The following is a 144,179-nucleotide window of genomic DNA, read 5'->3' as shown; positions in this document are numbered from 1 at the left end:
TTTAGCCCTATTCGGAGAGAATGGAAGTGCCAATAGGAGGCCTGGTAGTGGATCTAAGCGCATTACGCTAAGGGAGGACAGAAATATTGCATTATTAAAGTCGGAACCCTTTCAATAGTATCCGCCAGATTCTAATTAAAGTACGAGATGTTTTGAATCGCATCGTGCCTCCTCAGACTACCTAGAGCAGGTGCAAGTCAGGAGAATATGGAGCAGCGAGCGCCTCAAATAAGAATGTTGTTAAGTTTACTGATGAGTCGCGTTTCTGTCCGTGATATGATGATCCGTGAATGATAGCAAGCGCTGAAGAGTCTACCGAGAACAGTGGATGCATACAATGCTCCAGTTCAGTGCATTTTGGAGGAGGCGGTGTAACGGTCTGGGCTGGGATTTACACTGGAGGACGAACTGGACTCCATATTGTTGAAGGCAACATCACCGCAGTCCGTGTCCAAGAAAGTACCGAGGAATACATTCCTCAAACCTGGGATCTCGTTAGCTGGGATTTTGGATATCTGATGACAATGACAGGCCTCGTAGAGGAAGAGTTGTTCGTCAATGCTTAGAAAACCTGGGAAAGTAAATACCTCAAAATTGGCAATATCCCCCCTATTCATTTTTGAGCAGTTTATTTGTGTTACTTTTCCAATATTATTTTTTTACAAACTCGTAAAACTTTCATGTGAAGGGTTGATACAGTCAATTATTTTATAATTTTGTTATGCCTATTTCGTCCTATAAAAAGCGTTTCGACTTCTCGCCTTCTTCACGGCAGGCCAGAGTGATTTTTTTTTAATCAGATCTCGGAAAATGAAAAAAGGGCAAAACTACAGGTTCAATATCTGGCAGATCATTTAAAGAAATCTCCCAATAAAATAAATCGTCATATTGGGCTTATTTTTTTTAAACAAGGGGTGGCAATAGGTCATATGAACCCTCAGGGTGCCGGTGTTTTTGAAAAAAAGTCCATTTGTAAGTATGTCGGGTTTGAATGCAGGGCCGCTGGATTCGAACCCGGGACCTTTACCTTACAGTGATGACCGCCGTATCAACGGCTAAACCGTTGCGGCCATCGACGCCCCCATTTGGCTTATTGTTTACCCAAGAAAAAAGGGTGGGCCAAGGACTGTCCTTTGGAATACACCTGCTTCTATTTGTATGAAATACATTATCTTGACTTTATTCTCAACTCTTGTCATTTTACGAGCTTGTAAAAATATAATATCAGGAAAATAACACATAGTGCAACTACTAAAATGGTAAAGAGGCTTAGTTCCTGACTATCATGTTTTTCTTACTTTTGAAAATTGTCCAATCCCTTATTGAACTCACCGTGATCATGAATCTATAGGTTGGCAGTTTCAGAACATTTTTTGGGGGTTCGGGCAAATCGAAAATCCACTGACCTCCTACAAAAGAAGATGGGGAAGCGAAGCTCGTCTGTCAGGTCATAACCTGAAATTGCAGACGAAAACTATTGGGAAGGACCAAATTGTTGTTTGACATTTCAAAAGGAAATATCACAAACCTGTACTTGTTTTGAAAAAAAAAAATGTTAAGCTGCATTCCAATTTCGACGACGATGTGTTAGTTAAAATTTGTGGAAAAGTAATTGACAATTGTGAACTTAAGGAATTCTTTACCAATCGTGATTATTGGCGAATTCGATCATATTTACTCACTTTGTGATGATCATTTAAAAAATAAATTAGTTGAATTCGTGAGGAGCGGTCAAGAATGAGGTCGTTTGGAAAAACACCTTTTTAATTTTTGGCGACGTTTCGACCTTTATTCTTGTCATCTTCAGGGCTGCTATTCCTGTGGTATCATATTGGTGTTGTGTGAAATTGTTCAACAATTTGAATTGTGTTGTGTGACCAATTTCACACAGAACCAATATGATACCACACGAATAGCACCACACAATGCTCGAAGACGTGTTGATTATTAAACAGCCGGTCACTACAAAAACACTAATTTGAAACATTGTTCAAAGAGATATGATAGCAAATATGGAAGTGATAAAAAGAGTTAAACAGATGTAATTTGATACGCTCTCAACTTCTAGATTGGATTGATACGATTTATCTCCATCCTCTGATGAATAGGTCTAACCTCGATAAGATCTCTATTAATCAAACTAATAATTTATTGATATAATAAACAACTGGTTTGTTCAAACATATATTCTGGTGATGGAAGTGATATCTTTGATTTTTAAGCAATGCATTGAAAAACAGTTAATTCATTGTTGGCGAGTTATCATAGTGACTTTTAAAACATGATATCTTGAAATTCCATCATTAAAGAGATGGGCTTTTTTTCTACCTTGTGCAAAACCGGATGGTGGTTGACCTCGGTGGGCGGAGGATGCGAAAGCGAATTTTTATTTCGGAAAGGTCCCGGAGTTTTCTTCCTGTGGTCGGAGCGATTTTCGGACTTGACACTCGAATTGCCGGCTTGGGAAAATCGGCCCGGCCGCGGCGCATGGAGTGACATATTCGGCACCCGTCAATTCATACTTCGATTCGGTAGAAGTCGGGGCAACCTTGGTTTTTGCCAGACTAGTCGAGAAACCCCTTGTTATAGGCCACAAGGTGAGCTTGTTCCAGAGACAAGGGACGTGCGCGTCGCTAAAAAGAAGGTGGGGAAGCTGAAAGTCATTGTACTACTTGTCAAGTCAAATAAATCAAAATTGACTTCTTTACGCCGTTGGACATAGTATAAACGAAATACTCTCGGACTTGTATGCAGTTTTTTAACGAAAAAAATAGTCTTACTATGAAACATTTTTTAGAATAATTAGACAAAATGGATTACCTGAAATTAATCCTCAGTAGTTTTTTTTTCGTTAAATACTCTTAGAATTGTATGCATTTTTTAACTAAAAAAAATTGTCTTACTATGAAACATTTTTTAGAATAATTGGACAAAAAGGAATACCTGAAATTAATCCTCTGTAGTTTTTTTTTCGTTAAATACTCTTGGACTTGTATGCATTTTTTAACGAAAAAAATTGTCTTACTATGAAACATTTTTTAGAATAATTGGACAAAATGGATTACCTGAAATTAATCTTCAGTAGTTTTTTTTGTCGTTAAATACTCTTGTACTTGTATGCATTTTTTAACTAAAAAAAATTGTCTTACTATGAAACATTTTTTAGAATAATTGGACAAAAAGGAATACCTGAAATTAATCCTCAGTAGTTTTTTTTCGTTAAATACTCTTGGACTTGTATGCGTTTTTTAACGAAAAAAATTGTCTTACGTTGAAACATTTTTTAGAATAATTAGACAAAATGGAATACCTGAAATTAATCCTCAGTAGTTTCATACCAGATCATGCTCAATGTTTGCCAACATCTCATAACTTTTCAACATTAAATAATTAAACGCAATCTTGAACCGGAGGTTGCTTTCGATTCTTTTGGCCCGCTATTCAGATTGTTTTGTCTGTTAGATACATTTCGACTTTTTGCCTTCTTCAGTAAGTTTGCCTATTCCTGTTTAGTTTGCATCTGTTTTATATGTTCATAAAATGTAAAGAGTTGACTAAAGTCAATGTAATGTAATTTGATAATTTTTATCAGCCTATCCTCGCTGTTATGGTCTGTCAGTCAAATGTCGAGTTTCTGCCTTCTTTTGTAACGAGTTTGTGTGAATCATTTTGAGTTTATAAACTATCAGATATTGCACTTTGGAAGATTTGTGTTGCTTCGCCGTAGTATTATTTTGCAATCTCGTAAAATGTAAGAGTCCAATAAAGGCCGGGTAATATTGTTTGGCCGTCTCTGATCGTTTTGGTAGACCCATCCTCCCTGTCTTGGTCTGTTAAACAGGTTTTGGCATTTGGCCACCTTTCAGTAGTTGACATGTGCGTTATTCGTTTTATTTTGCCAATAGTATTATTTTGCAAGATCGTAAAATGTGAAGAAATGAACAAAGTACTGGTGTGTAGAATGGTAGTTTCGTATCGTTATGGTCGACTCATCCTCTCTCCTTTTATTTGTCAAATACGGTTTGGCATTTGGTCACCTTTCATTAGTAACTGTAGTATTCTTTTTCAAGCTCGTCATTGTTGCTTTTTGGACTGTCAGACATAGTGTTACCGTGATTTTTTTAAACGAGAGCCTCAAAAATGATTGAAAACGACCAATTTATCGTTTCATCACTCCACATCATCATACGCAATCTCAGACTATAATGAATCATCAGATTTGGCTTATTGTGTACGTAAATAAGAAAAATGGTATAAAATATCAATTAATTAAGGTTTTTAGTTGAGATAAAAAAGTCAGTGTCACGAGCGGGATTCGAACCCACGATCTTCGGCTAGATACGCAGCTACTCTACCTTTTAAAGGAGGGAAAATTCAAAAGGAGGGGTTGAGATGGGAAGTTAGTTTCCGAGTGGATCGAGGTCACGATAGCTCAAATGGTTGAGCAGCGGCGTATCTAGCCGAAGGTCGTGGGTTCGAATCCAGCTCGTAACACTGACTTTTTTAACTCAACTAAAAACCTTAATTAATTGAAAGTTATTAATTGGTCAAGCGGACCACGAAACTAGTGAATTTAATAAAATACACCTTTTTTTCTATTTATGAGTAAAATAAATCTTTAAATTGAAATGGTTAGCTTATAAAAAATTTATTTTTCAGGTAACATTTTTTTTTCAAAATCAGTAAGGGTTTGCGACATATTTTATTGTATACTGCGACATGTTAAACTTGCGGTTTTGTTTCTTTTCCGATAGATTTCGTCTGCATATCCTCGCTGTTTTTACCTGACAGACTCTCTTAGCCTTCTCGCCATCTTCAGTAGTAAGTCAGTGGATTTTCAGCTTAGTTCGATCTCCAAAAAAATTATCTGAAACAGGCAAACTCTAAATTCATAATCGCGGTAGCGTCTAGAAGTGATTGCACAATTTTCAATAGTGGTTGGTCTGTTTGTCCTTTTTACAACCATAGAGGATAGGCAGACCATGGTGATCAGAGATTATATGTTTAAGTGGTGGGTTAGTGTGATTATTCGATCAATTCCCTAAAATGATGGGATAAGTTTACAGGTTCTTCACCTCTGCAGAATAATGTAGAAATGTTACAGTACAATGAAGTGTTCACGTATATAAGAAAAATTGTGGGCCTAAGGACAGACCTTTAGAATATGCCTGCTTCTTCATATGAATAAAATATTTCTTTAAAACTGTATTTATCAGCTTATTCAAATTTTCTATCATACGAGTTAGAAATTTATAAATCATTAATATGTAAAAGTTGCCATTGTGTCTCGAAAAAAGGCCCCTGTACGCTATCTTGCTATCCTGCTATTATATATGCTTATGATCTACTTATTCAACTATTTATCAATTTACGAAGTTGTGTAGAATTAAATCATAATTGCCCAAGAATCCTATAAGTTTTTGGAACTTTGCTGCACCGAATTTAAGAATGATCACTTATCTCGTCCTCCTCTTATCATTTTTTACGTAGAGCTTGTATACTTTGTGGTAGTATTGATGAAAAATACTATCAATTTGTTGAAGAATAGTCTAACTATTGAGCCACAAAAACTTGGGCGTGATGAAAACAGCCACTAAGGAGCACATTTCGCTTATATTATTACATTATCATTCAATTAATAACAATTGCTTCATTATGTAATTAAATGAAGGATTGAATTTAAATTTATTAAATTTCCACTGAGCGATTGTTTTTTTTCTTTATGAATATTTTACATCGGATCGAAACCAGATGCAATTAGCACGACTGGTATTGAAAGTATAAAATAAATTGCCCTTCATTTGCAATTTGCATATATATATTTTTTTGCGACCGTACGTACGAAAAATAATTGAAAACGTTAAGAAGGTTGGGAAATTGAATGTGTTTATAATTTATTGACACCAGTTTATGACACCCACGTGTTCACTCCCTCGAACATGCGCAGAGGTGTATAATTCAGTTATTTGACCAGCCTCCTCTCCCAAGCAAGAGTTTTTCACTTGTTAAAAAATCAAATTATAATATATAATAAACATGCGTCGAAATGCATACAGATGCAGGCGAAACTACGGGTAAAAATACAGGGTGTCTGGGTTCCTTCTGACGAAACTCAGGGAATCGATTCTACTCTTCGTTTGGAGCAAAAAATGACCTGGAGAAAATTTTCGGAAAGTTCTCTATTTTAAAGATATTCGTCAATTTAGGGTTTTTCAACTTTTCACTACCTTACGACATAAAAACGCTTACAACTTCTAAAATATTGAGACTACAACAAATCCAACTACACCATTTAAAAGAACGTTAAATTTGCTGTAAGATACTTCTATTTGCAATAATCTGAATGATATAAAATGTTAGCCAATATCAGTTGGAACATGTGAAAATTACAAATTTTAAAATTTTGGTCATGATTGCACGTTCTACTGAGGTTACAAAAAAATACCTATAACTTGTCAAATTTTACAAAAACTTCTTCATCTAATATGCTTTACTTTTTATATCCAGGTTTTTAAATAACGTTCTAGTAGAGTTGAAAAATAACAATTGAATGTTCGAAAACGTGAGCTAAGGTAAACTTAAAGGGGGTAGAAATAAATTAATTAGAACTCGCTTTGTAAAATAAAAATGACACTTGTTTGACCGGTTGAATGAAAAATGCTGGATGGGATCGAAATTTAAGTTCACAGAATGTATCAGGTAGGGTGTGTTACTGAAACGTGATTTTATTTGCACAAGTGTTTCTTAAAAAATATTTTATTTTATTATTGCAAATAGAAGTATCTTACAGCAAATTTAGCGTTCTTTCAAATGGTGTAATTGGATTTGTTGTAGTCTCAACATTTTGGAAGTTGTAGGCGTTTTTATGTGGTAAGGTAGTGAAAAGTGGAAAAAACCTAAATTGACGAATATCTTCAAAATAGAGAACTTTCCGAAAATTTTCTCCTGGGCATTTTTTGCTCCAAATGAAGAGTATAATCGATTCCCTGAGTTTCGTCAGAAGGAACTGGGACACACCGTGTTCATTTGGTGACATAAATTCGCAGAGAGAATGTGAAGTACACACCAGAAAGGCAGCTTACCAATTAAGCATACGTGAAATTGAAAACAACGATGATATTTATTCCAAAATGTGGTAATTATATCAAGTTTGTTATAGTCTAGAGGGTTTGTAACAACACTCCAACAGTCAGGAGTCTGTTAGGTGTACGATTGTAATGTGCAGGATAAATTTCGAAAATGAAAAAATTAGGTGCAAGTAAAGTTAAAAAGGACCAAACAGTATTATCAAACGTATCTAGTTACTACATTTCCGATAATTTTCGTTTTGCCTAATCTCGCATTTTGATCTGTGAAACAATATTCAGCCCTTTAAAAAGTAGTTTGTCGTTTCCGATCATTCTTGTTTAGCCTACCCTGGCAGTTTCGTTCTGTGAGACAAATTCAACATTTTACAAAATAGTTTGCTCGTATCCGGTCATTTTCTTCCAGCCTCACGTAGCAGTTCTGTGAGACAAATTCAGCATTTACAAAAGTAGTCGGCACGTTTCTGATCAATTTTGTTCAGTCTTTTCTCCTCGCAATTTTACTTTATGAGACAAATTCACCGTTTTAAAAAGTTGTTTGCAAGTTTCCGATCATTTTTGTTTTGCCTATTCTCGCAATTCTGGTCTCTCAGACAAGATTCAGCATTTTTAAAAGTAGTTTGTCGTTTCCGATCATTCTTGTTTAGCCTACAATTTTGTTTTGTGCAGTTTTGTTCTGTGAGACAAATTCAGCATTTTACAAAATAGTTTGCTCGTATCCGGCCATTTTCTTCCAGCCTCACCTAGCAGTTTTGTTCTGTGAGACAATTGAGCATTTAAAGTAGTCGGCACGTATCTGCTCAATTTTGTTAGTCTTCTCTCCTCGCAGTTTTATTTTATGAGAAAAATTCACCGTTTTAAAAAGTTGTTTGCTCGTTTCTGATCATTGCCGTTTTGCCCATTCTCGTTGTTGTGATCTGTCCGTATGAGATTCGGCATTTTCAGAAGGAATTTGGTCGTTTCTGCTCAATTTTGTTTAGCTTATCCTCTCAGTTTTCGTCTGTGAAACAAAATTCAGCATTTAAAAAGTAGTTTGATCGTTCCCGATCATTTTTCGTTCAGCCTATCCTCTCAGTTTTGGTCTTTCAGGCGATATTCAGATTTTTTAAAGTTTGCTCGTTTCCGATTACTTTCGTTCTACCTAGCCTCTTTGTTTTAGTACATCCGATTCATTTCAGCAGATATTAAAAAAAAAAAATCGGGTTCTTAAAAAAATCGGAAAAGGCCGAACTATAAGTCCATCATCTTACTGAGTGATTTCTTTTTTTTAATTCTCAAAAATCGTAAAGATGGTGAAAAGTCGAAATAACGAAACGCGCCTGACAGGCGAACAGGGAATATGGTCGACCAAATTGATCGTAGAAATGATGAATGATGGAGTGAGTGTGGTGTTCAATCCTTTTTAAAAAGATAGTTCCTACTCACAATAAGTTGTTTTGCAACGATCCGGATTTCGAGCCCTTTAGCTCATCATCAGGTTGAAGGACTTCTACAACCACGTCTCTCGACACGAATTGCAAAAGTGACTTATAAAAAATATTACAATAGTAAATACTATATTTATATTTATTTATATTTATACTACTATATTTATTTGTGTTATAATTCCGCTTTTCGCACGGTCAAATTGAGCGCCATTAAAAAACCAGCTGCTAATTGGAACGTCGCGTTGGCGGGAGTATCAGCGGCTTCACTTTTGCAATTCATGTCGAGCGACGTGGTTGTAGAAGTCCTTCAACCTGATGATGAGCTAAAGGGCTCGAAATCCGGATCGTTGCAAAACAACTTACTGTGAGTAGGAACTATCTTTTTAAAAAGGATCAAAATGATCGTTGCCAAACTACTAGTTCATCAACCCGCGATGGCACAATTTTACTGTGAGTTTGTGTGCAAAATGGCGGTGCCCTTTTTTTAAAACCAGCGAGACCAGTTGATCAAAGTGATCGGAAACTGCACAAGTAGAACGATGTGCTATAATGTTTTATCATGATATACACATTGGACGTTTAAATGCATCCATTCTTAAGCTATGTTGTGAATGAACCTAGCGGTTCATTGCCCAAATCCTTTTTTGCATTTTTCTCCGTTAAGTTATTAGCATATTTGCCAGTATACAACCTGAAAAGCCTAACGAGAGGGGGCTTGAGACAAACAAGTCAGAACTATTGAGTGTCTAAACACCAATGAAGATAATCCTTGATTTATCTCTAAGGATTGTACTCGAAGAAAAACATAACGGGATCCCTATTTGCTTCTATTTACGACAAGGAATCCTTAGTTTATAAATAATCATTCCAGGTTTAAAAAAAAACACCTTTGATTGATGACGCAGTCGGCGAATAATAAATCATTTCCGAGCGAGGTGTGGACCGGCGATTAGGGGCAATAACAGAAACGGAGTTTTGGGAGTCAGGTGGTCCCGAGAACCGTCTACACTAATGGCCAATGTAAAGAAACACCTGACATAACTCAGCCGGGAATGTTGTAGGACGGGCGAGGGTGTAGACCGTCGGCTGGCGATGGGAGGACGGGGGGGAGCAGCCGATCGAAAGCGACACCAAAAGACCCAACAAAAAGACTGGGATTTATAGCTTCTTTTTAATATAATCTCCTGTAATTATATCAACTACCGCTATAAACCCTTTTACACATAATCTAAATGGAATGGGTCCTTTGTTGTCCCACAGATGAAGTGCTTTTTTTCCCCCTATTATTATATATTATTATTATTTTCTTTAATAAGAAACCACTAGCTCGTGTTCTTTATTAATTCCCCTATCAGATCGTTTGAATTAACGAGTTATTATTATCAAAATTATCCCACCTCCCCAGCAAATTCATTTTTTTCGGTAATAACTGTAATCACGAATTTTGGCCACTTCCACGTCCCACCATTGTCAAGATTTGCACGAGGTTATGTTCATTAAATCATTGTTCGTACCTTACAGTCCAGCTTTGAAGACATTGCACACTGTCTAACACGCTTGTCCCTGTGTAGGTCATTATTGTTTACTAAGAACAATGTCCATCCTCCTCACGACTTTGTTTTGGAATGACTGTTTAATCCTAGCAGCTATCACACCTTGAACCCTCTTAGAATCTGTTTGTACTATATTTTTTATTGTAGGTATAAAGTTCAGAATTGCTTCCTAAACCGCCTAATGCCTAGTTATTAAAAAAATTCATTAGTCGGTGGTGTTTCCTCTGCTTCCTTGCACAATGTGCACATGCTATATTAGATTATACCATGTTCTTCAAATGTCTTCTTTAGTCTGCAGTGTCCTGTTAAGAATCCTGTTTGGATTTGATGTGTTTTCCTGCTTCCTTTAATGCATTCTGTTGGTTCTTTCTTTCCAAAATTTGATAGAAGTGGTCCGCTTGACCAATTAATATATTTCAATTAATTAAGGTTTTTAGTTGAGATAAAAAAGTCAGGGTTACGAGCGGGATTCGAACTCACGATCTTCGGCTAGATACGCCGCTGCTCTAGCACTTGAGCTATCGTGACTTCGATCCACTCGGACACTAACTTCCCATCTCAACCGCACCTTTTGAATTTTCCCTCTTTTTTGCCATTTTTCAAATGTCATGTAATCTATTTGATTCTCGGCGACAAATGAAATGGCCACGGTGAGCTTTAGTAAAGGTAGACTTAATAGAAGGTTGATTGTTTGTTCCTAATGAGTGAAATACATTATTTTCTCGATTTCATTTTGTCTTTTTGTAGAAGGTCCTCAATGATAACATGAAACCCTATGCCACAGAAGGGCTCAGCTCATATTTCTCTTTACTAGTACATATCCTGGAGCACAGGAGAGAGTAACTTTATTTGGCATGCCTAATTTGTTTAGTTTAGCTTTGCAACAAAATGATGTTAACCTCCTCGCGCTTTTTGAGTTGGCTTGAGTTTACCTTCTGGACTTAGGGTTAAATGTCATGCCCGAACACTTTGCCATGGACATGCTGGTTGAGCATAACTTGAATCTTTCTTTCCAAGCTTTGTAGTTGAAGACCACCAATTTTAACCATGTTTAACTCGTGCCATACAACTTTTTCTACTTATTTTTGTAAAAATGTATAAGAATAAATGAAATACCAAGACGGTTTGACAAATAATTTACCAAGGATGTTGTGTGTCATGCATATTTTGTAATAACGTACGGCAATGTTGCCTTAACTCGGTGGTCGGTCACTGTGGAGAAAAAACTTGATACGTCAACCCGAGGAAAAAATAAAGAACAGAAACAGAGAGGCTTGAAAACCGGAGGCTCTGAGTTATTGAATGAGAGGCTTTTGACGGTCGGCTGTTGACAGGTAAAAATAAAAAAGCCTGGTGGCTCCGTGGGCGTTTAAAGCATTTCAAATAAATAGAACCTAAAATGCTACGGTAGCATTGTAACAAGTGACACTGGAAGTTGTTTGCCGAGTTTGAAGAGAGTTTAAAGAACAAGTCGTGGAACGAAGCCGAGTGGTACACGCAAGGGAAAGACGTGAGTCCGTACTGTACGACCGCTTGACAAATATTTGCCTAGACAACACTCCGGGCTGCACTCCTGCCACACAATAGAAACAAACTCCTCTCTTCCTTATCGGACAAATAAAACGATTTCAGACAGTCGTGTTTTCATATTCACCATGGCGAGAGTTTCTCTCAGTTGAGCCGTTTAGAGAAAGGCAAATTCGACGGTGCGAATTTTTTTCATTGCGCCCTTTGACACGACCACCAGGAAGATGAATGGGGTTCGAAAGAGCTAAACGGCTGCATTTAGCCGGCGGTTAGGTGACCCACAGGGGACCGGGACTAACAAATCTAAGCTGATTTATGTCTGGCATTAAGTTGCGTCCTCTCGGCTTCCCTTTTTTACGGCCTCCTTCGGACTTTTCAGGTCCTGTCGTATCCCCGTTTAGTGAGTGGGTAACACCGTGTATCACTCTTACTAACTCAGTCGCTCTCTCTCTCTCCCGTTGCAAAGGGTAAATTATGCAGATAAAGAAGCATACATAAAAACGCGCCACCTTTGGTATTTATGTTTGTTCTACCGATTATTTTTCTAACTAGTATGCCCAGTATTATATAATATATTTTATAAAACAATAACCATTGTTCAACAAATTATAAACATTTTTATAGATTTACTATGAAGCAAATTTAAAGTTCAAAATATATTTCATTTTGGCTCACCATCACTATCTTTCAGATAGTTGCCAGACTGATACACTTCCATGAAAAAGGCTGTCAATAAATTTTTCCTCCGTGATTTCGTTTTCTGAAAATTGTTCATTTTTCCTTGGAACAAATCAGGCCATAGAATTATCTGGGCGAAGTCCGGGATGTAAGGTTGGAGTGGCAGGAGTCAGAACTCATGAAGATGCTTCCTTTTTCTTGGTCTGACGGAAAGTCTTAAGCAGAGATTAGGCCTCTTTCAGACAATTCGACTAGTTGATTCAACTGGTTGAACGAACGGGTGTCAAGGATTAACGTGGTAGGAAAAAGTTTGGGAATCGCCCCCACCCCTTTCACAAGCAGTCAACTCGTAACTGGTTGACTCAACTCAAAAGACACTGCTCGGCATTCGGCCTTCACACCAGTCGCCTAGTTGAGTCAACTGAGTTCACCATGGAAAGCGTTGCAATTGCAAGTTTCAATGTCGAGCAGTTCATTGAAGTTATTCATATCATTCCCGTGATAAGGGACATGAGGTCTGAGGAGTATAGCGATAAAATTAAAAAGAAGCGAAGCATGGAGGGAAGTATTACAACAGTATTTGAGAGAAAGCACCCGTTTACCGATTTTATAATAACGGATAAACCCACCCTTTCTTTACTGGGTTTTTTCCTGTTTTGTTTCTATTTTTGTAGAAGAGCAAGCAGAAGAAGTGCTCCTGCTTCCATGGGATCGAAAATCGTACTGACCTCCCGTTGGGAAGAGAGGTTGATTCTACAAGTTGCCTGGTGTGAAACCAGCAAAGAAAAATCTTCACACTGCAGTAAACTAGTTGAGAGTGTACTAAACCGCCTCGTCTGAAAGAGGCCATGAATTGTTTTAATGTTTTTTTTCCGCGTCATAAACCAGCGCGAGTAGATGAACCGTGATCAGTCCTACATGTCCTTCTAAACTCGCAGACCAACAACAACCACCAACTTCAGTGATATATGCTGGAACAACGTTTTACACATAAACAAAAAAAGTCCACCTTTCATTGCACATGACCTTTTGGTTAAATATAATGGGGCCTTTTTAACAGATTTTCTAAAATAATGTGTAATCAGGATTCGATTCTCGGCGACAAATTAACATGGTTACACGACATTTGAAAAATGGCAAAAAGGAGGGAAAATTCGAAACGTTGTAGGTTGAGATGGGAAGTTGGTGTCCGAGTGGATTCTCAATCCAGGTTCCTTCATTCTTCCCTGTGACGCTCCCAACCCTTGGCTACAAGGGGGGAGTCTGGGAGCAAAATAATGGTGCAGCCCTGAGGGCGTGGCAACCTCTCTAAAGCACAAGCTGTACTCGGGTCGGCATGGGGCGGCGGGTGGCCTATCAGACGCACACGAGGGTTAGGGTACCAGATCCTGTCTGCATAGACGGGGGAGTGTGCATCACCATCTGTACTACGGGGTAACAGAAATGTTCCAAGGTTCAGCCCCTGTTACACTGGGAATGGACTCGTAGTGGTTCGTGGTGACGCCCTTGGCGGGAACTTAGAGAAGAGGCTGTCTTCTACCTGTGACCTTCGCACGGCACTTGCGCATGGCCATCGTTATATACTCGGCCTCACGGGATACGACGGATCGGACGGCAGCGTATAAGCGTTGAGGACGCTATGATTATGCTGAAACGTCCCTCGAATGCGTGAGTAGTGGCGGATGGGAACGGGTAGTGAATCGGTTGCTCCTACTCGAGTATGCTTTCCACGCAGGTGTAGGCTGAGCTCGATAGGAGACTTTACCGTAGGCGGTCTCCTCTAGGGGGTGGTGTTAGCAATGTCCTTTTAAGAACGACGGAGTATACGGGAAAGCAATGTCCGAGTGAATGTCACGATAGCTCAAGTGGTAGAGCAGCGGCGCATTTAGCCGAAGGTCGTGGGTTCGAATCCCGCTCGTGGCCCTGACTTTTTCTTTTCGACCAAAACCTTACATAAAAAGAATAATTAATTGAAAGAAGTAATTTGGTCCATAGACCACTAAATATAATGGATTTAATACACTAAATATATTAAAAGTAAAACGAAGTATAATTTCACTAACTGCTCCCTGTGGCCACTTCATATGTCGCCGAGAATCGAATCCTGATTACAAATTAGAAACGTTCTGGGTTTAGATGGACATACCATAGTGGCTCAGTGTTTTTAATAACTTTGTCAGATTTTTTTATTTTATTTTTACATATTAACAATTTTACTACTAGTGTATTAAAATAAATACTTGCAAACAAATTCTCTGTATTATTTATTCGATGGTTCAAAATGCAAAATCTTATTTAAACAATAATATTTTGGATTTTAAATATGACATGTTTTCCGCCAGTTTCAAACATATATTTGCATTGACAAACAGTAGGTTATAGTCTTCAGCAAATGTGGTGTAGTGATGCAAGGATAGATTCTGTAGACTTTCTTTGCAATTTACTTTCCTGAAATACCCTTAGAATTTTATCTGGGAAATTTCAGCCACGGATCTGGAACTTCCAGGTGGTCTTTCATAGGTGGATATAAGACGCCCCCAGGTAACATGGCGCGAACTATTCCACGTATTCCTTTCTGAAAATACAGTGGAAAATAATTACTACTTAACCACTTAATACACAATACAAGCTGCTATGATTAAAATAATTTAATTTATACTTTTTAATTCGCAAGACAACCACGCTTAAGGCGATCTCTTTCTCGAGTACTTTCCGGGTGGTCTTTCCACCATGGAGGACAGGACGTCCCTTTGAATATGGCGTACAGAGTTTGATCCGGCGCGCCAGTTAGTAATTTCCTGCCTATCCAAGTTCAAACTTAGCTCAATACGAGCTATGCTTTCAATATGCATGTACCTTTTAAAGATTATTTTTTAAATAAGTAAAAAGTATAGATTCACCTATTCTGGACATTCCGAATGGTCTATCGAAGGTCGATATCCAGTTTCATGGCTTCAACACTTTACGGACACTTTACAGACATGTTGGCGAATCAATGAAACTATTTTTTTAAATTCTTATTATGTTCCGAAAATATCCCACTTTTCTATTTCTCTGTGTCCTCTGAAGAGGTGAACCTTGACATGTTTCACTTGAGATGTCTCAGAGTCAATTTCGTTTTAATTTATCTTTTATTGGTCATTAATTGGTCAAGCGAAACTAGTGAATTGAATTATCTTTTATTATGATTTTTCAAAACCTCCATGACTACAACAACAGTTTTAAACCAAAATTATAAACATGGGTTGAGTAGATCAATACTGGATACCCTACTAAGCCCGTCCACGTTCGATTATTTAGACGTTTCGGTTTTACGCCATCTTCAACGAGGAAATATGAAAAGTCTGGTGGCTATCTGATTCTCCAGTAGCTGAATAACAATTAGGCATTTGACGTATATGTTCCTAAGAAATCATAGCTCTACATTGCTTTACTGGAGGGACCAACTATCAGAAAGACCTAGACAATTAAAATACTAAACCTTGAAGTAATAGCACCTTTGACACTACCATATTCTGTAGTTCTGGTGTTAAATGGTGTGCAATTGTGCTATTTTAAAAATCTTGCATAGAGAGGCTTTGGCTTACTTACGACGAAAGGAGCTTAGATTGAGAAAGGAAAAAGTCAATGAGTTTTACCAATGTAGGTTTATGAAATAATCAGCACTTTTGCTTTTTGCCAATGCCTAGGAACTCGAATAGATAGGAGTTTGAAGGCGCCGGGTCAGTGCTAATGGCATGCAATTGAGCAATCGGCCTGATGATGGGAAATCGGGTTACCTAGTTCTTCACGTCTTCCTCTTTTTCTTTCCTTAAATATTAGTCTGATTTCTTAGAAAAGTGTTTTAGAACAAAAATAGTCACTTTAAAGTTTTATTACACAAAATTTACTTGATTGTATGGTAGCTAACACAAAAAGAACTCCCTGCCGTTTACATGATCATTTTCCATAAATTTATAAAATTAATTTAATAAACTTTATAGTTCATGAAAAAAACTTTAACACAAGATTCATTCCATGAAATTGCACTGGAAAATTATATTTGGATGAACAAAGTTTAACGCCCACCAATAGGAAAAAATGGAGTCTTCAGGGTGTCCACAGGGATAATCGTTGCTCCTCCATGGGAAGGAGAGCCGGCCCAGGATCTCCTGGGTGGTCTCCCCTGGAAGGAGAATAGGACGGCCCCTAAGAACATGGCGTCTTTTCTTTCCCCGTGTCATAGAATTATGATATAAACTTTCCAACGAGAAAAATCCAAACGAAAGAAATTCAAAGGGTTTTGCCTGATTATTAAATACAAAATGTTTTAGGAAAATGAAAATTTCCTATCCTTGACTTCGAATCGTGAAGATTCGTTTATGCTCGTTTATTTAGTACATATCAATGTTTACAACGGGAAAAAGCATAGCAGGTCAAGTCAATTTTTTTACGAGGGTATTTCAACTACGAGGTTATATGAAACATCGGAGGAGCTGGTGTTTTTGAAAAAAAAAAATTGTATGTTGGGTTCGAATGTAGAACCGCTGGATTCGAACCCGAGACCTATACCTAACAGTGATGATCGCCGTGTCAACGCCAAATCCGATGGGGCCACTTATGTTCACAACAAGTCAAATCTTTAAATGTAAGCGCACTATTAACTTTACAAACTTCCAGGGTACTCGTCAATCTGGAACGTGTGTCTCCACGAGGAGCATAAATTGCCGAGTTTGATAACCACATAAATTGTGAGTTTAAACAGCAATGGGGGGGGGGGCGACGGTGGCCGCAACGGTTTAGGCGTTGGCACGGCGCTCATCACTAAAATAGTAACCCATCGATGAAAACAGACAAAGAGTAAATCTCTTAATTTTCTGCCTACGTCATTCAATAAACACACTTATTAAAAATAATAGTAAATATTGATATATGTCTTTGGTTTTTTCCAGTGATTCACAATCATGTTCATGGGATTCCCTACTTATATATGAATTTTAAAATTTCAGAACGAAGCTGGTTTAACCACTCTTTGTAAATAATACTTGACATTAGTAGACAGCTCATAATTATTGGTTGGCCAAGATAAAAGGTACCGGCCAAATTTTTTAAGTATTGTATTTTCCAATTTTTTTTAAAACCCGGATTTAACAATAGGATGTCAGCTTGTTGGTACAGAGGTTTTTCCCTTTAGCCTCTTAAAACGAGATTCTCTAGTCCATGAGTTTACAAAGTCAATCCCTTTCCCGAAGGACGTTTGCTCTCAGGGATCGGCCCTAATTCCCTTTGGTACGAGGCGGGTACCTCCGAGAAAGCCTGGGAAAAAGAACCCTGGAATTAGCAGGGGCTCGCCGGTGGCAATGGATTATCTCTTTTCACCCCTTAGCCTCGTTAAATCCCATCGTACCTCTCATTGGAATCCAATTTGAGCCATCTTACGATGACAAATCCCCTGGAGTAAAAGGTACCCATTTTCAAAACCTAAGTCCGCTCCGGCCGCTAAAGACATACTTTTCTAAAACAAATATTTTCCAGGAAAACGTCTTAACTTAAAAAGAAATAAACAGAAAGACTGTCTGACTTTTCGTGTGAAAGGACAACATTTTTTCAACCGTGGTTGGTTCTTTTATTTTCTTTCCTGTCGTTTTCTGATCCCTGACAGCTTTTTGTACCACACACCGGTGAGGTTTAATATTTTTATTTATTTATAATTACTCTATTATATCTGATTAAGACATACAGATGAGGTTGATTAAAATGTAATATTTATAAAGAAACAAAATAAGCAATACAAATAAGACTAAAATGAAAGGTAAAAACTAAAAGCATCTAATGACATTGAAATGTAATTAATTAATTAAGAGAACTTATAGTAAATATATATTTAAATTAATTCCATTATATTTCGTGGTCCGATTGACCAAATAACGTCTTTCAAATAATTAATCTTTATGTAAGGTATTGCTTGAAATGGAAAAGTTAGTGTCACTAGCGGGATTCGAACCCACAACCTTCGGCTAGATATGCCGCTACTCTACCACTTGTGTTATCGTGACTTCCTTACTCTTCGTCGTATTGAAAACGATTTTTTTTGTGTAGAACTAATAGGAGAACAATTGTAGCGAACTATGTTAAAAAAAAACCCAGAAGCAAAGAAATACTTTTTGTGAAAAAATTAGTCACAACTTTAAGTTGCTGCCAAAAATTAACGATTATATTTTTTTAAATCTAGCTCACATTCATAGTGTACTAGAAAAAAAAAGAAAGATTGATTGTAAGAAACCAAATAAAATTTGGAAAAAACTGGTAACCTTTTGGTCTCTCTATGAACAATTGAATGATTTAAAAAAATTCCTTAAATTCGGTAAGGCTTTTAGGTTTAATGCTTAAAAAAAATTCAAACTCTCCAGGAAAGGAAATGCTTATAACAATTAAAATCTATCAAATAGAAGTAGAGTTAAACAGATCAGATTAATCGGAAAAATAAAACAAAGAAAGATTGATTGTAAGAAACCAAATAAAATTTTAAAAAGTAACCAAAAATGGCAATCTTTTGGTGTCACTTTGAACAATTGAATGATTTTAAAAAATTCTTAAATTCGGTAACTCTTTTAAGTTTGACGTTTAAACAAAAATTGCAAACTCTCCTGAGAAGGAAATGCTTACAAAAATTAAAATCCATCAAATAGAAGTAGAGTTAAACAAATAATATTACTCGGAAAAATAAAACAAAGAATGATTGATTGTAAGAAATCAAATAAAATTTTAAAAAAAGTAACCAAAAATGGCAATCTTTTGGTGTCTCTTTGAACAATTGAATGATTTATAAAAATTTCTTAAATTCGATATCTCTTTTAAATTTGATGCTTAAACAAAAATTGCAAACTCTCCTGAGAAGAAAATCTTATAAAAATTAAAATACATCAAATAGAAGTAGAGTTAAAATAAAATATTACTCGGAAAAATAAAACAGAAAGATTGAATGTAAGAAACCAAATAAAATTTGGAAAAAATATACCGAAAAATGGCAACCTTTTGGTGTCTCTTTGAACAATTGAATGATTTAAAAAAATCCTTAAATTCGCTAACTTTTAAGTTTGATGCTTAAACAAAAATTGCAAACTCTACTGAGAGGGAAATCTTATAAAAATTAAAATACATCAAATAGAAGTAGAGTTAAACAAATAATATTACTCGGAAAAATAAAACAAAGCAAAAATATTATTGATTGTAAGAAACCAAATAAAATTTGGAAAAAATATACTGAAAAATGGCAACCTTTTGGTGTCTCTTTGAACAATTAAATGATCTAAAAATTTGCTTAAGTGCGGTAATATTTGTAAGTTTGACAACAAAAATTACACTCTCCTGGGAAGGAAATGCTTATCATTATACTTATAATTAAAATCCACACGATTATTTGCAAAATGCCCCAAAATGCTCTCACCTTTCACTATTCAAGTTAAATCCCGACGGCCAAAACATGTCATAATTGGAGCGCGATTACTTATTTCGCAGTTATTCACTCACGTCTGCGGATGATTTTGCAGCATCTTATTCATTACGATTTTACAAAGATAATACAAGATTGTAACATAAGTGAACATCACATATATTAGTCCTTGCTTTCTAGTTAGTAAATGCATAGAATGCGCATTTTTATTTATGCTAGTAGCTCCTTTCATCTCTACGGATGGGTTTTCGGGATAACTGAGTTTCAATTCAGTTAATCCATTATATAATTCGACCGGCGTAAGTTATTTTTCTGCTTGTGACATAATTGTTCGGTATTTAAATATTTCAGCAGATAAGGGTTAATCACCGACGATACGTGATTACGCATCCTGGCACTCGTCAATTAGGTTCTGATTATTATACCTTGTCTGCCTCTCGATTTTTTTATGTTTTACAATTTAGTATTTTCAATTTGAACAATAATGCACTTCTGACTTTTTTCAATAATAATTCGATCGATTAAGTTAAACTTGGAAGCCAAAATAATTCAACATATTTTATGGTATTAAATTATGATTTATTTCGGAGAAGTTTGATTCTACAAACTGCCCACAAGACGTTAGGCGTTACTAATAGCGAGGATTAACCCACGTCAATCCCATCCCAATTTCGGGATTTAGCGACAACGCTCACGCTGATATTCTGTCGTAAGGCGGTTTCTTTTCATTCTTTCTTTATTTTTATTTTTTTTCCTTTGAAATATTACAGACGACATAATTCACCCGATCCGTGGAAAGTGGCTGAATCTCTCACGCAGTCGATTGGCCTCCAACGCCAATGACTAATCTGGCATTTCCCCGCGAAGGGTTGGGCATAAATAATGAGATTTTTTAACTATGATCACTTTAATCAAGTCCACCCACTTCTTGATAGCAAAATAATCTTTTTATCAATGATTAACTCGTGAAAATAAACGATAAAAATAAAACGTCCAACTCGAATACGTATTTAAAATAGAGTTTTTAAGCGCAAAAACAATTAAATATTTTTAAAACAAGTTTAATCTGTATTGTTTCCGTTTTTGCATCTGTATCACCAATCTATTATAACATGATCTTAAAAGTTTATTAAAGGGATCTAAAAATTAGTCCATTGTAATGAAGATAAATGAAATTCTTTTCAACTAATTAAGGTTTTACAAAATTTAAGCATGGTAGAACTTGAAGTCACGATAGCTCAAGTGGTTAGATCAGCGTATTGAGCCGAAGGTCTGGGTTCGAATCCCGCTCGTGACACCTTTTCCATCTCAACCAAAAACCTTAGACAAAAGGTATAATTGAAATTAAAATGTAGTTTATCTCAACCAAAACCTTAATTAATTGAAAAGAATGTTTTTGGTCAAGGGGACCACGAAATCTAATAAAATGTAAAAAAAATAAATAAATGAAATTGCTCAATATTACGGCAGGGGGAGGCAGGCGCTTCTATTTCTAAGAGTTTTGTTTTTTAAACTACAAGTGATATGTTTTAATTTTATTCAATCGAAGCAGAAAAAAATTGCTAAGGCGTAGGAACTACAGTGGGGTTATAAACTGCGAGAGGCTTGACGATTTCTGTAATTGTTTTCTTTTTCAAATGCATAAACGCACAAGTCAAGATTATATTACGGGGAAAACATTAGCGTTATAGGCATAGAGAGGCAAGACTATCACAATTCCAATTAATTAAGGTTTTTAGTTGAGATAAAAAAGTCAGTGTTACGAGCGGGATTCGAACCCGCGATCTTCGGCTAGATACGCCGCTACTCTTCCACTTGAGCTATCGTGATTTCGATCCACTCGGACACTAACTTCCCATTTCAACCTTACCTCTCGAATTTTCCCTCCTTTTTGCCATTGTTCAAATGTCGTGTAATCTATTTGATTTTCGGCGACAAATGAAATGGCTACGGAGAGCTTTAGTGAAGGTTTACATCATTTAAACTTATTAAATTCACTAGTTTCGTGGTCCGCTTGACCAATTAATATCTTTCAATTAAGGTTTTTAGATGAGATAAACAGTCAGTGTCACGAGCGGGATTCGAATCCACGATCTTCGACTAGATACGCCGATGCTCTACCTCTAAAAGGAGGGAACATTCAAAAGGTGGGGTTGAGATGGGAAGTTAGCGTCCGAGTGGATCGAGGTCACGATGGTTCAAGTGGTAAAGCAGCGGCGTATCTAGCGAAGATCGTGGGTTCGAATCCCGCTCGTGACACTGACTTTTTTATCTCAACTAAAAACCTTAATTATTGGGTTGTCCGGAAAATAATGCAGGATTTTGGTATTAAACAAAAAAAAAGAAACTAGTTACTTTAAAGCAATGTTCTTTAATCAAAATAATTTCCCATACTCTCAATACATTTCTCCCAACGTGTTGGTAACTTATTAATTCCGTCTGAGTAGAATTCAGAATTTTTAGAATTGATAAAGTCAATAAATGCATTTTCCAGTTCCGTTTGATTTTTGAATATTATGTGTTGTAAGTAGTGGTCCAGGTGTCTAAAAAAATGGTAGTCAGTAGGCGAGAGGTCCGGAGAGTAGGGTGGGTGAGGCAAAGTTTCATAGCCAAGCTCCAATAATTTTTGTGACGTTACACGTGACACATGTGGTCGAGCGTTGTCATGCAACAAAATGGGCCCTTTCCGATTGACCAAAGAGGGCTTCATTACTGCCAATTTCTGATGCATGGTATTAATTTGGTTACAGTATGATTCAGCATTGATGGTTTCGCCAGGATTTAAGAAGCTGTAGTGTATTAAACCAAATGAAGCCCACCATACCGTAACCATTACCTTTTTTTGATGAGTTGGGGGCTTTGGAAAATGTATTGGAGCTTCTCCTTTGTCGAGCCACTGTCCAGAATCCACTTTTCGTCACATGTAACAATTCTGGCCAGAAATGGGTCATTTTTGTTTCGACAAAGAAGTGATGCACAAACATCAAAGCGCTGATTTTTTTGGCGATCGTTTAATGAGTGTGGAACCCAATTTTCGAGTTTTTTCACTTTTCCAATCGCCTTGAGGTGGTCAGCGACGGTCGTTTTACTGACTTTGAGTTGCTCTGCAAGTTCTCGAACAGTTGTTTTGGGGTTTTCTTCCACCACTGATCGCAGAACTCATCATTAAGAGAGGAAGGCCTTCCACGACCTTCTTCATCTTCAAGGCTGAAATCTCCCTCCCGAAATTTTTTAAACCACCTTTGCACAGTGCACTCATTAACACAACCCTCGCCCCAGACTTGGTTAATGTTTCTAGCCGTTTGGGCTCCGCTTCGGCCGAGTTTAAACTCGTAAAAGAAAATCGTACGAAATTCTCGCTTTGACATTATAAGGATGACTGAATTATTTCCAAGTAGCGGAATGCTACAGAGGTAAACAAACAATATCATTTGGAAGAGGATTAATAAGTGTTGACATTCATACAAATGAGTAATCCTGTAAACGTAAACAGAATATTTTATATAGATTTTTTTTAATGAAAACTTAAAATCCTGCATTATTTTCCGGACAACCCGATAATTGAAAGATATTAATGGTCAAGCGGACAACGAAACTAGTGAATTTAACTCTGACTATTTCTGCGATTTTTTTAAATGCCAACAAAATTCATTGAAATACAAACAGGTCCTTATGAAAAATCACACTCTTAGTCAAAATTTATGCTGAAATGAATTTCTCTTCTCAACAATCATAGCACTGTTTTCTACCATTTTTTAAATTTTGTATCGATGGAAGCGAAGGACTTATCGCACATTAATTTCACTTCGTTCAAAATGTCACTTTTTAAAAACAAAATATACTGTATGAGGTCATTGGCAGATATACTTCGTCAGGGTTGTAGAAGTTGATTATTATTTTTCCAATTTCTGTCTTTTCAATGAGCAAATGATATGCAGAACCTTCTTCTAGTTATACAGCTGGGACAGAAAAGTCCGTGTGTATAAATACATTTTTAATAAAAAATTAATATTTAGGTCTACCTCTCAACAACTATGCCATTGTTTTCTACCATGCTTAGTTTTTGTGCTCTCCGAGAAAAAAACCTATGGAACTCTATTGTAATTTCACTTAATTGAAAATGTCTGAAATTTTAAAAACTAAATGATAGCTAAGACCACAGTTGGAGGGAATACATCACGGATATAAAAAGAGAGAGTCAAAATGTCAACTACTATTTCTTTCATTTTTGTCTTTTTCGAGCGCAATCAAAATGCGGATTTTTGTCTTCATTAAAGGTATACACAAGCCCTTGTGCATAAACGTATTTTCAGTCAAAAATAAATACCTACATGAATTATGCCATTGTTTTCTACCGCTTTTATGTTTTATGTCAATTGAAGAAAATTCTTTCACTCCATTCAAAACGTCTTTATTTAGAACAAAAAATTATGCGTGAATATGAATGCAAACTAGGTAAGGTTCTACCCGACCTTTTCTACAGGGGTAGTCTACCTCTCAACTTACAGTTGTTTTCTATTATGAATGAATTTTGTGAGATCGAAGCAAAAATCTATATCGAATTCTATTGTAATTTTACTTAGATGAAAATATCTGTGATTTTATAAAAACATGAGGGTCAAGACCTATGTGAGGGGAACTACGTGAGGGATATATGCAGGGAGAGGCAAGGCGCTGACCTTTTCGCAAACATACAATTAGCCTGCATAATTAACACTGTCTTTTTTACAAACGCTTTGTCCAGGTTGTACAAACTGAGTAGCCATGCAGTCTGGAACAAGCACAAGGTTTAAAAATTATTTTCGAACCGGTCTTCACGAACTTCTCTGCTTTCTCGCTCATCGGCCTTGAGAAACCCGCGACGGTTTTGATGCACAACGCACTTCTTCACTATTTCGCCAAAATATTTTTTGATATCGGCGTAAATTTGACCAACATTTACTTAACTGGCAGACTAATATATGAAGATCCGATTGCTTTGTATTCTCAGGCATTATCGTGATCATGACTCATCTTGAAGGCTGGCTTGAAACTGCTGGACCAGAACACAGGCGTATTATGATGCAATCCCACTTTACCTTCCAGTGGACAAATTTCTCAAGCCAAAGTTCACACTTAGTTCTTTTGTTAATTATACCTGTAAAATTTATGCAAAATATGTAAAGGAAACAATTATCTAAATTATACTATCAAAACAGTCTAAGAAAGAGATTGTTATTTGAACATTTAAACTAAGAATTTATTGAAAGATTTCTCCATGTTGTCTGAGGGATGATGAACCTGTAGTTGGTTCTGGTGGTTCAATTTTTTTTGACCCGATTGACAGACCAAACAAAGCGAGGATATAAAGACCAAAATGTTCGGCAATGGCAAAATGTCGTACTTTTTATTTATGCTGTGTATTTTGCGTTTGAGACTTTTATTATTTTTATTTTTTAAGAGAGGCCAAATATTTGTTGCCTGTTTGTACGTCCAATAAGTGGCCGAAGGGAGGGAATCGGAAAGTCGGTCATTCATCAGCCACCCTAACAAAAAGGCCGTAGCTTCATCGATCCTGGGCCCGGGTTATCTGCCGACAAGACAAAAGGAGCTGGAATCGTACCGAGAGATATACCTCGACTTCCAGTCCGCACAGATTTATAACTCCCGGCGTTTTTTCCTTTACGGGTTGGTGTTTTTTTTGCCTCCCGTGCTGAGGAGTGCCGCTAATGTGGCGTTTATGGCATCGCCAGCTCGGCCAGACTCGCCCCGGGTGGCTTTTGATGCATATCAGCCCGGATGACCTGATTGATTTACTGATTGATGTGAAAGGCGAGAACAATGCTAGAGACTCGCCCCTCAGCCCTTCTTCACTAAATGAAAATTATTGTATATGTAAAAAGTAATGGCCCAAAATAAATTAGCAGTTGTCGTTGATGTTTGTTTTTCATTGTTTATGAGGGTGATTTATTTGGTATACAATAATGAGAGAGAGGGGAAGTAAGAAAGATGTAAAGAGAAATTGTAAGATGATGAAAGAGAGAGAGAGAGGGGGTTGGAGGGAGGGAGGGAGAGAGGGGGAGAGAGAGAGAGAGAGAGAGAGAGAGAGAGAGAGAGAGAGAGAGAGAGAGAGAGTGAGAAAGTTAGGTCTCGTGGACCTTTCTTCAGCTTAACCTGAGTTGTACATTTTTTTTTTGCCTTCCGTACTGAGGAGTGCCGCTAATGTGGCGTTTATGGCATACAATATATACAATTTATGCAGGCTCTTTTGATCTTTACAATTTATTTTATAAATAGAATACAAGAAAAAACAAAGATTTACACATTTTATACTCAATATTTCACAATACAACAATTTTTATTAAGTTTTATTAAGTTTATAAATTTATGAGACAATATGTACTTATCTACGTAAGAAATCAATGAAAAACAATCTAAAGAAAAAAAGAAAAGATAAACAATAAAAACTTAAACAACAATTTTTGATAGACTTGACTTTAAATGAATTAACCAATTATTTTTTAATTTTCGTTATTATTATAGTTATTTAGAGAATGTCAAAACGTATAATATAAAACATAATATTAATGAATTTACTAATTTAATATTAATTATGATGGTGTTAATTAGTTTCCATCAGATGTTTTAGATATTTTCTTAGTTCTTTTGAAAATAAGAAAACTGCTGTTAAGTAAACTATTTGGAACATTAATAAACAGCTTTATGCTATTAATTAAGAAAGGGTTGGAGTATGTTTTAGTCATATACATTGATTGAATTGTAATTGACTTACAAGTATTGTGGGCTGGTAAGAGTTTATTAATTATAAGGATTGAATTTTCCATTTTCATTACATGTGAGATGTTGATTGACTACAATCTGAAAAAATTGATATTTAGCGGATTCTAGAGAAATTTAGAATACGGAGAGTGAAGGATTCAATTGAGTTGGGCCGCCCTTTCTCGGACAGAATTGGAATTTCGAATATGTAGTCTTAAGTTTAATGTTTTAATTTTTCTCTTATATTTAACAAATAGACAGTTCAATTCTTTTTAAAAAAGATAGTTCCTACTCACAGTAAGTTGTTTTGCAACGATCCGGATTTCGAGCCCTTTAGCTCATCATCAGGTTGAAGGATTTCTACAACCACNACACTCTTGTATTTAAATTTGAATTGAAATTATGTTTTGTTTCTTTTAGATGGTCCTTAAATTCCGAAAATTTGCTCGATTTTGGCAAGTGTTCTTTTACTCTCGTTTTTATTTCTCTACTCTTTGTCCTGTATATTTAATATCACAATCATTACAATTGAGTTGGAAATCACCGCTCTTTGCCAAGTTGTCTACCTTGTGTTTAGGTTTTGAGGATGTTTTTAAGTGAACCCGTGCTTCTAAAAGCTAATCTAAAACATTCTTGTTTAAAATTTTACTTTTTCCGATAATTCACCAATGTATGGCAAACAACGGAAACCTAATGATTCATTTATGGTAGGGTGGCTGAGTCCTATTGTTGATTCGTTCAAAGTTAATTTTTTTATTCTTTTAACTAGCAACCTATCAATAAATATTTCTAGATACCAGTCGTTTTTTGCTAAGGTTTTAATAGTTTTTAATTCTTTTTTATAGTTAGCAGGTGTTGATGGAAGTTTTAACATCCGGTCTATGAGTCAAATGAAACCAGCAGCCTTTTGGGACCAAGGGTGGGAAGAATCCGCTGGTATCATAGTGTCTGTAGTTGTGGGTTTTCTATATACGTCTATTTCTATTAGGTTGTTTATTATGGACAGTTTTAGGTTAAAAAGTTCAAACAATTATCTTTGTTAATTTCCAATGTAAAATTTATATTACGGGTGTAGAGAATTAATTAGTTGGAAGAATTCTTTGTGATCCTCTAAGTTCCCGACCATATGCATAAAATATCGTCTACATAGCGTTTCCAAAAATGAACAGATTTAATTAATTTGTTCTTTGATTTGAAAAGATTTTCTTCGAAATTATCCATGAATATTTCAGTGGTGATAGACCCTTTCATTTCGTAAAATTTATTATTGAATTTACAATAATTAGATAGTAGGCATATATTTAAGAGGTCTATTATATCATTTTTTACAAATTCCTTAATAGAATTCTCGGTAAGTTTTTGTTTTATGAGTTTAATACATTCTTCAACGGGGATATTTGTGAATAAATTAGTAACGTCAAATGACACTAAAACACAGTTGTTGGGTATATTGATGTTGTTTAATTCTTTTATCAATTCTAAAGACATTAATACCGAATGTAGGTTTGAAATTGGTGTGTTTTAATTATTTTGTCAATTGTACTTGCAAGTTTATGGCATGGGGAACTACACTACTGGTCTTATAGGTTTGGTTTCCTTGTGAATTTTGATTGTACTATTTACTTTCTATTTATTAGTATTATTTATTTTAATACCAATGAATCCGAAACCCCAAATGTTATACGGTACAGATTTTACTAACAACAAGTCCAGTTTGTTTTATCCAATCGAGTTTATGGTCTAAGACACCTAGTATCTTTAGTGCATTTTCATATTTTATTATTTCATTTTCTAGTATTATTGGATAAATATTCATATATTCCAATTCACATATAAGTTGCGGATGCCCAACAATCATACTGTTACATTTACTAGGATTAATCATTAAACTAATTCATTTAGGGTTAGCAGATCCCGGTTAACTTTAATAATTGCTTCATTTACATCTTCTAACTTTGAGCTTATATAAATGTTAAGATAGATAGATAGATAAATAGAGAGAGATACAGAGAGAGAGAGAGAGAGAGAGAATTGTGTGTGTGTGTGTGTGCGCGCGCGCGCGTGCGCGTGAGAGAGAGTGTTATTGTCTCATTGTTTTCACCTTCTATCTCCTGTTTACTTACTACATACAAGTTCTTAGCAGGTAGTAATAATTTATGTGATAATTATTCGATACAGATTAAATTTAATTGTGTTTTTATTCATCTGTAATAAACAGAACGGACCCTTTTTATGGCGGTTGGAAAACGACTTTGGCCGTAAAAATGGCTCCTCGGCGACCCCGGATGTGTCGGCAAACAGAAAATCCGGCCGAAAATGTTTTCTCACAGAACTGTCTTTTGAATTGAAAAGGGTATTGTGCCCTTGATGTTTGTGAGTTGGTTAACTTACGGAACTTTAAGTTTAGGATTCACCTGGCCAGTTAAGTTCGAAGCGAGCCCTCGTTTGCACACCTGCCCGGGGCCTCGGACCCTCGTCATCGTGTTTAAACAATCCGTCCGATCGTTTCCACTTTTATCTTAAGTTCATCTGACGCTATTGAACATCACTTGTTTTCTTTTAACTCGAACGACATTGACGTTTCACCACTGTCAGCCTTTCAGAAAACACCGACTTTCATTTTGTAATTAGAACTAATAAAACTAAACGGTTTATTTATTTTATGCATTAAGTCAAGTTTGTACAGCCCACCCTGTTGAGAGTGAATTATTATTCTAGTATGTTAGCTAATTGATAAGCCACTAGGTTAATTTTCATCTATTCGCCAAATAAAGTGAGAAGACAAAACATTCTTCTACGCTCAGTCGATAGCATTGTTTGATGAATACTGAACATTCACGAACATTCAAACGTTCATTCAACATTCTATCTTTTTCTCTATATCTATGATTCTTTCTTTCCGTCTCTTTGGCACAACTTCTTTTTTCCTTTCTCTCGATTTTCCTTCTTTTTCTCTCTCACTCTCACCTTCTCTTTCTCTATCTCTCTATATACCTGTCTTTCTGTGTATCTTGTGTATCTACTATGTTAATACCCCCTTCTCTCAAAGCCTTTTTCTATCCCAGTGATTTGATATTTTAATTGATTTAAGTAGAGCCGTTCCGGAATAAACGAACTTAATTCAAGCAGTGTGTTCAGTGATTCTTCTCACTTCACCTCTCTCTCTCTCTCACTCTCTCTCTCTCTCTCTCTATCTATCTATCTATCTATCTATCTATCTATCTACCTTTCTATCTATCTATCTACCTATCTCTCTATCTATCTTTCTATGTATCTTCCTATTTTTTCCATCTATATATCCATATCTATTTTTCTTTTTATCTATATATTTATATTGTTCTTTTCTCCTTCCCCCTTTCTCTCTCTCTCTCTCTCTCTCTCTCTCTCTCTCTCTCTCTCTCTCTCTCTTTCTCTATCTACCTATACACACACACACACATTTGTATACACATCCATACAACTCATGTTCTCACTTAGAGGTTATGTTTTCTCTCTCTCTCTCTCTCTCTCTCTCTCTCTCTCTTTCTCTATCTACCTATCTATCTTTCTATCTATCTTCCTCTTTTTATTCAGCTGTATATCCATATCTATTTTTCTTTTTATCTATCTATTTATATTGTTCTTTTCTACATCCCTCTCACCCCCTCTCTCTCTCTCTCTCTCTCTCTCTCTATCCATCCATTTATCTTCCTCTTTTTATTCATCTATATATCCATATCTATTTTTCTGTCTATCTATCTCTCTATCTATCTTTCTATCTATCTTCCACTTTTCATTTAGCTGTATATCCATATATATTTTTCTTTTTATCTATCTATTTATATTGTTCTTTTCTCCTACCCTCTCACCCCTCTCTCACTCTCTCTCTCTCTCTCTCTCTCTATGTATCCATCTATCTTCCTCTTTTTATCCATCTGTATATCCACATCTATTTTTCCGTTTATCTATCTATTTATATTGTTCTTTTCTCTTTCTCTCTCTCTCTCTTTCTCTCTCTCTCTCTCCCTCTCTCTTTCTCTCTCTCTCTCTATCTATCTATGTATCTCTCTCTATCTATTTATATTGTTCTTTTCTCCTTCCTTCTCTCTCTCTTTGATTTATCTATTTACATGTTTTTCTATCTTTATATCTGTCTATCTACCAATGTATGTATTTATATTAAGGCCAAAATATAACATAATTAATGTTTGACCTGTATATTTGTCAACTTTCACACAAGACAAATATGTGTTATACGTCTACTAAGTTAAAAAATCGATTTAATCTCAGCTAATTAATCGCTTTGAAAGTCGATTTTATATTTGAATATGAACATTCAGGTTCACCTTGTTTGTTCGACCGAAACTGGTCCACCGGTGAATGAATTATTTCGATAAATTGACGAGTAAGTTTCGTCTTAGACTTTTGCTTCATGTCGATAAGTTTGTGAACTAAAGATCGTTTTGATATTCATTAAAAAAAATAGGTTTCTGTACTAAAGAAAAGCAAAACTAGAAAAATGTTTTGGGTGATTCGAGCGACTACTTTTCTAAATGAGCATATTAATTATGCATATTATACATTGTGACAGCATAAAATTAAAAAATTTGAAATTATTGCAGACAAATTCTAATAGGAAAGCAAGTGGATTGATTTACGAGAAAATCCATCATGTTTATTCAATCAATTGACTTTGGAGATATTGTTTGCTTGAAAAATTTTGACATTGCAGTTAATTAGTGAAAATAAGACACGTTGAAAGATATTTAAGTAAATAAAAATCTCTTAACGAAATATTTAATAACATAGTGTTTATCTATAGGATAATAATAAGTAAATGAAACATTTATTAGATATTTAATTGTTTCAAGAACAATAATTTAATTTTGTTGTCATCCCCGTTTTCCATTGCCACCGCTAATATCCAACCGTCTTGAATTACTAAAACCTGGATTTGTTTGTTCGAGTAATGCCATCAACGCCGGTGGAAACAAAAGATGAAAAGTGGTCTGGTCTCCATTACCGAGAGTGGTGTACGGTTTCACCAAATTGTCTGACAACATGTTCACGAACGGAAATCCGAAAAATTAATGTAAATTCTCTAGTGTTCGAAAGCATAAAAGGGGCTGCTACATAGCGAACTTTAGTTATCAATCAATTATTAATTAGCAGTATTGAACATTATCCTTATCGACAGGTTTTTATCAATGGGAATATCACTTCAGACTCACTTCTTAATACTCTCATCACTTCCAGGGCCCCTGGAAAAAACTGCTTAATTTTTTTTTTAAATGAATGAACTTCGTGTTTTATCTTAATTGAATGTTTGTTAAGTTTTAACGACATTACGCCCTGTGATTGTTAAGGAATCAATTAAACTAAACATTAGCTAAGTCCTTAGTTTGTAAACATTGCTTTGACTTTGAGCAGGGGTATAAGTAGGGTGGAGCAAGACCTATGCGAAATTTGCCAGTGTCGGGAGCGAATGATGTCCTTTTATTGGAACATTTTCATTTAATCAAAGAGAAGTGTTTTACTTTGAAAAATTTCAAATGCTTTGTCAGGCTGTTGTGTGATCTGTTCCTTGTCAATAAATGATCCCTTTAGTTAGGAACAAGGAAGAAGTTGAAGTATAAAGCACATTCTCCAACTAACAATTATTACTCAATAATATTGGCGTTCTAGTAATTCTGAACGGTATCAGGCCAGCAATTTTATTTGGGATATCATAATTTCTTTTAAAAAAATCCCTTTTGTGTATAACAATGTGACAAATTATATTCACTCTCTTTTGCTTTTTTGCTAGATTTTGACAAGATTTTTGAAATCGTATTGTTACGTAATTATGGTCTATATGAAAGTCCATATACTCATTATCTCGTTTCAGCATCACTACGTCCCATTACGGTGGACGTCGGTTGGTAAAGAGTGAAGTAATCTCTACCTCCACTCTACCTCCCAGAGTAGTGGGCCTCCCCCAGCGAAGAAACTACCGCATTCGAGGGACTTTTCAGCATAATCATAGCGTCCTCAACGCTTATATGCTGCCGTCCGATCCGCCGTATCCCTTGAGGCCGGGTGTATAACGATGGTCATGCGCAAGTTTCGTGCAAAGGTCAGAGATAGAAGACAGCCTCTTCTCTATGTTCCCGCCAGGTGCGTCACCGCGTATCACTACGAATCCATCCACAGTGTAACAGGGGCTGAATTTTGGAACATTTCTGTTACCCCGTAGGACAGATGGTTATGCACCTTCCCCCGTCTATGCAGACAGGATCTGGTCCCCTAACCCTCGTGTGCCTCTGATAAGGCGCCCGCTGCCCCATGCCGACCCGACAGCTTGTGCTTTAGAGAGGTTGCCAAGCCCTCAAGGCTACACGATTATTTTACGCCCGGACACCCCCCTTGTAGACATTGGCTGGGAGGGGCCGCAGGAACCAATGAAGGAACCTGGAGTGAGAAAGGGACGTGGATGAGGACGCAAGGTACACCTTTCTTGGGCCCCGAGCCTTAACCACATTGTACCATTCGTCGTCGTCGTCGTAGTTCCACATTAAGTGAGGTGGCAAGGACATCGCTCATGGCAAAAGATATATTTAGACAATGTTGGCGATACTGACAATATTCCAAAGCGTCATTTCCTGTGAATCCTGACAGTGGTCATGATCCCGTGTCAGGCGCGCAATTCTCGAAGTGGAGAAGCAAAGAGTCACGTGCCAAGTAAGCCATTCGGATATACGCGGTGTTCAATCACCCAGGTGTTGGGTCCGAAGTATAACTGATTGCGGAGGTGGAACTTTCACTGTAACGTCGATATACCGATGTGGACTGGGCTAGTGCGGTTTTTAAAGATCTCGTCACATTCATTCGAATCAAGGGAGAGAATTTGGTATCTTCGTATCTCCTCATTATTTCGTACATTAAACAATGTTTCAAGCCAGTTTCTGTTAATAATTCGTATAATATTTAAAAATGCAATAACTAGAATTGTTTATTTTAAAATTTTGAAAAAATATAGAACTATCCATCAAAGGTTGCTTTTTTAAAAGAAAGTTTCTACATTCAAAAATATTTTGTAAAGTAATGTCATAATCATAATTTTTGCCAATGAAATTTTGGCTCAGATGGATTTGACGTATAATTACAAAATGCTTTTATGCCAGAAGGATCTTCCATTTATCACCATTTTCTTTCGACTAAAAAACGTCACGAGTTTTGCTTGTATTCTCGACGAATTCGCCCTGGGGTTCACAAGAATCAATCTCCGTCTAATTCTAAAATCGGCGTTATTTATGCCCGAACACTTTCGAATATTTTGTCCGTGGAGAGGTGTCAGTTGGAAAAATTATACGGAAAGGACCCGTGGAAAATCGTGAGCGGGACCCAAACGGGGGCGGGTTTTTTTAAACTCCCGTCGTGGGTGATACGTAAAGGCTTATCTGCAGGCCAATCCCGACTTATATCCCATTAATCCCAGTCATGTCCTGCAACGAGACAGATGGAGGTCTCCCCTAACGTGAGATTCGGTTTCAGTGCCATCATTCACCTGGACATGAAGCATCGATGAGTCAAATGTTTCCGTTCTGTTATTTACTCAAATAATGGATATGACTGCTATTCAAAAATTACAAACAATTGGCTAAAAGCTGGATCGATAAACAATATTAAAATAGCGATCCTAGTCCTTCTTCATTTTTTTAATATATTGTTACAGTACCGTCAATACCGAGGTAGATGGAGAAATAAACAGAGAAAGATGGAAAAAGGGAAAGAGAGAGATAAAAAGAGGGCGAGGTGGGAGAGAGGGAGACAGAGAGATTGATTGATGGTTTTATTTAATCACGCAAAGTTAGATAGTTATACCGTGTACGTTGTATACTTATTATGATTTAGACGCCTTTGGTCCTTACAATGTATTTTACAATTATAATTTATAATGAAGAGGGAAAAAAATTGTTTTGTTTTTACAAACCATTTGACAATATAATTTTTATATATATTTTTTTCTTTTCGTTATAAATTTATAGATCTTAGGACATACGTACCAATAAAACAAACAAACAAATGGTACGTTGGCAGGTGTTATTTATGTAATTCACTAGTACTCGTGGTCCGCTTGACCAATTAATATCTTTCAATTAATTAAGGAGTTTAGTTGATATAAAAAAAGTCAGTGTCACGAGCGGGATTCGAACCCACGACCTTCGGCTAGATACGATGCTACTCTACCACCTTTTTTACATTTTTTTTCTGAAGGCAGCCCATTATATAATAATATACTTTTTATGATAAACGAATTTTGGTAAGATTTTGTTCTATGTCTTGGTATAATAATATTGTTAGAAGAAGGTCTTATATTTTTATTACGGAAATTATTAGATAATATAATTTGAATAGCTATAAATGTTAGATCTTTTTATCATTATTTTTTTTAATTATAAGCTATATTTTATAGCTATATGAGAGAAAGAGATGACAGACAGCGAAAGAGATGAGAGAGAGATGAGAGAGTGAGAAAGAGATGAGAAGAAAGAAATGAGAGAGAAAGAAAGAGATAAGAGTGAGAGAAAGAGATGAGAGAGAGCGAAAGAGATGAGAGAGAGAGACATAGGCAGAAACAGAGTGAAAGAAAGTGATGGAGACATTTCCAAACCGTGGATAGTTCACAGTAAATAGTTTGTCAACTCTTTGTATGTTTCGTTTCAGTATGCATCAAAACACAATGAACAATAAAAAATTCAACCTAACGATATCTGCGTTTTTTAAGGACCAAATCGGTGCCTTAAAAATAATCCTCCATCCGTTATTTCACTACTTAATATACATTTAAAGAAGGAAACCTCCGTTTGTTTTGAGAACGTTTTCAAGTGCTCTCGCCGGATTTTGAACGAGTCTAAAACGGAAGCTTTCGGAGTCGAGGCGAGTCGTCCGCCCAGTCGGCCAGGCAATGTGTTCCTGCTATGTTCACAGCTTTCCCGGCCACTAACTCATTCCTCATTAACACGCGTGTTTACCCCGTGGGCCCCCGTGTTTACCAAACACTTCCACGAGTTATCACCCTGGGGGACGGCTGTCTTTAAAGAACTTATCCGATCCGAAAGCAAGCGTCTGTGTTGGGTTCGTCGGCTTTGTTTAATCTTGGGTCGGAATGGGAACCGAGGTAAAATTGTGTGGCATTTCTATATACGCACACGCTTTATTCAGTTATTAACATGCGCACACTAAATAGGATCAGCACTTGGTGTGATTAATTTAAGCTGGAGTGAACAAAAATTTGATTTAGACAATAAATCTATAATTAATCTCTGATTTCTCTTACATAAACCAAAAGTTTATATATAACCAACATATGTAACTCATTAATTATGAAATCAAATCCTTGTCTCAAGAAAGATCATTTACGAAAGTCTTGACTTGTAATCGTTTGTTTCGGCATGTGGGCATCGGTGTGATGAATCTGTGATTTGGTCTTTACATATTTTTGGTCCTGTTCGGCATTTCGTAATTATGTATTCAGTGTTGGATCATTGTCGTTTTTGGATTAGACTGAATTCAAAATAATGATCGGAAACGAACATGCATCATTACCCTGACATCAAGAAGAGATCGCACATTATCAACAGTGTATGTCATCACTGATCCAACTTCGAAGATGGCAAAAGCCGCTACACGTTTGTCAGACCTATTCAGGTACCTCAACTTTAAGTTCAACTTGAAGTTTTGTGTTGCTGGTTATTTTGGTTTTTCGACCCTAGTTGTTTTAATCTTTCAGAGCGATTCGCTTCTGGTTATCTTCAGTGATGGGTCATACTACTTTTTATAAAATATTATCAACTTGCTGGAATTTTGCGCTTCCTTGGTGTTAAATACTTATGGTTTGTCACTACAGCTTATTTGTCATTACGTTTGGTTACTGTACTATTTTTAGAACACTTATCTTCTTGTAGGAGTGATAAGTGACTTATTTATAATTTTTTTTTTTTATACTTAAAGGAAACAAATTTGCTTGTTGTCCTGAAATCAAATAATCGCATGAAATTAACTGAATCATTTGAAGGAATTGATTCACACCTGTGCAATTCTGTTGATTCACTCCTTCCGATAAACAAAAGGCCGATTGGCAACGGGAGATTAAAGAAGAAATTGACGCCGGCCGAAACAAAAGGACGGTTTGTCGGGCCAGCCCAGTCACCGTGACGGATCAAACGCCGAAATCGTGCTGGCAGCACGTGTACTGGCCGATTTTCGACCAGTTTACAAATGCACTTTTATCCGATGGAGGGAGGCCAAAAGAGAAAAAGTAACGAAAGATGAAAAATTAATTTCCTCAAAGCGTTCAGGGCGGACGGCGTGAAATCGTAAATTATTATGCTAATTCCAACCATCAATCATCACTCCATTTTCATTGATGCTCTTCAACAAGTGGTGAAAGATCATAATCGCTTGCATTTCGTTTAACATCAATTATATTCTCACGTAACGACCTAAAACAGATTTACGCCTCATAAAACGCAAATCGGACGTTTATTATTTGCCCTTTTCTGGACTGTCTTCTACCCTTCCTGACAAATAATATAAATTTTGACCTTCGTTAACTCTCATTACGGCTACACGGTGTAAATCACAAACAATTGTACGAAAACGACGACTTCTACTTGGGCTTTCACGACTAATTGACGAATTAATTTAAAAATTTGTCGTTAGTTGTACGTTCAATGTTCATAAGAGATAACTAGATAAAAGAATCAAAAACGCCAGACACAACGAGAAAGAGGGAGAGAGAAAGGACACACAAAGATACAAGTATATCCTACACGGCAAAGCCAAAAAAAGAAAAAAAAGTATAGATCTACTGACAGATAGATTGATATATGTAGATAAACAGAACGAGAGCCAGAACTACAGATTCAGAGACAAGAGATATGTAATTGAGGACAGATATACAGAAAGAAAGAAAGAAAGAAAGAAAGAAAGAGAGAGAGAGAGAGAGAGAGAGTGAGAGAGAAAGAGAGAGGGAGAGAGAGAGAAGAGAGACGGAGAAAGAGAAAGAGAGCTTAGGAAATAAAGGAAGAGAAACATTGCTATAAGTAAAGAGGTTTTTTTTTAAATTATTATCAAGTAAACAGGTAAGATGTGCTATATACATAAAGAGATGGAAAGGTTGAAAGATGAGAAAGTAAGAGAGAGGAAGTGAGAGAACGAGAACGAGAGTGAGAGAGAGACGAGAGAGGGGGAGAGACATGGCTACATAAGTGGAAAGCTACGCAGATAGAATTATAGATAGTCAGAGATATAAAAAAAAAAGGAAGAGAAACAGATAAATAGGTAAGATAGGTTCCAGAAACGTAGATAGAAAAATTAAGAGGAAGAGAAGTGAGAGGAAGAAGGTTTTGGTCTATTCATCCAAGAAGATTTTCATGTCATCTTTGGTGTGATAGTGAATTTGAACCATATACTTTTTAGACACCTCGTTAGAAGAAAACTTCTAAAAATCCAAATTACTGAGAAAGTATAGTCTTGGGATTTCCTGTTGAGGTTGGCGGGAAGGTGTACATAAAAGTTGGTAGAATGACTTTTTGTATCATTCTTTTTAATGCCGCTTAGATTTGAACGTGCGGAATTGAACGGCATTAAAACCAGCTTCTCATTGGAACGTCGCGTCGGCTGCAGAGGTAGATCGGCGGGTTTACTCTTTCGATTCTTGTGGACAGAAGTGTTTGTAACTCCTTCAACCCGATGAGCGTTTAATGCTCAAAATCCGGTTCGTTGTAAACAAATCTACAATCATTTACAAAAAAGTGGATCTACATACCACCTTGTAAATTATGTGTATGAACAAATAAAATGGACACACAGGACAACTACTGATTGAGGCAAAAGGTCGAAGCATCTGACAGGCCAAAACAGCAAAGAAAGTCAGACCAGATCAGAAACGACTAAACAATAAGATCGTCGCCTAATGACGATAGAGAACAAAGCAGTAAAAATCAGGCACATCACAGGTGTTCAGTTACGAAACATACAATGCCAGTAAAATGGCTGAGAACTTGCGTGATCATAAATTAATGTTCGGATTTGCACCTTAAGCTGTAGTGTGACAGGATAGTCGGCATCGTTAGTCTTGTCGGGCGGATGTTCACAGCTTTTTAGACACCTCCAAGATCTTGCACAAATACTGAAACACTGATTGACTATTTGCACAATATGTTTTTACACACAGCCAAGACATAAATTTGCGGATTTGACAGTCAACACTTCACAACATCGCTGTTTTGGATCGGTCCAAGATCGAAAGTCAGTCAGCTGACGGGTTCAATTCTTTCGCCTGCATCTCTGATGTGTTCGTGAATTGTTCCAACTAATTTTTAGACACCTGCTTGACTTTAAACCTTGTGAGGATAGTTACAACGGTGTGATACAAGTATTCAGAAATAAGAACGGAACAGAACCTCTATAAGTGTTTTGTCTTTGTACAATAAGCATAGAGAGGTTTTGTTCCGTTCTTATTTCTGAATACTTTTATCACACCGTTGTAACTATCCTCACAACTTCACTAGTTCTCTACAAGCTCTTTTCCCACAAGAGTTTTGCACAAATATTTTGCATCTTTGACGCTGTTTGACTGGTTGCACAGTCAGGTTTTTCAAATCAGTCAACACCTAAATTTCTACAGCCAACTCTTAACGCTTTATAAACTGTTTAAAAGTCCATGGCAGTTTTTAACGTTATTTAAACGTAACGAGGACATTTTTTTACAACATGGCCAAAGGAATCTGCACAAAAGTGTTCGTATCCTTTTTAAAAAGATAGTTCCTACTCACAGTAAGTTGTTTTGCAATGATCCGGATTTCGAGCTTTTAGCTCATCATCAGGTTGAAGGACTTCTACAACACGTCTCTCGACATGAATTGGAAAAGTGAACCAAAAGTGCATTTGCAAAAATGAGTTATAATAAATATTATAATAATCCGGAAAATAATTAGGCGGATATGCAATATTACAGTCTCTTGTGAAAGGTTAGAAGAAACGCTAATTAATAAATAAAACTATTAATTAGAATACATCTATATTTAGACTGATTTACTGATATTAACGCCCATACGTTGTAATTTATGCAAAATTAACTTCAAATCATGCTTCTGCTCACTTTGATCCTTTTTGAAAACAACACGCAGATTTAGCGTATAAAATGTTACATATAATTCACTAGTTTTCGTGGTCCGCTTGACTAGTTAATATCTTTCAATTAATTAAGGTTTTTAGTTGAGATAGAAAAATCAGTCATTTTTAAAAAGATAGTTCCTACTCACAGTAAGTTGTTTTGCAATGATCCGGATTTCGAGCTTTTAGCTCATCATCAGGTTGAATGAGTTCTACAGCCTGATGATGAACTAAAAGCTCGAAAGCCGGTCGTGCAAAACAACTTACTCTGACAAGGAACTATCTTTTTAAAAAGGATTGACCAGCACTGCTCTCACTGCAGCATTCATCATTTTTATAAAGTGTTCGTATTCTGCTGCTATTTATGACCGCGTGGTATTAATTATTTTTTTAAATTAAATTTATTTATTAAAACTGGTCTTATTAGACCAACCATTAATTTTACAATAATATTATAGAATAAATAAATGTTTACGTTCTTATAAACCCATTGGTACAATAAGATTTACATTTAATTATTCATTATTCATTTTTAACTACACAAGTTCATTTTTGTTCTTTTTAATCTTCTGACCATGTTTCGGTTATGTAAGAGTTTGGTNCGATTGTGAGCGACGGAACATGATCCACCTTTTTGTTTGTAAAGATTAGATGGACTGATTTATGCTGATTTAGCTTGATTTTCCATTTTTTTGTCCATTCGTTTATCTTTTTACATGCATTTTGGTAGAATGGGTGATAGTCGGTCTTAGTGATATCACCGCTGTGTCATCTGCAAACGTTGCAATTTTTACTCTATTTTCGGAAAACCACTGGTGTATAACAAATAAAGCAGTGGACCTAATACGCTACCTTGCGGCACTCCTGCATTTTTGTTTTTAATTTTGAATATTCATCTTCTTGTTTGACTCTAAACAGTCTGTCAGTTAGGTAGGAACTGATATTATCGACATATTGGTAGCATACCTCCTAGTTTCTTGATGAGTCCTTCATGCCAGACCTTGTCAAAAGCTTGTGAGACATCAAGGAAGATTTATGAAAATGGGAGAAACATTTTACAGAAATGTAAAAAATATAGACCCCAATGCCATGCTCGAATTATTATCAGTGATTGAAGTTTCTAGAGATTTATGTTCAATGCATCATAAGCTACAGAATGATTTATGTAGCATTATGATTTATGTAATTAACTGTGTTAAAACTCGATTCATCGTGATAATGATTCTGTATTATTAGATTTAATCAACTAATTTTAGAATTTAAGAAAATAGTCGGTTAATTTTTGTAAACAAGGAAATACGATGTTTTGTGTCATAAAGACGAGAAAAGTGAAGTGACTACAATTATCAAGATTAACCCTATCTCAACGGTCAATCAAATATCAAATAAGGAAAACAAATCGCCGAATTTTTTTTTAATGACGCGCTAAATAAGTTTGGAAGATAAAACGGTTATGACTTTATTTTAAGCCTTGCCAGTTAAGTCATAAAAGTTATTAATCGATGATTTCGAGAAATTTAATTTAATCAATGATGTTTGCAGATGTTATTATTGAAATATCTTACGCCGTATTTAATTTTTTTTTTATTGATTACGTTTTTTCAATAAAGGGATCGAGCTTGGAGATAACCTCCTGTGTACAAACATATAGGAATGAAATTATAATGTTTTGTGCAGGGGTCATGATACTTTTTTCAAAACCAACCATTGCAAGTTTATATTTTATTTGGTGCAATAAAAATTGATGACTGCGTTCAGTAGAATGCGAAGAGGAGTAATGGCAGGATTTTCCTGAGTCCTTGGAGGAGTAATGTAATTAATAAACAAAGAGCGATGAGGCGAAGCCGAATTTCGGAAAACGAAGTTGAAGAAAGGGTTCACCTGTGAAGTTATTGGTAGAGGGAGGAAAGGAGGGTTGGTGGGGAATTTCCTGGAGGGGGCGGGTAGAGGGAGGCATGGCGACCCGTTCCTCTCAGTCTTCATAAGGAGCGTAGTTAAGAGGGTAGTGCTTCGACTAGGGAAGGTCAAAAATTTCGGTGTAATTGTACAGACACATCGTCTTCTCACCCTCGAAAGACCCCGCAAAAAAGAGGCGCAGTGTTCACCGACAGATCCGGTCCGAAAGTGTGTGAAAACTCGGCCTATTTCGGGTTCCGTGAGTAGTAGGATGAGGCGGCGGCTATGATCCTCACGTGTCCGCAACTTCACCTCCTGCTTGTTTTCGTCTGTTTGGCGAGCGGCTGCGGCCCTGGACGCGGCTCGGGCCGGAGGCGGCCCGGTGCGAAATTGGTGCCCCTCGTCTTTAAGCAGCACGTGCCTAACGTATCGGAGAACACCCTCGGGGCGAGCGGCCTCAGGGAGAAAAGGATTACGAGGAAAGACCCGGCCTTCAAAGATCTGGTGCCAAACTACAATGTCGACATCATCTTCAAAGACGAGGAAGGAACAGGGGCAGACCGGCTCATGACACAAGTAAGTACTAAGTACTCTCTTTATCACTCCTCGTGAGTCTTCACCAGCGCTAGAGTCCTTTTTCTCCATCCCTGCCCAGGCCCCAATGCGTACTATTCTCTTAAACTTCAGAATACTTCTAATTATGATTAAATGCCTAATTTTCTATTTCTAATAAGATTTAAAAGTCTTATCTTTTTGAATATTTCCTTATCACTTTATATACCAATTCTGATCATCGTGATGGATCGCGTCGTTCGCAAAACTTCCAAACTTTCTCAAATATTAATATCCCGTGAGCAATAAATGAAACTTTTAAGTACAAAAAAGCACTAAACTTTCGTTAAATAAAAAATATAGTTTGATGGGTGACGGTGCGGCGGGCTCACACAGCATACAAAAATGACAACCCCTTACAATTATAATCTTTCAAGTTCAAAAAAGTCATTAAAAAAGTCGTAATGGCTGTAATTAATACTGTTAATAATAATTTACATTATTTTTTCTCCGTCTTTTTAATGTTTTTATCTTGCTCACTAAATACAATCGTCTTAAAATGTTTCATTTGTTTTATGAAACTTTTTTTAATTTTTATTATATTGAGTCAGCTGTCATGATATATAAAAAATTGTAAGAAGTCAAATGCGGACCCTAGACGTTTGTAGAAATAACTTTTCTTTTGAAATGAAATTATAAACGATTATTCAGAAAAAGTGAGATGCGGTCTGGTGTGATGTAGGTTTCAGAAGAACGTTTTCGATCTTTATTGAGATCATCTTCAGGGCCTGGGATTTACAAACATTGTTTAAATTTAACAAAAACATGTAGGATGTGGAAAAAAGTGAATTTATACAATGCAAAAAAAATATATTTTTTTTAAATATTCGATCAAAGTATTTTTACTCACTAATCACCACACATTTAAATTATAAAAGTTTTTCAAAATTTCATTTCATCCGTTTGTACCGCAAGGGCGTTGTTGAAATTGATCAAATGGACGTACATTGGGTTAGTATTCAATTTACAAACAATAAAAAAAATCACATTTTTTGATCGAAACTTTAACTCCATTTAAAAACGCGTTACAAATTATTTTTCTAACGTAAATTCGCCGGGTTGTTTGATCTTCAACATGGTACAATGATTAAAAAGTTAATCATTACAAAAAAAAAGAGTATGTACGTATATAAATCTTTCTTTTTAATTTAATGATTAAACGTATATTTTAATTAATTATAATTTTTCTCTAAGGTCTTGATTGAGATGAAAAAGCTACTGTTAATAGCGGGATTTGATCATACAACTTTCGGCTATATATTTGCACAATTGGCTATATAACAGGCTATTAACAAATAGTAATTAGACAAGTAGTTAAGTTAGCTCAAAGCGCTAAGAATCAAATTCTGATTACACAATATTTGAAAATAAGGCAAAAAGAGAGAAAATTCGAGAGATTGTAGGCTGAGATGGAGGGATGGTGTCTCAGTGGATCGAAGTCACGTTAGCCCAAGTGCTTTGAGCAACGTTGTATTATCGCGGGTTCGAATCCCGCGAGTCACATTGGCTTTTTCATCTCCACCAAGACCTTAAAAGTAGGTTTGGTTCAGCAAATATCATTTTTACCTCCTTTTTTTAAATTAGCACGAGGGCACATTTACGCTTGATTGTCGAAAATGATTCATATCATAAGTAAATACTGTACGAATTAGAATTATATATTAAAATAAAATATGTTTATTTTAATTTTTTCGTTATTTTTTTAAAAATTCTATTTGCCCATGGGTGTTCATTGCTCCTGGAAGCTGGATTCATTGAATTCCAAGTTGAAGCTCAGCGAAATCGGAATTAAAGGACGGGCTATAAACGCTGATTGTAAAGTGACACTTCTACAGCCCGTCTAAAACGCTTCCCGCTATCATTTTACAGCGCGGTTGAGTGGTGGCAATCTAATTTTTTTTTTCAAATTCTCAGTCCACCTGTCAAATTGGAACGTAACAAGACCGGGGGTAGATAGCCGTCTTCGAACCCTAGCCGGTTTTTCCTTTTTAATGTTGTTACTTCAAAGGCTGCATAAAAGATTTTTAAAAGGGTTATTTGACGGTCACGTATTTACATTTCGTCACGATTTGTTTCGTAATAATGTAATAGGGCCAAAAGGTCACGTGCTTGGTACTGCGTTGAACGTCTTTACTCCATTTTTGGATATAACCTGGATATTGACTTAATTGTTTGCCCTAATTTACATAAATAACTATATTAAAGCGTTAAAAAATAGGATAACTGAAATCTAGGTAAATAGTGTGATTAGGCCGAAAGAAATGGAACCCCCCCCATTTCAATTCCAAATGTTCCAAAAAAAATAGCAATTGCGGATACGTCTTGCGAATGTTAAAACCCGATTCGCCGAGGTTGTTAACAACTTTATGAATTATTTAGAAGGCGCCAAAAAGGAGTTAAAAGGTTTACAGGGCATGGACCGACACTTACTGCTCGTACGCGTCCCGTTGCTTGTAAATCCTAGGCATTGTTTACGTCCCGCAGACGTTTTTCCAGTTCAGAAACCCGGCGGCAATTACACGGGATGAAATATGGAAGTGGAAAGGTCCAGGGTTCAGGAAAAATAAAATTAAAATAAAACAAACGGGCGAAAACTGTAACACTGTTCAAATTCGAGCACAAAATAAAAAAAAAGCAATATATGAGCTTATTCTATATTTAAATACTACAGATCTGATACAAATAAATATAAACATATCTCGAAGTAGTTAAACATATAAATTAACCTACAAAATAAAAAGGCAAATATTCCCGGAAAAAAGAATACTTTTATACAAGGAATCTAATGATTCCGATGTTCAGATTTTGTACCATCACTCATAATAATTAAATAGCTTGTGACCATCGCAAAGTGTGTTTAATTATTTATTAAATAAGGATAAATGTGTGGTGATCAGTGACGTTAGTCGATGATTATTCGGAAATCGTGAGATTTTGGTGTGATGTAGGTTTCAGAAAAACATTTTCTTTATCGTGCCAACGTTTCGATCTTTATTGAGATCATCTTCAGGGCCTGGGATTTACAAACATTGTTTAAATTTAGCAAACCTACATGTTTGTTAAATGTATTTGTAAATCCCAGGCCCTGAAGATGATCTCATCATGATGAAATAAAGATCGAAACGTTGGCACGATAAAGAAAATGTTTTTCTGAAACCTACATCACACCAGACCGCATCTCACGATTTCCAAATAATAAGGATAAAAATGGTCTGCCTGTACTCGGTTTTGATCTGTTGTCAAATTACGGCAAATTATTATCTAACCGTCTAAACATTAATGTATTCATTAATCACTTTGATGATGGGCAATATTGGGAGGAATTCACTAGTTTTCGCGGTCCGCTTGACCAATTAATATCTTTCAATTAATTAAGGTTTTTAGTTGAGATAAAAAAGTCAGTGTCACGAGCGGGATTCGACCCCACGCCCTTCGACTTCGATGAAATCACGATAGCTCAAGTGGTAGAGTAGCGGCGTATNTATCATTCAATTAATTAAGGTTTTTAGTTGAGATAAAAAAGTCAGTGTCACGAGCGGGATTCGAACCCACGACCTTCGGCTAGATACGCCGCTACTCTACTACTTGAGCTATCGATCTTCGATCCACTCGGATGCCAACATCCCACCCCAACCCCTCCTTTTGCTTATCGAAAGCTCAAGACCTCCGACCTTTTGGCAAAAAGGAGGAAAAATTCAAAAGGTGGGGTTGAGATGGGAAGTTAGTGTCCGAGTGGATCGAAATCACGATAGCTCAAGTGGTAGAGTAGCGGCGTATCAAGCCGAAGGTCGTGGGTTCGAATCCCGCTCCTGACACTGACTTTTTTATCTCAACTTAAAACCTTTATTAACTTAAAGATAATAATTGGTCCAGCGGACGAAAACTAGTGAATATATATTTAATCTTAAACGACGTATATATGTGATAAATTTTCAAAACTAAACTTCTTAAAGATGAAACACTTAATAGATATGTTTGCACGTATGATTTTCAAAGTTGTAAAAACTAAAAAAATCTAAGCATTACGAAAAATTACAATTCTCATCCTATGTACACTATTAATACTAGATAAAAACCATATCTGCATTTTGCGGTCATAAGTGACCGTATTTATTATCTTAATTAATTGTACTTTTAATCGAAGGTCTTAGGTGATATGAACTAGATATAAAAGTCAACACTTGCAAATTACAAGGCATTAAACTATGCATTTTAATACCCTTTTTTCTGAAAAGGCGCTAGATTTTATTCACTAACCCGCAAATAATGAAGAAAAATTCAAGTGTAAATAATTTTATGTCAAAATTAAGAAAAAATTGATAAAGAAGTAATTTTAGATGTATAAACGTATATTGCTTACACTAAAATAGATGATACAATTTTGTTAATATTTGGTTACATATGATTGTTATATTATATTAAGTTTCTCCATTGTTTACATATATTATATTGTAAACGTATTATTTTATTTTATTATTTTTTATGTTAAATTCAGTTTATTCGTTAAAACTAAAATAATATGTAGAACTTTATAAAGTAGATAAGTTTATTTGATTGTACATATGTAATTCACGTGCAATTAGATGTAAGAGTGGTCCTTCAGATCATATATTGCGTGTTAAAAAAATAAATCGTTAAATCATTCATTCATTTTCTAAGATAACAGAAGAATCTAAAAAATTAATTAAAACTGTGAGTAAAAATGTAAACAATATCGAAATTATTTTAGAATGGTGATTAGTGACCGTTAGTTGATGATTATTCAGAAATCGTGACATGCGGTGTGATGTAGGTTTCAGAAAAAGTTTTTTTATCGTGCCACGTTTCGTTCTTTATTGAGATCATCTCCTGGGATTTACAAACATTGTTTAAATATAACAAATACACGTAGGATGTGGAAAAAAGTGAATTTATACAGTGCAAAGCAAACACTTTGAGCCCTGAAGATGATCTCAATAAAGATCGAAACGTTGGAACGATAAAGAAAATGTTTTTCTGAAACCTACATCACACCAGACCGCATCTCACGATTTCCGAATAATCATCGACATTATTACTCAAATAGCTCCATGCTAACTTTTCTAATATGGTCAGATATAGCGCAATTTGAATATATTTTCTTTTGATCGTTCCACAATGGGCTCCCAGAAGGCTTTCACCGTTTTGAAGGAAAAAGTCAAAAGGTTAACATCGGCATATACATAATATAACGATGCAAATACAATATCGACAGAAGTGGGATTCGATCGGGCATCGCATCCGAGGTGAAATGTCTTTTCACCTAATACGTTTTCGGCTTTTAGAAGACACTGTTCGACACTTGAAAGAAAGCTTTTTTTTTATTTTTTTTTATTTCTTCTTTGTGTGCGCTCGGTGCTTATCTTATCCCGGGTTTATGTTAACTAGTCGTTTGATTAATGCCGACGGCGGCGGGATGAACCACTCCGTAGGAAATACTACCGCTTTTTATAATAATTGAATGAATTGAAATCTCGGACAAATAACTAACTGTGCGGTCCGCCTGTTCACGCTCTTACACCATGAAACATGTCTAAACTTGTAACTAAACGGAAATAACAGTTCGAGAACAGGTTTTGGTGATTTTTTTACATTTCCCTCCTAGTTCATATTGCAAAAAAGGCTGTTTTATGTACAAACCAAAAAATAACATAATAAATAATTACGCTAAAATAATTTGAACTGTTACCAAAACCAGGTTATTACAAAAGTCTTGGATTGTACTCAAATCGCTACAGCTTTAATCAGATTTCTAATTATACCCAGTGTTAGTAAATATTTATTCTTTGGTATTATGTTCATTCAGAGTGGACTATCAGTATGAAAGTATTTTTAAAAATGTGTGGTGTTTAGTGATCGTTAGTTAATGATTATTTGGAGATCGTGAGATGCGTTCTGGTGTGACGTAGGTTTTAGACAAACATTTTCTTTATAGTGCCAACGTTTCAAGCTTTATTCAGATCATCTTCAGGGCTGAATAAAGATCGAAACGTTGGCACGATAAAGAAAATGTTCTTCTGAAACCTACATCATACCACACCGCATCTCACGATCTCCAAACAATCTAAAATTCAAATTTTCAGCAAAAATATTGGTGTTTAGTCTGACTTTAAGGAATTTTCCAAACAACTAAATCATCTTCAGGGCCTGGGATTTATAAACAAACAAATACATGTAAGATGGAATCTAAAATTTTCTATCATTGTATAAATTTACTTTTTTTTAATATAAAATTTTCTAGCATTGTGTAAATTTCTTTTTTTTATCTAAAATTTTCTAGCATTGTATAAACTTATTTTTTTCACCTCCTACATGTATTTGTAAAATTTAAACAATGTTTATAAATCCCAGGCCCTGAAGATGATCTCAATAAAGATCGAAACGTTGGCACGATAAAGAAAATGTTTTTCTAATACCTACGTCACACCAGACCGCATCTCACGATCTCAAATTAATCGTATTTTTAAAAATTGAATGAGAGGACAAGAAATGTTGGTGATTTGAACTTGATTTGCCGGTATTTTCTGAACTCAATTCAGTTTTACTCGATAGAATAAAAAGCAGGAAAATAGTAAACAGTCAAAATGCACGTAAGACAAATTAACAATAAATAAAATAACATTGGAACGTAAATATGAGTCAGTCCTGACCTCGCTTTTTCAGTCTACGAATTTTGGACTAATTTGCCCTCTTTAGGCTCAAACCTTCAGGAATAAAAGTGTTTGAAGTTTTCATCCTTAAAACATACTCATCGTCGTTTATCATCAATGAAATTTAATTTTGAATTTATTAATTCGTAGATGTAGAAACATTAAGTAATATTAAAAAAACAAAAACTCTACATCCTACTAACTAAAGGCCTTTCGCTTACACTTTTTTACTGAAAAAACTCTGGAAACTACTAAAACTACCAAAGTGTGGTTGAATGCAATATCTATTTACAACATAATTTGTTCAACCAGCACTGGACCTATCTATACTCCCCGGTTTTTTTAACATTATTCAAAAGCGTTTCGTCTACACGCCGTCATCAGTAAGGAATTGACGCGTTGTACAGGTAAGACCTTTCATATCGATTGAGTTTTTCCATTTCCCCTTTCGCCTTTTTTGAATCCATTGTGTGAAGGAGGATTTTGGGTTTGTTATCCTCAGAATAAGTTGATTTCCTTATAAACAGTTATGCTCACCCTCCTCTAGCCAGGGTGTCTACTTTTTCCTTACCCAAAATTCCCTTGTGTCAAGATATCATCAAATTTTTAGATTTTGTGTTTGGATATATAACAAAAATTCCAAATTTAAAAAAGTTGACATGATTACGAGAAAGTAAATCATTGTATTCACTTGTTTTCGTGGTCCGCTTAACCAATTAATATTTTTCAATTAATTAAGGTTGACTGTCCTGACTTCGATCCAAGGAGGGAAAATTCAAAAGGAGGGGTTGGGGTGCGAGGTTGGCATCCGAGTGGATCGAAGATCGATAGCTCAAGTGGTAGAGCAGCGGCGTATCTAGCCGAAGGTCGTGGGTTCGAATCCCGCTCGTGACACTGACTTTTTTATCTCAACTAAAAACCTTAATAATTGGTAAATCATAGTTATCATGATTCATATACTCAATCTTGAGAATTTTCGCTTTTAGGAAATGTATACACATTTCCTATAAATAAAAATCCGATAAAAAAAGACATTATAAAAAGTAAGCAATTTTTTAAAAAATAAATTGCTCATTTTTTTATCTCAACTAAAAACCTTAATTAATTGGTAAATCATTGTTATCATGATTCATAGACTCAATCTTGAGAATATTTCGCTTTTAGGAAATTTATACACACTTCCTATAAATAAAAATCCGATAAAAAAAAGACATCATAAAAAGTAAGCAATTTTTTAAAAAATAAATGGCTCACTTTTTCATCTCAACTAAAAACCTTAATTAGTTGCAAATCATTGTTATCATGATTCATAGACTCAATCTTGAGAATATTTCGCTTTTAGGAATTTACACACATTTCCTATAAATAAAAATCCGAAAAAAAACAACAACATAAAAGTAAGCATTTTAAAAAAAAATAAATTTGTTAAGTGAATTATCGAATAAAGAGATTTATGAGGATAAATGATTTGATCATAATTAAGCGACTACTGTTTATAAAAGAACCGTTCATCAAAGTCGTGGATATATTAGTCTTTAACACAAAGTTCTGTTCACTTCTTTTTTTGTAATTATATTAGGTTATAATAAATGTGATCTTTCAGTTAAATCTATGAGTCCATGGTAGGAATATCTTGGAGCCATCCTTACCTCCTGCACCCTAATTAAAAATTTACGACCGTTTTTGAGAGTAACGCCCAAACTTTCCGAGTAGCTTGGGCCGTAGCTTTCTTACGGTTATGGACAAATGTAACAGTAAACACGGTGAAACAGTCCTTTAAAAAAACGCCCTAGGGCATTTTTACGTCGTCCTGTTTAAGTCAGTTTTTATCCGGGAAGGGACCAGATCGATTAGTCTCAGATATGGGATGTAAATCAGGCTGACAAGTGTCGCCCCTCGATCTTTACGGTAGCCGGCCAGGTAGGAATCCCACCGCTTCAGCGTGGATGGGCTTTTATTGCCCTCTTTTCTTTCCATTCGGTGGCCAAGCTAGAGTGTCGCAGTCAGTAAATCCTTCAACAGTTTGTTTTGACATCTTGGAAACTCATTTGATAATTCAACTTTCACTTTTTTGACTTGTCTCCCCCCCATGACCACTTCGTGGTGAATAAAAACGAAACGCGAAGGGTCAAATCGAAAGTCGTAAACACATGAGATTTTCAAAAAGTCCCAATTCAATAACTTCAATTGTCAAGTAAATCGCTCTGGTCAAAGCTAGTCGTAATTCACTGTGGTTGTACCACTTATCTCGCTGTTATTCACACGAATCTGGGGATTTTACTTATTCTTAAAAGCAAGGGTAATACTAGATACAAACATTGACTGTAAATCACGTATAATTATTGTTTCTTTCCTGTAATTAAGGCAAAACTACATTTTTTCTTACGCTAGTATCTTTAGTAAAGTGGATTCGCAGTGATAACGTCGTAAAGTGGTGATAAGGTAATAAGGGCGTGACGTCTAGGATGTAACGTCAGGTCCGTGACGTTATTCCGTTGGTTTAAAAGACAAAATATTTAATTGAATTTGCCGTGATATATTACGGGTTATCCCTAGCCTTCATGATGCTCTACAAGAGGTGCACTTTAATGCTCAACGCAATATGCTTTTGCAGGTTAAACTCCAGCCTCTTTTGCACCAGCGTCATAATTGTAACACTTTCACTGCAGGATCGGACCTCTCTATACGTTCACAAATGAAGATGAGGTGATGTATCGACCTGCTTGCTGAACAACTTGAACAAAAGGATCTTCAGTGAGGTCACAACAGAAACGACAGTTCTTTAAGTTTTTGCCGAGCTTTCGACGATTACATCGTCATCATCAGGGCCTATTTATTTTAGGAAAATGTCGCAGTTAGAACATGTCATATCATTAAAAAAAAAAAAAATTGTTTATCTTACTTCAACTCGATGAGTGTTAAAATATATCTGGAGAGCAAGAAACTGCATTTATAATAAGATTAATTAAAATTAGGTGAAGCTCAGTATCTAAACAATGAACAGTATGGAGTTAATTAAAACAAAATATTATAAAACTATTTAAAATCACAACGTGGTCCTATAGGTTACCTCGGTTACACATAACTATAAGTACACGTCTCTTTTTCTTAAAATAAATAATAAAATTACTTTTTTTCCTCAGGTAGATTAGAATATCCCATTTAAGATTAGTTAAGCTTTTTAAATTGGACCATATATAGATAACTCAAAAATAAACCGAGGTAGGACTAACTCAAAAATAGGACCACGTTGTGATTTTAAATAGTTTTATATTATATTCACTAGTTTTCATGACCATTTAATATCATTCCATTAATTTAGGTTTTTAGTTGAGATAAAAAAGTCAGTGTCACGAGCGGGGTTCGAACCCATGACCTTCGGCCTGATACGCCGCTACTCTACAGCTTGATCCTTGACTTCGTGAAGTCACGATAGCTCAAGTGGTAGAGTAACGGCGTATCAAGCCGAAGGTCATGGGTTCGAATCCCGCTCGTGACACTGACTTTTTTATCTCAACTCAAAACCTTAATTAATTGAGTTTTATATTATATTGTTTTAATAAACTCCAAACTGCTCATTGTTTAGATACTGAGCTTCACCTAATTTTAATTAATCTTATTATAAATGCAGTTTCTTGCTCTCCAGATATATTTTAACACTCATCGAGTTGAAGTAAGATAAACAATTTTTTTTATATATATTTTTTTAATGATATGACATGTTCTAACTGCGACATTTTCCTAAAATAAATAGGCCCTGATGATGGCGATATAATCGTCGAAAGTTCGGCAAAAACTTAAAGAATTGTCGTTCCTGTTGTGACCTCACTGAAGATCCTTTTGTTCAAGTTATTCACAAATGATCTTAAGTTTTCAATTTCAAAACGCATTTTTGAATGCAATTGTGTACCGTTGATGCTGTCAAAATATTTTTTCTTCATTAGTCTTCGGTGACCTTTGCCGATAGGCAATTTCTGTCTTTTCCATTTGCAGTTGATTATTTGTTTTTTGCATAATCCGAGCACCATGATTTCTAATATTTAAGAACTGATTAGTCATTGGAAACTGATAACAATTATGTAAATAAAAAATATAAATAATGATAAATATTTATCGAATGATTCATTGACAACGATCTAGAAATGAAAACTGAAAGCACCGTTTAATTTTATTTTTCATTACTTTTGCGTCTTTGTTTGGCTTGCTTTTGTCCTTGAGGTTTTTGGAAATGGCTAAAAAAAATTTTGATGCTAGTAAAATAAAGGGCCATTTGGCTTCCTCCTTTTTAAATAAACGATCATAATCAGACCTTAAAGTGTGAGGGCTTTATAAAAAAAACCAAAGTTAGCCGGTGACAAACTGTTATGTTTAATTAAATCCTTATCTGGACAAGGGATATGAAAGCGTGTGTGAGATTTCGTGTTCGACAACTCGGCCCAAAGCGAAAACACACAAGGACAAGGGCGCATCCGAATGGAGAGCGAGATGGTCAGAAAGAGAGAGTGATAGCCTAAACGAGTTCTCATTAGTGTCCAATATCCAACATTGATTATCTTCCAATTAGTGTCCAGTTAAATTCTGTCCCCGCTGGTGGTTCGCTCTTTTTGGTGTGCCCGGTCTTTTTTTTGTTCTTCCAGCGGCTCTTTCACTCCTTTCTTCTTCCTTTTGCTGTCTGTACCGATTCCTTTCAAAACGATTCTCGAATTAGGTGGAGGTTTTATTTTATCTGTTCGAGAGATTGGAGTTTTTTGGATTCCTTTCAAAACGTTTTGTTCCGTATGCTTTCGCTTAGTTTTTGGACAAGAATTCCTGAGCGGATTTTTTGTTCCCTAATCAGGAAAATAATTAGGCGGATATGCAATATTACAGTCTCTTGTGAAAGGTTAGAAGAAACGCTAATTAATAAATAAAACTATTAATTAGAATATATCTATATTTAGACTGATTTACTGATATTAAGTTCCATACGTTGTAATTTATGCAAAATTATCTTCAAATCATGCTTCTGCTCACTTTGTTACTTTTTGAAAACAACACGCAGATTTAGCCTATAAAATATTACATATAATTCACTAGTTTTCGTGATTAATTGAAGTTTTTAGTTGAGATAAAAAAATCAGTCATTTTTAAAAAGATAGTTCCTACTCACAGTAAGTTGTTTTGCAACGACCTGATTTCGAGCCCTTTAGCTCATCATCAGGTTGAAGTACTTCTCAGAACTCAAACGTTTTTGAGATGCAAACAAACGAATTTTTAAAAACTTTGTTTCATAGTAAACAAATATTTTAACCAACCTCGTTTTTTCTCTACGTCAAAACTGCAAATTTGCAGGTAGGCATGGTATGAAATTTTATAAATATTGAAAGACATAATTTTTGCAAAAACCAAAACCATAGAGTTATTTATTCTTGAAGGCTCAAAAAGTTTTAAGATTTTTTTTTTATTTCTAATAAATTTGAACCCAAAGGTTGTGTGGTGCAAAGAAATGAATTTTTATCAACATTGTTAAACAGTTATCACCATTATTTTAATTTTTGATAAACAAAATTGAAGGCATAGAGTTATTTATTCTTGAAAGATCACTAATTGTTAGCAAAACTTTTTTATTTGCTCAAAAATTTGTATCCAAAGATTTTTCTGGGTGCAACCAACGAATTTTTATCAGCTTTGTTTCTAAAATTTTTATTTTTTATACCTTTTGCAATTCGTGTCGAGAGATGTCCTTCAAACTGATGATGAGCTAAAGGGCTCGAAATCCGGATCGCTGCAAAACAAGTTACTGTGAGTAGGAACTATCTTTTTAAAATGGATTGAACACCACCACACTCACTCCATCATTTATCATTTCTATAAAAAAATCAATGTCACGAGCGGGATTCGAACCCACGATCTTCGGCTAGATACGCCGCTGCTCTACCACTTGAGCTATCGTGACCTCGATCCACTCGGACATAAACTCCCCATCTCAACCCCACCTTTTGAATTTTCCCTCCTTTTCGCCATTTTTCATGGTTGAGATGGGAAGTTAGTGTCCGAGTCGATCGAGGTCACGATAGCTCAAGTGGTAGAGCAGCGGCGTATCTAGCCGAAGATCGTGGGTTCGAATCCCCCTCGTGACACTGACTTTTTTATCTCAACTAAAAACCTTAATTAATTAAAAAAATTACATATAATAGATAATATGTTTGTCTCAGGTCGTAAATTGCGCAGGATTACTGTATACTTCTTAAAAATTAATAATCAACATTTTTCAATCAAAGTTGAATGAAACGATGTGTATTGATCTGGATCATTTTCCATCCGGATTTTCTTCCTTTCTCTATTCCCGTTTTGATGATTTTACTCCCTTCACGGTGAATGACTTTGCGAATGCTTAGAATCAATTCGATGCAGACTCAATGAGTTTATCAATTGAGCTATTAAAGTTAACGACAAGTGTTGATAATTGGGCGTCGTCAATTATAACTGATTTATCTCGATACTATAAAAAGTACAGGAATTAAAATAAAAATCTAACCGACTTTTTTTTCTTGTAGTTTTTGACTTTATTGCGTAAAATTAGAAAATTATTGGAGCTTTTTATTCGTTTTAGCAAGTTTGATGATTTAAAGTTTATGAATTTGGTTTTTTTTGTCCGACAGGGTCAAGTGGTAGTATTTCGAGGTCTTTTAGTCTCGTATTTCGATCTGGGTTATAGGACACGACCGTTTGCGGTTTGGTTGCTTGCTCGGGTTGCTGCCGAGGGGCAATGCTTAATTCCGAGGGGCGGACCCGATCCAGTGTCGAGTATTGTTATGTCTGGATCGTCGCATTACTCATTGCCACCTCGTTAGATTGTTTTGACTCTGGCGGATCTTTAAAGCCTTTATAACCCGACCGTTTCGTTACATACCCGTTTTTATTCGCGCGAAACGTTAAAAAAAAGTAGCCGAATAACAAGGCAATAAAGACAACGTATAAACAATCTATTTGGAAAGACTGCTATCATGGTAAACCGCTGTTTTTAGGAAATATTAAAAAATTATTTTTTTAAATTGTTTATACCGTCCAAAATTATCGTTTATTTTATCATGTTATCATCTTATTTTATCAGAAAATAATTGACCCCTGGGCTAAAATCTATGACTTTATCGTTAGAGAATAAATGGATGAGATTAAAGAGAATGTGAGACATACTTAGAAAGGGTGTGAGAGAATGAGAGATTTTTAGAAAACGACTGAGAAAACAATGAAATGAATATCGATGAAGAGAGGGACAGAAAGTGAACGAGGGAATGAGAGATTTTTTTCCACCTTTGTACCTCATAAATTCCCAAGACATACTGACGTTTTCTTTCTTTCTATCACTTTCTTTTGAGAGAGGGTGTGAGTGAGTGAATGAGTGAGAGGATGAATGAATGGATATCGTTGTATTTAAAAATTTTGCAAATTTAAATCTCGTACGGGCTCACATACAATTAGGGCGAAAGGAAAGTGTTTCCTCTCTCGCTCCGTGTGTGTGTGTGTGTGTGTGTGTGTGTGTGTGTGAGAGAGAGAGAGAGAGAGAGAGAGAGAGAGAGAGAGAGAGAGAGAGAGAGAGCGTGAATGAGACTGACCGAGACAGAAAGAGAGAGTGAGAAACGAGAGAGAGAATGAGAGAAATCTATTATATAGTTAATGTCAAATATTCAAGTTAGATGGAGAGAATGGTTTTAAAAAGGGGAAAAACGAATGTGTGAGATGGATAAAGTGAATTAGAATGAGCGACGGATTTAAACGTTGTCTCAAATTGGGTGAACGAGCGATTTTATGAGAATTAATGATAAACATAATGCGTAATATTTAGTGACCGTTATGGAATGATTGTTTAGAGATCGTGAGATGCGGTCTGGTGTGATCTAGGTACAGATCTTTGTACTACTTCTTTATCATGCCACGTTTCGATCTTTATTGAGATCATCTTCAGGGCCTGAGATTTAAAAACATTGTTTAAATTATACAAATACATGTAGGATGTGAAAAAATGAATTTATACAATGCTATAAATTTTCACATCCTACATGTCTTTGTATAATTTAAACAATGTTTATAAATCCCAGGCCCTGAAGATGATCTCAATAAAGATCGAAACGTTGGCACGATAAATAAAATGTTTCTCTAAACCTACCTCACACCAGTCGGCATCTCACGATCTCTAAGTAATCATTACATAGTAGTCAGTAAATATTACACATGTTTATCATTAATTCTCCTAAAATCAGAGGGATAGAAGTGGTGAGAGTGAGAGATGAGAGAAAAAGGGGGAGTGTGCAGAGATTTTGTGTAATATGCTCTGCTAATGGTAAGTATTTACACTCACTGGTTTTCGTGGTCCGCTTGACCAATTAATATCTTTCAATTAATTAAGATTTTAAGTTGAGATAAAAAGTCAGTCTCACTAGCGGGATTCGAACCCACGACCTTCAGCTAGATACGCCGCTACTCTCAAGAGGTAGAGTAACGGCGTATCTAGCCGAAGGTCGTGGGTTCGAATCCCGCTCGTGACACTGACTTTTTTATCTCAACTAAAAACCTTAATTAATTGAAAGTATTTACACTGTTAATTTTGTAAAAGTACACTTTTTCAAATCTCAAACTTTACATTCAATATTTTCCTTTGGTTTCAAAGAAGTAGGAATAATTGTTCAGTTCCAATGCAAAAACCTTCTTGGGGATTGTGAACTATTTTCTATACCTACACTCACTTTGCTTGTATTGCGTTTTGCATTTTCATAAAGCGCCCTACTAAAATGGCTTATGCCACAGGTACCAAGGGATTTAAAACGGTTCTTTCTACGTACTCCAATAAAACTGATTCGCAGTACCTTCTTAATCTCCAGGTAATGGAAGGTGTTCCCCTATCCTAATGCATTTCGTTTCTATCTTGGATGTAGGGGTCTGCACTATGAAAGTCGTTACAAAAATAGAACTGCAAACGCATTACAAAAATGCGAAAATATTTCGATTTGTTCTTATTTATTTCAGGTTTAAAATTTTACAGAAAAATATCAAATGGATTTTCTTTTGTACAATTTCTTCTTAAGGTCTCACTGTTTTTTTTTTCTATTTTTAGCCTTTGTTTTTGTTTACTCAGGCCCTTGTTTATATGGTGCACAGATCCACTATTGAAAGTGTCTAAATTGCGAATGCTTTCGACAGTTTAAACCAGCGAAAATATGCAGGCACAAATGATCCACGACCAAGCTAATGATATTTTCTTTATGTATCACGTATATTAAAGCGATTTAAAGCTTCTGTGCATGCGGGAGCTGATCGTGGTTAATGGTGTCCTAATGCTCCTAGGCAGACGATAGCTAGACGCGAGAGTCTCCCACCACCGGTTGTACATTACTCAGAGAGCCGACTGCCAATTAGCATACATACCTCCATACATGCCGCCCACTCGGAGCAGGCCATAACCGTAAATCCTCCTATTCAATCGCATAAATTATAACGAGCCGGGCGTGCCGGCCGGAGGGAGTAGCGGCTGGAAAGAAGGCCGAAAATCAGCCTTCGTACGGATGCAGTGTTGGTGAGACGTTTTAACATTACCAACTCAACAATACTGCACAACATGAAATACGTCCTGCGTGTTTTACCATTAAAAAAGCCTGAGGTTGTTATTCGAACCACATCAAAATTTAACCTTTCAGCTAGGATCAGTGGTGTCACTCATAACCTCAAAGGTTAACCGCCTTACCCAATCTAATTGATGAATACAGTAAAATACAACAAAAATTTTTCACGATAGAAACATATGACAAGTAAAACCCGAAAGATTTCAAAGGATAAAAACACGCCAATCCAAGTAAAACCGAGTAAAGCTTAGCAAATGTAAATTGTAATTCTCTTCGGTTTGTTCTGCTGTTTATTTAAGAGAATGTTTTAAAAGTAAATATATTGAATTATTGCGTGAGTACTGCTGGAAAATGTCGTGAGGACATATTTGACCATTAGTGGTGTGACATGACGTTGCTCCATGTCTTGATGGGTAAAGCTGCAATGCTAGATAGACGAAAATAGAATTTTTTTAGTGCAAAGTAGTAATACTCGGCTGTCTAGTTTTTACGATGAAATGGGATGATGATAACCCGTGGGAAAAACTTTTGCATTCAACTATTTGCAGACCAAGTAAAGCGTATCAGATTTTAATTTTGCCAAATGCAACTACAAAATGAAGTAATTTTTGGTTTGCATTGTCCCACTGCTTATTCAGGAGGACTTTGTTTATAAATTTATTAGGTTTCGTGGTCCGCTTGACTAAATAAATTCTTTTTCAATTAATTGAGGTTTTGGTTGAGATAAAAACCTGAAAAATGGCGAAAAGGAGGGAAAATTCAAAAGGTGGGGTTGAGATGTGAAGTGAGTGTCCAAGTGGATCGAAGTCCGGATAGCTCAAGTGGTTAGAGCAGCGGCGTATTTAGCCTAACGTCGAGGGTTCGAATCCCGCTCGTGACACTTTTTTATCTCAACCAAAACCTTAATTAATTGAAAAAGAATCTGTTTATAAAGTCAATTCCATACTGAAATGTGCAACATTTTAATGCAAATCGGAAACACACGGAAATATAGCGGAAAGGATGAATTTAGGTGATGACATCCTGTGGATAGTTCATCTAGATTCATTTTGTTTTACAACCTTTAGTTTTGTTTCAATGTTTATTCAAGGGGAATGTATAATGAACTTCAAACTTAATAAATTAATTGAGTAAGCCGTTCGGTTCGTCGTAGGTCACTAAACTTAGGCAATTGAATGTAACGCTAAGTTAGTGTGAATATGCATTGTTGCTGTTAATTCAGAAATATTGCAGAAGTAGGCGATGAAGATGATAAGATCTGGATTTGTTTTTTGATTGAATTGAAAGTCGTGACATATTTGACAATCACAAGATGTTGAGACATTTGACTGTTTTATGTCATGCGATGTCATGCACGACTTGGTTATTGGTTCAAAAGAAGATGTTCTCAATAAAGATCGAAACGTTGGCACGATAAAGAAAATGTTTTTCTAAAACCTACATCACCCCAGACCGCATCACGATTTCTGAATAATCATCGACAAACGGTCACTAATCACCACCATTGGTTCAAAAGTTCTAGATGTCTATAACAATTGATAGAATAACAGTTATGGAATATTGATGAGGGATGAGATGGCTTCCTGTGCGGGATGATAAACCTATTGTTCGATAGTTACCTGATAGTTATCTGGTCTTTCTATCCTCGCTGTTTTTGTTGGTTCATGGAGAAACAACTACACAATCACGCAATACATTAAATTGTAGAATAGGAAAGCAACACTTAATGATTAGTGGAAAAATCTACCAAATAAGTCGGATTGAGTGATCACAGTAGATTCAGTAAAACCTTTAGATTAACGTCGTGTTTGGTGAATGCACGACGTCATGCTCCACTCGATGGCAGATCGCCGAAGCAAGAAACCATCGCAGGCTTCTGGAGGCAGCTCGGGCAAAATGGCCCCTCCCCACCAGATATTCGTATATCCCTGCGGACGGAGATGAGTCTGGAAGAGAGGTCACAGGTTCTTCACCTTTCTTGAGCCGGAGGACGTGTTGAGCTGGACGTGGTGGGGCCTAATTGCATCTCTCTCTTTTTATACGAGCCTCTTTCTCGCTGGCACCCTCTGTTGTTCTTCCTCGCCGCTTTGTAGTGGGGGCGTCCTTCCATGGCGCTGCCGTTTTCGGATCTGAACCCGCAGCTCCTAGCTGAACAGTATCGGGTAATCTACAACGAAATATAAGAGCAAATTTCGTCCTTTATCTTATCGCTGCCTATTATGGGAGGATCAGCGTCCTCCATGCTCGACTACCCTTATGGGTTTTATCTTTAAATAAACTTTTATACTGGCACTTCGTTGTCCACACAGTTTTGGGGTATTAAAAAGTTAAAATTGTTGTATTGTATTACCAAATCTGAAGAAATACGGAAATCTAAGCACACAATTAAAAGGGGTGTAAAAGGAAACATTTTAATAGAACGATTTACATAACCATGAGCGGGAAAGAAAAGACATTTATCTCATGTTCTCTGTTCAAGCCTGCAAAAACTCGCAACTGAATAGGCAGGAACAAATCCTATTTGGACCGATTAATCATAGTATGTTAGGCTTATTCCAAACTCAAGCAAATTCAGTCCAGGAGAACGCAAATATTTTTAAAATCAAAACATGCTGACGGGCAGAATTGTATTTTGCCAATGGTCGCAAGAGATTGTACAAAAAATATTAAACATGCTTCATATGTTTAAAAAAAACACACTTGAATTTCATAGCCGATTAAGCTCAATATCGAGCTGATTAGAAGATATCGCGAGAAAGTGATTAATGCCGGATTATCGCCGATTGAGAGTCATTCAGGTCAGGGAAACGATTTTGTTTCGCTTTTTCCTTAACGCGATAAGATCTGATGACAAATTTATTTTACATTAACGCTTACTTGATTGATTCACTTTGAACAGACGTTTTAATCTCTATTTACCCGTTTGTTTTTTTGTTTTTCCACCTAGCCGGCCGGGTGTATTCATCTTATGTAATTACCTGCCGCCTCCCTTTTGTAATTGGGCTTTTTAATAACCAATGAAAGGTCCGTGAGAGAATGTTAGATTGAATCTCGGAGACAATCAGGTTTTCCTCTCGAACGTTCCGCGGAGAGGCATAGAAGAGATTTTAAGAGTAGCTCGGGTCGTATTTCTCGCCAGCAATTAAACGCAAAGGTCTATTGTTCTCGAAGGCTCCTATTGTCTAGCTTCTTCAATTTATAACTCCTCTTGTCGATTTTCTTTGCAAAAAGGAAACAACGATGATTTATCGGCCAAATTCGAAAATCAACGGACATAAAAGCCAAAAACTGACGAGACATCATACCCCAATATACCCACCACCATAAAACCAAACCTCTGAAAATCTTTTACTCAATTTCTCACGTATTATGATTTTATATTTATTTCACAGTTGATTAAATATTCTGGAGTGATAGGCTCGTAGATGATAAGGTCGGTGTTGGTGGCCAAAAAATGGCGATATCTTTCAAACCGATCACCATAAAGACGTTTTGGCATCAAAACAAATAAAATACATTTCTTCGCGTAAAGAAAATCTCACATTGCAACTATACTGGAGTACTCAACATAGATAGCCTCATTGATAATATGGTGAAAAATGGCGAGATTGTACTATACCAATATGATGATAAAACACCTACAATTGGACTCAATCAATTTTCCTTGCGTACTGAAATCTATGATTTTAGATGGTCTATCTCCCCTACAACCACGTGGTAATACGGCAAGCTCATGTGCTACATATCAATAGATTTTTAAATTAAATGTGTCTGTAGTGTTCTGCTTCTTTTCGATTTTGTGTACTCAGTAATGATCTAATGGCAACAGCCCATAAACTCGAAGGAGGATCGAATCCAAAATTCTTTCTGGAATATTTTGGATGGGAAGAAACGCAAAATCCAATTTCCTCGGATTCCTTCAGCCTGTATCGTCCGGTCAGAATTTGGACGGTGCCGGATTTTGTTAATGGAATTCCGTAGATTCCGGCCCGGGGGAGAGAGGAGTAGCCGTTGTGTAACCGGTGAGACGGGAGTAACAAGAGAAGCCCGGTAACTCAATGCCTGGGCATAATCCCGAGGAATGTCGCCCGGCTCCTCCCGATTCCTACCCGGGTTGTTGTTGTGACAGGGGGCGAATGGTAGCTGGGGATCGTCGGTGACGCCTCCACCGTCCGCGATCCAAACGTGTTTTTTCTTTTTCAATCTTGTCACATTCCGTTCATGTACGAATCTCATCACAAAAGTGTCTTGTTACAATTCTCACTCCGCCGGCACTTTCAACACGACACACAAGAATGGCACAATTACGCAGAAAGCAAACACTTTGGGCCCTGAAGATGATCTCAATAAAGATCGAAACATGGCACGATAAAGAAAATGTTTTTCTGAAACCTACGTCACACCAGACCGCATCTCGCGATTTCCGAATTTCGTTACAATCTTTGGTATATTACTGCAACCCTTTTTTTAATCTAATATTTTTCGGTAACGAACATTGGCAACTTTTCATTCAAAAAACAGATCGTAAATCACCTTCGTCGTCGATCATCTCCTCTACCGCCTACTCTCCTCATATTTAGTGGTTGTTCCGAGTATATTCTTACGTGTTTTATTTTACATTTAAACTTATTTCCCCTCAAAAGACACAATATTATTTTTTTAATCAAGAAAGAAATAAATCAACACCAATTTCTTTTATTACTAATTTTCTCTCTCCCTCTCCTCCCCTCGCTCTTTCCCTTTCTCGCTCCATCTCTCACCACTTGTCTGTCATTTGTATATCATTTTACCGACAGGCATGTCTTTCTTTCACACAACACCTATCAGTCTATATATATCTTTATATGTGTTTCTTTATTTTTACCTGTTTGTAACTACTTTCTCATTCCTCACGATCTCTCTCTTTCTCTCTCTCTCTCTCTCACTCGCTCTCACTCTCCCCCTCTTTCCACCTGTATGTCATCGGTATTCCTTTTGTCGAAATTCTTTTTTTCTACATCTATCAAGTCTATCTATGTTTTTGTGTTTCTTTCTTTTTACCTCTATGTAAGTACTTTCTCTTTCCTCGCCACCTCCCTCTCTCTCTTTCTCTTTCGCACACACTCTCTCACTCACTCACTCCCCCTCCTCCCACACCTCGCTCTCTCTCACTCACTCCCTCTCTATCTCTCTCACTCTCTCTCTCTCTCTCTCTCCCTCTCCCTCTCCCTCTCGCTCCCTCCCTCCCTCCATCCAACATACTCTTTCTCTCTTTCTCCAACTCTCTCTCTTTCTCTCTCTCTTTCTCCAACTCTCTCTCTTCCTCCCTCTCCAACTCTCTCTCTCCCTCCCTCTCTCCCACTCTCTCTCACTCACTTCATTCTCTTTACCATTCCTTATCACACAATCTCTCCTTCACACAATTTCACCCTTTTACACGGTTTTATTCATTTTTCTCAGTCCCTTTTTCTTTCTCACCTTATTTTTATCTTTTACTGTCCCAAAATATCTCCTCTTTCTCACCCCCCCTCTCTCTCTCACCCTCTCTGTCTCTCCAACTCTTTCTCTATCTCTCTTGTTCCCTATCTCTTTCTCGTTCACACATTCTCTCTCTCACTCACTCACTCCCCCCCTTACTCTCTCTCACTCACTCCCTTTCTCTCTCTCTAACTTTCTTTATCTAATTCATTCACTATTATAATCACAATGGAAGTGAGAAAGTAGTCAAATATAACTGTGGGGATTGGGGTGGCCGAGTGGTTAGGATGTTCGAGCCCTTATCTGCCACACTAGCGGTCCTGGGTTCGAATCCCGGCATAGCGCATGGAATTTTAATTGTGGAAAATATGGAAAAAATATTTATTTAGATATCGTGAGATGCGGTCTGGTGTGATGTAGGTTTCAGAAAAACATTTTCTTTACCGTGCCAAAGTTTCGCTCTTTATTGAGATCATCTTCAGGGCCTGGGATTTACAAACATTGTTTAAATTTAACAAATACATGTAGGGTGAGGAAAAAAGTGAATTTATATAATGCAAAATATATTTTTTATATTCAATCAAAGTATTTCTACTCACTCAAAGTGTTTTTCTGCGTAATTGTGACATTCTTGCGTGTCGTGTTGCGAGTGCCAGTGAGGTATTGCTGTTTTATGTTTATATACGTTGGATTTGTACTCTCAATAGATATAGAAATACTTTGATTGAATATAAAAAATATATTTTGCATTATATAAATTCATTTTTTTCCACATCCTACATGTTTTTGTTAAATTTAAACAATTTTTGTAAATCCCAGGCCCTGAAGATGATCTCAATAAAGATCGAAACGTTGGCACGATACAGAAAATGTTTTTCTGAAACCTACATCACACTAGACCGCATCTCACGGTATCTGAATAAAATTGATTAAGGTTTTTTTTTCCAAACTGTCCAATTTGTCTTTTACAAATTAAGACATCTGAATTTTACATATCGACAGGATTTTGGACGTGGACCTCCGACAAACTTCAATCTCTTCCGATATTAGATTAAGGAGTTAAACAAAAAATAATTAAATGTTTTACATTGTAGAGGATATAAGAATGTTGCCATGCACAAGTATTTGTTAAGGACCTGGTACAGTATAATAGCTTTGGTGAGTTTTATCTGTTCTGTTGCCATCCTTTCCAAATCTTTTCTGGTACTCCAATTGATTTAGTACGTCTAATGACTTGGTTATTTATCGAATTAATGGCCTTCTGTTGTTTTCTTTTCCTGTATTTTGTACTGCCGAGAGTGTTTATTCAGCCATTGTTTACAACAAGAGTTCTAAGCCGAATCCAAATAAGCGGTTGCAATATTGTAATAAACACGGCCCGTTAAAGATACGGAATCTCCGGTTCATCCCATTGTCCTAACAAACTAACAAAAGGAGACGAGCCGATCTATGCGAGATAGGATCCGCCCCTAGGGAGTAGACCGAAGTGGGGAGATTGATAGGAGCTAATCAATCACCGGGTGTCAATCCCCACAGAGTTCTCGAATTAGTTGGTACTAGAGGAACGATTGTTCCATTGTCAAGAGTTGAACCATTCAACAAGTGGATCCCATTGTCCACCTCGTCGACTCCCCTCCTGCTCCCTAATCCCCTTAATAACATTTACTAACAACCCTAATCAAGTTTTTTCGTACTGAATTGATTTGCCTCACTTCTCCTTTATATGAAGTAGTTCACGCCTTACGACCACTTTTCAATATTGTTTCATTTACACTACCAGAAAGTTATCGAGGGTATAAGTTTCCTTGATACAATTCTTAGAATGAACAATGCAAACCTTAGACTTTGAAAATAAATAAAATCTGAGTGAAGTAAGTAATTTTTAATCATTTAATTATGATGATTTTGCAAGTAAAAACTTAAGATGTTTTGCAGGGTTCGGCGTCTGGGAAATATCTGCGGTTTTTTGACCAATGTTGAAAAATTAACAAATTAAGGGTCGATTATTTTCATTTCTATTATGGAATAACATAACACAAAACTTAATGCTTAGTCTGCTTTATAACCTTATCTTAATATTGCGAAAAAATTACATCACATTGCAGACATTAGCTGATTGAATTTTCCACATAACAATTTTTTTTTCCACTTCTTAATAGCGATTCACATTTAACAGCCAAGTACAAGGGCTTAAATCACGATTTCCATGCCGATTGTTTGTCCGAAAGTGTCAAATTGTTTAGAGGAACTTGACAATGACTCGACCCTTGAGTCTCAAAAGGGCCCGTGTCGAATCGCTCTCCCACGTTCAATTGATACAATTTGGTCGAGAACACCTCTTTTTCCCACAGTTTAGGCGGTCTGGGAACTGTGTAAACAATCGGAATGGACGTCGGTCGTAAATGGCAGTAAGTCGAAGGAATAAACCTATGGACGTTTAATTTTTTATTGTTTCGCAAAAAAAATTGCCTTTTTGTAAAAACGGGAACATTTCTTTTTGAGTGGAATACTGATTTTTGTCGGATTTTTTATTAGTTCTTTTCAGCTCTTCTGAACGATTCACGGGTTAAACTGAATCTTTCAAGGGATCCCCGGGTCTTAGAGAACTGACGGCGTTGTGAATGGCATCCGCCCTGCGGCGATACCCCTGTCAGACATGTCTGTCACACCCAATTCCGCCACGGCCCCCCTTGGGCAAACACGGGCTCCGCTTTGTCAAAATATTGTCTGACAAAGTCGAACGATTGGAAACGGTCCCGGACGTACCTGGGACGCTTTGCAACCTGGAAACGCGTGCAGTGACCGGCGCGAATTATTGTACGTCTTGAGGTCGGGGACGACCGGATGAACTTGACCCTTCACTAACTTTTGTAACTTTTACTTAGTTGGTGGACCTTCAATCGCCTTTGAAAATCAAGGATGTAGAGAGAAACGAAAACACGATAGGACGCTATTAACTAACGCATTAAAAACCTACTTGAAAGTATCCTTTCTGATAATCCAAATATCCCAAAAATAAGTTCTTGTGTTTACCGGTAAATAAAATGGTAAAGAATTTAAAAAAAAAATAATTAGTTTGATTATGGCTTATGCAGGCCGTACAACAAATCACCTCCCCCCAAACAAAGGATGAATTATAATAACTTGACTAGTTTTCGTGGTCCGCTTGACCAATTAATATCTTTCAATTAAATTATTAATTAATTAAAGTTTTTAGTTGAGATAAAAAAAGTCAGTGTCACGAGCGGGATTCGAACCCACGACCTTCGGCTAGATACGCCGCTGCTCTACCACTTGAGCTATCGTGACCTCGATCCACTCGGACACTAACTTCCCATCTCAACCCCACCTTTTGAATTTTCCCTCCTTTTTGCCATTTTTCAAATGTCGCGTAATCTATTTGATTTTCGGCGACAAATATATAATAATAACATAACAATAGCACAGTTTTAGAAACTAACACCAACATACAACTCCATAGGCTCGTGGGATGAAAGAGACCAAATATTTGGGCAGTGGGGAAAACAAATTTAAAAAAAGAAGAAAAGGTTGTAAAAATAAAATGTGTACCTATTAAAAAGTGAAAAATTTCTAATTATCATATTTCAAAAACTCCTAAAATTGGTTTTCCGAATCATGAAGTTACATAAGCCCTCACATAAGATAATAATGTTTGAAATATTGAACACCAGAAGGCTAATAGCAACTGCTGAAAGGTAAAAATATTTGTAATAACAATAATTTATTGTTTGTCACTTTTAAAGGGCACAATGTATGTTATCGCTTAGAAATAGGTTCTTGAAGATGGAAAAATGTTTCCTGTGCGAATGTTTCTTTTATTACTATTTTTTTATAAAGTAATAATTTCAATGAAATAGTATTAAAATATTGTACAAATTATACATTATGCTGTTAATCTTACGGGAATTTACGAGATTCCCTCAGATAAGTCAGGTTTTGCATGCGAACAGTAATACAGTAATAACCCATTGAAAAAAAAATGTAAAAAAATGCATAGATGCTTGTATAAGTTAAAGTGATTTTCTTGTTCATCGCGGTACTTCGTTTTATACGTTACTTTTTTCTCAATTTATAATTAAATTCGTGTTAATTTCAAAGGAAATAATATTTTTGGTACAATTAATTATATAATGTTGAGTTTCAATTAATTAAGGTTTTTAGTCGAGATAAAAAAGTCAGTGTCACGAGCGGGATTCGAACCCACCGACCTTCGGCTAGATACGCTGCTACTCTACCACCTTTTTTACATTTTTTATTTCTGAAGGCAGCCCATTATATAATAATATACTTTTTATGATAAACGAATTTCGGTAAGATTTTGTTCTATGTCTTGGCAAAATAATATTGTTAGAAGAAGGTCTTATATTTTTATTGCGGAAATTATTACATAATATAATTTGATTAGCTATAAATTTTAGTTCTTTTTATCATTATTTTTTTAATTGTAAGCACTAATGTTTGAAGATCTTCAATTTTTAAAATATATAGCACTTTGAATTTGTCATATAATCCGTCATCATACTTAAGATTAAGTATGAATCTTGCACAACTGTTTAATAATTTTTGTAAAATCGTTATATTGTTATAATTTGCATTGGACATAATTTGGAAAAGGTACATTAAATACGGCTTTATTTGTTGTACAAAAGTAATTTTAGGTTGATAGTTTTATATTTTAACAAGTTATGTATAATATAAATTTTAGTGAGAAACAGAGGGCCATCGAAGGAGGGAAAATTCAAAAGGTGGGGTTGGGGTTAGAGGTTGGTATCCGAGTGGATCGAACATCGATAGCTCAAGTGGTAGGGCAGCGGCGTATCTAGCCGAAGGTCGTGGGTTCGAATCCCGCTCGTGACACTGACTTTTTATCTCAACTAAAAACCTTAATTAATTGATAGTTATTAATTAGTCAAGCGGTCCACGAAAACTAGTGAATTTATTAACGTTGAGTGTTGAGTTAAGAGAGTAGTGGCTAAAATTGGCCAAAATATATTGCATGTTGGCACGTAATAGCAATAATAAAAGGTAGTACTGTTCAGTTTCTCCTTATAGGGTTCGATAAACAACAAAGCATAAAGTTTGAAAACGAGGAGGCTGGAAATTCCAAGGGCTAAGGTGAGAATCAAACCCAAGACTGTGGGGTCTTTAACTAACTGACAGGCTGATTTTACAACTACTCGCCCAATCCCCAATTTTTTTTCTGGGGGATTTTGTTTATCTTAGGATTCGTGTGCTTAACAGTCACTACAATTGCGTTTTTTCTAATGATATCTAGTTGCTGTGGTATATGGTCAATTCTCTAGTCCAAATAACAAATATTAATGATCACAATCTGTTCACAATGCATAAACTTTAGTAATTAGAAAGTGCTTTATAAGGACTAAGATAAAGTGAATAATTTACACAACAGCAGAACAAATTGAACAAAAAAATATGTTCGAGATCTTAGAGGAATAATCGTTTTGTCCCCGGATAATCTGTAATTGGGTGTTTATTATGGATCCACTCCAACAATTTCACCTAATATGGCCATTCCTTCATCCACCTAGACTAGCTTGGCCAAACGGTCACAAAACAGTCAATAATCATTTGAATTTGACATTCAATTAAGGTTAAGGTTAAAAGAGCTTCTTTAGGACTTTATCTTTGTGACCAATTTTGGTCTATTGTGAAATCTCCATTATTATCTAGAGCTTCTCGAAAAACTTTTTTTTAATCCTAAAGGCCTTAACTTTTCTTCTGCAAGGACTTGCAAATTCTCAGGCTGCATAGGCCTTCGCACCACTTCTTCTTCTGTTTTTCCTTCTTCCTGTAAATATCTGCACAGCAATGTTTCTGCTGCACAGAGTCCGCAGTATCCAGTCAGCAGTCCTATTCTTCTAGTCCTAACAAATCCTAATTTTAAATTAAAAGCTGAAAATCTTTTCATAAGTCTCTGGCCTGGAATAAAATCCCAATGAACCGTAGATTTAGTCTTAACCCATCGGATCTACGTTTTTGGCAATGTAGGCAACGCAAAGGGGATCAGGACCGATAGGTGTCCTCATCCTTTTCCTTTCAATTTATCGGCCTCCTTATTGGCCCTCTGTCCTGTGGGGTATCAAAAATAGGGACTGATTAAATTAACTTAAGGCGGTAGAGATGTAAAGAAATTACTCTTTTGTATTATCGCCTCTGTATATGTATTCATCATTAATTACAAATTATAGATTTGGGATTATAAGCTTTCGCTCAAATATAAAAGGATTGGACAAATAAGCGTTTGTCAAAAGTAAAATCTGGCAAATTCAACCGCCATGTCTGTATTATTCTTGAAGTTCTTTCTCTCGGAAATTCCTGCTTGGATCTCGTTTGCGCCTCGTATTCAAATTAGCATAATCGGCCGAATCCCGCGAGTGAAAATTAGAAGGCTTGCCTGTTGTTAAAATGAGGAAGAGGGTTAGACCCTTGATTCAATACTTCAAAGCGCCCAACAAGGCGAAAACGTTAATTATTTTTTTTAATTAGAGTCTCTTGCCCACTCGGCAAGAGGCGGCGTAGGTACGTAACCAGAAATGGCCCATAAATATAATATTCAAATGCCTCAATCTTAACACCGTTACATTCATCAGAGGCCGTCGGCTAATGTGTCTCCGCGGTTTCCAATCAGCTCGCACGGATAGGCACCCCACCCTTTTAATCTATATAATACAATACATAAATATGCATAATTCAATATGCAGTTAAGTGGAATTAAAGACGGGCTGGGTCCGATCTTTTTTTCCCCACAGTACTCTTAAAATCACTCCTTCCCCCGGCTGATTTCAATACTTTACATGCCCAAATTACGAGATGCGAGATAAAGGACGATTTGATTGGACTGTTTTAATTGCTATTTTGATTTATAACTCTCGGCTTTTCCGCATATGACTGTACTGCACCAAGTTAACGTTATTTGCGTGTGAAACCTGGCGTTATTATGTTAATTAGTTTTAACACCACAAGGACTCGACTGTAATTACGAATAGAGTTGTGTTATTACATCACTATACAACTAGCTATACACTGCTTTAATTGGTCTCGTTTGTTTTATTAATTGTTGTAATTACAGTATTACAATCTCGTTTTATACCGGAATGATCCTACTTAAAGCAATTAACAAACTAACGCACAAAGAAAGCAAGGTATATAGAAAAATGATCTAGAATCTAGATAGATAAATGTGTACAAAGATATAAAGGACAGACAGATAGATATGTTCTGAGAGAAAAAGTGAGAAAGAGAAAGAAAAAACGGAAAAAGATTGAAGGTGAGAGAGAGAGAGAGAGAGAGAGAAGAGAGAGAAGAGAGAGAGAGAGAGAGAGAGAGAGAGAGAGAGAGAGAGGAGATATTTCGGTACAGTGAAAAATAAAATAAGATGAGAAAGAAAAAGGGACTGAGAAAAATGATTAAACAGTGTAAAAGGGTGAAATTGTGTGAAGGAGAGCGATTGTGTGATAAGGAATGATAAAGAGAACGAAATAAGGTAGAGTTGGAGAGGGGGCGGGAGGGAGAGAAAGTGAGGGAGAAAGAGAGAGAGAGAGAGAGAGAGAGAGAGAGAGAGAGAGAGAGTGAGTGAGAGAGAGGGAGAGAGAGAGAGAGAATGAATGGATAAATAGTTTTATTTACAATCTCGCAAATTTCAGTCGGAAAAAATAACAAAATTTTCAAATAGAGCAAACGGTGTGCGACCGTTCTTACAATTAACGAATGCATATTATTACGTATTTTTAAGATAACATTACGCTTTCTAGCTTCTTACAGCTTTAATAGCCTTGGATATACACACACAAAAATGACACTAAAGCCTATAAACAGAAATAGAATTTGAGATTGCTTACCGAAACGCTCCTGAAAGACCACTGCAATGATAGTCACGGTGGAATTTTGGCCATTATAAAAACACCCAAAAGTTTTGTGAGTTATAGCAAGTTCTAATGTTAGATGTATGAGCACAACAGTAGATCAGTTGTTGTGCATTTGAACATATTAATCGTGTGAATACAAGGAGTTTAATAAACATGGGCAATTATCAAATTTTTAAGTCGCTCGGACTAAATTATTTAAAACAATAAGAAATGTATGATCGGCTGTGCGAATAGCGAAGCTAAGCTGAAATTGTGTAGAAAGCGTGATATGGAAAGCATTTTAAAGTGGTATTCGTATAAAACTGTTTTCTGGATAATAAAAGTTGACCGAATTGGAAGGGCTTCCAAAAAGCGACTGTCCTAATGCTATTAGGCGGAATCCGATCGAGTAACGGGAGGGAAAAAATAGATTAAAAAAAACAGAAGGTGCGATTGAGATTTCCATCTCTGAAACACAACTCCGTCGTATCTACTCGTAGTCGACCGAGCGTACCGTTGTTTAGCTCCGGAGCTAATTCGTTCCGACAGCCGAAGGATTATCGCTCTTGAGCCTTCATCATCTTTCTAATAAATAAATAAACACAGGGCTCCCCTCCAGGGTTTACGGTCTGACACCTATTTTACGACGGACAGGTAACACCTCGGCTTTTAGCACAGGAAACAGGAAGTGTGAGCCGCGGCGCCAGGAGGACACCCCTTTTTCGGCGCCCCGTAAGTCGTAAAAACGCTCCTGCGTTAGCGCACTACGTGACTTTTCGTCCAAAGTGTGAATCGGTATCAACCAGTTTGTCAACAACTATGTCGCCGCACCCTAGAAATAGTCGGGTTTTTTCTTGTTAAGCAGTTTTCTCCCTGCCTTGAAACAGCCAACATTGGATATTGGATCTACCGTTCATGATTGCTCACACAAAACAGCAAAATGAAGAAACAAAACTTAACTTTCCTTGTATCACGGACAAATTGAAACGCGGTAAAGTGATTTTATATCTTTCCAGTTGAAGTATTACCCACTTAAAAGTTTTGAAGTGACAATCGAACTAGTAAGTCTCCACGGTTAAGTGGCTTAAGCGATTCTCAGGTAAACGGCAAGTCGACACGAGTCCTTCAAAAAGTGAGCAGATAATCTTAAAGTCTTTAAGCCTCCGTCGTTTCGTTACCGACCCGTTGTGGCGTTGACCCCCTTTGTCCGATGTCTTCGAAAACGGCCACAGTCGACACACGACTGCAATACGGCATATACCGTTTGTACAGTCTATATATAAAATATATGTAAAGTGTACCTGTAGATAACCGCCAACCGACCTTGGGCCCGTTTAAAGTGGCTGGGCCGGACCGGTCCCAAGGTATTATCATACCAGAGGAAGAAGAGAGGCAACCGGTGAGGATAGTCATTAGCCTAACACCCTTTCAATCAGAGTCGATGTTCCTCATCATGTCTGGGTCCCCCTCTCTTTTAAAAGAGCCGCGCCGCCGCCTCGATCCTCACACCTACCGCACTTCCTTTTCGCCATTGCTATTCCAATTTCGGCCTTTTTTCCTTTCATGTCCTTCCTAACCTTGCGCAATTGGATCAGGCACTAATATTATATTCTTACTTCAGTATTTTCCATTTAAGTTCATCCAAACGATACACAACCTAAACAATTAAAAAATAATAAAGAAAGCTTCTGTAATCAGGCAGCAAAAGACTAAGCCATAAATTATTCTTTATATATTCAAATATCTAAATATTTCTAATATACCGGACAACTGGTAAAAAATGGACTTTTACCTTGGATTCGTATCCCAGCACAGTCTTGGATTTTTAATTAATAAAAATATAGAAAAAGTAATGTTTTGGCACTTCGTCCTCAACACCCAACGAGGAGTTGGACATTAAGCCCTTCTGTATTAGAGGAATTATTTTACTTTAAGTTAATTACTGCGACACAAGAAGTTTTAACACCCGCTGGGTGGGAAGGAAGAGGGGTCAAACTACTTTACAACACTTTCCCAAAAAAAATAGCAAATCAAATTCCATGTGCCGGGATTCGAACCCCGCTAGTGTGGCAAATACGAGTCGGGCGCCTAACACTTGACCACCACGATCCCCAAATTTTCCTATAAATAAATCAATAAGTTATTAATGGGGGCGTCGGTGGCCGCAACACGTTGACACGGCGCTCATCGCTGAAAGGTAAAGGTTTCGGGTTCGAATCCAGCGGCCCTGCATTCGAACCCGACATACTTACAAATGGGCTTTTTTTCAAAAACACCGGCACCCCGAGGGTTAACCTCTGCTGTTGCGAACCAAAGTTAATAATAAGGGAACAACGACCTTTAATTTTTTCTCATGTTATTATAATTAGGTGTGTGTAAATTTTGGAATTTGGGCATGGTTATGAAAATTCATTCTATTTTGTCTGCCTCTTTTCGCTGTTTTGTTCGGACCATTTTTGGATATTCGCCATCTTTAGTGATAGTTCTGTACGACGATAAAAGACGGAACAAAAGACTTCGGAATACGGAAACTGCCAAGCTCGTCTCGTATTCTGCATATGGATAAACTAAAAAATTGGCTACCTCTTATGATGATGGAGGACCTCATACAACCCAATGATCCTTCATCATCATCTTCATGCAATGATCCTTCATAGCTACCTTATATGTAAATTTTATCCTTTTTTTACTGCACTTGCAGTTACAAATTTATTTCGAGAAACTTTACGCGTGGTAGCCCGTAGAAGTTTTGTCAGTTCACACAGAAGGAAATTCGCGTCTGTGAAATCAAAGTCATAATAAAATACACATCTTCGTAGGAATATTCTTAGTAACCATTAAAGGTGTCTAAAATTTTGGCTTTTGGCATGCGGAAAGGAAGCGGAAATGAAGGCATTGCAATTGAAGCCTAATAGATAACACAGGAAAACCATATTTATGCTTAAAATAAATTTTTTGTTATAAAACAAACCAGTATATCGGTGTATGCAGACTTATTGGAAACTTTATGCTATAAACTATTTACACACGAGGCAACACCTTCCATTTTTCCATTCTGCCTCTTCTATTGTACTTGGATTTAGGAGCCTTTATTGCGAACCTCTTTAGCACAATGGATCTTTATGAAAAGGACTTTCAGCAATATAAACCTATAATTCTGTCCCATTACGAGCCGTATGTTATAAAATTTCGACCATGTCGTATAAAATGGCCGATTGAGGAAAATTAACACCGAACAAACCGGATCTCGATGTTGTATAAATTCCAGCCCATTAACTTGTGACACAAACGATAGAAATCGGATATAAAATTTTAATTTATTATATCAAACAAATTTGAACGCGTCGTTACTTTGCGCCGTTCGAATCTCGTCTCGGGCGTCACTTATCCGCAGTGTATGTGGGACGGCGAAGCCGTCAGGCCTACTCGGAAAGTATAATTAGTCTTATAAGTCTATAAAAGATAACGGTTCACTTTTGTCTCGTTCTTTATAATATAATGGTTTATTATGATAATGGGATGTGTAAAAATGGATCGCACTTGATATAATTTGAAACTACATCTTTGGAACACGACCGTCAAGAAAATGGCAAGTCCATACATTGCCGACTACTGTTCTAATACGTGCAATTATCCTTACGAAATCTAAAAAAAGAAAACTTTTTTAACATAATTTTGCTGTTTAATATAAGAATAATCTTACTTTACATAGAAAGGGCATTGATTTGAATACGTATATTTATTTACTTTCTAGTTTTTACAACGTTTTGTGACAAAATTTGATTGATTTGTTTTATTTGTTTTATATTGATTTGTTAACACACTAGCACGGTCTACGCTTGTTAAGCGGTGTACTAATGCTTAAATCCTTTTAAACGTAGGATTTGGTTTATTAAGGATTAATTGCTTAAAATATAAATTTTCACAAGTCAGAAGGAAAGAAAGATTGAAAAAAGGAAACTTATCTAAGCAGGATAAAATCAGAGGACATCTCTTTTAAATGGATAATATAACTTTATCTTTTATTGACCTTTCAAATTTATAAAATTAATTGTTATTTATTACTAAGACCTCATAATCTCGAAAGGTTTTTTTACTCATATCTTAATAGGACAATAAACATAGCATTACGTATTTATTTATTTTTTTCTAATTCTAACGATCGTTTTCCTTGTATTTAATCTGTAAGCGCAAGAAAAATTTAGGAAGTGGTGTAAGTCGTAGTACCAAGGAGCGAGGTCGGGGCTGTTAGTAATACAAAATCAGCCTGATGATGGGTTCAGGCTCGTATTCCTCTTCCCTTTAAATATTTGTCAAATTGATTTTAAAATAAATTTAATAATGGCATAAACATAGCCCTTATAGGATTTAATATAAAAAATGACCTATAATACCGTTTTTCGCATGTTGAAAACTGAACAATTTAAGACAATTTATATTCATATAAAAAATAGAAATTTGTATTTTATTAATGTTACGACGTGGATTGAACATAAATCGCAGGAGTTGTGAAAAAAGTTGATTGTGTTTCAAATAGTGTCGTCTGTTTTGAATAGATAACCAGTAATGTATTTGAATATACATAAAAGACGTTCCATTCAGCTTCTTCCCCTCGGAGAGACACGGGTTCTCGAAATTAACGGGTAATTGTCTTCACTTATCTTCGAAAAGCTCTTTTTCATCCCGCCTAACACTGAAGGCTATCTTTCTTTTTTTTATTTTAACTCTGCCACCACGGAAAGAAAGGGCCGGCACTAAATTAAAGACGTGGTAAACACGCATGGGACCGACAATGGGACAATTACCAAAAACTAACGGCCGATGATTTTAATTTTATAAAACGGAGGTTTCGGATACGACGGTCTGAAATTCACACGATCGATCCTGTTGTCCTAATTTCCCCTAGGAATTTGCAACCGCAGGCTCTTGAAGAACGAAGGAAAAGGCGTGTTGAGGAATCCGAAGGCGGTTTCCGCACCGGGCGAAAAAAAACTGCAGGATTCTTGACAGGAAAAAATCGGTTTTGGAGACGCCATTAGTCTCAGCCACGTGATGGAATTGTCTTCGCAAGTTGCCTTAACACATCTTTTATAATTGTTCTGGTGAAAACGCCCTTGCTGATTCCTTCTTTTGCTGTTTTCCTTTTTCAGCAATGCGATCCCGGAGGACTGATACACCATTTTTGATTTAACTACCAGGGCTTAATGGTAAAAAAAAAATCAACTGGATTCAAAACTGAGATAAATCTTGCATTTCAAAAAAATAATTCAGGACTATTTCAATTAGGAATTCAATACAAACACCAAACGAAACAATGAAGCTATAAAATAAGATTGTGATAACCAGAAAAAAATCCATCAGAACTACAAACCATCGTATCAACAGTAACATTCTGGTCATTTTTTTGACGAATTATGTAAATTATAGTTCATGAACCATCTCTTTGAATGATATCAAGCTCTTAATAGCTGAATAAATGACAATATAGAGGCGACGTGAATGTAATACAAATACACCAAATAAATAAACCAGGTAGTAGTACATAGTACTCTAGTACCACTCTAGAGGGCAGCAGGGCGCTGAACCTATAGTTTGGTCGTTTTGTGTGAATGGTGTGCCGATGGTATGAAAATTTGCTGCTTTTGGCTGTATAGAACGGTTAAGGCCAAAATTTATAAATGTTTCATTCCTTCGCACTAATTTGTAGTGAGTTAGTTGATTCCATCTTTGTTTTGTAAACTTCATTAAACGTTGCTGCCCATTAACGTACTACTTACTAAATTCAACTAGAGAAAACTCGTCGCGGGATTTCTTGCTGAGTCCGTGAAAGTAAATCGGGGTTAATTATGTGTCTGAGCGAATAAGGAGAATAACACACAAGATGATGGCGAAAGGCCAAAACGATTGACAGGCCAAAACAATAGGCAGACCAAAATGATCGACCAGGATATCATCACTTTGCAGACCTCGAAAAGCCCAAAGACAGAGTGAGCTATAGTCAATAAATGGAGGATCTTGTTAGACTTGATGGATGCTTTAAAAGCCCTTTAGCCAGATTTGGCATGGGTCTACAAATACGTTGATGCATAGGCATGAATTGACATGGAAATCGATTAAGACCTAAATATGTTGCTCGAACAGTCAACGTTATACATAATCCATTATGTTTAGTGGTTTGATTGACCAAATTGCTTCTTTCAATTAATTATTCTTTGTATGTAAGGTCATGAAATGAAAAAGCTAGTGTCACAAGCGGGATTCGAACCCACCACCGACGTAGCCGAAGGTCTTGGGTTCGAATCCCGCTCGTAACACTCGCTTTTTCATTTCGACCAAGACCTTCCATAAAAGATAGTGATAGTATAAATGTAACATAAACGGCTTCATGTGCAATTAACCAGGACCAAGTCCTTTTATAGGCTAACATCCGTTTTTTATCTAAAATGATGCCATCAATATATAACAAAATTTTAATCTTGGATTTTATAATATACATCCCATAGTCTAGAATTAAGAAGAAAACTTAAAATAAAGAGAATAGTAACGGGCTTAACGGACAGCCTTGCCTAACTCTAAAAAATTCAGACAATCTCACTTCCTGTACCCCTGACTTAGTCAAAGCAAAAATATATTTAAAAGAAAACAACTAGCAGTATTAAAAATTTGATATTTCAATTTTTTAAATTTTAACAAAACATAATGTAGTAAATACGTTAGAATTAGGAATTGACCCGAAAACAATCGAACAAACCCATCTTGCTTCTCGCCATCTTCAGTGTGTGAGGACCGAATTGATCAGGAACGACATCATTTTCATCAGGAACACATATCTTACATTTTTAAAAATAAAAAACAATTACTAATTACTTGACCGATTACAACCGGCTCTCTACATGAAGCAAATCGAAATGACCGAACGACTTATATTCGATGATGATTCATAAAAGTAATGCTCGATAAGAATTTAATAAATACGATTAAAATATTAACATTTTGTCAAGTAACCTTGTAATTATCGATGTTCTTTAAAAAAAATTAACAAGCTTGACCTCAGACAACACTGCAAAATTTGTACTGCATATATTAATACATAATGAAAAGGGCGTTTGTATGCAATTTGACCGTTTCGGATTGGTCCCCATGTTCTTGCTGTAAATTTTCCACCATAACAAAATGACTACGCGATAAATCTATTTTTTCTCTTTTACCATTTTACCACGAATCTTGTGATTTCAAGGATTTCTGGATCAACTTCCAGTTAATTTTTTGTTAATCCTGCTAACGCGATCAAGACGCTTTTTGTCATATTTGTTTAATCGAGGGGGTCAACATTGTATATCACTGACCAGAACAGCAAAACGATCTGAAATGGCCAAGACAGGTTCATCACCCAGAAGACCCACAAGAAAAAATATTACAATTACAATGCAACTTTAAATGGATTCACTGTCATGTCCTCCTACAGTACAGAAACCTTCTGAATAGGTGACAGGCCAGATTAATTTTTTTTCTTAGGTAGAATAAACGATCTCTGAGCGCCAAAACGACTCTAATTATTCATTGAATTTGAGTTCTCCTGTGACTCGTTAACTTATCTATCTCATTCTATCTTATTTTCTATCCGACATTGTTTTCACTTCATAGTTTCAGTATGAATTCAATTTTTTAAATTTTAACATGGCTCGACCCGCCAAATATTGATTTTAAAATTAAAAAAAGAAGTTCTTGATTCTTAGAAAAAGTTTGGGAAACCTAGCATAACAACATAAACTGATATATTAAAGCTTTGAAAAACTTTACTATATGAAGTCATTGAAAAAATGAACACCGATATCATCTGTACACACTGGGTATTCGGCTATTCGTGTTAAAACTTTGCCAGTAGATTCTACATTTAAAATGGAACCAAAGAGTCCTAATTAACTATGGTCCGAATTTCAACAGTATCGGCGTTATTCCCCTTTTTCTTATTTTTTGAAAATTCACGACCTTGCTTGAAAAAAAAATACTTCTCAAAGTTCTGGCAACTAAAATGCTTATATCAACAACGTTTACAAGTTTAGCATTTATTACATCTTATTGGAAGTTGAACATAGTTTTCAATCGTATCAACGGATTTGTCCAAAACCTTTTAGTTTTGGAGTTATCATTATTTATTTGAAGCAAGGTCGTGAATTCCTAAAAAATGAGAAAAATAGAAATAACTCCGAAACGGTTGAGATTCAGACCATAGTTAATTAAGACTTTTTGGTTCCATTTTGAATGTAGAATCTACTGGCAAAGTTTGTAACAAGAATAGCCGAACATCACATATAAAGATAGCTAGTTTTTATATAATAAATAATATAATTGTAATGATTTAATTGGTCAAGCGGACCACGAAATTAGTGAATTTATAATAAAAACCTCTCGTTAGAGGACACTTCACGAAAGAGGATGAGAGTAGCGACACCATGACTCCATTAGCAAGAGGCTTCACTGCAATAATTTCATTTGTTGTTCAAGTTTTTCTTCTTATGGTAGTCTGAATGATAAACCTTGAGTTTGTGAAAGGTTATTGCAGTACCTTAATAGTCTTTTTTTAACTAGTACGACTCAATAATCAAAATAATTCCACTTCGTTTGTTGTATTATTGAATTATTGTAACGACGCTAAATTCAGTTTTACATCGAAACAATTTAATTAAATTTACGTAACTTGATGATGATGAATGAAGTGAGTATGTGATGGAACAAGGTGTTTTAAAAGGTCCGCAATACTCTTTTCAAAATGGCGGATACTTGGTAATTTTTTATCTCGCAATGTTGCACGTCGTATTAGTGATATTTTACATCAGTGATATTGAAAATGTTTTATGCATGTTTTGAACATAGATGCAAGGCGGTAGATTTTGCTCCGTGAAAGCATAGACATAGCGGCCGGTTCTTCGAAGTCGGATCGACGGAGGTAGGACGTGACATCGAATAAACATCAATTAGATCTTTTATAGCCGGTACGAGTTCGACGGCGATGCAAGACAGAAAGGTCCGGACGGCCCGCGAGACCTCGCCCCTCGGATTCGAACGCGGAATTTTCCAACTGTCGGACGACTCCCGGTCCTTTTCGACGGGGGTTATCACGGGGAGAAAGTTTTTCCACCGAAGCGTGGGAACACTGTAGTTAAGTCTGTTGGAGGAATGCGATCGAGGTAGCTCTCCTCAGGGAGTGGGAGGAGCATAAATCGTGATCCCAAGATGGCCGTGGCCGCCGTTCGAACAATGGTAGGGTGTCTTTCACTCCTGCTCAGCAATCTTTGCTCGTCGAGTTTAATCTGCCGGCTTTTTTCCTCTTTTTTTTTTTTTTTTTTTTAATTTTGGCAGGTGAAGTCCAGCACTGTCGCCAAGGAAAAAAAATACAAATCACGCCTTAACCAATAGGAAAACAACCTAGACGCGTCTAAGGATCGATGGAATGCATATGACTTGAAAAAAATTATCCTAGACATCGTTACTCAGACATTGCCGAGGTTTAGCGTCATTCAACAGGCCGTTAAACAGCTTAGTGATCGATGTTCCTTTCTCAAACAGACAAAACTGTTTATTGGTCTTTCTTCTCCATACAGTTTTCATTTTTGAACAACTATCCTTTCTTATAATGATAATCGACTCATGCCTTTTTGTGTTTACTTAAATGAAAAACAAAACGTATGATGGTATTATGCGAAGTATCACGGGTGTTGTTAAATTTTAGTAGGTTAAAAATTAAATGATTATTCCCTTTGATTGTTTTTTACACTTAAAACTATTTTTTCTTCAAATTATTGTAGTTATTTCGATTTACTGAAAGATTGGAAAACCACAGTCGTAAGTAATGATGATTTTTTTGTGCATAAAATCTAAATCCTTCTTTACTTGAAATATCCAGTGTCTTGAACGTGTAAGTTCTTTTTATTTATGTATTTATTTTTTTGCGTATATGTGAAAATTATCAGTTTTATACATTGGGGTTTTACAATAGGAGAGTGCCTTTTTTTCACTGGGGGCCTGATTCTTTTCTCTAACCTTTTCTTTTACTATCAGTGGTATTATGTGCGCTCTGCTCATTTTCATTATGGAGAAATGTGACTAGTTTAGTTTAAACAAAATTTTAATTAAGTTATTTATTTATTTTAGATTTAAGTTTAATTTTTATTTTCCGGGCAGGTTACTTCTTATACATAATTGATTTAAATGCTATATTCAATATACATTTTTATATTATTTTTTATTATGAAAAAAATATTTCATAGGGAGAAAACAGCATCGGTGAGAAGATATTACAATAGGATAAATAACAATAAATTCTAAGAAAATTTTTTGTAACGAGAGTATTTCAAATGCAGGCCCGCTGGATTTGAACCCGGGACCTTCACCTTATGGTGATGAGCGCTGGTTAAAGCCTAACCCGTTGTTACTACCATCGCCTCATTATTGCTTTTTTATCGTTAGATTTTACTTAGGTTTTCTTGCCCCCCTGGTCTACGATTAATGTAATTATTTTGTCTAAACACTCCCTTTCATAAACAACAATGGTGTCATTGTAAAATAGAGTGTTCAAAATTTTGTGCTTTTTTCATTATTTTTTGTACATATATTGTATTTGGTTAACAATAACTTATTTCTCGAAATGTAAGACTTAATTTTCTATGGCTTGAAGCCAACTTTGTGCCAAACGTTCGATGCCATTAGGATACCATAAAGTCTTTTGATACGAAAGAATCTTTGTACTCATTTTCGACTTCTTCGTGTGTTTCACCTTCAGAGTATGTGCTCTGTCGATCGGAATAGGTAGTAATGAGAAGTTGGAAGTAATGAGCTGCTCAATCAGGAAGAAGATACAATTCCAACTCATTTTATTATTATTTGGTAGACTTGGAGGTTTGTACTCTCTCAAATTGGGCAGAAGAAACCTCTGATGTAATTGCTTGACCTTTGGGGCCCAACATAAAGCGGACTATACCTAGAAATTCCATCAATCACATCAAAACATTTTTTTTATCCTCCTTTTGGGACTGGCAGAGCTTGGTTGTCCTGGCTTAACCCAATTATTTTTTAATGCTAGGGTTTTCTGAAATACAACCGTTTTTGGTCACAAGTGACAATTTGGTTTTTGAAAGTATGTCTTTAGGTTTTTGCAGATGATTTTTGGCAATTTCTACCCACAAATTTTTGAATCACCATCCAAAAATCAATAAAACTAAACGGTGATAAAGGAGGGCTGTGGGTGGCGCGGAAGAGCGTTAAAACACTGTACCCTGCCTTGTGTTTATTATTTACCAATTAAAATTCCATGAGCAAAACCAAGATTGGAACCCAGAACCGTTAGCTTGGCAAAAACGAGTCGGACGCCCTAACCACTCGGCCACCGTAATTCCTTAAATTTGTAAATACAATATTTATAGGTTCGAAATAATAAAAACAGGCTGTAATTTAAATGTAATGTAAATTTGCATTATAATTTTTATTGCGGTAAACTCACTTTAGTGCCGATGTATCCATTATTAATGAGTTTTGGCAAGCCAAATAAAATGTAAAAATGAAATAAAACATCATTCAAATTAGTCTGAACCTAGCCTGGGGTGCATTAAATTCTCCCACGCTAACATTTTATCATTTAATACATTTCCTGTAAAAATACAAAGGACCAATAATCCACCTCCCTCTTTTTTCTCCTTCCGCAATTTTTCCCAGTCAAGTCCGCTTCTATTTGGAAAACCATGAAATCATAATTTTTTTACTGCCAGGACAGGGCAACTCGTGCCGTTTATTATGACATTAGCGATCTTTCAGGACACGCCTGGTCTTTCTGTTTTTTGGCTAACAGTACTCCAGCTTCACGCCGAGAGCGGCGTGCGTCGATTTCTTTGCTGGAGGAGCGTGTTATGATATTTTTCTTTAAAAAGTGTGGCACGGTTTGGATGATAACGTGTTTTTTCCCCTGCTGGGACACATTATGGTCTTCCGGACAGTGTTGTTAGAAGCGTTGCCAATTTGCAATTTTACGAATCATCATATGTACCAACACAGCCGTGCTGCTTTGTATTTGCTTTTTATATTTTCCTAACTTTTTCTATATTGTAAAATATTTTGTCGACTTATGACATGACGAAACTTCTGAGCTATTTATCAAATAATATAATAGGAATATAACCAAAACCACAGATATTGGGGGTCAGTCCAACTTAACATTTCTTTGTAGTTTTGTCCACTTTCATTTTTAAGTTCCATTAAGAAGAAATCGACTGTTTTTTTATTATTAATTTTTACATGGGTATAAATTTAAAGTGTAAAGTTTTCTGACTGGTGCATGATTAGATTCCTTAGAATTTCTTTAGAAAAATAATAAATGATAAAATAAAGATAATAAATTAAAAATATAGGCACTCGTATAAATATTTTAACAAAGTATAAACATAATTGACCGTATTAATAATTGTGACACTTTTTCATCTTAACCAAGACCTTAGATGAAAAGAATAATTAATTGAAATTTTAACAAAGGTAAACAAAGCTGGAAGAGTGTATTTTGTAGTTATGATCAACCTGGTCTGCCCATCATTACATTAGTCTTTCAGATGCGTTTTCAGTAGTGTTATGCTCTCATTCCTGTCCATTTTATTAATTTTCACTATTTTTCCCAATGAAAACGACTGAAAAAAGAAATTTTGGTTATGTTCGAGTGGTAAACTCGTCGACTTCTCAATTACGACTCGCTTTTTCCGTCTATTCTAGGTAAAGTAGTGGAAAATCGCCACACTAGCGAATACTCCTGTTCCTAGCTGAATAATAGTATGATGGTGATACGCGTATGAGTGCAACGTAAAAACCAGCGAGACTAGACGGACCCAGAAGTTATTGGTGTTGATCTGTAGCAGAGAATCAACTCCACCATATGCTGTTTTAGTAGTTTTACTTGTGACAATATGCGCACATAAAAAGGAGTGAGACATAACATGCAAGACATAGGTGAATATTCGGGAGTAGAACGTAAAATCCAGCGAGAATGGATGGGTACAAAAAAATTCGATTCTTTCGTTATTAAAGTCGATCAGTTCAACGAATTCATCTACTCGCAGATAACCAGCATTGTCGTAAATATCACTGGGACAATGATATATGCGAACTAATAAATAGGACAGGAGTTGAAGCTAACGAACCGAATAACCATTAATAATCTCTATCTCGGTATGGTCTGGATGAAAAAACAAATGTAATTGTTATCTCGAAAAACAATCTTAAAGATATCGACATATTCACATAATTAAGTTTTTAATGGGTGGTTTCAAATTTGTTTAAAGAGACTCAGTACTAACATTGCCAAGGGTTGTAACACTACTGAATTGAATGTCTATCTTCAAAGAAATTTGAAACTATCTATTAAAAACTTAATTGTGCCAATTTGTAGCCACCCTTACGATTGTTTCGCCCTGAAGATATCTTTTAAAAAATTGAAAGATTGGCAGATAACAATTGAATTTTTTCATCCTAACCATACCATGATCTAGGTTATTATATTTTAGGTTATATCTAACAGTTTAAACACTGAAAATTTGATGCCAAAACAAAATAGTGACAAATCAGACCAGTATGAAACGTAAACGACCTAATACAGTCTTCAGCTTTAATAGTTTGGACCAGGTTTAATAAACTGCAATTCCTTCAGTAATTTAGCTTTTTAAATTATTTATTTTACCGAGCTATCTAAAGAAGATAATAGTAGACATCTTTTATACTCTATTTATAATTTGTGCATGGTATTAACGTTAAATTTCTCTGTCAGCGTATAAACCTTTCGGAAGAGAGAAATCTAAAGGCAGATAAACAATGGACCTCTTAATATAGTGTAAGTTATTCCTATTCAAAAAACTATTCAGGTTTATTTTGAAACTCAACTGTCTTCACTTTTAAATAGGATTTTCAGAAATGACGCAACTTTTATGTTGCGATATCTTATTTGCTGAAATGTGGGTCAGCGGTGCTTAATTTCTCGTCAGTACAGGTTCAAAATCTTGAAATTACACCCCAAGATCGATTTATGCAGGTTTTCCTCTCAAGCCGAGGTTTCCATTTCGTATGTATATGGTAAATTAATGACTGCGTTTTCGGATTAATGGTAAAGGACCGTTCCTCTTAATAGAAAAATAAAAAAGGACGGGACGTATAGGCGAACAAAAAGGGAAGAGAACAAAATGGCGTTCTCCCACCATGAAGAGTCGCAGCCCCTTCAACCACCGACCCTCATTAAAACCTGCTAAAAAAACGACCTAACTTCTTTTTCTTCTACATGTTTTTTTTATTCTTCCCGTCACCCCTCCTCGCTCTTTACCTACATAACCTCTAACCTATATTAAATTTTTCAACGCCCCTTTTCAGCCGGCGCTTCACTACCTGTCCCGAATCGTAGCCTATCTCCCCTTGTAGACGTATAAATTACATTCGTACATAATGCAGGGTAAGGGCCGGGGAAAAAATATGGGAGGAAAACAGTGTTAATAGAAAAACCACGATCGTTTTTCAAGACCTGATACTCCTGGCGTGAAAGCGGACAAAAAATCACCCGAAAAGGCCATTGTAACATCCAATTGAAAAACGAGGTCAAAATCCTAAATTATTAATGTTTGTAATGATGAAATACACTACCTCTCGCGAGATGTATGGCTAGGCTAAAGTATCGAAATTCAGCGAAAGAGTACAACGTCAACGCATCCTGTAACATCCAAACATAAAGGAAATGTTGAGTTCATTAAAGTCACCACCTCAAATCGAAGAATGACTTAAATTCTTCAAAATTAAAATTATACAAAAACCAATTGAATTATCGATTGTTGAATTTCAGGTCCGCCAACATTCGCCATGTTGCCTAATCTAATTTCCATATTAACTGTTTCATGTGGTAGGATCAGTTATCCCCCATGAAATCATAAAATTGATAAACAGAAATTTACGTTATTCCCCATAACTTTGGCTGAAATGGACACAATCATCATGGCATTTCAGTTAATGCCAGCAAATGTGATATAATGCCAGCAAAAGATCAAAAAGTAGATTATAAATTTTGGGTCAAATGAGCCTGAAGTGCGTATACGGACATTAAACCACAATAAAATGGCTAAAAACTGAATATATATTGCTTTCAAACGCCAGGAAGCACATGCGAAATATGCAATGAACAACAAAACAGCGACGAGTAAAGTAGGTTAAAATAGCTTTTTAACAAGAAACTAAGTTCATATTTTTTTCCCGAATCTCAAAACCTCTGAATTCAAATTTTTGAGAAAATCAAAAAATGAAATTTTTCCTTGAATTTTCGCCTAGCTTGTGATTGTTTTTTTGACAATAACAAAAATGGTGATAACTTTTTGAAACCAAACCGAACCGCTGGAAGGTTTACAGTAAGTTAGAACCTTATAAAATGCCGACTCAAAAATGTCGCCTCCGCAAATAAGTTAGAATCGAAAAAATAAAATAAAACGTTTGAAGAGTTTTCGTAGTGTTCATCCTAATTATTCTCACTTTAATTGACCGAAAATGTAAACTTTTTAGGATGAAAGAAAAGACATAACACTTTACAATGGTTGAAACAACAATACAATACATTAATTATTATATATAATAATTATAATAATAATACAATTCAGATAAGGTCCAGAGGTGTTTGGTGCTTAAAACGAATCCGAATTGCTTTTATCAATAAAAATGTTTTTTGTCTAATTCTCAGGAACCGTTTTTTGGCTTTGGTAACTATTTATTCATTTATTCTTATTTAATACAATTCTGCATACTGCTTATTTATCTACGATAAAAAATTGACTGCTATATAATAACTTTAAAATACATGCAAAACGAAAGCGAAAGAATGTATTTAAATTTTTTTTAAATTACTGAAAAAAAATGTCTGGGTTCCTTGGGCCCTTCAGCCCACAGTCACTTTCTCTCTTTCTATCTCTCTCACTCTCTCTCCTCTCCGCTCTCTTTCATTCTCTCTTTCTCCCTCCTCTCTCCTCTCCTCTCTCTTTCACCCTCCTCTCTCCTCTAGCTCTCTCACTCACTCTCTCTGTCTCTAAGTCTCTCGTTTTCACTCTCTCTCTCTCTCTCTCTCTCTCTCTCTCTCTCTCTCTCTCTCTCTCTCCCTTTCTCTTTCTCTCTTCTCTCTCTGATCTATCCTTATGAAACACAACACTACACTACCCATCTCTATTTTTGACCTGCAAGCCCATTGACAAGAACGGTCGTATCATCAGTATAAGGTTTATCCAAATTATGAATTCACGTCCGTAGCTTCTCTTTGTAAGAAATATTTTAAGTTGGGGAGAAAAAGAAAACTACAATACTAAAAGATTTTAAATATTATTGAAGCTTGTTTCAACCTCTTTTTTTTTTGTTGAAGCCAACTCAAAGTGTAGTTCATAATATCATTTATACGTTGATGAGGGTTGTCTCGCAAGACTTAAAGTTTTCATTCAGCCCCGTAACATTTTACAATTATAGGTGTATATTCATTTTGAACGAGTATTTTGAGGCACCCCTTTTTTACTCTATTAATCATATGCGATCCGCTGATTGATCCTGATGACTAAAGCGTACCCTAGAAGGCTGCTTGTAAAGATTACTAGAGGGCGTTTATGGCAAATGGATTTTTGAAATGTACCTTATCTAAAAAAAATTATATGAAAAAAACAATCAGCATCTTTAAAAAAAAAATATCAAAGCATAATAAACCAAAATTCTTTTTAGTACGAAATGATAAAAGATAATATTTTTAATATTGCGTTTAAAGGATAATCGGATTGTCGTTTAGCCCGTCCTTGCAGGCATGAATTATATTAATTTTTATTAGGATTAATTGATAAAGCCGCGATTTCTTGATGGAAGGACACAGCAGTTATAATTACATCCTTTTTTTATTTACTGGTGTCGTGGTTTTTAGTATATCCGATACTAAAAAAGTGCGGAGTGAAATCGAATCTCGTGAGGTTTCCCGACCGGGTGTCGGCTGCGGTCGGTCTTTCCTTCCTACCGGACACCCGACAGGACGCGGATCTGGATTGGCTTACTAGGAATAAGGGGAAAAAAATAGACCGTTTAAACCGGAATGACCGGCCGAGTTAACAGAATAGTAAATACAATTTTCTGTTACGTGCCGTTTGGTTGTTAGGGCCGAGAAAGATACGTGTTGTCCGGTAATGACAGGTTCCCCCGGGATAGAGGGTAACCATGAGCCGATCTGGGACTCCGGGGGACCCGACGAGAGGGGAGGGCCGGGAAAACGTGAACAGAGAGGGAGAATCTGACCGGGTATTCTAATCGCTTCCTGAACGAGGATGAGAACTCACGACGGACCTCTTACAACTCCGAGTGTTCGTGCATCATCGGCCTTTTTCTCTTCCCCTTGTTTATGAATACCGATGGGAGAAAGCAGCCTTCCCGGTCCTGCGATCCGAGAAAGCAGCCTTATTACCGAATAATTTTTTATATGTTTCCAACGAATTCGCTCGTGTCGAAAGAATCATAAAGTCATGCAATTAATCCTCAAAAACGATTATAATCGGACAATAGGATTTGCAGTAATTGATAAGGATTAGAGCACAGTAAGCTAAATTAGATGCTAAAATCAAACACTGCACGTTATGTAATAACTTTAAAAGCTAGACGTCATATATAAAATTGCAGAACTAATCTAGTTAAAAGTAATACAAAAATGCTTTTTAATTTCCACAATGAGAAAAGTAACATTCAGGGGTGATTTTGTGAAGGAATCATTTCAATCATTTTCAAACTTTTTAATACTTCTACAAAGACATTACAAACGATTTCGGTGCAAAACCATTTTTTACCTTTATAAATAGTGTATTTGTCTACGTAATGATCTGTAAACTACTTAAGGGTATTCCCATACCGTTCATGCTAGAACACTCATACTAACAACCTGAGAGAGAGAGAGAGAGAGAGAGAGAGAGAGAGAGAGAGAGAGAGGGAGAGAGAGAGAGAGAGAGTGAGAGAGAGAGAAAGGTTGAGAGAGATTGGTATATAAAGAAAAGTAATAACAAAGAGGTAGAAAGAAAGAAACGTAGCTTATTCATAGCTACATAGCTGGAAAAATAGACAAATAAATAAGTATGTATAGATAGACGGATAGATAGATTGATAAATAAATAACGAGATAGTGAGGGATGGAGGGAGCGATACATACATAAAGGGAAAGGGGTGGGAGAGGGAGTGATACAGAGTGAGAGTGAGAGTGAGTGAGTGAGTGAGTGAGAGAGAGAGAGAGAGAGAGAGAGAGAGAGAGAGTGAGAGAGAGAGTGAGAGAAATATAGACATAGAGAGAGAAAAAGAGAGATTGAAAGAAAATTGAGAGTGTACATATAGTTTCTACAGATGTACGCATCTTTTTCTAAACGAGTATATTGATGATTGATTTTTCTAGGTGCAAAAAATTGTAGGACCAACAATGGTTTAAAAGTAGATTAGGAGATAAGTGAATGTAAAGAAAAACTAAGCCTAACATCTTGTGAAATCGAACGTTTATAAAATTTTTCCCCCTTTCCGATCCAGCAACAAAATTGACGTCGGACAGACAATTAAGGATCTATTGTCATCCATGGAAAAAAGTGGCAGAATAATCCTAGATTCCGTTTCTATTCCGTACTATTGTATCGTCCGCTTTCTTCTGAATGACGGGGGGGGGGAGGAACTATCTCAGATCCTCGGTCCCAGATATATTGTCCGCCTGGGACGTGGTGAACCTTGGGTCCGTTGTTAATGGCATCGTCGGCTTTCCTTGTGTCGCCCCAACCCCACCGGGGGTCCTCTCCCATCTCCCGAGGTGGTTGTAAATCTCAGAGGGGTGCCGGCTGTCAAAACACTGACAAACACACGCCACAACGCACCCGTCTTTACACGCAACGACACAAACGGCACCGGTTGAAGATGGCCGACCGATACCGAAAGAAAATTAGGGGCCTTGGCCTAAATTATAACGGCCGACTGTTTTTCTCTTCTACCTTCCTTTCAAATAGGAGAAAATAACCAGATGCAAGCAAGGATCGTGAAGGAGATCCATGTAAAATGTACACTAGGTCTAAATCTACTGCGTATAAAGTTTTCAATCATGTAATAATTGTTTAGTCGTTCATCCCCCTTTACCACATGAAGAAATATCACAATATTTAACAATCAACAATTATTTTTCTGGGGTCATCTTGATACACTAGGTTATGTCTCCATTCCATTCGCATTCAAAGATATATGTATGATAGTTTCTTCCTCGTCATTACATAACCTACAAATGGGGTCATCATGGTAGGTAGATCCATAGAGGGTAGGTGTTTTCTCACATGCCAATGTTCGGTATATAGTCCTATAGCTGATTTTTAGCCTGTTTAACTGAGGCAATATGTTTGCCAGTTTTGCTGAGAGTTTGTTTGTGTCAATACGTTGCGATTTGAAGTATTTTTTAAAATTATAAATCATCCATCGAAATAAAGTTATTTAGAGCAGAGTGTAAAAATAGGACAGTGAAGAATTTCTGGCCAATGATTCTCTTAAATCTGCTAATCTCAATCCATTGGAGGATTATTGAAACAAACCACCATAAATCAATCAAATTTTTCATTTTGGACGAAACGCCCAGGTATACTGCAAAAAAGAAGGTGAAAGTTTAACTGATCATATACCCTTCAACGGCTCGCAGCACTGGGCGTCTCCAGAGGGTGTCATAAAATAAAATCTAAAAGGGTGTCCCAAGATTATCGTCCTATAATCACCCTAGGCCTCATAATTCCTTGTCGACTTAGAGTGAATTTCGGCCCTCGGCCTGTCGCCCGTCGGTCAGCCCCCGAGGATCATCCGCCTACGCCGAGTGGTTAACACGTGTTTTAGGACGTCGGGCGGTTCGATTTGATCGTGTTGTTGGCACCCAATACTCGGGCCGTTTTGACTCCCACGTTTCTTAACACCCCTACCACCTCTTGGTCGGTTGATGGTTTGAATTTAATAAACGGCCGTTAAAGAGGAAATCGAGCTGCTCTATACATAAAGCAAGAAACAAAAAAATACACAACAATAAACCCTTTAAGGTTTTTTTTATTTATCGGTAATGCCAAATTGCAATTTTAAAACCTTAGGAATTGTTTGTATTTTATTTAATTTTTGGGTGTTATTCAGAGGAGGTACGAAGAGTACGTAATGACCAAGGTCAGTTAATGACGTGGTGTGACGAATTGGATAATCAAACCTTTCACTTTTACTTGCTGTGATCGGCCGAAATTTTAATTGTACCAAACAAAGGCCGAGTTAGCATTTTTAGCCCCAAATTACTATACTTCACCTAATGAAATTTTCTAGACGATAAATTAGTTAGGTGTTAGGTTGTCAGGTTGATTAAAAATATATATAAAAGAGTGAGAGAAAAAAAGAAGACATGATTTTCTTGTTCCACTTAAAGGTTTAATTATAGCTGGGAGAGAATCCACTAATTGATCTACATTGAATTCTTGGCCAATGATAGAAATTTACATGTCACAACTGTAGTGAGATTTCCTCCTGTGGGGGTGATGAATCTGTAATTTAGTCGCTGAGTAGATCAAATTACAAATTCATTTAATTTTTTGTCTCTGCATGGACAAGTGATGTGTTGATGTGAATAAAATTCGGTTTCATTAATTCGGCATTGAAGAAATATGGCAAAGATTAGTTTTTTTTTTTTTTTAATTTGATTGTTACTGGTCATTTTAGTCTGCTAACTCGTCTTCATTACATTGAGTCTGTAGTTGGTCAAGGTTATAAGTAGGGTGAGGCAAGAAAACAAATCCAACACTGTCGATGGCCAAAGGCACCAACCCAGCGAGGATGGGCGAAATGATCTCTAACGACCAAGTTACATCATAACTATGTTTATTTAATTATTATTTTCTCTTTGTGGATAAGTGATATACGTACGTTAAACCAATCAAGTGCTATTCAAAAGAAATAATAAATCAATAGTTTTTACCTCCTGAATCAATAGTTGATATCAGCCTCAGACAACAATTCTTTGGACGTTAGAGAACAAAATACTTCAACTTTATTTAACCTCCAATAAAACAAAATATAAAATAAATGTGTTCCTTGTTTACTTAAATATATTTTTAATCGGTTTTCCTTTTTATTTTCAGAGGTGTATGGAGAAGCTGAACACCTTGGCCATTTCTGTCATGAACCAGTGGCCGGGAGTGAAGTTGCTTGTAACCGAAGGATGGGACGAGCAGGGTTTCCATTCCATCGACTCCCTGCACTACGAAGGGAGAGCAGTGGATATAAAGACATCGGACAAGGACAGAGCGAAGCTCGGCATGCTGGCTAGGCTGGCTGTCGAAGCCGGGTTCGATTGGGTCTACTACGAATCCAAGGCCCATATCCACTGTTCTGTCAAAGCAGGTGAGATTCAAAGATCGAAGTAGATTTTAAATTTATATTTGAACCGTGTTGGTGCGAGGCCGCTTTCCTCCATAATAAATCAGGAAGAACAGTGGGCGCCGGTGACAAATTCTGAAAGGGCGCAACAATGGATGGAACCATGTTTCTCTCTTTAAGATATTTTATTGTTTTCAGAATTTATTATCTATGTTTCATACTCCTACCATGCCCGGAAATTAATAAAGCAAAATCTGTCCGCCTTTGCAGTTCGAAACAGCCCGAAAGAATCGCCGAAAGCTGTAGGGGTTAGGTTATGCCAATAAAACAGACAACACGTCAATTGATGTGAGTTTTCCCTTTTCCCTTGCCTATTGCTCAGATTAGGTTATGATCTTAACGCAATAAGGATAAGCAGCATGATAAGTACAAAATAGTGGGATAAACCTCACGGCAACGAGGAGGAACATCAAATCATATCTAATAATCCTCGCAAGTAGAAGTAGCGAGATTATCCAAATAATAGTTATTTAACAAACTGTAAAGATTGTTGTACAAGGCAGTAATCAGTAGCAAATAATAAAAGTTCCATATGGTGTCCCCCAATGTAGACATCTCTCTCCACTCTTATATTTTCATCAACGATCTTCCCTCCATTCTAAAATACGTAAGTACTCTTCATTTCGATATGATATCTATCTATATTTGATATCTATCGATGAAGACTACTTGTATACCATTGGTCTTTAGAGAACCTCCCATTTTCAGTGAGTCTGATAAACTCACCCAGCGAGGATAGGCAGACCTAAATTATCCAAAACGACCAAATCACTACTTTGTTTTGATTTTTTCCTTTGGATTGGAATATGAAAAAGTAGTGTGCATCATGTCAAAAAATTGTTCTATATTATTTTTTATGTAGCACACAAAATGTTCGAAATAAAAAAGTTAATATATTGTTGTGTTCCATTAATTAGGCATGGAAGAGATATATGGACAAAAATGCTTAATTATTTTATATCAAACCGATCAACCACCAAATTTCAAATTCAAGTCCAACTTTCGTTCCTTTCTAAAAAATTCAAGTCCAACTTTCGTTCCTTTCTAAAATACCCAACATTTTTTCTCTTTGGTTATGATTTAAAATTTTCCATACTCATTACATCATATCACACATGTCTGCTTATTTCTCCCCTCTGACTTGGATGCTCTATAGTTTACATCTGGTCTTTAGAGAACCAACTGTTTTCTTGCAATTTTACTGCCCACATTGATTATAATAAATTCTCCAGCTTAAAAATGCTGCTAGACTTCTTAACTCATTGTTGTACTAATCTCAACACGAATGCCTTCAATATTCTTTACAGGTCGCTAGTAAAGTTCAATACTGTTCTTACTTACTTTCTGTACAGGTAGTCTTCGCTCTGAGTTACTGATTTCAAAATAATTAATTACTATTTGACAGCTTTTACTAATCTGAATCATTTTTTTTTTTTGTGCACGAAGTCACTTGGCCAGTCGTAAAAGATTCTTTCTTATTCTTGGGGCGTCGGTGGGAGCAACGGTTTAGGCGTTGACACGGCGGTCATCACGTAAGGTGAAGGTCCCGGGTACGAAGCCAGAGGCCCTGCATTCGAACCCGACAATCTTAAAATGGGCTTCTTTTTTTTATTTCAAAAACATCGGTACCCTAAGGGTTGAAATGATTTCTGCTATTGCGAACCCTCGTAAAATATATATACATTCTTACCAGTGTTGTTTGTAAAATTGTCCAAAATTCGATAGATGTGTATTTTTTGATGGACGGCCCTAAGAGATGGAAGTTCTTATTATCGTTCAAGCCCGATCCAGAATGAAGAATGACTCCCGGTATTCATTCAGATGGAAGAATTAGTATAGGGGAGTGTGAGCGAGAGAAGAGATCCTATCTCTTCAAGTGGGTGACAAATAGCTCGGAAGATAAACCTCCCATTAACAGATGCCTTGGAGTAACTCGTGTATTCTTTAGTGGCACAGACTCCCGACCGTCGGCTCTTCTTCTAGACTATTATTTTTATTTTAGAATGGACAATTCCTGTTTTCCCTTAACGAGGGGTGCGAGATCGCCCTTATAAAAATTTATTAAATAAACTGTCTTTTGTTTTCCGAACCTCTCCATTTCTTATCGTCTGGGGTAGCTGGCTAGCTGTTTTTGTCGGTGCTTAAACAAAAAATTACTAAGAGATATCTTATCAATGAAAAAGCGTAGGTGTATGCAGTACCTAGTCTGCAATTAACCCCTTGATTCATTGCCCTTTGTTCCGAGGCCCCTTCGTGTCGCAGCAGCGCCCACTCTCGGGGAGCAATTAGTCCATAGGATCCCCTTTTGGGCAGAATGGAAATCTGCGGTGTGACGGAGGAAATGTCAGTGTGTACCGTTAGAAGAAGAGTGGATGTCAGTCCGACAGGATTAATGCCTGCCTACCTGTAGACCACACGCACTTAAGAGAGAACCGAACGTTTTCAACTGAAAGGATCAAGAAGAAAAATAAACACGCACGCTCCCGTCTTGTGCCAAGCGAATTTTTTTAAAAACACTTATCTCTCCATGCCTGAACTAATCAGGCGCGGAATCACGCTAATCCCTTAGAAGAACTGTTTACATTTAAATAAGCAGCAACGCCTTTAGAAGTATAATTTGTAAAATTCTTTAGGAATTTCTTCTTTAGGAATCTAATCCCATAAAAAAATTAAAAACAAAACAATGAGAACCAATGAAATATGAGATAAATTCGATCGATTATTCGATCTAAACGAAACTAAAATCGTCCTGGTCTTGCTTGGAGTGGAGAAATTGCTATATGGCTTCTGTAGGTGAAACCTTTTAGATTTGATTGGTCAGCAACCAGATTTTTCATTATCTGTCAAGTTTTTTGTTCAACTAATTATATTAATGATATTAATTTATATATAAGTAAAAATAGTTATTTATTTTTTATTATTTCTGGTCTTTGGCAAAGTATGTTTTGATTTCATAGTAATGCTAAGAATAAATAATGGAAAAAATATAAATCCTAATAACGTTTTATTTTGTTTAGAATCTTCACAAGCCGGCAAAACTGGAGGATGCTTCAGCGGCAACAGCACTGTCATTCTTTCAGACGGTGGGAGGCGTCGGCTGAGTGAGCTGCAGGTTGGAGAGAGAGTCATGACTTATGACCCCGAGACGGGTCGTGCCGCCTATTCGGAGGTGATCATGTTCCTGGACAGAGACCCAGTCTCTGAAAGGAAGTTTGTGAGCCTTAGGCTGTCAACGGGAACCGAGCTGAGGGTGACACCACAGCATCTTGTTATGCGGCAGTCGAAGGAAGGGCCAGTAGAGGCGGTTTTCGCGGCGAGGCTCGAGCCCGGGGATTTACTTTATACAAGAACCCCGAGTGGAGAATTCACCACAAGTGTGCTTCTCGATTCGAGCTATGTAACAGACCAGGGGGTCATCGCACCTCTAACTGCTTCAGGGACTATTCTAGTTGATGGTGTGCTCGCCTCTTGTTACGCTGTCATCGAGAGCCAAAAAATTGCACATGCCGCTTTTATGCCTTTCAGGGTGTATTCGAGTGCGGCTAACACAGTGTCTTCTGTGTACGAGTTGGTCACAAGTCCTGTCGAAAAATCATGGAAGTCTCTCATCGTTCCAGACCACCAAGAGAGCAAGCAAATAGGGGTGCACTGGTACCCGAAATTCCTTTACACGTTATCAAAATACGTTCTACCCAAAGGACTCACGTATAATTGAAATTGTGAAATGAACTTTAAAACACAATGTACATAAGCGGTGTATAAAAACAATATTAATTTATTATCGTTCTCGTTATTACGTTCAAGGCGTTTTTTCAAAAAAATCGCTTATTTATTGCCCGCATCTTTTGTAAATAGGTTAGACTTTTAATCCTCTATAGATTATTTTTTTAAAATATAATATTTTGGCGTTGATGTACTGTTCTCACTGTTTTCTCGTTTAAAAAAATTAAGAAGAATATAAATCTTTCGAGAATGAACAGAAATATGAAGTATATAATTATATAAAAGTACCAAAAATCCAGTGAAGGTAGTCTACATTGTAGGACATTAATGAATTTATGAAAAATTGCAAATAGTATTGCTTGTTAGTGCAATATAGCTAACAGCAAAAGATGCTCTACCAGATGCAATTTTTAATTTATAAGTTCTTAGTTAAAGTTTGTCTCTTGTTTTTCAAAAAAACCCTTTACCTTTGATGACCATATGAACAAGGGATTGTGATCAAAACCTTTAAAAGTTTTACTAATCACCGATTTTTTTAATTTTTAATCACAAGAAATTTTTTAGTTGTTACTGGGTCTTCAGCCCAAAATCAAAATTAGTTTGTTACCCACTTGTCCATTTATTTTTTATTCAAATGTGTCTTATGTATATTAACTTATTTATGAATCAAATGTGTATTTTTTATTATTGTACATAAAAATGTAAATTAAGGGACGAAGAACAGCTTTGGCAAAAAGAGTCCATCTGATTTTTTATCCGTTTTGTACCTTTGTCTCCAATGTATAAAGTATTCTTATTATTAAATTTTATTTTTTACTTTTATTTTTTTTCCAGGAGACCTTGTAATGTATAGTTTGTATATAATAAAACAAATCCATATGTTAATAAAATGAAAACAATTCTGAATGTGATATAATATATTGGATGATTAATTTGAATTGGATCTTATTTGTATTTAACCTTTCTCATAATATTAATACCATCAATCCATAATTGAAAGAAAAGAAATATGCAACAAAAAACAAGTGATAAGATGCATAATAGCAAAAGCAGGGGTCAAAAGCAAATATTTTTGTTTATTTAAAAAAGTTATTTTGATTGTTTAAATGATGCAAGATGTGAAGAGGAGCAGTTACGTTATATAAAATATATAAAAAATTGGTTCCAGGGTGTCACCTTTGCCATCTAAAAATTACAGCATATATACAATGAAATCATTTTTGTTAACTTCACTAGTTTTCGTGGTCCGCTAGACCAGTTAATATCTTTCAATTAATTAAGATTTTTAGTTGAGATAAAAAAAGTCAGTGTCACGAGCGGGATTCGAACCCACAACTTTCGGCTGGGATACGCCCCTACTCTACCCTTGAGCTATCGTGACTTCGATCCACTTGGACAATAACTTTCCATCTCAACCCCTACTTTTTGCCATTTTTCAAATGTCATGTAAAATATTTGATTCTCGGTGACAAATGAAATGGCCACGGAGAGCTTTAGTGAAACATACTTCATTTTGCTTATTAAATCGATTAGGTTTCGTGGTCCGATTGACCAAATAAATTCTTTTCAATTAATTAATCTTTAAGTAAGGTATTGGTTGAGATAAAAAAGTCAGCGTCACGAGCGGGATTCGAACCCAGACCTTCGGCTAAATACGCCGCTGCTCTACCACCTCAGCTATCGCGACTTCGATCCGATTATATTGATAATCTTGGTCTGGCTATCCGAGCTGGGTTGGTCTTTTTAAGTATTTCACCATCTTCAGTGGTTTGCCAGTGTGCTATGATTACATAGTTAATTACTCTAATAAAATCAATATTTTTTACATGAACATTTGTTCTCTTAAAACTAAAAATTAATCACAAGTCTGCTTGGACATGCTTACAAGGGGACGACCAGGTTGGTGTGTCAAAGATTTGGAGCAAACTTTTTTTTTTGGTGATTCTACACTACAAAATATATCGGACATGTAAACTCAATTTTTTGTCAATATGCCCTGGTTTTGACAAAATACAGTTTTGAAAGTTGAAATTTTCCGTTTTTTAATATTTTTATGTCGAAGTTCTACTTGCTACCAAAGTTTATCAATAGTAAAAAAAAAAAATATTTCTAGTAAACTAAATCATAACTTTTTTTCGTGAAACTAATATGAAATTTCGTTTTAGCACCTCCAGAGACCCCAAAATATAAATTTTTCTTTGAATTTAAATTTATCGATTTTTTGTCCTCTAAATTTTTCCTATTTTTAAGAAGTCTTTATTGGAATATCTATCTGAAACGGCTCTAATTAAAAAACGTCTAAAAAGATTATTAAAAAACGTCAAACAAACCATTTAAAAGAAGAGGAACGTCGCTTTTTAACGACATGTACAAACGATTACTATAAGAAAATACGCAAAATAGGAACATTATTTGTCAGAAATTAATCTCTTTTTTTTAAATGGAATTAATAGTCCGATTTTAATGTTTGATACAGTTATAAAATGCCCTTGACAATTTCTTTAAAACGAATTATCAACCATGAAAATCGATCTCCTAGGTTTTGAAAAAAATGATGAAAGTCATGTATAGAAAGGTCGTCGAAATTATCAATCAAAAAATTAATTTACACTGATTTCCGCGAAATTCAGTATCAAAGGGTTTTATAACGCTAGAATTACGACAGTGAGGTCAAATCCATGTTACGATCATTTTCTGACCTACTTTGCTCGCAGAATGTTTGTTAAAATATGAAAAAAAAAAAGATTTTGTTGATTTAACTTTTTAAATCATATCAAATTAGAATATTCTGCGTCATAAAACATTTTTGTTTTTATGTTAACCAATAGTGAAATTAATGCATCAAAAATAATATTTTTTTATTCTATAAATAACGATTTATGATCATTTAATTAAATTTATTTTATACTTATAATTTTAATTTATACAATATAAATAAATACATTCATTCAACCAGAATTATATCTGGTCCCTTCTGTTTCAAAATTAATAAATTTGAATTTGTTGAGAATGTGGTGGAGAATTTTGCTGATCAACGTCCATATTCTTAGTCCAAATAATAAATTTAGAACTAAGAATATTTAAAGGATAAAAAGTAAAATGTCATAATTAAAATTAAACACATTAAATTAAGCAATGTCCAAAAATTTAAGGTAAAGAAATAACTAATCAAGTCAATATAGTAGAAGATTCTCAGAGATAGATTAATTAGGAAAAGATGTGTAAATGAAAATTTATACTATTCTATAATGACACGTCATTAAAAAAAAGTGGGGGAATTATGGAATAACTTATTATCACTTGCCAACAAAGACTCCTTAAGTTTGTTAACAAACAAAGGCCAGAAATTATTTTGACGTTGATTAGTGCAGTTCAGTAATAGTAGGTACATCCAACAGTGAAAAATATTTATGGCGAATTCTACAGAAAATTGGCAAAAATTGGATTTGACCTCATTTTCGTGATACTACCGTTATAAAACCCTTAGACCGACTTTCATGCCAGAGAAGAAATTTCATATTAAATAAAATTAAAATATTAATAAAAATTATAAGCATAAAGTAAATTTAATTAAATGACCATAAACGGTTATTATAAATTTAAAAACATTATATTTTTGGTGTAATAATTTCATTGTTGGTACATAAAAAGAAAAATGTTCTACGTCGGAGAATATTCTAATTTGGTAAGATTTGAAAAGATAAATAAACAAAGTACTGCTTTTTGTACATATTTTAACAAACATTCTGTAAGCAAAGTAGGTCAGAAAATGGTCAAAACTTGGATTTAACCTGATTGACATGATTCTAGCTTTATAAAACCCTTAAATTTCGCCAGGGCCGGTCTAACATGCCTAGTATACGCTCTACCATCATTTTTTTGGGGATAAAAGTTAATTGATTATCTAAACCTTACATGTTTCATACTATTTTCAGCATACTATACACCATGCTTATTGTCTAGTCCCATAGGTGTGAGGCTGCACTTTATTTTGCAATTTTGACTGTTAAATTTTCCTTGATCTTACTTAGCATCACATTAGGGCCACCTAGTTGTTTTTAAATTTTTTTTCACACAAAACAAAGTACATTCTTTTGAGACTGTGCACTTTTGTGTGAGCATTGCCTTACTGAAGTGGCTTTACCGTACACAAGCTAGTGCTTCATATTCACAAAGGATGTATGTTGATGTCTGAGGTTTCACTTGACCGAGTCGGCATGTTTCTGATTCTGCTTAGCCCATCTCCTTTAGGTAATAATAAAGAGAGCAATGCATGGTATAGAGTTGTATAATTTTCTTCCAATTTTGACTGATATAGAAAGTGAGAGAAGTTTTGTCGCCTTTCTTTTTGAGAAATGTATAAATCTCTTAGCATGCCTAATACCTGGTGCTTTTGTCCAATGCTTGATTTTTTTATTTCTAAGCCATTTTTCAAGTTCCAACTTAAGTACTCATTCATGCACCTAGTTGTGGTTCTGGAACCATGGATGAGAGGACTGCTTACTCCTTTTATGTTAGTTGGTGAATCATTCATTTCTTTCTATATCTTCAAATCCTAGGCCCCATTGTAAAATAATGTTTTTATGTTTTCCCAGAGCTATTAGGCAATTTAGGCACTCCAAGACAAATTTTGAGTTGAAATCCCACACATTTAATACCTTTATAAATGCCTCACTGTTTGAGGGTGTAAAGTGTAATGTAAATCTGTGTACCTTTTTCATTATTAACTTCTGTCCATGTGTCAGCTTAGAAAATTGTTGGAATTGGTCCAAAGGACCTTGCTAGGGTACACTAGGGTATCGTACCCTTTACCCCTATAACTTCTCACTTTCCATCTTTGCTCCATCTATGTACCATATTAGAGTTTACCTAAAAATTGGGGCTACCTTTTTCCAAAAAGTCTCAGTTATCTATGGAAGGGTCTGTCTGTTGAGTTTTCTCTCATTTTGTCAGATGCTGTTACATCCAACTCATTTATTTCAATTCTCTCCATAATGTTATAGTGGCTCCTCTTCGATCTGGCTTTATTTCCTTGTACCTCAGGAGTCTATTGGCCCTCTTAAAAGCCACCTTTTGTACATATGTAAGGGTGGAAGGTTGGGTGTATTTTCCGTTGTAGTAGTGGGGCAGGTATGTATTGGCCCAGTTACCTATTGTACAGTGTATTAAGTAGTTAAACTTTGTGACTTGGTCATATACTACTATCCTTGGGGACATACTTCGGTAATTGCTATTTTGATAGTCTGATGACCAAATTCAGCACTTAGTATGACTTCTTAGCTAATGGTAATGGTTGATCTATCCCCTTTCTTTGTACTACTGTTTCAATGGCTGTAAATGATATATTGTCAAACGTCCAATTTTGTTCAGTTAAAGTGTTGGTTTAAAACAAATCAGTTAAGTTATACATTGTGATGATTCTGATATCTTTGATGGAAACTATAAAATGTGACCAACGAACCATGTTGCATCTTGAATCAACCATAATGGCCAATGCAAAAGGATCTTTAACTTGCTGCAGCCAGTTTGTAATGTATCTTCACTATCAAATGAGTGAAACACATACGGTATATCATCACCATCATGGATCCTTTACAAGGGTTTAACCAGGCAGGCGGTGACGTCATACATGACAGCGTCATGTATTCAAATAAGGGCCGAAACCTCTAACACTCAAGGTGAGACGTTGAGGTCAGACTGTATTTTTGTTTATGTTATTATATGCTCACCGTCTACAAATGGGGAAGATTAATTAATGAAAATTGGTTCTGTGCCGTCCTGTTGGCCCATTTATCTTGCAAACGTTGCACCAACTTTACACACAACATTAGATACTTACAACGGTGATTCTCATATATATTTTACATATCTGGTTAATATGCTTCATACGCAAAGTGGTCAAGTAATATATAAATTATGCATTATTTCTTCTTCAAATGCTACATTTTACATTCCTCCAGATTTCTTAATTGGTTTATTTCAAATTTTGCAACTATTTATGGTGTGTATATAATTCTGCATACCACACGTTTAACTCCCTTATGGAAGTGTTCCACATATCCTCCTGCAGACCGACCAATCAGTCTGTGATGTCCAAAATCCGCAAAAGAATCTGTTTTAAATTTTAATTACTCAATCCTAGATTCTCATAGAATCATTCTTCTCACTGATCCGCCTTCCTTCCTTATCATTCTACAATCTAGCAAAGTTTCAATGCTGTTGACACCATTTTGCTCTTTTGAGGACAAAGAGTCTTGCTTGGGTGTCTTCCCTGAATGTGGCTCAAGTGCTGATAGGGTCCGACAGGCTTCCTTTATATGTGTGTAAAAGCTTATTTCCACCCCTTATTACCTTAGCCTGGAATCCGATTGCTGAACCGAGTGTGATGCAGCAACAAGTACTCGGATATTAGACCAAGCTGGCATCCCGCGAGAGATCATTCTTCGAACCCTATTTAATGGGGAAAATGGCATATTGTCGGTCACTTAAATTCTAGACATTGCCAGATGTTCCATAGCTGGGAATGGGATACAAAGATATAAATACTGTGATTTAGTAGGAAAATTATTCTAGTTTCAGTTAGTACAGTCAGTTACTTTTTTTCAATTGTAAACATATTTATAAACTTGGTAATATGTAAAACAAGAGGTTTGTCCAGCATTAACCAGTAACTGGCAGCATATCCCAATCTCCCTTTCCTTATTCATCTCAATACTGACAACATATAAAATTACCACATATGCGGATTATTAACCCGAATCCTACAGAAACAACCTCCAACACCCAAGAAAACTAAAAAATTAAACTAACCTCAAACACCTATCTGAGAATTTTTACTGACTTCTGCTTTGGAGTGAAATGTGGCAAGGATTACTAGAAAAATAAGCCAATCCAGCATGGTTTCAGAGTCATTTTACCATTTCCTCCACTCTTGAGAAAAAAGAGTATTGTTTAGGTGTGTTTCTGGATGTGGCCTAGGGTCTATCATATGCCTGGTACACTATTAATTCAATGTTTTGTATCCATAAGTTATCTTTACTCTGAATCCTATTTTACTGACCATTGCTTGCATCAACATATACTCAAATATCAAATCAATACAAGCTGGCATCTCACAAGGGTGCAGTCTTGGACCCATTATTTATACTGCTGATTAACAACACATCCCAATATCATTATTACCGCCTGTGCAGATTTTGTCTTCTTACTGAATCCTTCCTAAGCTACCTCAAACTTCCAAGAACACCTTGAGTTTACCGACTTGACTGGTAACTGGATTTGTTGACTAGAACAAGTTGAGAGCAAGACTGACATTTTTTAATGGATTTTTTTTTAAAATATTAGCCAGAGACATATACGTTCATTGCATTTTGGTGCAATTTGGTTGAAGCATACCGAAACAAAATGTTTGATTGTGACTGAATATTACTGGAACAATGTCAAACCGTAAATTATTGGTTCCTCACTTTTGACAATTTATCTATTTTTGAAATTAAACTTTAAAAATGTCAATGCATTGTTTTCTGACACTTTTGGCTTTGTTCTGGACTGCAGAGAATAAATCATTGGGTCCACAACGGGTATTACCTCGCTCTATGAGCACAGCGAAAGAGCGTATTAATAACTGGGGCATGAAACAATTCCTTAGGGAGTGGAATTTATCCCCTGGACATGGGCAATCGAAAGAGTTTGTTAAGGCGATCAAACCAGCAGAATCGAAATGGCTATTCTCTATCTCAAGGAAGGGAATTAGGAGGCTGATAGGTATTCTGACGGGCCTCTGCCCATTAAGAAGACACCTTTTCATAATGGGTATTCTACCAGATCCCTTTTGCCGTTTTTGCAAAATAAAAGAAGAAACGGCAAGGCACTCCCTCGCAGAGTGTGATAGGTATGCTAGATCTAGATTTGAAATCTTTGAAGGAGAGGACACATGAGCCGACCAAGTCCCGGACCTCTTAGGGATGGGATACGAGTCTACCCAGGCATTTAACCCCTCGGGTCTTGGTCGCCCACCCTGCATATGGGTCATAGTGTTAAGGTTGTGACCGTAATAAAAAAAAGACCATGTACACGCAAATTTGCAATATGCATTTTCATATGTACAGGCTTTATTAAAAAAAAAAATGTTTACACAATCTTTGAATATTTTAGACAGTGTTGTTGCAATGGATGAAAAAACAGAAGTGGAATCACTCCCTGAACTGCCAAGTGATGTATGCCAAGAAAAGGAATTCAACCTTCCAATTGAAATGATTTCGTATATTCTCGATTTTGTTGATGGTAAGACGCTCGCCAAATGTAGGCAAGTCTGCAAAGACTGGAGAACCCTCATTGATTCAACATTGCCTTCTGGATGGAATGTAAGCTTTGCTAGTACCCCCTAAAAATTTTCTCCGAAAAATAAAATGAAAAGTATTCTTCAGAGATGGTTTGAAGTCTGTATAAACGAGATACCCGAGGAACAGATTTATGACTTTATCGGACACCACATGCCAAAGTATTGGATGGATAGTGCAAAAAGACTGGATTACCTTTACATATTCCAAAGGTGGACGCAGTGGCAGCATTTTTTAAAGAGAACAAAATATGTCAAACATCTTGCCACTATGTCAGCCGACATTGTTAGCATCAAGACTTCAGGTATATTTCACTATTTTAAATATTGATAATTATATCATTATCATTTTATTCCAGGTGAGTGGTTATTCATTGGCATGAGAAATGGCCAATTGAATGCATATTCTTTTGCGAAGGAAAAAGTTTTTACTTTAATGGTATTAGGACCGATACAATCCATGTACCTCAGGTGTACAACAGAACCTGATTTCATCAGTATGTATTGCCTATCTTTTTTAAAGGTTTGTCTGTGCATATAGTTTATTTTTAAAGGTTTCAGTGCATTGGAAAATGTAGGCCATGATGAATTAGTATTAGATATGTCAGTTAGAATGGCAGTGCGGTTCAATCTTCATACGAATGTAGTCACACTCCTTAATAAACTTCGCCCTCAGTATGTGCAATACATGTAAGTGACTACATCTATTTTTGCCTTGGTTAGGACACAAATATTTCGTTTTCAATTTCAAAAGTTCCTTTTCTAACAAACCTCTAGCTCAGAAGTATTCCTAACGTTACATTTGCATGAGTTGATGTTACCCTTAAGATTTTTTTTTTTTTTTTTTTTTTTGTGGGTTCATTTTATTGGGATAGAGTAGCGAGCCTAATTCCCAACCTAAAACCTGAAGCAAGACAACAATTGTTAATGTGGATTAATTTATCCATAAATTGATTTTTTTAAGCGCTTTTGAGGATCATGAAGTAACTGCCGATTTCACGAATTTCACGTCAAAATTCACATCAACTTTTATGGATGGCACAGCTTCCAAGGAATATCCTGCAATATACCATTTACTCACTGTCTGGAATGGCTATGTAAAATTTGATCATATTTGTTTTTATTTAAAGCAGACATGCTTTAATTGCTCGCTGTTTATAGATAATGATGAAAGATGATGCTGATAAAGTATTAGTTGTTGATAAATATTTTAACGAAGTTAAACATCCATTCAGCAAAATGCATCTTCCTGGTGGCGAACTGCTAATGAGAATTTTCATTGGCATTGATGCGATCATCTCTTTCACATATGCCTGTAAGCTGTGATGATTTTGTTTCTTTTGGTTTTGTTTAAAATATTGTGCTTATTTCAGTAAACTCGCACCATCCCCTAGAAGTAAATGTACTCGGAGAAGAGAAGAACTACTCATGTGATATCTTTCCAAATGTATGCTGTGGATTTTATTACGCCAATCATTTATTTTTAGGAACAGATATAAGTATGTTTTAAGGTAAAGTCTAAGGGAAAAGTTGTGAAAGTTATATTTTCAGGTCTGATAGCAGTATTTTATATAAAGCAGCTCAAGGATTTGTTCCACCTTGACAAAATGGAACCACATCGGAAACAGACCATTTATCTTCCAGAAATAAGGGACCCAATTGTGTCCATTGATATCTCCGAGGCCAAAGAGAAGATGAGCATAATAGTAGCTTCTTTATACGATATTTTTGAAATATCATTTTCTCCCTGCCAAAATGTGTAAACCCGTTCTTAAAATTGGGTGGCAATTAAGTTGGATGTCTATCCAACTGTTCCTCATGAATTTTAATCAAATTAAGTATATTATTAAACTGTTTACAGTTCATTTTCTTTTTTACAACTTTACTTTATTTGTATTTATTTTTTTGTAATAATTGTTAATATTTTTTCTTATTATGTTAATCCCCAGCTTTGTTTCTATATAAGCAACTTTTAAAATTATATTATCATTTTTGTAATGTGATACATTCCCAAAGAATTTTTTTATTAATTCTAAAATTGAAATGTTGATGGCTCTTCAGTAATTGTTTTGTTGGTAAAACAAAAAATATTTTAGAGACTGTGTGTGACTCTATTTTGTAGCCAATATTGTATAATAAATATACTTTTTTCTATTGTTTTTAATTTTAATTGACTTTTTGATTCACCACTTTTTAATATATGTCACACTTCAATTTATTTTGCAGTGACAACTTTGTGATTTAGACTTCACAATTAGTCCTACAGTGCTTTAAAAAGTGATCCCCACTTTTAGGGAATGCAGCTCATTCATGAATGAGGGACTAAAACTGTTAGATTCTAAAAAATAGTGATGAAGAAATCTTCGTTCATAGTGGATTAATTTAATTGAATAGTGTCCACCATTGTTTTCCTTATGGTGTGGCAAAGAGTTTGTAAGAAATAAATTTCCTGTTTGGCCAAATTAAAAAATTTCTAATTGTTTATAGAAAAGAGGAAATAAATTTAATTTATGTAAATTACCATCAGTTTTATGTTTAATTAATAAAATTGTTTTAAAAATATTTAATTTCAGTTTAATTAATTAATCTGTTCAATGTGTATTCATGTCTGATCAAGACATCTGGAGCTATTTCGTAATAATCAGGATTCAGAGTTGGCCTGGCTTGTTTGAATTGGGAGTCAAGCGTAATACATAAATATCCACCTTATGTAGATTGTTCTTTCTTGAAAGGGGGGTATTCACAATAGCGGTATTATCAACCACTTCAAGATGATTTTTTTACATAATTAACATTTAAGTATATTATTAAACTGTTAAGCTCAGGCACCTATTAGGACAGAAGGTGGCAGTATAGGCAACTAACATCAGTACTAAATTTTAGTCATTTGGGGCGACATCAAAGACAACAACAAAATACAGTTATTTGGATATCAGGATAGAGGGGAAACAGGGGAGGAGGTTGATAATTCGCCCAAGGAAATTTCACAAAAATACATCAGATAGTGGGTTAAGATTTAATTGGAATGTATTTCAGGACAGAGCCAAACAAAATAGTTAATTTAAGGACCACAGCAGAACGACTAAACCTAATTCGCATTAGGACTAAAACAACAGTAGGACTGCTGACAGACACCTCACAACAGAAATAATCCTGTGCAAGTATTGCCAGGAAAAACCTCTGTTAGTTTGGAGACCAATGTAGGCTGAGATTCACTTCCTGGAAGAGGAAAAGTAAAGGCTTGAAGGACGAAAAGCCTTAGTCTTGACGAAGAGCTCTAGATAAGGAGATTGCACAATAAACCAGTGGTGCGCTAGGTTTTAAAGTGGACGACTCCTTTTAACCTTACCTTTAATTTCCACTAAATAGGTTAGAGTTGGGAGTGTAACTGTAAGCAGCCAGGAGCGTTTCTGATTAAATCTTGATTTTAGATGGAAGCATGCTATTTGTGTATCCCCATGTCTGTGCACAGTAGCATACCACCTCACAGGCTGATAAATTAACAAAGCTAAAAATGTGGATTGTATTGAAATATTCAGGATACCATTCTACAACAAAACATCGCCAACTATTGCATCTTCTCTTGAGAAAGAGTGTTTCGGGGACCTTTCTCCATGGTGAATTGCATTTTTTTAGTCTGGCGTGACGGTTTATTCTAGAAGCTGAAGATCACCCTAGCATTAATTTTCAGAAAAGATTTGAACCTTTTTCATAACCATCATGTCCTTTTGTCTTATCTGCCGAAATCACCTGGTTTGGGTCATTCAGCACCAATTCACACTCATTCACTCTTAAATACATTCTCACTAATTTACATATATTCACTCACTTTTTGTAAAAAAGTTGTTCTACTCACAAATTTCTTGTTTAAAGTTGTCTTGGATTTCAATCTTAAAGCCCATCATCATGTTGAAAGTAGTTGCAACCACTTCTCTCGGCATGAAATGTAAGAGTGAACCCGCCGATCCCCAGTCAACCAATGAGAAGCGGGATTTTATTGGCGCTCAATTTTGAAATTGCAAAAACCGTTAATTACAACACAACTAAATATCGCACACATCAAAAAGTGATCCCTAACCATCCCTAAACTCAAAAAGTGATAAGTCGAAAAATTCTAAAAGCTGGATTATTTAGTTTTTGAAGTATTCGGGTGTGATGCAGCAGGAAAAAAGACATCACTGTAGGTGGACAATGATCTAGTAGGCTGCTGACATGTGGCATTTTTGAATTGGCGGGAACGCATGTTTCCTTTGGCAAAAAGTGGTATGTCGTAGTTATGTGTCCAGCATTACAGCATCGGTGTATTTATCAAGAAAAAGGGCACATTTCTAGTCAGGTCAGTTTTCTCCTTGTTTAGTAAATGATTTTATACTGCTCTGTAATAACTTACTGTTATTATAATAACAGACACATCTTAATATTATACTCCTGCATGTCAAGGGATCGCAACTTTGATACATTCATGATTTAGAGTTTATTTGGATATTATATAATATAAATACGTATAATTTTAAATATTGGTAAAAGAGACTTACATCACGTGGACAAACTGTTTTTAAATTTGTTGAAAACCGACAAGAAGGAAATTGCCGTCAATAATGGTCTCTGTATCGTTCCAATTTTAGTATATGTACCGCCGAAGCGAGTCAATAATGGTAATGAAGTCTGTCAGTTTTCAATTTCCACTCTTTGACTTTAGCACAAAGTGTTACGGATATTGGATCTTCTCGTTGCAATTTGATAATGGCTAATGGGAAAAAAAGTAATGTTAATAGTTCTGGCTCTTCAGATTTATGGATTTATTTCAGACAAATCTGGGAAGCATAAATGCTCAGCTTCAAAGTTGGGGATCATAAATGTTATAGAAAATCCAAATATTGTAAATACTGAATTATCAAAATTATATTTTATGCGAAAAAAGAAGAATGCATATCCTTAATTGAATCTTACGGGATTCATAGTTCTTATGCTGCGTTTTTCTCCTCATTGCATAAGCAAAGTAATATTAATTTTAGAATTATTTTAGTTTTCAATTTATGATTTTTCCTTCTTGAAGGTGGGATAATAGGTCATCTTTTAAAAACCACAACCAGTTTTTATCTACGTTTCAGATTTATTTTAATCCTTCCTCAGGTGAGTTAACGCAACTGTGGAAAAACTGGTTGTGGTTTTTTTGAGATGACCTATTATACCACCTTCAAGAAGGAAAAGTCATAAATTAAACTGTTGAGGTCGAAATATAACAAAACATCGTTAGTTTTCAATGTTAGAAGTATCTTTTTTTAATTTTTTTGCTGACTTATGTGAAAACATAAAACTTTAACAATTCAGCTGTACTACCCCTAAAAAACTCCCATTTTTAAGTTGTGACACTTTTCTCCATATATTGGCTCTCAGTAATTTAAGTTAGTTGTTTGCTCTATCGATAATGGTGGTCAATAAATGACAGTAAGGGTATTATTTCTTTGTGGTAGAAACAGACAACATACACACCTAAAAAACAAGCATAAATATCCATTACAAAAAATATACTTGTACAATTGATTTTCAAAATGCGAAATTAGTATAGGCCCTGATGATGACCTTTAAATTGGCCAGTAACAATTGTTAGCAGTAACATCTGAATTTGGTTTTTTGTTCAAGACTTTGATCCAGGGTATTTGTGAGTAAAAAATTAGTTGATACTTTAACGCCTGTGTTTTTAGTGAGCGGTTGCTTAATAATTTGTTGGATTCCTGAGGAGTGGTCTGGAATGAGATAGTTTAGAAAAACTTGTTTTTGGCCGATGTTTCTACCTTTATTTGGGTCATCTTCAGAACATAAAATGTGGTGCTATTCTTGTGGTGTCATATTGGTGGTGTGAAATTGTTGACAAAAAAAAAAAAAAAAAAAAATCCTCCTCACTTAAATCACTGAGAGCCAATATGTGGAAGAAAAGTGTCACCACTCAAAAAGCAGTAGATTTTTAGGGGGTAGTACAGCTGGATTTTTAAAGTTTTGTGTTTTCGCTTAAGTCTTGGACAAACAAGAAACAATATTAATGGACAAACAAGAAACAATATTAATGGATCATGACAGTTTTCATTGAGAACAACCATACTGGCATGTACTTAATACATAAATTTAAAAAAGTAAACTCCCATCTCTCTCTTCTGTGAAATTTTCTTTTGTTGAGTTGTGTCACTTTGCTTGCGGTTGTGTGATATTATCTTAATAAGTACAATAAGAAAGTAACTGTAAATTAGTGGTTAATTTGTAGGACTTTTATTAGTTAATTAAGAAAATAAAATAAAGAAATTAATAATAGATTAATAAATTAATAATAAAATAATAATACACTTGAATGAATTAATTTGTACATAAAATATTATTTAGATACTTATATACAGGAAGCAAATCAAAATTTATTAATTATTTATGTATTCATCTTCTTGTTTAATTTTACATTTTTTGATTTCCAATATCTCAAACTAATCTAGTTCCCGTCCTTTGTTGAAACTAACATTGTTGTATTTAAATTGTGTTTTGTTTCATTAAGTATGGTCCTTAAATTCAGAAAATTGGTTCATTATTGTTGTTCAGACCAAATTGCACATTTATTCTTTATAAATAAAATATAATATATTCAGTTTACATATATAAACAAATTTTCCAATCTTAAACCAAATATAAACTTTTAGTCAAATAAACATCAGAATACTGTTTCAACATGATATAAAAACTATAAACAATGATCATACAATGTGATTGTATTTATATTATTTACAATATTATTGGTCTTAAATTCATTTGATTTCATCGTTGTCTTCGTTTGTAATTTCAATGCAGGCAAGACTCGCACTAAACAATAAAAATAATATCAAAATTCTTAAACATCTAATATTTGGGCAAAAAATGATTAATTTCAAGTCAAATTATTAGAAATTTGAACTGCAAAAACTTCTCAGAGCAGGAAAATAATAATAAGATCTAAAAAGGTGCCCATCATGTACCTGTTTAAGTAGCATTCATTAATTATTACATCCTTATTCATACAGTAGGGGATTTCTTTGAGGAAACATGTTCTTGGGGATGTAGGGGAATTTGCCTGTGTTTGGCAGGTGGCATTATTTGTTTGCCTGGAAAAAAAATTGATCAAAATTCATAAAATATTGTTAAGAAATATGTAAATATACAATTAGAAGTAGCTAAAAAAATATTTGTGGGGACTGGTATTTAGGAAAGAGAAAGAGTCCGAACTTCATAGGACGTTGACACATAACTTCAGAAAACTGGATTTGTCAAGACCTACTAAATTTATAGGATTGAATTTCCTTTTTGAATTTTCAAAATATAAATACCTATTACAATTTCTTATAAGTAAGAAAATCTAAAAAAATTTAAATCTATGAATGCTATCTACTCTAAATTGAATAACTTTCTCAATTGAAACACACANATTCATACAAATGAGTAATCCTGTAAACGTAAACAGAATATTTTATATAGATTTTTTTTAATGAAAACTTAAAATCCTGCATTATTTTCCGGACAACCCAATAGTATAGGCAACTAACATCAGTACTAAATTTTAGTCATTTGGGACGACATCAGAGACAACAACAAAATACACTTAGATATCAGGACATTCAGGATAGAGGGGAAACAGGGTGGTTGATAAATTGACCAGGGAAATTTAACAAAAATACATCAGACAGTGGGTTAAGATTATGTTCTTAGTTTAATTGGAATGTATTTCAGGACAGAGTCAAACAAAATAGTTCATTTAAGGACCACAGCAGAACGACAAAACCTAAGCCGCGTTAGGACTAAAATAATAATAGGACTGCTGACAGGACACCTCACAACAGAAATAATCCTGTGCAGGTATTGCCAGGAAAAACCTCTGTTGGTTTGTAGACCAATGTAGGTTGAGTTCTCTTCTTGGATGAAGAAAAGAAAAGGCTTGAAGGATAAAAAGCCGTAGACTTGACAAAGAGGTCTAGATAATGGAGATTGGTGCTATTCTTGTGGTGTCATATTGGTGTTTTGTGAAATTGTTGTAACAAAAAAAAAAAGGAAAAATCGCTCCTCACTTAAATCACTGAGAGCTAATATGTGGAAGAAAAGTGTCACCACTCAAAAAGAGCTAGATTTTTAGGGGGTGGTACAGTTGGATTTTAAAGTTTTGTGTTTTCGCTTGTCTTGGACAAACAAAAAGCCTCACATGGTGGGTCATGATCAGGAACCTTACCTTCTCCTTGTCACATTTGAGTTCCTTCTACTTAAATGATTATTTATACATTTACGAGGTACCTGGTCATGCAAAATAATCAAGCCAAACCAGAAAAAAAAGATAGGTTAATGTGGAGTTAAAGAAAAAATAAAATAAAAAAAGAACAAAAATTCCTTCTAGATGCAGTCTTTTCTGTAATCTAACAATTTTACTTTGGAATCGTTGTTCCAGCAACAACCATCTGCCGAGTCCTCCAGGGTTCCAGTCCTGCCAAAATCCGCTCCAAACAAAAGAAAAAAAAACACTTTCCTTCATTACAATTAATAATTACATTATAAAAACCCATTTTTTTGTTGTCACAAAAGAAATTATTTAAAACATTTTTTCTCGGCTCAGTAGGCCTATTGGATCACTCAGACATGGGTGTAATATTTTTAGTAATCCCCAAAAGTTATGTATTAAAATCGGTGACATACTTCCTTACAAAAAAAGGAACTGATCAAGGCGAGAAAATAAAAATTTGATTTTGGGGCAAAAGAAACCACTTTCCTCTCTTACAATAATTACATTATAAAAACCCATTTTTTTTGTCACAAAGTAAATTATTTAAAACATTTTTTCTCGGTTCAGTAGGCCTATTGGACCACTCGGACATGAGTGTAATATTTTTTAATGTAGTAATCCCCAAAAGTTATGTATTAAAATCGGTGACCCCGCCACATCAGGTTTTTCGTCAATGTCTCTAAACTAAATTTTAATTTAAAAGGAAACAAATTATCAGAGACAAGCAACTAAAATATTACCTTTTCTCCCCATTTGAAGCCATATCCATATTCAGCTTGCAGATAATAAGATCGTCTGTTTTCTTTTGTCTCGCGAACCAGTCTATCGTTTCATCGAGTAAAAATTCCCAGTTCGCCTTTTCGTCCCTGCTGAACGGTAAAAAATCATTAAAAGGGAGTTGTTTCGTACAAATTAATGACACTGGAGGTCAATGCAATGTTTTGGTCCGGTTGATGAATTTCCTATTAAAATTGGCTCCTATTGCCAGCATGGTATACTGTTTTTAGGCCGGCTCCGAAGCTTTGTATAAACGGGGAAAAACGTGAAAGTCTCCCTGTATAGCGAATTGGCGAACGTGAGCTTTTCCTAGGGTAAGAATAGTTTTTGAGTGGAGAGCCAGGAGGAGATAAGTTGATTTGTAAAGCAATCGCGTCTTTTTTTTTTTGTTTATAAAAAAAGCGTTTTCTGTAAGAAAATATTCGCGTTATACACTACGGTGCAAAAATAGCAAATCTCGACCTTGCGTGTCCAGAAAGATCGAACTCAACATTTGGATCCATCGAGTTCATCACAACTCTGGTTCAAAATGTCCAATTTAAAAAAATCGCACCATTGAGCTTTACCCTTTTTCGGTGTGCAACTGAAAACACATCGTTTTAGAATATGTCAACGTAATTTGTTAATAATGTTATACAATTTATTTAACATAGAATTGATTGATTAAATTTATGACGCAAAGGTTTGTATTGTGTATTGTGGTGCATGCGTGGTTAATAATTAAACTATAATTTCATAATAAAATGATTAGGTTTCGTGGTCCGCTTGACCGAATAAATTCTTTTCAATTAATTAATTTTTTAAAATAAGGTTTTGATTGAGTTAATAAAGTCATTGTCACAAGCGGGATTCAAACCTATGACCTTCGGCTAAATACGCCGCTGCTCTACCACGTGAGCTATCGTGACTTCGATCCACTCGGACGACATTTGAAAAATGGCAAAAAGGAGGGAAAATTCAAAAGGTGGGGTTGAGATGGGAAGTTAGTGTCCGAGTATTTGTATTTTAATGACGCTAAAGTTGAGAAATTGTGATTTTGTGTTAAAAAATCTGATTTTAGACTAAAATCACAAAAATGTTAAAACACACAAATATATATGTATATTATATATATATTTACCTTTGTTGTAGAAAAGTTATACAGGGTACCTTCAAATACGACTCTATTTATCCTGACACATAAGCACTTTTTACGCTGATAACAATGGTGCAGTAGGATTTTAAATTGATCAAAACATCATTTGGTTTGTTATTTATTAATCACATTTCATGTTCGAACTGCCTGCCTTGGGTAAAGATGCAAAGATTTGCTCTTTTTAACCAATCAGTGCTCAGAGCGACAGAGTCAACGGAGATGGATTGGGGCAAGCATTAATAACAGAATAAACGAAAAATAATTGTTTCGAACTTTTTGCTATAACTATGTCATGTTTTGACCAATTTAAAATCCTATTGTACCATTGTTATCAGCGTAAAAAATCCTTTAAAATGAAGTGTCAGGATGTATAGGGTCATATTGGAAATTGGGAAGTTGAACTGGACCTGAGGTATACGTTACTTTTTACGAAAGGTAAAAATTTGAAACTAGACTAAAAAACATTAAACGTATTTTTTGATCCCGTCATTGGTTCATGAATTAAGAAAGAAGATTCCAGCAGGGTCATCTAATAAGGATACTATTATGTATATATATATATATATATATGTGTGTGTGTATGTGTCTTTGTTTGTTTGTTTGTGCTTGTGTGTGAGTATGAGTGTGAGTGTGAGAGAGTGTGTGTGTGTGTGTGTGTGTGTGAGAGAGAGAGAGAGAGAGAGAGAGAGAGAGAGAGAGAGAGAGAGAGAGAGAGAGAGAGAGAGAGAGGGTGAGTGTGAGCGTGTGAGTGTGTGTGTGTGTGTGTGTGTGTGTGTTAACATTTGTGTGATTTTAGTCTAACATAAGATTTTTTTTAAAAATCGCAATTTCTCAACTTTAGCGTCATTAAAACACCAGTATGACCTTTATTTCACAAAGTACATTGAATTTCCACAAGATAAATACATTTGCGTTGAAAAATTTGCGCTTCCTCTTCCGAAAATTTATTATACAGATTTAATATAATTTTAATGTAATATTACCCTTATTTGTAGGTTTTATTTTATGCTTGTTTTATGTACATATTATGTTGTATTAAACCAACCACCAAAAAATTTTACTTTGAATCATTTTTCTCATGGGCCCTTGGTTAAAATCATTTGGGCACTTTTCTAATATTTTTCGACCTCGTATTGCTGATCGGTCCAAAATAGTTTAATTTATATTTCTGTTGAGTAACTCTAAAGTTATCATGGATTTTGTAAATATAATATTCTGAAATTATCCCTCTAATTAAGCAGTTTAAAAAGTTATTAAGAACCGTTTGTTTTGAAATTAAATCAATTTTAATGTAATGTTTTACAGCCTTATTTGTTTTTTAAATCAATAAGGCAATGATGTTTTTGTTTTTTTAAAACAGCGGTATTGTATTTCAAAAGATAGATGTTAACGTTTACCTGAATAAATAGTTCTTTACACCTGAGTCATCTATCAAAGCTTCGCTAACGATGTAGTCGTGCTTTCTCTGGCCCTTCTGATAAATTAAAGCACAAAAAAACCCCTCTGCATGATTAATTGACCCCAATTTCTGCAAGTACTCACTTTGACCCAGCTGGAAACATCTCGTTTAGAATGGCTGTTGTAGCTGTACCAAATGCACCTCAATACGTTGACAACCAGGACGGAAGTAACGTATGCGATAAATAAGAAGAACAAGCCGACAACAACCCCCGCTAAAATGTATAGTATTTTGATAAGGAAGTTCCTGTCGATTTGTCGTTCGTCAATGCTGTAAAACGTTCAAAAAGCGGAATGAAAGAATACACTTCATTTTTTTTTGTAAACTACCTTCTTAAGAAATCCTTGTAGCGGGTTTGAGGAAGCAGGATGTTGTATATATTCTTGTTTTTGAGTTTACGCATTGAAGTCGATGGGCTGTGAAGAAAGCCGTCCGCCCAAGCGCCGGCGAATCGCCGCTGAAGTTTAACTTCAAGCTCGCGGTCGCCAGTACGCCGGGCGAAGTTTTCGCAAAGCCGATATAGCTTGTACGAGCTTTCCTCTTTTTCGAGATCGAATCGTACGTCATGGCAGATCCTATGAAGGTTCTCGTTCACCCCTGCCCATTCTCGGCGGGACATGTGTGAAAAACATATGCGACCGATAAAAAACTTTTCTTTTTTTTGGCTACGCTTTTATGAAAGTTTTTAAGTAGGGGAATTGACGGCGTTTTGATGGGCGAAAAGTACAAGCCCGGGCTATCAAGTTCACTTGATGAAACTTTTGGACTTCTCTCGGCTGTCTTTTGAAGGGTCGAATTATAACCCCCGGGTCGTTTTTTAGCTTTGAATACAGACAATTTACTCATTTAATTCCTATTATGTTAATTAACTTATCAGTTAAATTAAAGAGAAGATAATGATAAAAGGTTTTTCTTATAAAGGAAATTTTGAATATTTCTTTTTATTCTATAACCCTTAATCTTTATCTAACTTATAAATAATCATCTATTTAGCCTTTCAATGATTTATTAGGTTACAATCAGGCAATGGAAAATCATCGTTAATAGAGTATCCCATTATTACACGTCTCTAAAAATGAAGTTTCTGCCGGCAAAACCAACCTGCAATAGAAAACAATTAAAAAATAACTCTACAGTTGAATAATTTTGGCTTTTTCAAATTCAACTCGTAGTGCTCAGGTTTTCTCTTCAAAACGTTTCTGTTTTATAGCAATTGTTTACCTAACTGCTATCATGATTTATGTGCAACTTGCTTCTCAGCTTGGTCCAGAAGGTCTTTTTGTGCTCGTGGTCGTCATTTCCCGATTTGATGTACACCGGCGATGACAAGCAACTATCTGCTGAGGACGCAAATCACAATAATTTAGCAATATTTGAAAATAAAAAAGGAAATAAAAAAAAATAAATAAATAAAAAAATAATACTGTGTTCCCCAAACATATCTAGATTAAATGATAATAAATTATTTGATATTCTGTTGAATCAAATGCACAACGTCCCAAACTATGTAGAAAGATGGTATGAGTAAAAGAGTTTAAATATCAACCGTAAGATAACAACTCAAAAGCACCCACTGTATTGTATATTTTTTTCGTTGAATCTTTTTTTTTTCTTGAGTCGTCAACTTACTTTTCTTTAGGTCCTTAATATCAATGTTTGGATCTAGTTTGGATCCGACATCCCCGTTTTGAAGAGCATGGGCCTTTCTTTTCTCCTGGTCTACCTCTTTGATCGGCCCCTCGCCGGTGAATTCTTCCGGGGGGTGGTCGGTCTTGTGGACCCCGATGTTTTCAGCACCTAAAACCAACAATCTGAGACGGATGACGTGAAATTCTTCTATTACAGTTACGAAACGTTACGTTTTGTCTTCTTATAGTCTTTCCCCTGGGAGAAGCAATCTAAAAAGGCACGTGGCACTAATTAGAGCAATAGAATGTTTTGCACTTTTTATAATTTAATTATTACCGGTTTCTTCGGATTCGTCTCCTTCAATTATAGCTGGAAGGCCTTCCGATATTCCAGACAAATCCAGCCGGTATTGGTTGGGTCTTTTGCACCATTCCACTCTCCACCTGGACACTTCAATAGGAAAAAGTGTCTGTAAAAAAAATCTCACTTAATAATAACAACATCTGGTTCTCATCAAAACTTCTTCTTGTTCTTGCTTGCCTACGTTTCACTCATACGCGTGCCCCTCTGATGATGATGAGAAACCAAAACGCCTATGAGGGAAACTTAATTCATCGATAATAGACCGAACCATTAAAGTAATCCAGTAAGGACTGGATTTTTGAGTAGTAAAAACTTTCAAAACGAGTAAAAACGTGTAATAAAGGTAAAATTTACATTTAACCTAGTAATTTTTTTATTTACTTAATAAAATTAATTTCTGTCTTAAACATTGTTTATGATGTGATAGCTTATTTTATAACCGGTATTCATTTTTAAAATACATTATGCACGAATGTATATATACAACTAGAGCCTATTGATACAATACAAATTATTTTTTTACGTGACTCATCTCTGCTTTGAACGGAATGTGTAGTGTTTAGTGACCGTTACTAGATGATTATTTGGAGGTCTTTATATGCGGTCTGGTGTGACGTAGGTTTTAGAAAAACATTTTCTTTATCGTGTCAACGTTTCGATCTTTATTGAGCTCATCTTCAGGACCTGGGATTTATAAACATTGTTTAAATTACACAAATACTTGTAGGATGAAAAAAAATGAATTTATACTATGCTAGAAAATTTTAGATTAAAAAAAAATTTTATACAATGCTAAAATTTTTTAGATTCAATCAAAATATTTGTACTTACTCAAAGTGTTTGTTTACCGTGTAGGTGTCTCATTATTGTCTGTCGTGTTGAGAGTGCCAGTGAGATATTGATGTTTTATGTTTATATACGTTGGATTTTGAAGGGTGGGGAGGGAAGTCAGGACTAGAAATACATTTTTATATGAGGAGTCAGCTTCTTTGAGGTGAAAGGATCCGACGATAGGAAAAAAGGGGAAATGGTTATCCTGGTAAATGGTCCTGATTATCTTTTCAGGATTATACAGACGGGGATGATTAGGGAATGGAAAGTCAAATTGCTGAAGAATTAGACTATGTAGAAATGTTTGATGTGTGGAATGTGATGATTGTTTTATATGTCGTATTATATGTTTTGTGTGATGTGATGATGATATATGTATGTTATCGATATTGAAGTTGATTAATGATATTAGCGTAGCTGCGACTGGGTTTACATGTGTCTGTTCTGTAATTGATGCTGTGTTTATCTCTGTTGATTTCTAAAAAGTTACGTTTATGTTTGTTTTGTTCTGTGTGTAATATTTTTGGATTGTTGAAGTCGAAATTGTGTTGGTGTTCAAAGTGGTGGGTAGCTAGTGCAGTCGGATTTTGTTTGGCTTTTTTGCAGTCAAAGATAATGCTTTATGATATATTGCTTTACTCTCTTATCCAGATATTGGGATGTAATACCAATGTAAGTTGCCGAACAATTTATACAATTGATTTTGCAAATTACGTCAGATTTACAAATTACTGGTGTGGGATCTTTAATTTTAGATTATTTTAAAGTTGTCAAAAGAGAGAAATGTGTATAATTTATGTGATAGGCCGTGAATGAATGGCATGGAAATGTGTTTTGGTTTGTCTGTATCTGATATATTTGATGTAGTATTATTAGTAATAGTGGATGGTGTTAGTCCTGAGTTGTAGTTGTTGATAATACTGTTGATTATGCGTTTAGGGTAGTGATTGTTATGGAGGATATGTTTGTATATCTTTATGTTCTGGTGGTGAAATGGTTCATGGCTTGATCTAGATAAAATTCAAACTACATTAGATACATTTAATAGCTTTCAATTTTCACATGAAATCGAAAACAACAAAACAATACCATTTTTAGATACACTCGTATCAAACAACCAGATGGCACATTAATCACATATTGGTATCAAAAACCAAGAAAAACAGATCGCTACCTCAACCTTAAATCACACCATCCTCTTCATACAATAAAACACGGCCAAAGGACTACTTCACAGAATTATTACCCTAAGCCATGACTCATTTCACCACAAGAAGTGGTGATATACAAAATAAATTCATTTTTTTTTAATCTAAAATTTTCTAGCATTGTATAAATTCTTTTTTTTAATCTAAAATTTTCTATCATTGTATAAATTCATTTTTTCACATCCTACATGTATTTGTAAAATTTAAACAATGTTTATAAATCCCAGGCCCTTAATTAATAATCATCAAATTTAAACAGAATAAAGACTAGAAATGAGAATGGGAAGTGAGAAATACGCAACTGAAAGAACACAGCGGATGTCGAATATAAAACAATTTTTTAGAAACATTTACACGTAGTTTCCATGCATAAAAAGATTGAAAAAATCGAGTATCGTAAAAGAATGCCATTTCCCTGATTCGGAGTACTGTCTTGGTTTTATTGCAATAAAAGTTAATAAAAAAGTGCGATTGCGCGTTAAATACGTCCTTTAATTATAAATCTATATTGAAGAATTTGTGCTTAAAAGAAATCATTCCGTTCCTTATATGCTCCACCTCATTTTTACTTTTGATTCTAAAAAATTTAGAGAGGGGTTGGACATCGTTCGCCACCTCTAACAAGCGTTGAACAGTTTCAAACAGCTCTCGTTAAAAAATGGGATTCTGTTCTATTAGAAGAAATCTGAGCTCTTATTTACTCGATGTCTAGGAGACTTAAGGCCCTCCGCGAGACTTGAGGAGGTGATACGCGTTATTCAGTGTAAATCTAAGTGAGAAATTGTTAGGTAAAGTACCTTATTAGTTTATTTTGGTTTACATTAAATTAATTATCTTGTATTGATAGCTAGATTTGTGAAAGAGAGGTTCTGTTTTCGACTGGTTCAAGGGCCGATTACAGTTTTGTAAGACCCGCAAGTCATGAAGGTTTAGGCTGACATGGTCGCCGAGAAAGTGGCGAAACAAAAACGTACAATCTATCATTAAACTTTATGTATATCCAGAGTGAAAAAGTGAATAATTTTACAATAACAAAAAACTATTTGAAACTAAATGTAAACTTAAATAAATTTTCCCTTCACCTTGAACATTATTTTCCAGACTAAGATTCCATCCTGTTTTGTTACTAATAAAGAGTCGGACACTAAATTTTATTTGTTTTCTTTTACAAATAAAGCTCATTATAATCTAATGCACAGTTTTAAACGAGTTAGTACTATCATTATAAACAATCTGGTTATTAGTTATATTTTAATTTCACGTAAATGGTCATAAAGTTTATCGCGGTTTTTTTCTCTAAAATGTAAGTATTTCAGGCTAATACAATTTTCCTGTTGTTTGGTTCCTTATACCATTGAGTTTCTCCCTTATTTTATTTGTGCGGTTCCTAAAAATAACAGTTTGTTTTTTGTTATTAAACACATAGGTTAGGTTTAGGCTATTAGAAGCGAGACGTGAGGCGGTGATATGCGTTATTAAGTGGATATCTAGGTAATAAATTGTTATCTAAAGTAACTTATTCGTTTACATTAAATTAAGTATCTTATATTAAGTAGCTAGATTGGCGAAAGAAGGTTTCGGTTTTCGACTGATTCAAGGGGCGATTACAGTTTTGTAAGACCCGCAAGTCACGAAGGTTTAGCCTAACATGGGCGCCGTGAACGTGGCGAAAGAAGAACGTATTATCAATATACTTACTTACCTAGAAGTACCTAGAACCAGAGTGAAAAAGTCAGTAATTTTACAGTAACAAAAAACGATTAAAAACTATTGAAATCTAAAACTAAACTTAAAAAAACAATTGTTAAAAAAATTCCTTTGACCTTGAGCATTATTTTAATTAGATCTAGACTAAATTTCCTTCCTGTTTTGTTACTAATCAAGGGTCTGGCACTAAATTTAATTTCTTTTTCTTTTACAAATAAAGCTCATTAGATTACGGACAGTACACACAAAACATCACTCTTCTAGTTAATTCATTAATTATTCAAGTTCAAATTATTACTTTTGAAATTGGCTCGAGTGTTACGTAACTATTGATTCCGTTCTTGCACTTTGATTTTTCGTTCCTGATTTTGTATATAAATTTAAGTATTTCAATCAATTGTTTGTTTCATAGTGATATCCAACACCTAATTAGGAATAGACTGGCTAATTTATCAAATTTTAATTTACTATACTATAAGTATCTAATTTTAAATGTTGAATGAAAGGGGGTCCGCCCTGGATTTTGTTTTGAGAAAGGGTCCGCTGGCTAAAAAGTTTGGGAAGCCCTTGTCTATTCTATATCAGAAATATGACGATGGAATCTGTCAATAATTTTTTTTAAATAGTGATATTATTCCTGAATTTTAATATAAGACTAATTTTAAGGGGCAACGTTGACATGGCGCTCAGCACTTAAGGCAAAGGTTCCCGGTTCGAATCCAGCGGCCCTGCATTCGAACCCGAAAAAATCACCGCACCCCTCTGCTCTCGCGAACCCTCATAAAAAAGAAAAAATTTACATCTCACATAATAAATATTTGTAATAGATGGTATCAGGATGGTATAAACTTTAGTTTTGGATTAGGTACAAATTAGTTTTCTTTATTTAATTTAATTTTATCTTGTATGTGTAGTTTGCAAACTTTCTTTTGAGTTAACAGCTGATTATACTTTTAGAGGGAATTATTTGTTTTTCACCAATACAGCTGTATTAATCCGTTTTCTCGCAATGGCAAAAGTTTAAATTTTAATTTAAATTGAGCTATCTGTTTTAGCGGTGTGAGCGGTTACGTACCTCTTCGCCGAGTTCCAGCGCGTTTCGTTTCGCGTCCCTGAATTCCTTTAGGGCGGTTTCAAGTTGTTTAAGGTGCGCACCCCATCGTTCCTCTTCAGTTTCGACGTCCGGGACAGATTTCGTATGGACGTCGATCAACGCACATTTTTTCATTTTACAATGCCCGTCTAATCTACACTATGGATATTGGAAATAACACAAAAATGTTTATAAATATTTTTAAAAAAACACCCGTTTCTAAGGTAGGAAAATAACATGTTGCTTATTGTAGACCGAGGTTTAAACAAGCAGATGGCCTGTCGAATTTGATTTCTCCGCTTGAGTTAACCGGGATATTTGACTAGTCGGGTTCCCTTTTAGGCAGTGCGGTGGTCGGATGAGCAAGTTGAGGCTCACCGACACAAGTGCCCTCTTGATCCTGTTGGTTTAGGACGGCCATCGGCAACAACTTTTACACGCAATATTAGACTTGAGGCTACACGGACGAGGAAATTTGTCGACTAAGAAAGTCCTTACATCGGCAAATCGCCTTCTCTGATTCAACACAAACTACTCTCATATCTTTTTTCTACTGAAATAAGAACACTTCTCTCAACCACGTTTAACATAAAATATATACAGAAATTGACTCCTCATCAAGAATTATACCTCACAAAATTGTACAGAATGTCAGTGTTTAACTGGGGAAATAATTGCTTCAGGATAATGATAAAAGAGTTTGTTCGACAAGGAAACGTTTTAAGCCTTTTTCATTTACTCCTGGGACATCCAAAAATATAATACTTTAGTCTGTTAACTATATGTAGGCGTTGGAATTTTAAGTATCCCCCCCCCAAAAAAAAGCTCTCTTTCTCCCTTTGTCTTTCTTTTTGTGTAATTTGTCATTTTATGCTGTATCACGGTGATTATTGTTTTGTGCTTTACGTCGAATATTGAATTTTTTAAATAAATGGACTTCAACCACGATGCCTAAGATAGGGTTTTTAAAAACCTTCAAAATTTTGGCAGTGAAAATTGTGAACACAAAGGCAGGAGTCAGTTAGCAGCAGGGGTTTTTATTTATTGTTGAGTTGTTGTTGTTATCTGTAAAAACCTGTCGGGCTAAACCAATTTTTCACCAACCAACCACTTTTTCAAACAACTGACGGCTTTAGCACCTATTCTGATTAAATAATCCTTTGCAAGTTTTTTTACGCTTGATATTAAAGGGTGTTTGACATAGTGCTGGGGAAACCTCTGAAGATCTGCCCGGCATTTATTCTGGATAATAGATATCTGTCGAACAGAATCAGGAGTATTAGCAATGAAACAGAGCCATAGTCAACAGTCGCTCGAATTGTATAATTGTAAAAAGCCAACCTTTTAGACCCGTGCCTCATCCTATACCAGTCAGCTCTTTAGAACATTGAAAACTTGTTCGCCTCTATGAGCAATCATGGATCATGCCTATCCCACGACAGCTTTATAATCAGATACAGGCCAAGAAATTTGACTTCTGATGAAACAGAAAATGGAAAGCCACCAGCTCTCAACGATCTAAATGTTAGATCGATTTCCATTCCCCCGAAACCGCTGTGCACAGAAGCCATTGCAAAACAGACACTTTGGTCACCTCGTTCAATGGCCCATAATAGAAAATCGTGGAATTAATAATGAAACAAACAAAATAAAGAATTTTTGTGCTTTCATTGTGCCGGCATTGATTTCAGCCTTTAAAATTAAGAACATAATTGGGTCGTATTTCAAGTTTTAAAGTCGTAGTGGTCCTGAGGTACCCTGTCACGATCGAAAAATATTCAATGGTTTGTTTTTAAAATAATGTTTTCAACAAAAATTCGGCTGGGCCATCTAAAAAGAACACCCTCTAGACTGTATCCCATTTGAATATTTAGAAACGCTTATACTTTTTTGTTTAACGACTAGGAAACTTTTATCCCTGTATTTATGACCTGATTGAATTATCACACAGCTTCACTTTATTATATTCGTTTGTGAAGGCAGGTAGATGCTAACCAAATAAAAAAATATTCAGTGATTTTTCAATTTCCATAGCCAAGATTTATTTATACAACCCTTCTCAACCGCCGATTGAATAAATTTATAAATAGCAACATTCTACTTAGCAAATACTCGGTAGGAGATCAAACTGGGTATTCTAAATACAATTTTTTTTCGAAGTAATTTTTAAAATAATTATAATAATAAATAATTTTAAATAATAAAAATAATTAATTCTTCAAATAAGTTTTTGAAGAAAGGATAGAAAACCATATGAAGGGCACAGTGGAAAAACGATGAGGGTCCATTTTTTGTCAGAATCGAGATTTCACCGGCATTTGTTGGCTTGTGACATTAACTATTAACCAGCCAAATGTGGCTAGGCAAAACCAATTAGATTCCAGTAAAAATCGCGTGTGAAAATGGAATGGAAGAACGAAGGGACTCCTGTGCGCCTAAGGAAGAACGATGAGGATCCATCTGTCCGGCATTTAAAAATTCTTCCACAAGCCGACAGACGCTTATAATTTTTTGTGACTCATGTGCAGGGCAAAATAAAAATTATACAGTTCTGCGATTTGTTCACCATTCTCCACCACCAGAGAATATATTGTGTAAAAGTTTTCTTTCCAATCCGTGGCCATAGCTATCTGGAGTGCTACAGAGATTTGAGCATGATTAATCAAAAATCCTACGTAGATATGCCTCAAGGATGGAGGGATGTGATTGGTCCGAGCAGATGCAAACCCTAACCGTTCACTGTTATCGATTGTAAGAGGGCATTTTTCAAATCGTGGACGAATCACTTAGTACCGATGTACAAACCGAAATACCCACAAGAACGATTCGATATTTGAAGATATCTCTTACACACCACAGTATATACACCACCGCACTTCATTCTGTGGAGCTTATAATAAGAACAACGTGTTGTGGGTGACACAAAAGCAAAAAAAGGGGAAGAACCCTGCACCAAAACAGAAGCTTCGTAACTCCTACGATGGGCCCCTTCCTATTAATTTGGAAAAATATAATGGCTTGCAACACCTGACAACGTTTCTTACCAAAGAAGTTGCCGAGAGGTTTTACAGTAATTTGGTCACAAATATAACTGCCACAGAAACTCTGGATTATGTTTATTTTGATTATGAGGTAGACGATGAGTAACGTAAAACTTTTTAGCTTAGAGTTAACTTTTTTCAGTTTTGTTTTTACAATAATTATTCTAAAATTTTTACCATAGATATGATTTCAGAATTTTCGTTTCACTTGTATGTTCATCTTTGAAATTAATAATAAAATTTCGTAATCATGGTATTTTCTTATTCGTTCCTGGGTTCGAAATGAGGGTTTAATGGTTTTTGGATCATGAGAATTACTCAGAAAGAACTCTAAATGTTATTACAATTCACTAGTTTCGTGGACCGCTTGACCAATTAATATCTTTCAATTAATTAAGGTTCATCTCAACCCCACCTTTTGGCAAAAAGGAGAGAAAATTCAAGAGGTGGGGTTGCGATAGGAAGTTAGTGCCCGAGTGGATCGAAGTCACGATAGCTCAAGTGGTAGAGTAGCGGCTTATCTAGCCGAAGGTCGCGGGTTCGAATCCTGCTCGTGATACTGACTTTTTTATCTCAACCAAAAACCTTAATTAATTTAAAGTTATTACAATTATTGAATCAAACATCCAAAAAGAAACTATTTCACCAGTAGTCATGAAACTTTAAATTTAGTTTTTCTCAAATGTTGAAAAAATGTAACCTCATCATTTTTCCACTGGACCCTTCATATGATTCTCGTTGAATTTCAAGTGAAGAGATATTTATCTACGTTAACAAAAAACTTTATTAAGTTTTAATTTTAAAAAGATGTGTAAGGAGATAAAATCTGAAAATAGGTAAAGTACGATTTTACCATTAATTAAACACAATACAGTCGATCAAGGGGAATTTATCTTATCCTTTTCGAACGATGTCGGAATGGAGGTTCGTGGGGTTGATAAGGGACCCTTTAAAGCCCCCTGATAATAGACCAACTCATCAATCAGGTCTCATCAGTGACCTCCCTACGTCCATTTAAACCTCGATTTCGCACACAATCCGATTCTTCAACCTATTTACGAACAGTTGTCTTAAAACTCCAATAAAATCTAGTTTGCGTGAAATAAGAATTAGATTGTATATGGTTTATTAAATATAAAACTTTAACAAAAGTACTTTGGCCGATACTTTGCAAATTAAAGAATTAATTATATCAATAAAATATTTTTTGATGGAATAATAAAAATAATAATACATTATTTTAAATTTTTAGTGGGACTCCCTACTTACAGTTTGAACTCACAACCTATCACTTTTATCCAAAGAAACTTTGATCTTCCAATTAAACTTTCCAATCGTGTTTTATTGTTCTTCAGAGATAATGCAATCTGTTTGTTTTGTGAATGTAATGCATTACAAGCCGGTTTTTTCCGTCTTATTTCTTGAAATTGGGAGTGTTTACTTGTACGTATAATATTTGTCGTACAATTTTTTGGTACCTGTCCGATGTTACACCGTGCATCTTTCCGCCATTCGCTGGAATGGAGGTTTATAAATAGTTCTTAATTTTTTTTAAAATTGGTATTTCGCTGCAACAAACGGCTCACATTTAAGGAATAATGAGATTTATTTTTTCCTTCAATTTAGAAAGACTGGATATGTTGGGTATTCAGCGACCTCGACCGTTTGTGGGAGGTAATCTTTTCCCAAATGTGTTGCCAGATCTATTTTTCGACACTTTGCCACTCAAATCACTCACCTGATTGGTTCTAGAGATTCTGTATATTAAAAATCCTTAAGATAGCGTCAATGGGCAATATCATGCAAAATAAAATGCTATCAAATATAAATAATAAATATATTATAAGAAAAAGACAGATAAGTTACGGCTAAAGTAAAACAAAGTTTGTTTCTTATTTTAATAATAAAACTAATATAGTATAGTAGTATATAAAATTATAGTATTAGTTTTAAATTAAAAAATTAATTAAACAAAGCGACAATGGAAGAGCTCTTAAATGAATTAAGAAAATAAATAAAAACTAAGTTAGAATGAAGGAACAAAAAATATATTTAAATTAAACTAAAAGTTCACTTGTGAGTACTCTTGATATATAGATGCGATGTAGCGTTGCGGTTGTGCGGGAAAGACTGATGAAGTCAGGTCCACTTATGCTGCGGGAATATGTCAGGTGTCGTTGTGAATCAAGACGTAGAACACTACTGATTGTATTGCACTGGACGAATAATAATAAAAACGCCCGTATTGTTGTACAGAACTTAAACGAACGAATTCACAATACAAAATAACGTATGCAAAATATTATTTCCTGAAACATCTAACTCTAAAGAAAAGGGGCTTGTACTGTCTTCTTGGCGGTTGAGACGCGACTGATCCGGTTGACTGGACTTGACAAAAGGAAGGGCCGTTTCCATAGTAATGAAAAATATAAAACAAATCGCCGTAGCAACGGCGACCTGTAAACACTGGTGCTCATGGCAACCGAAAGCGTAAACATTTGGTTCACATAGCAACGGGAGACGTTTTTCCCCGTGGCAACGAGACCAAACAAACTAACTTAAATAAAAAAAATACAATTTAAATTCAGGCGTAAACAGGATGAGTTGATTTTTCTTCAACAAACACGCTGTATACTTTTTTTGAGAGAAATTTAAGTTAAGACTAACTCAGGTTTGTATAATTTATATGAATAAATACAAAATTGATATAAAAAATCTTAGCTAGTCTGCTTTATATGCTGTTTAAAACTAAATTACGCTAAATATAACGTTTTTGATCATCATCATATAACTTGGGCGGAAAGACCGTAAAAATATTTATGAAAAAAGTTTGAAAGTACGTCCAAATTATTAGATTAGATGCATACCTCACTTTTGCAATTGAATTTTTTTGTCTTTGTTGTGACCTATTGGTAGGTATAGGGATTAGCTGTGGTTCCCTATCTTCTTTTTTTCCTTTTTTTTCTTACTGACTTCCTTATTTTTTTTTTTAAGGATTACGCTCTTCAATTTACATTTGCATGTCCTCGTCGTGTATATATTTCAGGAGGGTGTTATATATGATATTGTTCTCCGCATCCAATAGTGATTTGTGATTGAATGGCTTCTCTACGTCTTGTATTGTGTATAGGCCAATAAAAGTTAGAGTTCTGTGAGAATAATATTTGTTGCAGTGCATCATCATGTGTTCTAAGTTCTCGAGGACGTGACATGTCGGGCTTATCGAGACTTCCCTAACTTCAATACTCGGCAGAAAAGACCCGCAAACTCCGTGATTACATGTTAGCGTGTTATTATTATAGGATTATTATATAGTTCACTCTTTTTTTTTCATGCAAGGAATTCTGGAGATTTGGGGTTTCACTATCTGAAAGAATGCTCCTGATCTGACCTCTTTCCAAACTTTCTGCCAATTGCTCCATATTTTGATTTGAAAAAATGTCCGTGTAACTCCAAGGGAGGATAGGTAAATCTAACAGATTTCCCTTATTTGTGCCACTCATTGCAAGACTATCGACTATCTCATTATTTTTTATTCCTGAAGTTCTCTAACCAAACAGAAATACGTAGTCCCGTATTTTGGCAAAACCTCTAAATTGTTAACAATTTGTCCGACAATATTGTTGCTATCTTACTTTTTTCGGAAGTTTCTAATATTTTGAGCGCGATTTGGGAGTTCGGCAAAATACACAACTTTTCCGACGTAGAGATTACTTCTCGAAAGTATTGCAACGATTGTAGAACAGCCACTAGTTTTACTGAGGGTATGGCCATTTTTGAAGGAAGTTTAAATTTTTTTCAAATTTTAATTGTCATATTGCGAAGCCTACCATACCATTCTTCATCGACCCATCCGTAAATATGCTGTAAGCTGTTCCACATAGATTTAGCTCAGCTAAAAATGCATTATTTGCTTACGCGGGGAAACTAGAAAGAATAGTCAGGGAAAATTTTAACATTTCTCTCACTAACCTAGGAGTCATAGTTTAACATGCAGTTTGGTGGTACTTCGTTTCTATATACGGACCTAGTCTCTTTTATCGTTTCCAAATATCATCAATGAGAGGAGTATGTTTTCTTTTCCCAGTATTTGTTGTAAAGATTTTGATGTTGATAGAAAAAGTTTTTCTGTAAATTGGAATTGGAAAGGCTGTTTACGTTTCATGTTTTAACTCGGAGAACAAGGTGATAGTAACAATGTCTGTTTGAATCTAGTTTAACGGTGGAGACACTTTACTAACTCTGTTAAGGTCTACAAGATAACCGTGTTATCACCGAGTGGCGAAGGGTGGGTTGCTGAGGTCATGAACATGTTACCTCCTATTATCAAATAATTGCCCTCGCCTGGCAGAATGAGGCACATTGGACCCGCGAAGGAGACGCACTCGAGCCCAATCCTAGAGAACACAATCTCATCACCTTTGTGTGTTGTTAGAGACAAACTTGATTGCCTGATCGCTTGATAACAGCTTAATAACTTCATGACGGTTTTCCTCAAGACATGTTCCCCAATATTCCTTCTAGTCTGATCAAAATCGCTAAACGGTTCGTACGGCCACTTCCTGTGGAAATCCCATTTATTTAAATCGCAAATTTTAAAAGTGTTTTAGGTTAGTATTAGAAAAAAAAAACTCCATATAAACAATTGGGAGGTTTTGTGGTCTGCCAAGTGATGTATATAATCAGCAGCTTGTTCTTTTCCGACTTTCATTTCTTTATCTTTTGGTCATCCTTTTGTTGCTCTTTTGAAATCCCTGTCCTTTTGCTACGTATACGTCTTTTCTGAAACTCACAAATTTTATTATAAAAAAATGGAACGGTTAGTAGCACACAGACAATACTGAAGATGGCATCTGGCAGGCCAAAACTGCAAGAACAGTCAGACCAAAATAGTCAGAAACGACCAAACTGTATACAATAAAATATTTGTAGCTTGGTCGTTCCAAACATTTTTGGTCTGTCTTTCCTTGAAGTTTTTGTTCATAGGAGCGTTTCATTCAGACAGAGCAAAATAATCAAAATCGAACTAACTACGTTTTGGTCGTTTCCGTACATTTTTGGTCTGTCTTTCCTTGGAATTTATGTTTATCATTCGTTCCATTACTTAAAATAGCTACTGTTAGACCAAAATAGCAAGGATTGATAGATCAACATGATCAAAAACGACCAAAATACATACAGTTTAATCATTGTAGTTTGTTAGTTTCATCATATCATTTGGAGTGTGTTTCTATTCCAGACCAAAATAATCAGAATCGGCCAACTACAATAAATATTCGTATGTTGGTCGTTTCGGATCATTTTTGGTGTGACTATGCTTGGAGTGTTTGTTATGCGCGTTTCGGCTTCTGATCGGCTTCAGTGAAGTGTTAACGTAACGCCCTAATTACCGGCAAATTTGCCATTTTTCAAATGTCGTGTAATGTATTCCTTGTTTTCTTGATTCTTGATTCTCGGCGACAAATGAAATGGCCACGGAGGGTGAAGGTGTACTTCATTTAAACTTATTAAATTCACTAGTTTTCGTGGTCCGCTTGACCAATTAATAACTTTCAATTAATTAAGGTTTTTAGTGGAGATAAAAAAATTGAAAAATAGCGAAAAGGAGGGAAAATTCAAAAGGTGGGGTTGATATGGGAAGTTAGTGTCCGAGTGGATCGAGGTCACGATAGCTCAAGTGGTAGAGCAGCGGCGTATCTAGCCGAAGATCGTGGGTTCGAATCCCGCTCATGACACTGACTTTTTTATCTCGACTAAAAACCTTAATTAACTGAAAAATATCCTTGGAATTTTTATTTTAAAGCTCGTTTTGTGATTTCGATTTTTTCAATGGTATGTTCATGGAACTCTCGACTTATATGCCGAACCAGAAAACACACCACTTTTGTTATTAAAAGAAGAACAAACCATTGTTGACAATTATATATATATATATATGCTTATTACAAACCTATTGAAAAATTATCTTCTAAATGTTACCTACACATTTTTAAAACATCGGCGCATGGCGTGAAAGAATTGGTGTTCGATCAACTTTTCTGTAACAGTTGTAAAAAAAAGGCTGATTGAGAATTCCGATCAAGGGCAAAGTGAGTTTAGACATTCCGTACAAATTGGAAATGGCGTTAAGTTTCAGAACGTGATAGATGCCAAGAGTGAGAAAGAAACTTTTGTGCAACAATCTAAACGAGATAAATGCTTCTCCTGTCTAATGCAAGAGCTAGTAGAGTCTAAAAACTAATACTAGGGTGGTCAGCTCGTTGTGTTAAATACAATTTTCGGTGACAGTACATCTAAAGAGGAGTATGTGCCGTAAACCTCATAGGTTTATCTCAATCAGTTCAAAAACTAGGATTTTTTAGTCTTTATGTAGCAATAAAAACGTTTCTTTACATAAAACCCGAATTTTTTTCCACTCTGACATAACTTTTCCCAATTTTTGTTCTCATTTTATAGATTTAGCGCCGGTTTCTTTTAGATTAAACCACGTTTTTCTAAAAATTGCCAGGCTGTTTACAAAATACTTTCTAGCTATTTTACGACAGTTACATAGGGTATTTTGTCTTTACTTCTTTAGTCATTGATCATCTGCTAATAGTCCTATTTAAAAGTGTTATTTTACTAGAGCATGCCTCGTAAATATATTTGTTTGGATTAAGAAAACAGATTTCTTTGAAAAAGTCATATATTCATCGTACGTTCAACATCTCCTGAGTTTTTTTAATAGGTTGCTCGTATCAATTTAAAACCATTATTTACCTAGCTTGTTGACCGTAGGAAAACATTTAATAATATGAAAATGCGTTCCTCAGCGGTGGTTAATGTATGCAAGGTCTCAAAGCAATATAATGACGGGAAGGCCGCTGCGAATTCACTGTGCATATTTCAATGTCATTACCTGTTTGTTAAACTTTCACTCCATTTTATTAAATTCGGCTTATTATAGTCATATTTATAAAGCGTACTTAATTTGTTATATTGCGTCATATCGAGGAAATATATCATGAATTCAAATGCATTGAGTTTAGTTCTTTTCAATTTGTTATTCTTGCCCTCTGAATATTTATGTCAGCGCTCAACAAATGTCTCACAACGCTACATGTTTTGAGACAACATTTCTGTTGTCAACGTACTCAAATTAAAAGATCACTGTACAATTTTAAAACATAATACAAAAAGAGCAAAACATCATCCTAAAAAGTTATCTTTTACTATATATTTTTAAAAAATATCGTTTGTACTGTTTCTTTGTTTATAGTGTTCCGAAAAAAATACAACACCTAAATAGAATTTTATAGTCATGTCCGGTCTAATTTGTATTCGCGCAGAAATTATACGATATATTCAGAATGGTTGTTAAAAATTGTGCTATAATTTTCATTAAAATTAGGAGGTTTTTTGATCGTTCCTGTAAGTAGGAAGTTACACTAATATAGAACTTAAAAATAAAATATCGAAATACGCCTGGCTAACAAAAATTAGAAAAATAGACGGACTAAACAAGATAGATAACTGTTTCCGTTTGATCATTACCTATTATTCCGAGTGGATCGTGGGTTCGAATCCCGCTCGTGACACGGACTTTTTATATCTCAACTAAAAATCTTAATTAATTGAAATATATTAATTGGTCAAGCCGACCACGAAAACTAGTGAATTTAATAAGTTTAAATGAAGTATACCTTCACTAAAGCTCTCCGTGGCCATTTCATTTGTCGCCGAGAATCAAACAGATTACACGACATTTGAAAAATGGCAAAAAGGAGGGAAAATTCAAAAGATGGGGTTGAGATGGGAAGTTAGTGTCCGAGTGGATTGAGGTGACGATAGCTCAAGTGGCAGAGTAGCGGCGTATCTAGCCGAAGATTGTGGGTTCGAATCCTGCTCGTGTTACTGACTTTTTATATCTCAACTAAAAACCTTAATTAATTGAAATATATTAATTGGTCAAGCGGACCACGAAAACTAGTGAATTTGTTTATAGTGTTCCGAAAAAAATACAACAGCTGAATAGAATTTTCTAGTCATGTCCGGTCCAATTTGTATTCGCGTAGAAATTATACGATATATACAGAATGGTTGTTAACAATCGTGCTATAATTTTCAATAAAATTAGGAGGTTTTCTGATCGTTCCTATAAGTAGAAAGTTACACTAATATACCACTTAAAAATAAAAAATCGAAATACGCCTGGCTAACAAAAATTCCAAAGATGACAGACTAAACAAGATAGATAACTGTTTGCAGTTTGATTAGATTATCCGTAGACTATGTTTTTTATCAGGCACCATCATCAGTACTGTAGACTAGGTTTTATCAATCCTGCCTTTTTTGGGAAAAGTGGAGAGTTTTCAGGTTAGGCTTATTAGCAGGGAGAAGGCGCGGAATAGATTAGACAGACGAAAAATAATCGGAAACGACCAATTTGTATACAGTAAATAAGGATTTCCAATTTGTCCGTTATTTCAGTTTATCCTTGCCATGTTGGTGTACCAGACGCCATCTGCAGTTGTGAATCTGCTTGGTATCAATTGAGACTTTTTTAAAAATCATAAATGTAGTTGGTTTTTGTACCGGCATGTAAGTAGGAGGTTGCAATAGCACACTACTGAGTAAAGGAAAAAGTCGTAACGCACGTGTAAACAACATTTCAAGGATAGACAGTCGAAAAATTATCGTAAAGACGAAGGTACAAATATTGAACGTCTAGTTTCATCATTTCTGATCATTTTTTATGTCTATTTTTGCTGTATTGTTTACCAAATGCCATCATTAGCAGTGCGTCTATTTGTTATCCATCTTGCCTTTATTTTTTGTTAAAAATTAGGCCTGTAAGTGAGCATGCTAGAGAGAATAAATGCAAAGGGGCATGACAAACAAGCATTCTAATGATAGACAGACCTAAAATGATCTGAAGTGACCAAGTTACAAAGATTTAACTTATCATGTAAAAAAACATATAGATTTTCTTTGTGACCTATCCACTTTTAATGGAAATTCCACCCTTTCACTGTAACTTATGTTTTTAACAATCTATTTTAATTGCACCAACCCTTAAAACAGGAACATTGGAAGATCTTTGAAGAATTTCAAAAATTCACTATGCTGAAACTGAATTTCAGAAAATCTACTTTTTTTTTAATAAGACCGGATTGTATTGTTAGTAAAAAATTGGTAATTTAAAAAAAATTAAAATGGAGCATTAAAACCCTCTAAATCAGAAGTAAACCGAAATTGTAAGTAGTGGCAAACAAAGTTTTTTACATGTTTATGAATTCTGTCGCATCGTGAACTTTTTACAAAATGATTATTCGGAAATCGGGAGATGCGGCTTGTGTGATGTAGGTTTCAGAAGAAACATTTTCTTTATCGTGCCAACGTTTCGATCTTTATTGAGATCATCTTCAGGGCCTGGGATTTACAAACATTGTTTAAATTTAACAAATATGTGTAGGATGTGGAAAAAAGTGAATTTATACATTGCAAAGAAATATTTTTCACATTCAATCAAAGTATTTCTACTCACTCAAAGTGTTTGTTTTCCAACGATTGAACAATGCACCAGGGAAATAACAAGGCTAGGAATACATTCCCGTCAGATAGCCAGCTTCTCTGACAGTCAGGCAGCACTCAAGGTCCTAGCGAGTTGAAGGAAAAGAATGTTTGGACCTGCATGATGGTATTCGGGGCATAGAGGGAACGAAAAATTTGACATGTTGGCCAATGACGGAGCCAACATGGACTCTCTAGGTCCTTAACCCTACTGTGGCCTAGCATCTTGCCACAAAAGAGGATACATCTCAAAATGGATCTTTAATGAGTCCCAAACCCTGTGGAACAACGTTACTGCCACAGACATGAGCCACGCGAAAAGATTCATAGAAGGGCCATTCACAAAACTTACAAAGGAATTACTGGATTAGCAACTGCAACTAAACGAAGATTCTGGTTGGACTCCTGACAGGGTTTCGTTCTCATCTTTACTCATAGATGTTGAGACCCATGAGGATCTTTAACGTCGTGACTTCGAAGGGACATATCAGACGCCTAGTGTTCTTTAAGAGATCACCAGGAAGATTTTACATGCATGGACTTGTCACATTCTTTGGCTAGCGGGGTGGTGCCACGATAGCCAAGTCAAGAAGTGCTTTTAAAAGAGCACAGCCATACATATGCTTTGAAAAAGGCAGTTTTCGGGCTTCTGGCACAGCTTTTAGCCGTGCCTTTCACCACTCCCGGAGAGATAGAGAAGGCACTATATCTTCGGCTCCGGTTGGACGGTACCCTCCAGCTAATGTACAAATTCGTTGCAAACCACGAACACTTCGAGTCAAATCTCAATCGGGTGCTACTTGGAGTCACTCCTTCCCGTGATACGGTATTATTTTTAAGTATTTATTCTTTTTATGTAAGGTCTTGGTTGAGATGAAAAAGTCAATGTAACGATCGGGATTCGAATCCACGATCTTCAGCTAGATACGCCTCTGCTCTAATCACTTGAGCTATCGTAACTTCGATCCACTCGGACTCCAACTCCCCATCTCAACATTCATCCTTTCGAATTTTCCCTCTCTTTTGCCATTTTTCAAATTTCGCTCGTTACACAAACTTTTTCATCTCAACCAAGACCTAACATAAAAAGAATAATTAATAGAAAGAAATAATTTGGTCAATTATATCACTAAATAAATTGATTATTATTAAGGTCGGACTGATGGCCGGGGAATTACTAAGATAAATCTCAGGAATTCCCTACTGATGCACTTGTTACCTGAGGGGTGCGAGTTCCGTAACCCAGGAAGCATCTGCCAAAGCAGAGGGGGAAAGGAAAAGAAAGGATAATGAGATAAGGTAAGGAAAAGGGTGGTAAATGGGGAAAAGCCTCCATCATCGGTTATCCCCAGGCACCAGAGTCGATGGTCGAACTTTGCCTGGGCCCAGAGAAGGTGTGCCTATAGGCGAAAAGTGTGACGGTGTCCCTGACAGGGCGCTGCCACTTAGAAAAACACATCCACTGGATAGGTGTACAGACAGAAGAAACCCTGTGCAGATATTGCACCTCTCTAAAGCACAAGCTGTACTCGTGTCGGCATGGGGTGCCTTATTAGAGGCAAACGAGGGTTAGGGTACCAGATCCTGTCTGCACAGACGGGGGAGGGTGCATAACCATCTGAACTACGGGGTAACAGACATGTTCCAAAATCTAGCCCCTGTTACACTGGGCTTGTGGTGACGCCCCTGGCGGGAACTTAGAGAAGAGGCTGCCTTCTACCTGTACGAAACTTGCGTATGACCACTGTTATACACCTAGCCTCAAGGGATACGGCGGATCAGACGGCAGCGTATGAGCGTTGAGGACGCGATGATTGTGCTGGAAAGTCTCTCGAATGCGTGAGTAGTGGTGGATGGGAACGGGTACTGAATCGGTTGCTCCTACTCGAGTATGCTTTGCACGTAGGTGTAGGCTGAGCTCGATAGAAGGCTTTACCATTGGCGGTACTCTTCTAGGGGATGGTTAGAAATTCCACTTTAAACGAAACAGCGGCCGGAGCGGATCAGGAAGTTTCGACGCTAGAGGAGCCCCAATACTGTGGGAGATAGAGTCGCCTTCTCTATCTAGGGAGTGCGCGGGAGACCGAGCCGATGTACTTCGGCTTAGGTAGCCCTTTGCGAGCGGCATACGGTCTGATGCTCAATGCAGACCCGGCCACTCGGAATGGATAAGCGGGGAGCAAGGTTGTATTGACCCTTCGGGGCTGAGCTGCCTGTACACCATCCTGTCGTATGCGGAGGTGCGTCAGTTCTCATCTTGCGAATCAAAACGTCCGATAAGGCCGAATAGGCTAGGTGCGGACGTTTAAGATCCTCAGAGTCCTTTTTAGGATGACCGAGTATGCGGGAACCTCATGTACCCTATGAACTAGGTCTAGATGCCTATATTCTCAGCTGTGACCTGTTTATTGAAAGTTCGATAGAATAATTGTACCTTTAACAGCACAGTACATTGATTTCATCAACCTCAACAAAAAAACGTTACAGCACATCCCTCATAAAGACCTTATGTCTCGCCAACTTACAACTGGCAGCCTAGAACACGCCTTACACGTACAAGTCAGACGGTTCCTCACTGAAGATGGCGCAACGCCGAAATACGTTTGAACAATACAAAAAAATCGAGTGTAGACGGACCCAACTAACTTGTCTCGAGTCACGATTTTAGTAGTTTAAAAAAAATATGCCACTCGGATTGGACAAGCGGGGAGCGAGGTTGTCTTGGCTCTTCGGGGCTGAGCTGCCTCTACACCAATGCTGCGGCAGTAACACCTTTCTGTCGTGTGTGGAGGTGCGTCAGCTCTCATCTTGAGAATCAAAACGTCCGATAAGGCCGAAGAGGATAGGTGTGGACGTTAAAGAGCCTCTGAGTCCTTTTTAGGATGACCGTGTATGCGGGAACTTCATGTGCAGGTATTGCCAGGAAGAGGAGGAGATGCAGAACACATTTTATGTTTTTGTGAACGTCTATGAAGGTTCTTGCAAAGAAGGTGTAAGCAATATTCTACACAAAGAGCAGCTGGCGAGGCTATGAAGATTGATTAATAATCAGAAGCTGGCCAGTGAGTGATAAAAAACGGGTGAGCACAATAGATTTATACAGATCGAGGAGTAGAAGGCCTTGTGGCCGCCTCTTTTATCCCTATCCCTAAGTATCTACGAATTGGGCGTTTCATAAAGACAGCTTTGCACAATGACACTTAAGTTTCTTTTGAAGGGAAGTGAGCATATTTATGCAATAGTTAACGTTTCAAAATAAAGATTGGAACTATTTCTTATCATATACGGAAGTGTTTTGAAAAAAGGAGTAAGGGAGTCGCGTGTTTGACACACGGTCGGTATATGAGAGGGTTTGAATTTTTCCGTCTGATCCCACCTGTTTGACGACGCGTCCGTAGTAAAACCTGCTCGGGGACGGGATCGGGGGAAGCGGGGGCGTCATGCGCTCCACTTCCCTTCGATGCCGGCTCTTCTCAATCCTGGGAGCAGACGCGGGCCAGAGGAGCCAGAGTGAACACCGCCGCCTCCCGACCGCCCATTTCTCGACCAGAGTCAATTTCGGCTTTAGTCCGAGCGAATACCACCTCCGCGGAGAGTCTTCCGTGACCACGTCATAAGACAACACGCCTACGGTAAGTAACCAACCTCAACTCGAAATGCACAAATGCCAACGGAAGCACGGAAGAATTCAAATAAAAGAGGAAAGAGAAACAGCGAAAAAATACGAAAAACATGAAAAATCCTGGAGCTGCATTTTCATCACACTGCACCTTTTTTATTTTATTTTACTTTTATTTTAATATGCTTTTTAGAAACAATTTTATTACATACAACAGGTATAAAACAAGGATAGTTTTTTTATTATACTATTTTTGCAGTTATCATGTAATTCATTCAAAAAGAAAAAATTAAACGTATCCATTTAAAAATTCTGAAGAAACAGATCCATGTATAAAACAACATCTGAGGTACCCAGTTTCTTTGACTATCTTTCGAGAAAAATATCCTCTTCATCAGGACAATGAAACTATTCCTAACAGTTTACAAAGTTAAGAAATATAATTGTTTACTTACAACATTAAAAAATATTGCTTCAATAGTGAATTTATGAGCTTCGGGTAGTGGACCTCTGGTTATAATTGTAATGTAGTTTGGTAGGTTGGACGGGTGGTAAATATCGTTGATTTAAAAAATGTTAATAAAGGAAGAAAATATGTGTAAATTACTAGAAATAGTTCTAAAGTTATGATGAAGGGCATACATTTTTCCAAAGCAACCCGAAAGAATTGAATGCTTTTTCTTTCTCAAATTTGCCTTATCTCCGATAGTTTTATATATAATTATACTATTTAGGCTGATGTGAATTAAATTGAGATAATATCCATAATACATGCGTTTTCAGCATATAAATTTGAAATTACGATTTACTCTGAGAAAGTGTCATTATGACTCCAACATACGTGATCAATCCAAAAATGTATCTACCCAATACAAAATAATACGAAATTCAATTAATGATCTAGTTGTTTTCTTACAAAAGATTCATTAACCAAAGTATAAAAATGAAATCACTGTACAGTTAAAAAAAGTTTTTTATATTTCGTATATCTGAACACAAGTCAAATGATTATCAAAATGACAAGAAAACTTGACCAAATGGCCAAGGATCATTTATGAAATATAGATAATAAGCTAATATTACGCAAAATTTATGTTTTTCGTGGTAGTAAATTATATTAATACAAGACCTCAGGGGGCTATTGCCATAAGTTCTGTTGATGGAGAGATTTTTCAAATTAATGAACTACTTGAACGTTGTTCGGCTTTAAGATCAACTTTATTTATTGTATTATTAACAAAAATTAATTTTTTATGAATTCAAGTTAACAATAATTTATTCAAATGATGACAAAGTTTCTTAATTTTGAAGAAAAAACACAACAGTATAAACAGAATTAAGCAGGGTTTTGAGGTTCAGTTGGCTGAGTATGAGACATACGTTTATCGAAATGACAAACCATCATGAAAAATTATCATGGATATATATATATATACAGGGTGAATTGCTACTCGTGCTACAAACTTCTCCAGTAGATTCTTCACCCTAAAATGAACAAAAAAGTTCATATTGACCATGGTCCGATTCTCAACCATTTCAGAGTAATTTCGCTTTTTATCGATTTTGAAAGATATCACGTCCTGGCGTCGGAAAATCGTGATATCTTTTAATCTAAACATTTCTCTTAAAATCTATAAGCACCGTTGAAATCCCCGTTAATTTTTAGAGAGAATCAAAATCATAATTCCATTGAAATTTTTTAATTTAATTTAATGCCCATTTAGTATGTAATGCTTAAGAAGTTTACAAACAGCTAGAAGGTCAAGGAAGAAAGACCCAAACGTTTTGCCACCTTCATCTTCTTATTGAAAAATTAACGGGGATTTCAACGGTGCTTATAGATTTTAAGAGAAATGTTTAGATTAAAAGATATCACGATTTTCCGACGCCAGGACGTGATATCTTTCAAAATCGATAAAAAGCGAAATTACTCTGAAATGGTTGAGAATCGGACCATGGTCAATATGAACTTTTTTGTTCATTTTAGGGTCAAGAATCTACTGGTGAAGTTTGTAGCACGAGTAGCAAGTCACTCTCAAACATTAGCAATCCTTGAACCACCATTTTTTCTCTTTTTGTCATCAACATCTTGGTCTCACAACCACTAAATAAGAAAATGACGAGTGCGTTGGAAGCGTTATTAAATCAGGTAGTTTTCCTCAAATTTGCTGCCTTCTGAGACTAAAATTAGAAACTCTGGATTACTTTATACACTTTCCGATTTACACAATTTTCCACTCTTTTTGTAGTTCTGGCTGAAATAAAACACAAAAAATTAGCCCAAACATTTTGCCACCGTCATCTTCTTATTGAAAAATTAACGGGAATTTCAACGGTGCTATTAGATTTTCAGAGAAATGTTTAGATTAAAAGATATCACGATTTTCCGACGCCAGGACGTGATATCTTTCAAAATCGATAAAAAGCGAAATTACTCTGAAATGGTTGAGAATCGGACCATGGACAATATGAACTTTTTTGTTCATTTTAGGGTGAAGAATCTACTGGAGAAGTTTGTAGCACGAGTAGCAATTCACCCTGTATATATATATATATACAGTTTATCGCATCCAAATTCATTATTTTCTTGGTTTATGAAAGTTTATAATTCCTACAATTATTTGATTTCAGGGTTTCAAAAAGTTTTAAAAACAAATCTGTATTTTTAAACTTTTTTATTTGTTTTATTTTACCAGAAACGTTATGTGGTTTTTGCATTTTTAATAGCTAGTCTCATTTAATACAATTATGCTTAAGGAATATTATCTGTAGCTAATTAAAATAATGTTCAAAGTCAAACTAATTCAAGATTAGTTTTAGTTTTCCATAGCTTTCAATAGTTTTTTGTTAGTGTTAAATTACTAACTTTTTCACTTTGGATATGCAGAAAGTTTGATTATTGTACGTTTTTCTTTCGCCACTTTCACGGTGTACATGTTAGGCTAAACCCTCTTGACTTGGGGGGCCTTACAAAACTGTAATCGCCCTTGAACTAGACGAAAACCCTTCTTTCACGAATCCTATCTCTCTCCCTCTCCCACTTTCTCTCTCTCTCTCTCTCTCTCTCTCTCTCTAAATATATATATAAGGAAAAAATCAATGTATCTCACTATATATAATACATCCATAAGAGAGGAATACATCGTATATCGTAATGACAAGTACTGTGCATTCGGGGGAAGGGTTGAAAAATGGTGGAGACAAACATGCGAAGTCCAGAAGATTTTGTATTTTATATGTATATTGGATATTTGTTTATGTAATAGGTAAAAGAACTTTAAACAATGATACAGATAATTCAGTAGACTAATATTTATTGCACTGCAGAAGACCGTAAACAGGCCCAATTCTAATAGCCTAAACCTAACCTATGTGTTTAGTAACAAAAAACAAACTGTTATTTTTAGGGACCGCAAAATAAAATAGGGGAGAAACTCAATGGCATAAGGAACCAAGTAACCGGAAAATTGTATTAGCTCGAAAAGCTAATACAATTTTAGAGAAAAAACCGCGATAAACTTTATGACCATTTACATGAAATTAAAATATAACTAATAACTAGATTATTTATAATGATAGTACTAACTAGCTTCAAAACTGTGCATAAACTAATGAGCGTTATTTGTAAAACACAGCAAATAAAATTTAGTGTCCGACTCTTTATTAGTAACAAAACAGGACGGAATCTTAGTCTGGATTTAATTAAAATAATGTTCAAGGTGAAGGAACAATTTATTTAAGTTTACTTTTAGTTTTAAATAGTTTTTTGTTATTGTAAAATTATTCACTTTTTCACTCTGGATATACATAAAGTTTAATGATAGATTGTACGTTTTTGTTTCGCCACTTTCTCGGCGACCATGTCAGCCTAAACCTTCATGACTTGCGGGTCTTACAAAACTGTAATCGGCCCTTGAACCAGTCGAAAACAGAACCCCTCTTTCACAAATCTAGCTATCAATACAAAATAATTAATTTAATGTAAACCAAAATAAACTAATAAGGTACTTTACCTAACAATTTCTCACTTAGATTAGAATAACGCGTATCACCTCCTCAAGCCTCGCAGAGGGCTTTAAGTCTCCTTGGCATCGAATAAATAAGCGATCGGATTTCTTCTTATGAAACAGAATCCCATTTTTCAACAAGTGCTGTATGAAACTGTTCAATGCTTGTCGTATGTGGCGAACGATAGGATTCGTTTTGGATTGGCCAATTCACTCTGGCTTCATCCTCCAA

At 35.7% G+C, this 144,179-nt stretch overlaps 5 protein-coding genes across 15 annotated transcripts in view; 3 read left to right on the top strand and 2 right to left on the bottom strand.

Annotated features, from left to right (window-relative positions):
• Positions 1-41,568: 41,568 nt before the first annotated feature.
• On the top strand, positions 41,569-97,788 carry LOC106668369 (tiggy-winkle hedgehog protein). Its single transcript, XM_014397052.2, has 3 exons — positions 41,569-42,073; positions 92,890-93,151; positions 96,205-97,788. The coding sequence occupies exons 1-3, from the start codon at positions 41,783-41,785 to the stop codon at positions 96,900-96,902; spliced, it is 1,251 nt and encodes a 416-aa protein (XP_014252538.1). The 5' UTR covers positions 41,569-41,782; the 3' UTR covers positions 96,903-97,788.
• Positions 97,789-100,572: 2,784 nt separating this feature from the next.
• LOC106668368 lies at positions 100,573-107,418 on the top strand. Of its 3 annotated transcripts, none has more exons than XM_024225368.1 (9): positions 100,573-100,595; positions 105,065-105,273; positions 105,337-105,553; positions 105,608-105,745; positions 105,803-105,938; positions 106,213-106,345; positions 106,410-106,563; positions 106,622-106,747; positions 106,800-107,418. In XM_024225368.1, the coding sequence occupies exons 2-9, from the start codon at positions 105,079-105,081 to the stop codon at positions 107,009-107,011; spliced, it is 1,311 nt and encodes a 436-aa protein (XP_024081136.1). In that variant the 5' UTR covers positions 100,573-100,595; positions 105,065-105,078; the 3' UTR covers positions 107,012-107,418. The 3 variants fall into 3 exon arrangements, with proteins under 3 accessions (XP_024081136.1, XP_014252536.1, XP_014252537.1); XM_014397050.2 differs by lacking the exon at positions 100,573-100,595 and adding an exon at positions 102,597-102,753 and having other exon boundaries at positions 105,069-105,273; XM_014397051.2 differs by lacking the exon at positions 100,573-100,595 and adding an exon at positions 102,601-102,753.
• A 2,097-nt stretch (positions 107,419-109,515) lies between these two features.
• The window catches only part of LOC106669459 (muscarinic acetylcholine receptor M3), a 350,439-nt gene continuing 315,775 nt past the window's right edge, over positions 109,516-144,179 (top strand). Inside the window, exon 1 of one of the 2 annotated variants that reach the window (XM_024225353.1) lies at positions 109,516-109,584. The gene's annotated coding sequence lies outside the window, so the exon portion shown is untranslated. Of the gene's footprint in view, positions 109,585-139,831; positions 139,954-144,179 lie in introns of those variants that run through there. The other variant, XM_014398956.2, reaches the window with a different exon arrangement.
• LOC106669349 lies at positions 111,978-117,776 on the bottom strand. Of its 2 annotated transcripts, none has more exons than XM_024225355.1 (6): positions 117,227-117,776; positions 116,981-117,167; positions 116,836-116,912; positions 114,267-114,392; positions 112,241-112,366; positions 111,978-112,088 (listed from the first exon to the last, which is right to left on the bottom strand). In XM_024225355.1, the coding sequence occupies exons 1-6, from the start codon at positions 117,514-117,516 to the stop codon at positions 112,034-112,036; spliced, it is 861 nt and encodes a 286-aa protein (XP_024081123.1). In that variant the 5' UTR covers positions 117,517-117,776; the 3' UTR covers positions 111,978-112,033. The 2 variants fall into 2 exon arrangements, with proteins under 2 accessions (XP_024081123.1, XP_024081122.1); XM_024225354.1 differs by having other exon boundaries at positions 114,267-114,395; positions 117,227-117,761.
• On the bottom strand, positions 117,886-124,118 carry LOC106669454. 7 transcript variants are annotated; one of them, XR_001340932.2, is made up of 6 exons: positions 123,711-124,109; positions 118,863-118,995; positions 118,757-118,813; positions 118,527-118,694; positions 118,064-118,237; positions 117,886-117,998 (listed from the first exon to the last, which is right to left on the bottom strand). XR_001340932.2 is itself a non-coding variant. In XM_014398947.2 (6 exons), the coding sequence occupies exons 1-6, from the start codon at positions 123,861-123,863 to the stop codon at positions 117,967-117,969; spliced, it is 636 nt and encodes a 211-aa protein (XP_014254433.1). In that variant the 5' UTR covers positions 123,864-124,118; the 3' UTR covers positions 117,886-117,966. The 7 variants fall into 7 exon arrangements, 6 of the variants coding, with proteins under 6 accessions (XP_014254433.1, XP_014254431.1, XP_014254432.1 ...); XM_014398947.2 differs by having other exon boundaries at positions 118,124-118,234; positions 118,757-118,795; positions 123,711-124,118; XM_014398945.2 differs by having other exon boundaries at positions 118,124-118,234; positions 123,711-124,117.

Source organism: Cimex lectularius, unplaced genomic scaffold (assembly GCF_000648675.2).
Source record: "Cimex lectularius strain Harlan isolate CLEC.00 unplaced genomic scaffold, Clec_2.1 scaffold11, whole genome shotgun sequence".
NCBI lineage: Eukaryota > Metazoa > Arthropoda > Insecta > Hemiptera > Cimicidae > Cimex > Cimex lectularius.
The sequence above is the reverse complement of the archived record's forward strand: the minus strand, read 5'-3'. Positions and strand labels throughout refer to the sequence as shown.

What these genes read in the sequence shown, in the direction of transcription:
- LOC106669454 (XM_014398944.2), bottom strand. Translation starts at nt 123,863, where the DNA reads ATGAAAAAATGTGCGTTGATCGACGTCCATACGAAATCTGTCCCGGAC. An exon ending in CGCTGGAACTCGGCGAAGAG is followed by an intron (nt 118,996 to 123,710) that starts GTACGTAACCGC and finishes TTTTTTTTACAG; the next exon opens with ACACTTTTTCCTATTGAAGT. An exon ending in AGACGAATCCGAAGAAACCG is followed by an intron (nt 118,814 to 118,862) that starts GTAATAATTAAA and finishes TGCTCTAATTAG; the next exon opens with TGCCACGTGCCTTTTTAGAT.
- LOC106668369 (XM_014397052.2), top strand. Translation starts at nt 41,783, where the DNA reads ATGATCCTCACGTGTCCGCAACTTCACCTCCTGCTTGTTTTCGTCTGT. An exon ending in CAGACCGGCTCATGACACAA is followed by an intron (nt 42,074 to 92,889) that starts GTAAGTACTAAG and finishes TTTTATTTTCAG; the next exon opens with AGGTGTATGGAGAAGCTGAA. An exon ending in CCACTGTTCTGTCAAAGCAG is followed by an intron (nt 93,152 to 96,204) that starts GTGAGATTCAAA and finishes TATTTTGTTTAG; the next exon opens with AATCTTCACAAGCCGGCAAA.
- LOC106669349 (XM_024225354.1), bottom strand. Translation starts at nt 117,516, where the DNA reads ATGTCCCGCCGAGAATGGGCAGGGGTGAACGAGAACCTTCATAGGATC. An exon ending in ATGTTTCCAGCTGGGTCAAA is followed by an intron (nt 116,913 to 116,980) that starts GTGAGTACTTGC and finishes TTAATTTATCAG; the next exon opens with AAGGGCCAGAGAAAGCACGA. An exon ending in GTAAAGAACTATTTATTCAG is followed by an intron (nt 114,396 to 116,835) that starts GTAAACGTTAAC and finishes TTTACCGTTCAG; the next exon opens with CAGGGACGAAAAGGCGAACT.
- LOC106668368 (XM_014397050.2), top strand. Translation starts at nt 102,632, where the DNA reads ATGCTCACCGTCTACAAATGGGGAAGATTAATTAATGAAAATTGGTTC. An exon ending in CCTCAGTATGTGCAATACAT is followed by an intron (nt 105,939 to 106,212) that starts GTAAGTGACTAC and finishes GATTTTTTTAAG; the next exon opens with CGCTTTTGAGGATCATGAAG. An exon ending in CATCTCTTTCACATATGCCT is followed by an intron (nt 106,564 to 106,621) that starts GTAAGCTGTGAT and finishes TGCTTATTTCAG; the next exon opens with TAAACTCGCACCATCCCCTA.